Source organism: Psittacula echo (assembly GCF_963264785.1).
Source record: "Psittacula echo genome assembly, chromosome: 4".
NCBI lineage: Eukaryota > Metazoa > Chordata > Aves > Psittaciformes > Psittacidae > Psittacula > Psittacula echo.
Genome location: NC_137738.1, coordinates 3,163,166 through 3,307,344, shown reverse-complemented (window position 1 = coordinate 3,307,344; position 144,179 = coordinate 3,163,166). Strand labels below are relative to the sequence as shown.

The window sequence follows — 144,179 nt, the reverse complement described above, 5'->3', positions numbered from 1 at the left end:
TTAGAACTAGCCAAAATAATTTTTCTCCTAAATAACCTATGCCTGACATTTTTAGTGCAAAGATATGAAATAAAAATAAATATTTTCAGCTTTGATGCAAGGCTTGGTCCCAGATAAATACAGAAATAAGCAACGTATTTCTGCTTAGAAAGTGGGATTGGCAGGGTTTCTTTTACTTGTCAATCAATTCTGAAAGGCTTGCTATGCCTGTATAGAATCCAACTGATTTTATATACAGAGAATTCCATACTTATCAGGAGTAGGAAAAAGTGAGCCTATGAGCTCCATTAAGCTGCCTTCCAGCTGATCTATCTGTGTCCAATATATTGTTCCAGTACAACAACTCCTAAAATTACTAAATAATCTTGTGGAAAAAAAAGTTATTCTTCTCTGGGCTTCTCTTCCCACCACATATCATCAGTAAAAAGCATTATATTATAATCTTAATCCTGATCCCAAAGTAAATAAAATAGTTTCCTAATTCAGTTTATGTATTTTGAATCACTTGATTTCACCATCAAACTTTTAAATAAGTGGCTGGTTTAAGTTGTAAGGAGTCCAAGACTAAGAGAAAAATTAACTGAGATCCAAAGAGATAGTAGGATATATTTAGAACATGTGAATTGTTTCATATGCAGACTCAGAATTCACAAGAAGTGGCAGGGTTTTTATTACATGCAATCCACAACAGGCATTCCTCATTTAACAGAGGTCATATAAACTAATATGGGATATGCGGATATCCCTGAAGATTCCCTGAAGTAAGACACTCCAGATGATGGTAGTAGACTTTCATTTGACCCAAAGATGAAACCTGGAGCTTTTGATGACTATCATTTTGCTAATATTTAGTTTCCATGAATTACAATTCTTTTGGCTATTAATCCCAATAACACATCTGTCTCAATGAAAACAGTTTTTTATTCTTCATTATAGTTATTTTTTAACATTTTTCAGATATATTTTTTTCTATCTGAAAAAATGATGTTCCTGGATCTACAAATGTATTAAATTTTTGTTTAAAATCCAAACCATATCTTTAAAATATCTCCATTTTCAATCAAAACAGGCAGAGACATGAACCAGCCTCTCTTGCAAGAACCTTTCTTGTTCACTCAGTGCTACCAGCCTTGTGCCCTCACACTTGTACAGATCCCTACACAGACAATGCACTTCTAGAATGCAGTTCCTTGCCAGCTGGAACCAGAACTTCAAGGTAGACTTTTGTTGTCATTACTTGTTTGTAAATGCACTTCATAAGCCAGAATCAAAGATCTGCCTCAAAGTTTAAACTAAAAAGCTGCCTAAAAGTGCTACTTTGTGGCCCCTGGCCACATGCAAAGTTATCTGCTACAAGAGGACGATTCATCCAGGAAAAGAATGAAGCTCTGGAATCTTAGTTTCAATTTAAGAAAAAAGACACTCCATCTAGCTTGATATTTAGTATGTGCCCTAAATAGGGGGTAAATGTCTTTCTGTTAGCTTAGGCATTAGTTGAAGCATTTTAGATATTACAAATCAAAAAAACTGTTCATGTTAAAAAAACCCCATAATGATTCTCTATGTTTTTTAAGTAGAATTTTGCAAAGTGCGTAGCTTCAAGTTCACCCGTTGGCAATGGAATGTTTTTGCTGTTTCATGTGGGTTCATGTATCTTGAATTTTGTTTCTTATTTCATATTTTTCTGAAATAAATGCACCAGTTAAAATGGATTTGTGCTTAAAACATTATGATCCAACAAAGGAATTTTGCTTTTATGCCTAAGAATGACTTGTCTTTATAGATCTGAGAGCGCAGATTCCTGCAGAATGTGTGCAAAGCATATTTTAAAGAGCAATTCTAAAATCTTTCTCAGTGTCATAACAGAACACATTAGTCTTTCTAAAAATATAAAATAAAACATACTGATTAATTATTTAAGTGTCCCTGCAATGCAATGGAGTTATTTCTAGAATTAAAAGGCATAGTCATAGTATTCTTTTTGAAGGGCTGATTTTGCTGAAGTTTGAGAAAGATAAAACTTTACTGTTAGTGCTGCTCTGTTAATCATTGGTGTTTCAGCAAAAGGATTAAAGCAAAAGTCCAGAACTCAGCCTGTCACAATTGTTTCTTATTTTAGGGATGTGGGATTGTTTAGTCTAAGCAGAGAAAGGAGTTTAATTCTTTGAAGCGTACAGGGATGGAAAGCCGCAGAGCTGTACTCAGGTCAGTTTGATCTAGTCTGACAAAGGTGAGAGTTAAAAAGCTCTCTGTAGAAAGCTGTATCACCAGGCATCCTTTTTCTGACAATGGGATCTCTTTTGCCTGTATTACTACTCAGTTCTTCTCTCTTCTTCCCAATCCATATAGAGTGAGCACTAAAAGTCAGATCCTCGTCACTGCTGGCTCTCGGCCACTCACCTTCCCTTGGTCCCACCACTAGAACTCTTTGCTTTGACACTTTAACTTTGCACAGCTGCAAAACAGCATTACATCTATCACAGCTACAGCAGTTAACAGAGAACATGGCATCTACTTACTCCATCAAGCGCTGTTCATACTATTTCAAGGACTAAACAGTGATGAAAGCAAGCTGATCTCCAGCTTCTTCCAAAGCACTAGGAACAGAAGCTGAACACTGAAGATAGGCTGATGTTCTGCAACAGTCGCCACTGATTTTGGGTTTGTAAAGTGCTATTGCAACAATGCTTCAATTGTTGTAAAATGCTATTCCAACAAGGAGGCCAAAACTCAAAGTCATGGCTATTGTAACTCAGTGATTATTCAGAAAAATCACACTGGACTCTTTTGCTCAAACATTTTGGATTGTTTGTATCAACAAGAACCCGAACCTGACAAGCTTGAATAGTCAAAGTATGCAGACAGAACAGTTGAGAAAAGAGTTTTTAGATTTGGCTGAAAATCCTGAAGATGTGAAACCGAGGTAGAAAAAAGCGATCAACCAACCAAACCCAGGAAAGTTGTATTAGACCGCTGTGGAATCCTGGACTATGATATACTACATTTCACTGTGAACCTGCATTTTATTTTTACAGGGAACACTATAATACAATCATCCCTCTCCCAGCCCACTCTGACCTCCCTTTAGAAAGATGTGCTCTCTTTGAGTAACTCAAATATCATGCATGGACAACTCTATGAATTTGCTCTACTGTTTCGTGTAGTAAGTGTTGTCTTAAAAGATGAAATTGCTAAAAAGTGGTCATGACTACTTTAAGTCATGTATTTTTTTCCTCTCCACCAGTCAAAAATAAAGAAAGATGTAATAAATAAAACAGTGGAAGGAGGCCAAAAAGGTATTTGTCTTCATAGTATTTTGTGGCTTACCGCATCATACTGAAGATCTCTGCATTATACAGCATTGAATGTTATATGAATCTGCCTGCCAACATAGAGTGGTTCCTTTCTTTTCCAGAAGTGGATGAAGAAAGTAAACGCTCTCTTTTAATTACAGATTAAGATGGGAAGTAGCTATGTGAATGAGAAAATTAAACCACCATATATTTTATCTATGTCAATCCATCACATTAAAAGAAAGTATGAAAGGTCTACTTAATCTCAACATGATGCCTCTCAACTTCTCAAATATGCTTTGTCAGCACTGCTTATCTTTTTGACTTCATAAAAATTACAGGTATTAGGAATTAATCACTATCTAGTTTTTTGCTTTTATCAGGTTTTCAAACTCTGCCCCATTATCTTCTCCCAGTCATTTTTCAGCTTTCCCTTGTTCCTGCACTTGGTACACATGAAATTTAAAATCTAGATCATGGTAGATCTCTCATCAAGGGCCCAGAGAAACACAAAGCATACATACTAAGCATACATGAATTTAGAATATGTCTGCAAACTAAGCCCTTACAGCTGTAGTGGGCTGATAAATGCCTGCCTATATTTATTGATGCAGCTCCTTAACTAATCTAGAAAACTAGACAGTTTGAAGACTAATGGAATAATGGAACAGAGGCTACAAGAATAAAACATCATCTATTTGGCTGGAGCATGATCTAGGATGCACCAAATATATTTGCAAGGTAAACAGTTAGTCAATCAATCAACGCCAGTTCTGGGATAGCTTTCTACTTTTCTCCTCTGCTTTCAAATATAATACCTATTTCTAAAGCATTTAGAAAAATGGGAAATATTTTCTCCTCCATTCTCTTCACAACCTTTCATCTCAGCTTGTCCAGTACTCTCAGAGAAAGAAGCTGATGTGCTGGTTGTGGTAGTAGGCTGTTTATGATTTTTCTTACTTCTCTTAATTCACCTTTCTCATTTTAGATCATGGCTTTTGTGGCAACACATGTCTTGCTAATACTGAAACAGCACCGATAACCATAAAGATATTCAGATCAATAACTCTAAAGATTAAATGGCTATTAGACATGACCTTCAAAGCAAATCACATCTGATCTTGTTGGCTTGTTTCTGTTCTGGGCTTTTTTTTTGTTTTAGAGAGAACAGAGCTGCTACTTCCTTCCCTGCTCTTCTGAAAAGTATTTTTCACATATAAATATTGTGTTTGTGCAATTTCACCCAATAGACACCAAATAGCTGAAGTTAAAAGTGAATAATAAAATAAATTAAAAGGGCTATGCATTTTTGAAAGCATAATTTCAGCATAATCAAGCATTTAAAAGAAAGATAAATTTTAGTTCACTTTCAGAAATGTTGAAACAGCCATCCAAAGAAGACACATAACTTTGCAAGCAACAGAACTGCACCAAAAACTGAAATTCTGTGACATGGCACTAGAGGTTCATTATGAAGGTGATAAGTTATTTATCCCCAACCCAACAAAGTGCTCATGATTGTGTTTACCCTTATGTCCAATGAAGACTGCAGACAACCAAGCAGAAGGTAAAAATTCCTGCTCACAAAAAAACCCCATACATTGGAAGGAAGGAGACATTTTCTGAAGTTATTTTGGGAGGTAAAAGAAGACAATAAAACACCAACAACCAAGAAAAAAAAAAAATGGACAAAAGCAAAGGAAATACTCCTTTGAAAGAAAACTTCCTTTTGTGGTGGCTTGAAAGACTCATCTCTAACTCAGAAACCTACAGTGCAAGTCGCTGGTCTGAGAGAGATCTGCAAATTTTCTCTTTCATGCAGTCACTACAGCATTAATCTTTTCTTTTTGAGATTTTGGCTAAGATTTTCCTCAGGTCCTGAGAAAACTTTCCTGTCAAAACTTGCATACCTGCTGATAATTCCTAAATAAAATCACAAGGATCTCCAATATCTGACTGCAGTAGAGATTACTCACATTAAGATATTTCAGAGAAAACACATTTTAAGTGGGGTTTTTTTGGTAAAAATCACTCTATTCAACAGTCATCTGTTGAAAGTTGTTGGAGTTTCTCAATCTCCAAGCTCCTAATTAGTTATCACACTGTTATATGTAAATAAATTATGTGCAGTATTTAAGTGATATTTGTGATCACAGCAAAATTAAGGATAGCTCCGTCTTCCCAAATAAGCATTCTCAGTAACAGCATGCTTATAACTGATGCAATTATGTCATTCGGATGTAGTGAATCTTCAATGCATACACACGTTTCATGTATAAACAGACCTTACTACAAAATCAAGATTTCACACAAAAGGCCTTTAACTAAAATAAAACACCTTTATCTAGAATGGATATGTACACCATTGTGGCATTTTCTCTGATTTAATTATTAATCAAATAATCTAATTCTACATTCTAATCTACCATCTCAAGTTACAGAACCTATAAAATCTCTGGTTTGACTTAATTAAGTATTTGTCTATAGTAGTTGTACTTACAGTAAAAATTATGTCTTGCTTGTGGGTTCCTCATTTGGTGATGTACTAGTCAGAAGTCACCATGCTTTTGTTCTAAGATCAAGCATTTCCTTTATTGCTGTTTTTAAGGAGTCTTCTGAGCAAGTCATTTCGTCATGACATATTCTCTTCTGCAGTACACGTGTGTTCTCTCTCTGTGTTTCCTGTCCAAAATACTCAATGTACACATAAAAATAAACTGGTAAGTTATTTATGATACATGGCATTTATGTAATGTTCTACATTTTCATAGTTCTTTACAAAGGACAGTTGACTGAACAGGTTAAGAAGCACTTAGAAACTTGAACCAAAATTGCCTCGAGTCTGTTAAAAGATTGAATAATTGCACATCAAATGTCCCAGAAGGTTTTAAAAGACCAGAGCCTCTTTACTACAAAGTAATAGAAAAATATCAGTGTTTCCACTAATTCTTCCTTTCGTAAGCATCATTCATGTAAAACATACACATACAGCATGTAGTTTAATTGCTGCTGAAAGATCCTCAGTATGCTTTAGAGACAGGTGTGCCTCAAAGTATAAAATTTACTCCACTGTTTAAAGGAGGAAGATTTACATTGCTACTTTTCCTTTTTTAATTTGTGAGTTTCCCAAGTAGCAGTCACAAACCAGGCTTTTAAGCATCTTCTCTCAACTGTATCAAGAGTTATTGATCAGGACAAAAAAGAAGGGAGTAAAATAGTCTTTAGAGTTTGATCTTATTTTCTGTAACTTCCACTCTTCCTCCCCATGGTCTGCAGCATTATGATTATCCCAATTCTAAATGTTGACAAAGGATCTTGATTTATTCAGTTCCCTACCTTCAGCTGCACTCACATTTGCCAAGTTCAGCTGTCAGTAATTTGAGGCATATTCATTGAATTTTTATTGACTCCTTAAAAACCTAATGTGACATAGCTATTCCACATTCCACAAAATCATGTAGGAATTTTACACAGAAAAACTGGTCTGTTAGTCGTAATTGTTGCAATAGTCACCTAACAAAGTAGACAAAGAATACTATTTGTATGGCAACCATAGAACCTTAAATTTCTGACATACCATTTTAAGTATTTGAAGATATGGCAAGGGGTTAACAGAATGAATGTATCTCTTTCTCTCTCAAACATTCTGTAACCTGCTTGTAAATATATGCATCTCCAAAAAGATGAAGATTAGGTTGGGCAGAGTCTTGGGTGACATGGTCTAGTGTGAGGTGTCCCTGCCTGTGGCAGGGGGTTGGAACTGAATGATCTTAAGATCCTTTCCAACCCAAACCATTCTGTGATTCTATGATTATCGTCAGTAAAAGAAAGTCTGGTTTGATCCTTGAAACTTTAACTTGTAGCCAACCACTTGTGCATGCTTGCTTCCCAATCCAGTACTTACAATCCCAATTCTTTTATGGCCAACAGATGAACTTCTCCACATGAAGAGGAAATGATCTGAAAACCCTGTTTCTGAAGGTTGTGTTATAGAAAACTCCTTCCCACTTCTATTCAGTTATGTTAAGTATTCACATTCCTAACTTCCACAGATTTCCACCAGGAGCTCTTAGTATAATATTTTGCTTAAAGTCCTGATGTCTGAATTCAGAGAAATATTTTGGAGCACCACATGGTTTTGAGTTCTTGAGTTGCTGTTTGCATTGAAGAGCTGGAAATACGAGTTGTAGTTGACAAACACCACATAAAATAAGATCATAGTAGTATTTTTTATTAACTGTATAACTTTATACTTACAAACAGCCTGACAGCTATGATGAAGGTGTAGATACAAATTAGAGGAAAATCTGCCTTGCAGCAAGACTTAGTTACATATTATTTGTTAATAAGTCACTAGTGCAAGGAGTTCTTTAAATTAGAGAATGTTTTATTTTGTTGTACATTTTAAGCACAGGACCCCAGTTACCCTGTAAGCAACTGCTTACAGTAACAGTTCTGATGGAAAATGCTCCTCTGTTCCCATTTAATTTGAAGTGACACAGCTTTTGGATCCAGTTTTCTGTCTCTCTGGGAAAACAAACATGTAAATGCTGCCACCTAAGAACAATAAAAATCAATCCCAAAGAAAACCAAGCCCCAGGAGTTTCAGGTCAAAAACAAGTAAGAAGTTCTAGGAACTAAAAGAAGCATCAAAGATGGTCAAAGCAGCCCGACACTGTGTGCTGAAAACATATGTTATCAAGAGAGATTTTCCACACTGCTTTGATTGCTTGGCTTTTTTTCTACAGGCAAAACATTTTCCTGGTGTGCATTTCTAAGGAAATGCTTTCAGATTATCGATTCTCTTTATTTTGGCTATTTTTTGATCATTCAATTATTAGACATGCACACAAATTGCCTGTTCTAATTTCTGTAAGTTGTGTAACTCATTTCTGTGAGCAATTGCCACAACTCTCTGTAAATCTAGTGTGCCTGTACTTGAGTTCTGGCAACATTTGGGAACGTATGAAATTAGTTCACTTAATAGGAGTCCGTTAATGAAAACCTTTGCATGTAAATCCAGAGTGGGGAAAGAGTCTGACTCTATGAATCAGAGTCTATTTCATAGGTTTTCTTGGAATTCTTAGGCGAATGGGAACTCTGCTGAGTTGTCCCCTGAGAATTAAATGCTCCGTCCCTGGCAGTGTTCAGAGCCAGACTGGACAGAGCCTTGAGTGACATGGTCTAGTGTGAGGCATCCCTCTCCATGGCAGGGAGTTGGAACTGTATGTTCTTAAGGTCCTTTCCAACACTAACTATTCTATGATTCTATGAGATATTTTGTGCAGCATATCCTGGAGACATCCATCATTTTCTTGATCTTTTCTCTTCAACCCTGTACTCAAAAATGCTTTGTTAGGATCTCGTTAGTCTCTGCTGTAGAACACAGTTACACCTGATGGCCCAGAAGATCTTCATCTCAGGGCAATTTTAGATTAAAAAAAAAAGATACTAGTTAGTTCCATAAGTTTATCTGCTTTATGAAATGGTTTGGGCATGTTTGTTGCTCTAATTCCATATTTTGTCCATTTATCTGTAGTTTTTTTCCTGTGTTGACTGCAGTTTGCAGTTCTGAATATATTCTCAAAAAAGCATGAATTATTCATTTCAACAAAGTTCAAGCATATTCTTAAACCCTCAAAATAACTTTACCTATTTCTCCATTTCCATCAAAAATTTCAGAATCAATTCTAAGTCTCTCTTCTTAATGGAATTTTAGGACATGAAAATAGTCAGTTTTGACTGATGTATCATAAATGCAACTCTCACTCACATGCAATGAATATGCAGAGCAATCTATGCTTTTGAGCACAGTAGCATAATACACCTAACCTTGGAATAAACTCCAGAAGCACTCTCCCTAATGTACCAGAGAAAGTTTTACTTGGCTAGATATACTAGCTGATAGAAGACAACATAAGAACACAGGCAAAGTTTCAAAGGCTTTTTTGGTGTTCTACCATCAGATAGAAACCTGTTGACATTTTGTAACAAATAAAACAAATTACTCAAATTGCTGTTCTCTGAAGGAGGTAATAAAAGATTTTCCTGTTTACAAAGTTCAACAGAGTTCAGATGCTTGTCTCACACCTAAGGCATGGAAAGATACCAAAGAGAGAAGCAGGAAACGCTTGTCGCAAGACAATTAATAACAGCCAGTTACTATAAATGATAGGCTAAAGACATCCACTTACTTCCTTATCTGGAGTAACTGGCTTCAGTTCCCAGTATCTGAGAAAATGTGCCAACTCCAAGCATGGCCCAGGCTCAAAGCCACTGCCCAGGGGTGAAGGTGCCCCAGGAGCAGGGGATGGTTGCCCATGCAGGCTGCAAGCTCCTGGGGGCTCAGCACACAGGCACTTGGCGAAGTTCTCACTCCAAGTTTCATCCCATTAACACACTTAGTCCATCCAGAGGGAACAAAACAAAACATAAGGAAAAAACCCAAACCAAACCAAGAAAATCAGTTCTCAACATCTTCCTAAAGCCTCTCTCACTCGCACCTAAAGTGAGATGATGTCCTTCCACACAAAATCAAACAAACAGATGAGTTTCAGGAATAGTTGGAGTTGATTTTAACTAAACTGTCTGACATTGTCCTGAAACAATGAGGACTGTTCACACAGTGCCTTACAGTGGATGAGCTTTTAGTAAGCTGTTGTTTGCTGCCTCTTATCTTCTAGTTATCAGTTCTCACGTCAGGCACAATGCCTGACTGACAATAGTCCTATGAGTAGGTTGTAAACCTGTTAAACCATGAAATATAGAGGCAAATGCAGCATTTCAGCAAGCAAGCCCCAAATAAGCTTGGGTAAATAAAGTAGTGCACTCTTACACTGAATCTGTGGCTGTCTTTATTTAAACACTGAGCGTTTTCCTTATTTAGATAAAGACATGAACTTGCAAAGATGTAACTTTCCCAAAAGTGTAAAGTTTTATACATCCATACCAGATATGGCGTTTATAGAGAAAATGAGAAAATGCACAACTGAAAGGTTGTTATGCCATTAACAAAATATGCAAAGTAAGTATTCAGGGCCTGGGGCTACACAGCTTAGTGTGAGGTGTCCCTGCCCATAGCACAGAGTTGAAACTAGATGATCTTAAGGTCCTTTCCAACCCAAACCATTCCATGAGTCATGATTCCATGAAAATCTCATCAGATCAATTCCTTTTGAAATCAATGGCGAAAGAGCACTTTGAAAAATGCCCACATACAACTCTTCAGAGTTAGAAATACAAACTATTTTCCTAAATAAACATTTATCTCCTTTCGAAGACATATGAATCCCACCTAGCCAATTCTCTGTATTCTTTATAGGTTCCATAATACCTCTCTATTCAAGCTCATGTCATTCTACTGAGGTTATATTGACTCTAGCCTATTTTACAAATACTTGGGCAAAAAAAGGTACTGTGCCAGAACTGAAAGAATTAGGGATAAAACTGCTCCTGCTCTATATCTCAGTCCCTGAATTACAGCAATTACAGTAAAGTCATGCAATGCCTACAAAATGCTGACACTGCTGGAAGGTAAAAGTTTGAACGTAAGAACATTCAACATCATCACTCAATAGCATCATTGATTTCAGGTGTAATTAAACTATTTCAGATGATGATTTTGTTTTCATCTAAGAAATAGGAAACATGGGAATTGAACTATGGATTTTAGATGCAAAATTATATTTTTAAAGGCACAGACACCTATGTTGACACAAAAAGTATTGTTACACAATAGGAACATCACACCAGACTGACACACAAAACCACAGTGAAAGTAAAAGGTGATGAACTCAAAACTGAGAGAAAAATCCTTCTTTTGACAAGCATTTACAAGATCAAAATTAACTTAGACATTTACATAACTATTTTTTACATAGAATTATGTACAGAATTATGTACTTGTTATAAAAATATTAAAGAAATAAAATAATTTGTAGAAATTAATAAAAATTCTTTTTGTTAATATTTAAGATGAGGACTCCCATAAAAAGTGTGGGAAGGCAATAACAAAGTCAGAAAGGATAAGAAGCAAAATGAAGCAACCAAAAGTAGATCATAGAATCATAGAACAGATTTGGTTGGAAAGGACATTAAGATCATTTAGTTCCAACCCCATGCTATGGGCAGGGACTCCTCACACTAGACTATGTCATTCAAGGCTATGTCCAACCTGACCTTGAACACTGCCAGGGATGGAGCATTCACCACTTCTTTGGGCAACCTGTTCCAGTGCCTCACCACCCTCACAGTAAAGAATTTCTTCCTTATATCCAATCTAAACTTCCCCTGTTTAAGTTTGAACCCGTTACCCCTTGTCCTGTCACTACAGTCCCTGATGAAGGGTCCCTCCCCAGCATCCTTGTAGGCCCCCTTCAGATACTGGAAGGCTGCTATGAGGTCTCCACGCAGTCCTCTCTTCTCCAGGCTGAACAGCCCCAACTTTCTCAACCTGTCTTCATCCAGAAGGTGCTCCAGGCCTCTGATCATCTTACTAATATTTTGAATGAAAACCAAAGGAAAGTACAGACTATTTACTGCACAAAAGAAAAAGCAAACAGATGATTCAGAGAAGTTTGAAGCCTAAGGTACTAAGGCAGACTATGTAACTAACATAGTTTTAGTTTCAACTCAGTCTTGCCTTTCAAAACTGGAGTTCTCTCCAAGAATAAGACTTCCCATGTCTCCTTGGAAAATCCACATAACTGTGAGGAAGTATATTGACAGTCACAAAGTTGGTGTTAAAATCACATTTATGCTGTGGCCAGAAAAAGATCTGGGAAGAAAAAACCATAATGGCCTTTTTACAGGGAACAGTGTGGCATACGGATGTATTTTGCTTTTAGGGGAAAGGATAGGAATATGACAACAACTTGTGTTTCAAAGAAAAACACTCTCATCTTCAGTTATATAGCATCAGTCTTTGAAATGGCCTCTAATCCAACAGTTAGGGGAAGGAATGAGTGAAAATGAAATCATGAAATCAGCTGCCAATTTGAAGGAGAGAATGAAGCATGAGAAGGGGGGAGTCTAGGACAATAATAATCCCGTTCTGCCCTGTTTTAGTCTGATGCAGCAACTTTTGGCTATTTATTGCATTCATGTCTTCTTCTAATGTCATCCTTCTCCAAAGGACACAGAAACAGCCTTTCCTTAAGCAGCTGATCTCTTCATACATGTTTGTAAACTGCCAACTCCAGACCAGACAAGGACAGATTTAAAGAGCTGGAATCTCTTCCTCCTGGATGAACAGAATCAGATGAACGCTGCTGGCAGCTATATCTGCAGTAACCTGCTGTGCCCAACAGGTCTTAGAGACAGGATTAATTTGAAGACTGAGAGACTGTATCTCTAGAAAGAGACAGCATAACTCGATATCCCTAGCATGAAAATGGAGTTATTTATGTCACTTTTCAGAAAACAACTAGAACTTTTCTTCAGTTATGCGAAAGCACACTTAAGTTTTAGAAAACATGGGTGCTTTTGTATGCTTGTGGCAGATGGATAGCTGCTGCGTTTTAGAAAAACAGAGCTGCATGTTAGAAAAACAATAAATATTCAAACATTTATATATCAAGTAGGTGACACCAGACACTCAAACATCTTGCACATGTCACTCACATTTGGTTAAGATGTATTGATGATGGGAACATGACATTATGAAATGATAATGAACCTTTCTGATGAGTCTGACTGCCATGCGGGTTGCATCTCTGGAGCAAGGCTGCTCCAGAGTTGCACACAGCCCCACCACCCACTCAGCATTTCTGCCATAAGGCAGAATCTACACTGGCACTATAGAGAGATTAGAAATCTTACGCAAGAACCATCAACACATAAATGGATTAAACCAAGAGTTATTCTAATAGTTATACTTCACTTTCAGCACTGCTGGGCAGTGTATTCCAGATGTTATGGGTGCTGTGAACATCTCTGAGTGCCTTCATCTAAAAGGAGGCAAAAGCTCAATAGTCCTTTGGAAAGGCCAAGACCAGCAGCTCTCTCAGTAACAGGGTTAAGAAAATGCAAGTCTGCAAGTTGTCTATTATTAAATATAACAATTATATTAATGGACTGCCATTACAGATGTACCTCAGCCTTTCTAATGATTTCATAACCATGAGGAACAAAATGGTTTGTTTCCCGTGGAGTACATATGTCAGATTTAATGGTCTGAAAGATAAATAAGAACTGAGCTACTAAATCCATACTAGCATTCAGCATCCATGGAAATCAGAATGTTCTCCATTGCACTTAAACAGAGGACATTAAATATTTTCAGATCTTAATCCAAACCATGATATAATCTTTGCCCAGAAGGCAAAAGGCGTAAACAGAAATATTTCCAGTTTGTACAAAGTATGGAAAATCACCACTGAAAGAGGAAGGACAAGGTGCTTCAAAGCTGCTGTAAACTGTAGCATGGATTTCCTCCTGCAATGAGACACTGAGATGCTGCTGATTGGTGTGCTTGGGGAAGAGAATGTATTCTTCTCCAATTCACCGGGTAAAGGGAAGAGTTGTACAAAAATCAGAGTCATACAAAAATTAAATCCTATTCCTGCTTCCTCCTGTCATGTTAGTTCCACACTCAATAAAAGATTTTATAAGGATATGGAGGTGTCCTCCTACTCCTGTGCCACATAAACATATGTTTCAAGGACGGTCAGACTGGGTAGGAAGCGAGAAATACAGTCAAAAGTGAATTCAGGAGATGACTCCATGTCTACTGTATGGACTGGAGTAACTTGGAAAAGCAAGCTCAAGGCAGGGCAGGAGAAGTACAGGAGCTTTCATGCCTCTTGCCTAACCCAGAGCCTTTATAAACCATCTTTGTAAGCTAAGACGGTTGCAATTGTCCCAGGAAGGGGTTGGGGAATATGTTGAGAGGGCAGCGTAAGGACCCAAACTCAACCCAAATCATCTTGACACCACCTATTATTAGGACAAGAGCAGTTAACCCCATTTCAGCCACAGCCTCAACCACTAGCTTTTGCAACAGAAACAAATATTATTTCCGATGTTGCTGGAAAGTTTGGCAGCAGCTCTGTCACAAACAAGTAGCAAGGAAACACTAACCTCTAACTTCTTTTACCCTACACTTTCCCTTGATGTCTGACCTTCCTTCTCACCAGCCTGTCATTTTATATGTTGTTTCTGCATTACACCCAGATTTTGCAGGAACAAAAACCCAAATTATCACACATACTCCTAAATCCACTTGAAGGCACTAAATGTACCAATGTGGTATCTATTACATTAAAAATCCAAGCACCTAAAAGCATGAAAATGAATAATTAAGAACATCAATCTGCTGCCCACAATATAGTCACATTATGCCTGCTTCATCAGAACGCCACTTACTGTCACACCTTGATTGTTTTCAAAATGTATGAGTTTATTTTCTTGATGTCAGTAGCTAAACATGTTCACTGGAAAGAGTGGAATCTGGATGGAAGGTACATAGAAACAGCAAAAGAAAACATATTAAAAAAGAAATATTCAGCTTTAAGAAATAGGCTGTATTGGATTGATCCCTTGGCTTTTACTGATGTCTAGTGGGGAATGAAAGGCATGAGGCACATTGACTTGGACCCATAAGGTCTAAACAAACCAGAAAAAGTAAGCCCAAAATACAAAGACCATCAAATGCAGAATGGTCATTCAGTCCAGAGATGGAACTGCTATCAAAGGGCTGCTCCAACAAAGATGTTCTAAACTTGCAAACAAATGACCATCACCAGCACTAAATCACAGCATTTTCCACCAAGTTCCTATTGCATCCAAGCAGGCGTCTCATGTTTTTAGGAAGCAGGAATGAATCATCTGTTATTATTTTATTCCAGGTCATCCAAAACAGAAGACTGAATCTGACCTTTTTAATGTGAAGAAGTTATATTTTGACCAGACAAACCTAAAGATTTTGCATGAAACGAATACAAAAGAGTTTGAATAAGCATCCATACAAATATTCACAATGCCACAGTATCAGTATCACGCCATTCTTCCATTCTCTTTCTTTAAACTGACAAGAGACATTTCATAGAACTGAAAATGGAAAATACATTTCTAAACTGCTTTTGCAAGCCCAAATTTTACCTTCTCACATGCAGGATTTGGGACCTAATCTGAAACCACACTCTTTTCCAAGTCCATGAGAACTGTGTCATTCACTTCACCCTTGTTAGAATGTCAACCATGTAGCCTTTTAATCCAGAGACTGAAACATTGGGGCTGAATTTTGCAGGTTTGCCTTTGCAAGCCTCTTGGCTTTGTTTCTGTTTAAGCAGAACCTTTTTCAGAACTGAGAGTCTGCTCATGTTATTGGAATCAACATCCAGAAGGGAGACAAGCACAGCTTTGAAAGGAGTCAGGTAGTATCTGGATAAATACATGAGGCAGCTGAAACCTGAAGATGGATTTCACAAGCTAAAAAAGAGCAGATCAAATTGAATTATTCATCCAGCTCCAAACACTGATTAAATCCATAGCTTATGGCTGAGGGCTCAAGCCAACACAGATTTACAACTGAATAAAATTTAGTACCAGAAATAGTTCCATCAGTAGTGTTTGCAGAGCAGGCTGCAGTTTCCCCTTCTCTCATTTTTGAGATACACACAGTTAAGATGTCATGATCTTGCTTATGGAAGGGAGGGGGAGAAGAGGACTTACATTTTTCAGACCTGCAGTTCAAAGAGATGCCTTTTTGCTTTTACAAAATGAGAATTTTCTGTAAAACTGTATTTTATTTTATTTTTTTGCAATAACAGAGGTCTATGAACTCAAGAAGCATTTGGAGCTATGTTTTTAAGACAATGTTAATTAATAATCAATGAAGTTGTGGTAGGAGCAGGTATATAGTTGCTATTTGCAACCGTGGCGTATTAGTTCCCGGCCATTGCAAGAAGAAAGATTGATCAGTCAATAGTCTAGCGTGATTCAGAAAGTCATATGTCCCTATCCCCTCTGAAAGCCAGAGAAATATAAATGTTACACAAGTAGACCTGATAAAATCAGGCTACTCTCCTGGTCTCTTTCTAACGCACAAGACAGACTGCTATTGGGGCACCAACCATAAACTCAATCATAATAAATGGTTCTTGAAAGATACAGCTTGTTGTTTATGGTCTGGCAACTGAGAGTTTTGTTAAGAGAAGACAGGTACTGAGGAAATGTCATGGCTTTGCAGGCTCCCTTTATTCTGATTACTATTCTGAAGTCCATTCTGTCAAACCAGAGGAGGTAAGAGGCAGCAGAATGCCCTGCAAAATGCTATGATTTCTGTGCCAGTGAAGTGTACACATATATGCTATTCATGCTGAAATGACATTCACACGCTTTCCTGTGTTATTAGGGGCACAAAACTAAACCAATGGAAGCGTATTTGTTTTCCTTTTTCCAACACAGAAAATAGAAAATGTCAGACTTCACCTGTGCATAGAGCGTTCCAAAGGATAAGATTCTCTAGTTTGGTTCTCCTCCTATTTACATTTGTTTTTCTATTAGCAGAATGATATTTGCTTGAACGGAGTCACTCTTGATTTACCCAAGTGTGAGAATAAAACAATCCGATTCCTCTGTCTGTTCCAAATCAACGTTGTTGTGATGTTTCCAATTCTTTCAACACTTTGATGATTTTCAAAAAACATCCTGGTCTTCCAAAATAGAATAATCTGTTTTACCTTGGTCAAATTCCAATCTTCATGTAATTTGTGTTGCTAATATTACCTCATTTCCAAATAAGACTTTGTCCATTTTTTTCAGCTCATAACCTTCCTTAATATAATGGCTATAGTTGTACTTTAGAAAAAGCACTTGAATGCTTGAGAAAAACATCTTATTAAATTGATGATAAAGTAGGGACTTAGGAATTATATGCTGGAAAGGGAAAAAGATCACCAGCAGCTGCACATTACAAAGGTTGCAAAGTGCCTGGACTGTGGCTCTCTGATTGATGATCGGCAGTAGATTTGCAGAAAAGAGTGTGGGTGTCTTCAGTATGTCTCTGCCTTCAGTGAAGTCAGAGAAAAGGGAAAACAAAGTGATTTACAGAAACCTGCTCTCTTGCCTGGACTGATAAGCATACAAAATAAATACTACGCACTAAACATAAGTACAGGGAAGGCAGAGAGTATATGCCCTCATATATATTATGTTTCAGCAAATTCATCCAAACTAATTTCCTGTTCTATTTCTATGCAGCCATTTAGCACAGGACAAACATGACTCATTATTGACTTGTATTCTGATCTAAACCAAACTGGCTACAAGAGGTGCCTGAAAACCCAGGGCTGCGACCCAGTCCCTTAATCACTTGTGAAGAAGTGCACAGTTTCAGGTGAAAGGGTATCCAGCCACCTTGCAGAAGTGAGCAGGGAGATTACTGCAAGGAGCAGAAAACACATAGTCTCAGTGGTAGAAGACACCAACAATGATATACACTCCTTTTTCAGCTGCAGAGGCAAGTACTCCACCTCCTTCCTAGTCTCTGTGGGACAACCAGGTATCAAACCCACACAAAGGTGGGTTTTCAGCTGCCACAAAGGTAAAAAACTTAATGATAAGAATTCAGCAGAAAAGGAAAGCTGCGAGCATCTGCAGAACACAAGAATCACAATAAAATACTTCTCTCTCTGTAGTATCTGTACATGCTGGGGCTCACAGTGCAACAAAGAGCATCCCAAATAACAGCAAGTAACTCCCAAAGAGCACCACTAATAACAGCACTAGTATCCGCACTTTCTAGTAGAGTACCCCAATTTGTGCAACTGGTGTTCTTAAAGGCTACATGGCAAATATGAAAACAAACCTTGCCCAGTGTAAGAAGGATATGTACAAAGCAATAGCACAGAACAAGTTTTTAAGGTTTAGGGAATGATATAGGATTTGGTGGGGGGACGGGCTTTTGTTTGTTTATTTTGGGAAAGAGTAAAATCAGATGATGGAAAATTGATATTTGAACTCTTTTGTGTTAAACTTTCTTTCAGTGTACTCACTGATTTCTCACCTACACTCTGCTGTGTTTAATAGAAATCCCATGCCAGTATTATTCATCTGTAGTGGGCTACATTTTACCCACTGCTATAGCAACTAGTCCTTCAGTTCTTCAATAATTCCTAGAAGGAATGGTAATCTTCAGCAACACATAGTTGTTTTCTGGTTACAACTTATGGGGCATGAATAATAATGTGTTGCATTAATGGCAGAATTCCTCTGACTGAGAAGCAAGGTACAGCTACTGAGTTCCCTGGAAAAGAAATCCACATTTGTGTTATTAAGTCCAGTGTCTGTAGCTAAGGCAATACTACTGCTTGCTACTATATCACACACGAATTCCTACTAATTCCTGTAGCTTAAAACATTCAAACCTGTACATATCAGCAATCTGCTAATTTTACAATTAGCAGAGCTGTATATCAGAATAATTTCTTTTCAGCCCAGGTTTTTCCAGTGTTTAATTGTGATCTGAGTCAGATATCCCAAAACCTGCAAGTAGCTGCTTTTATCAACACATACTCACTAAGAAGCATGGCACCAAAATAAACGTCTAGCATGCTTCAGTTGCATCCTGCCTTAAGACTCAAGAACCCAAGCACCTTTTAGACCATCACTACTTAGTGGACAACTCTCATTCTCTTGCTCTCTCCACTCCTTGTTTCCCTCCACATGACCTTGCAGATGTTCCCACAGAAAGTTATCCTAAACCAAGTCAATTATCATCTAGGAACTTATATCTGGAACATTGCCTTTTTGTGCATGGATACAGCTGAAGGAGAAGATAAGCATGCTGTACTGCAGCTCTGTAATCTAAAGAGCTCTTCTGTTTGCAATGAGATCAAAGGTATGTTGCCTTTGGCATTTAGAAATCTAGATACCCATTAAGACTCTGGAATACTCTGAGAACAGCTGCTTTAAACAGAAGTTACCAGATGGCAATATTTGTGTGGGTACCACATTGTCTGGCAAGGAACAAGCTAATGATGCACAAAATGCTTTGATGCACAGCGTTCAAGCAGTAAACTTAAAGTGACACGAGGCTTTATACAAGGACTCATCTATGCTACTTTGCAGTGATGTGTGATACAAGTAATATTTGCCAATGCAAGTGTACAGGTATGAAGACACAAAGTTATCTGTCACAGAAGTGGGATTAGAATGAGCATCATCCCTCAAAATTACTAACATTTGTGAACTTCTGAGTAAATTTCCGGAGAGCTACAGATCATATTTTAGATGTACGGCAGTTAGGATGGTGGTTGTGTGGAATATACAAATCCAACAGTCACATGGAGATTCAAGCACAAGTCTCTTTCAGTCGTATTTTGGAAATAGAACATGATGACAGCCTAAAACCCCAAATCCAACAAGTTTAAGGAAAGCCACCAGAAAACTAAGGAAATACTATTCATGTGGGTATATCATCAACATAAACAAGATTAGAGCCGTTCCCTACAAGAATATATTTCAAGGCAGCTAATTTCAGAGCTATCTGCTGTATGTATGTATGCGTAAGAGGCTCTGAGTAAATTTCTTTGGTATGAATTATATAATTGATAAGAGAAAAATGACAGAAACAGTAAGAAGGTTTCTTACACTGGTCTTGCAAGGATGCGTGAAGACTCCAAAGGATCAGAGCATCATTGATATCCTGATTTTTTATTTACTGAAGAAATCCACAGAGCATTGTTCACGCAGAAATGAAAGTAGCAGTAACTATTAAACTGTGTGGCTTTGAAGAAATATATGGTTGTGGTCTGCATTTTCACTGTTAAAGTTCAGGTACCATATTTGTAACCAACCTGGCCATGCAAAACACAAACCTGAAAACAGACCTTCATATGCACCCGGATTTCACTTTTTCATTTGACACTTGAGCACTTGCACTACAAAAATAAGAAGTTATTTAAAGTCTATACTTTTACAGATCAGAGCTCAGCTGGAATCTCCCTGAAAATTGTGTTGAACAGGTACCCTGCTGATCTAAATTGCAGTGTGGAAACCTTTCTCAAAGAACACAAAATAATGCTGAGGGATTACTTTAACATTTTTGTGTGTTGGAAAGCACACTGAATTTGGGGTTTTTTTGGGTTGTTTTATGGAAAAGTGCAGCAGGGTTTCTTTGAATTAAATACTCTATTTCTTATAAAATACATTTTTCATCAAATAAGAGAAATCTATTGACAAATTACAGATGACCAAAGCTTGACCAAAGTCAGATAAATTATGTTCATGAATATATAACCCTATAAAGCACATACTACTTGTTGATATTATTACTTCTCTTGGGAAATAGTCCCTTAAGCTGACATATGCTAAACAATCAACTTAAAACAAACTAAAGCAAAATTAACTATAGATATACTGTCTAAGTCAGTTAATGGTCTATAACTCTGGTGAGCATCATCTGATGTTCTTCTGTGTTGCTATGTAGGGCTTCTGAGAAATAAATTAGAGTGATAATTATTGTCCCTAGAAATTTAAGACAGAATAATCACATCACATCATAGCAACTTATTTATGGGGTTTTTTATTTGTTCTGTTGGACCATTTCTCCAGGACAACAATTATATTCAATATCCTCAGTATATTAGCATCCTGCAGTAATGTATTTAAGTTGGGCATGTTTATTATGTTTATTAACCAAAGGACAAAAATAACAGAAAGAGATGTAATAGAACACATACATCTTGTGTGTAGTTAGCAGCAATATATTTAATTGTTCTCCTTCATGTTTGTTGATTAAAGTGAAAGTCAACAACAGATTCTAAATTCAATACCATTTACTTTATACAGACCAAATTCTGTTCCAGGGGTCTTAGCAACACTGAACTTTAAGTACTACTGTAGCCCTAGAAGTTTCTGCAGCAACAGTGAAGAATTCCCACTGGAATGCATCTGTACATCAGCAGCAGGGAAGAGAGAAGTGTCATACACAGTGCAGTGCCCACCAGCAAGAATATGGTGGCATAATGTCCTGCCTACCTGTTGTATGTGGCACTGACACATGAAGAAATCAGGCCTATGTACTCCTTTTGTCTTGCCAACATGTGAAGTGTGAGAGAAGCTCTTGTGCAAGAGTGAAAAGCCAGAGTGAAGTTATGCTACCTGGAATGAGCTGGGGACTAGACAAAAGCAAGTGAGAGCTACAACTTGCCGAGAGCACCAACGGCAGAAGGCCAAGGGCTCATCATCAGTTAAGGCAACAATTGCCTGACGTCACCATCACTGTCCACCACTCCTGAGGTGAAGGTATCAGGTCAGCAATGTGAAAGAGTGGCATTTGGTATAGCCCATTCCCATATGCAGAGGAGAAAGGGTTCAGCTCCTGAAAACTCCCACATCTGCCCGGTCTAAAGGTCCAGCCGGCTCAGTCCTATCCTTGAGAACAGACACAAGTATGTTCATGGAACAGAGCACAAGAACAGACTAAGCAGAAGTCATCTAGTCTTAGCAGACCCTCACAGATCTACCACAATACGATTACCTTTGTCACTGTTTCACGCTGACTTACTCCATCAACTGTTCTACTTTGCCCAGAGATGGGTGCAAGCCACAAATTTCTCATGCATCTCTGAATTCCTCTGAATTGTCAGATGAAGAGATATGCCAGGAATTTTCAATTTATCTTCCTGTAGCTTGGAAATTATTCTTACAAAACAATGGTTCTCTCCTGTCCAAACACAGTAAGCGGGCACATGTTTTATTCTCCTAAACTGTGTGCAATTGTACAATTAAGCTATTCCTATGCCATTTATTTGTAGTGATTTCACTTTGATCAAATCCACGTACTGAAGTATTCAGCTGACAGAACCATTGCCTTTCTTTTTAAATAGTGTATGAAGAGCTATGAAAGTAGAGAAATGTGCCTTTGACACAATGCTGGAATTGAGATACAGGATAAAATATCTAAAATGCTAAAGGATCACAAGGTTTAAGGATCTTTTTTTGTCTCCTGACTTACCATAGGACTTCTTTAAATGTTACCTAGATCTGGAGTTGGAGATAACACAAAAAGTCATTTAGACCAGTCATTGCAGTCTTCAAGTAAAATGTAGAAGAAAATTATACAAACTCTGGAGGTCATCCTACCTCCAAATTAAAGCAAATTGCAGGACCGTTGCAAGGCAGAGGGAGCAGGAGCCAGCTATCCAGTAAGTTATTAAACACAGAGCCCTGTTTAAAAGTACGCAATTTCTTTGATTTGCTTTGTCATACACTGCCTGGTTTACCTTCATAAGATAAGCATTGTTTCTAGGGGTGAGTTAGCCACTGTCTAGCACAAGTGGGGTAGCTGTGCTCACGGGCTGCCTCATTCTTCCTGGCTCTGAGTAAATGTCAGTATCAGGATTTAAAACCAGAATTGCTTGGCTCCTCTTCTCAGGATAACATCCAAAACACTATCTCACTTTCTATGCTGCATGAAAACAGAATTTAAATAACACCAGTATCTTCCACCTTGTCCTATGTACATCCCTTCATTTGAAATATTTCATGTAACTCTATCCAAGCTCAACAAAAAGCACCTACGATCTGAATCAGAAAGTACCAAGTGTAGTACTCCCCAAGCTCCCTAGCTTTATTAGACCTGCACTATGTTGCCTGCTAAAACAGTTCCCCTATCAGCTAACTTCTGGAGCAATGCCTGCTTCTGCACATCTATTGTTGTTAGCATGCAACAATATCCAAGTCCTATAAGGCTTTCCAACCTTTGAATCGCCTCTTTACACCCTGTGGGCAGGTGACAAGTACAAGTAACACGACTCAATCCCTTCAGTCAAAACTGCTGAGATCCAAGAATTTCATATTTTTCTAATCATCTTTAACCCACAGCTCTGGAACATGAATTTAATATAGAGCAGACATAATGCCTCAGCAAATACCCTAGATTAACATTTCAATTACTTTTACTGCCTTAATAACAAAGAAAAATTAATAAAATAACTGCATGATAAAGCAATTGCTCTCTAATATTTCCAGTGTTTTTATGATTCATTCAAACCTGTTACAGGCACTTACATATCTCAGTTCTCAAAGAAGGAAACCCATTTGTGTTCAGAGATAACATACTGTAACAGGAAAAACTCCTAGTGATGAACAGATCCTAGTGTAACCAGAAGCTGGCTAGAACAGAGACAGTGTGCTCCTTAAGGACATTTAGCAATAGGATTTTTATGTCAGGCTGGACCTGCCCCTCCTGCCCCTCTGCAAGAACAGGCAGATGATGTTGGATGTTTCCAAGGTTTTTGATACAAATGTCTTCGGGTAAACACATCCATGCTAAGCATATTTCTTTTAACAGACTAACATGACGATCATATTTTTATATAAGATTCTCAGAGGGTTTTTCATTTTGCTTCTCTCTGTTAGCAAATACAAACTCAAATTCAGCATGAAGCTACCATGACTAATTAAGAGACTGACAACAGCTTCCTTAAATCACTTGTTTCTCACTCTGTTTACAGCAGGGAATTTCATTAAGATGTGTCTTTCAAGTTGAGGTATTCCATGTTTTGCTCAAATCCTCTGACTTACATTTTATCCACTTCAAGATCCCTTGATAGCTTCCTGTGTAGGTAAGCCCAAATGAGAGCCCAACTCCAAATATAGACACTTGTGTTTAGCACTGTGTTTATCACCACATTAATTTCCTGCATTCCTGTTCCAACACGAATGCCATTTCCCAGTGCAGAGAAGCCTCACTTGTAGGCATTTTACAGAGATCAGCCTCAGGCCACTAATAGTCTGAAACGGAAATGTTATTCTTTCCTTGGAGACCCACACCATCTCTGGAATGAAGGCTGATTTGTCAGCATACAAACAAGGATTCTAAGTGTACTACTTGGAGCAGGCATTCCTGAAATTTTCTAGGGGATGGGAAAGATTATTTTTTCTGATGCATCAGTACTGGAATTACATATTTCCAGAAGCAAGGGAATGACTTTGGGGAGTGATCAATTCTTCTCCTCTACTTCCCGCTGCCACCAAGCTGTTCCAGACACTTTCCCTTGCTTGTGGCATGCTGATCACCCTCTTTATCCTCCTATTGTGAAGCAAGCAAAGAATGTTTTATCACTGCTGGAGAAGAGTGGCTGCACAGGCAGTAGGGAAGGAAACATGAAGGAAAGAAAAAAGTGTGTGGGTAGGTTTGTTTTCAGTTTCCTATTTATGCAATAGTCCATGAAGATTCATGCCACAGCAGCATCTCATAGCAGATATTGCCTCACATATGCAGAGTAAAATAGTTTTTTAATCTGGAAACCTAACAATCAGAATTTTAGCTGGCAGTACACAGCAGCTCCCTCATCCAAGGAAGGATTCATATCTCCAAGAAGGACATATTCCTTCTGCTGTCAGTGAGCCATTTTCTACTCAAAGAGAGTCTGTGCCAAAGACTGCAGAAGGTCTGTCAGTCAAGACAAAACACACAGATTCAAAACCATGGTGTACACTTGGCCATGGCATTCCCCACAATCAGCTACAGAACTGAGGGAAAACCACAGAGCATCTGTAGAGGATATGGGAGAAAAGGTGATCTCCAGTTCACCAATGTGTGTGAACAGGTAGGAGAGATGTATCACTTCTGCCATCGCATCTCACCCCACACCAATGCTCACACACATCATACAAACCAGTGCTGAAAACCAGAATACAACATGCTGCACTGCATCCTGTACACATTCATTTGGGACATGCTAAGAATAACACCTACCCATCTCCTTGTACAGCATCACCTGTGGTACTGTCCCTCTCTCACACTGCCATTGTCACAGTTCTGGCCTTTCCTAAGCTCTCCTGCTTTTCTCAGTCCCTCTGCAGATATCACTACATCACTGCAGTTGCCCTAGAGCAGCCATTCTTACCTTCACATCCTGCACCAGGGTCTTCACCACCAGCAGCTGACATAGCTCATATGACCCATGATCATAAACCATGTATATCATATGTAGTGCTGGTTTGGCTGGGAAGAAGCTTTGCTTGGAATCAAACGAGTGAAGAGACAAAGATGGATGGATTCATCTCTTGGATATGTCTGGAGGTACATGTTGCTGCAACAGATTTACAAGTAAACCAACTTCTATTTTTTTCAGTGTACAAGGTTATTTTTGGCCAAGAATGTTGTTCTTTGAGTGTCTGAGCTCCTCTGGAGGCTACTTCTTCCTGTGAACCATGGGCTGGTTCACTGAGCAGCCTCCAAGTCCTCTGTGGTAAGCTATCAGTTCCAAGAAGAATGAGTCAAGTGTTTGCCCACATGAAATTCATTCCCTGTTATTTTAGGAAGAGGCAGAGAGGCTCATAGCTCATTCTCATCACTGCTGGGAAGCAATCACCAGGTCTCTTGCACAACACAGTGAACACGGCTTTCATAGTGATTTAGGCAACATAATTTTACAGCCAAGATAACACATGACATTGGCAATGCCAGGGGATATGCCCTTGTAACACAAATACTTCAACAGATATCCCTGCACTATATCTCAAGAGGAATCATCCGCCTGCATCCGGGTTGAGATTTGTTGAAAACACTATAAACCAGATTCTGCTAATTATTTTTTAAACATGTTAGTGAAATAATTTCGTTACTGACAATGACAGTAATAATTTGAATTGCTGTCAATACCATGAATCAAAACCCATAGATGTCCATCAGTGTCTATGCTAGTCACTCTTCCTCTGTGAAGGGCTTGGAATCCATGGGTCAAGAATTTCATTTTGAAAAGGCAAAGCTCAATCTGCAAACCCCTATTTCATCTTGCCTTTCTCTAAAAAATACTGAACCTATATTAACCCTTCCTTTAGCCATGCAGATGTGTCTTCTGCAATGGACAGAGAAAGAAAAGCAATGCTCAGCAGGGTCTCAGGTGTTAAAGATGATGTCAAATCCTTCACTTCAAGCCCAGCTTGACGAAGGGCCTAAGGATAATCTCATTTATCAAACTGAAATGTGTCTTGAGTGCCACTGCAGAGACTAAATCACTGCTCCATATGACTGGTGGATGGGTTCATCCAGGCTGAGGAGCTTTGTAATTGTAATGGCTAATTAGCTTCATTATGACAGGACATGCAGAATCAACCAGCCCTGCTGACAAAGTCTGTATCATGAGTAAAGGTACTGATGGTGTACCCCCAAACATGGCTACAGAACAGAGTTCTTGCATCAGCTCACAAAGCTTGCCTTTGCTTAGGGGTTGCATTCAGTCATGTAGTTTCTAAGAAAGGATCAAGGAACAATGCTCTACAAGATGCATGATAAAACAGTAAATAGCATATGCCATATAAACATATAACTGTAAATACAATGCCATATAAAAACTGAGTGGCAAGTGGTCATTGTAGGTGAGGTTGAGGTTAAATTTATTTCTAATGCTTCTCTGTCAACAAGCTATTTAAGGCTTGCCTCTATATTTTTATCCTTCCTGCTGGTTTGAGTTTCTGGATCATTACTGCAAATTAATGATAAAGATATTAGTAAGATACACTTCCTTCCAGTGGCTGGAAACATGTATTTTAGAAACATGTTCCTCTACCAGTTTATTACAGCCAGAAATTAAAGGTTTCCAAGAATCAAATTAGGCTATTTATATATTAGACGAGAAAGGATAGATTTTACTTTCAAAATTTCAGCAACAATAAGAGTAACTTATAACTGTGCCATTAAGAGGTATTCTGGAGTTAAATGAGCATATGAAAGTACATTTAGAAGTACGCATCAGTTTAGCTTGGTTATGAGTGAGAATGCAGATTTTTACACTACATATGAAAAAGAAGATGGTGGAAATAATCTCAGCAGCAGCTTAATTCTGACGTTTTTATGGTGTACTGGAACTCACAAGATGTACCATCTCCACTCACATTTGCAGGGTAGTATAAGCATTGGCAGTTTGCATGTTCTCTAAAGAAGTGAAACTTGTACTTTAGAGAGCCCTTTAAGAGAATGTTTTCCTCCCCGAATGATAGTTGTATGTGGGAGCCACATATAATAATACTTTTCAATTCCTATACTATGGTAGCCTTCACCTAATACTTTGAATCTCACATTGATTCAAATGGGATCCTTTGCTAAGGCAAGCACGTTACAGTGAAAGAGATATGTTGGTTAAACTCATGAGACTGAAGCTTCCTGGAAAGAAATTTCAGAAAAAGAAATTTTCTTGCTGGAAACTTGCTTTTTCGCTTTTTTTTCTTGCTGAAACTTTCTTCCTGGAAAGAAATTCAGAATAGCAAAGCCACATAAAACTGCAGAGATAACTCCAAACACATTATGGTTCACCTAGCATATAACGATATCCACAGAAAGACACCTAGAGGGAAAGAAAGCAGAGGACTAAAGGATAATGTGTATCTGTACAAAAACCCCACAAATACATGCAGATGGCTGAAGGCTGGGAGTATTCACTTATTTCTCATATTTATACTTGTGAAAAATAGGCTCTAAAGCTTCTAAGGAGGTTTTGCAGCAGAACTACCTTTGAAGTCTTTGCTTGTTTGTTTTTACTCCAGCATCACCTGCCATGGGTGGACGAGCGCTGTACACCAAGATGGTGACCAAAGAATCTAGTAAGACAGCTAGAGAAGCTCTTTAGACCTCTTTCCTTTCAGTGATCCAGCAAGAGGGAGAATGTCATAGATTGGTTTAGGTTTTAAAATGGAATGGCATCTCACTTTTGTCTCCTGTACCGATTCTTTTGGATGTACCATATGGAAGCAGGAAAAAATTCCCTGCTGCTGATCTGCTTGTGCTTTTAAGGTAAAGGAGGTGTGGAAAGGGCAGTAGGGGAAGGACAGGAGAAAGGGAGGAAAAGAGGTAAGAGAGAAGAGAAGGAGAAAGGAGGGAGAAGGGTTGTGAGAGGAAGAAAGGGCGAGCTGGTTAATGTTTTTCTTTCAGCTTGTTTTTCATGAGTCACTCCACTAAGTATTTGCATTAGCAGGTCTCCTGCTGCTGCTAGATCATTCATCTGTTTGTTTAGTTGCTGTGCTTCTTCAAAAGTCCAACAACACTGAATTTTTATACATCTTCCCAATATCTTACTAACAAACTATATCTTTAAGAGCCAAATAACTTCTCATCACTGTGGTCCCTGTAGAAGTAGCAGCCCCCAGTGCTATTACTCACTGAAGTAAAGGCTACAGAAACAGATATTTATTGTTGCTTCTTCACATGTTGTCTTCTGACCAAGTTGTATAAGCAAAAGTGAAAATAACAACATAACTGGAATGACACAATAATCAAGTTTAAAGTTCAATGCTCTTTATTCCCACTTGTGAGTTGAAATAAAAATGTTGCTTAATCTTAGACAACATTTGCAAACCCAAACACTGCAAACAACTTGGATCAAATAACTTTGAAAGAGTTCTACTTCTCTCTTCAGGTATGAGACTAATACTGCTCAAAAACATATCAAATCAGAAGCTGCATAAGCATTGAGATTGACATTGCCTTATTCCTGCAGAATAAGGTCTTCAAAAACATTTTGCTATTGCGTTAAGCAAGACTAAGCAAAACTCTGTCATGGCCAGTATGAAAAGAAACTGATAAGTGTAAGGAAAGCAAGGGGAGAAAGAACATCAGACAATGTTTTCTGTTGTTATGAGAAAAAACAGCCATTTTCTGTTTGACCTGCTTTATCTCTTGCTTATTCTTCAACATTTATCAGTTTGCTTTCAACAAACCTTTTTTTTCTTTCAGGAGTGCCAGCATAAAATGTGTTGACTAAATACAAGCTAGAAACCTGCTAGAAACCACTAGATTAAAAGGCAATAAAAGTGTCAGAACTTACCTGTTCACAGAGAAGGATGGTTCAGACAAGAGATCCACTTTACATGAGAGACTGCGTTCCTTCCAAGAGGAGCATTTGCAAAGGAAGCTCTTCAACATAGCTCTACATCTTCTGAATAAGGTGTTCGTTTAGTTGTTCCTTCTTTTCAATGAAAACAATGACTGATAGGAGAAAAGTGGTTGTTTAAAGGATGATAAAAGCCTTGTCTTGGTTCTAAAAAGAATCAGCACATTAAGAGCGACTTTTCCTGATTACAGCCTTATGATCTACGCAACTTTCTCTGAAGCAGAGCTCATCCCCAAACAGTGACTGTATAAACGTATCTTCTTACTTGTTACAGCTGTTCCCTGTGTGAACTCAGACATGGGTGTGCTGACTTCAGTAACAAAAACACCTTTTTTTCAAGTTACTTGTTATTCTTGCTACACCAACATAACTGAGGGAGTACTTACGAGCTATAGCTCTTGTCTATCACCAACAGAACTATGCGCAAATTAAAGGACTAGTCAGTTATCCATATGCAAATGAAGTGCCTAGGTTTTTTAAAAGGAAATTTAAAGCACAGATTGCCCTTCGGAACATTTGTCACCTGTAGTGATCTGCGAGAAGACATGTTTAGTTGTCTGCTTTAATCTTAAAGAGTTTTAAGGAAAGAAAGTTTGTCTTCTACTTGCTACCCAGGGACATTTGATTTTGAGGTGGCTGGAATTGTTAAACACAATTTTCTAAATCTGGAAGTTTAATCTCCTCCTCTCTAAGTGTTGCTTGATTCTAGGTATATTCTTGCCCTATATGCTCACATAGGTTCAAGACAGACTTGAGAAGATATGTCACTAAGATAACTCTGGAACAGCCATGTTACTCTCTACTTTAAAACTCACTGCAAGACAGTGCTACAACTTGTGTTCTGCAACTTACACTTGTTTCCAGAGCATGGCATTGATGTTTACATCTGTTTTAACTATACACAAGGAGCACAATTATCAGTGTGTTTTACTCAGAATGCTTTTCCTCATCTCTTGCTCTACAGCAGGTGAAACTCACCAGCTAAAACAAAGATCTTCCTTTGTCATGGCTAAGACACAATGAACAAGAGTATACAATAACTAGCATAGAACTAAAGTATTCCTGCACAGTTGTGCAGTTGCTTCACCTTTTTTCCTGATGCTGCAGCCTGTGTTGCTCTCTGTGATGCAGCTTCTTAAGAGTTCCTCTTGGAGCTGCATAATCTGAAAGGCAGAAGACACGGAAGTCTGGATAAACGCGTCTTTACAGAACTACAGAGAGTACCAGGGTAGTGCTCACATGAAGCCTAATTTATCCTCTGGTCGCTTAATAGGGATAAAAGATGAGGGTGATGGAATGTGTGTGCCCTAAGATGTACGTTGGTTCTTTCGAGTTTAATGTGAATTGAATGTACCAAGGAAAGCGAGAACAAACCCTTCAGGGTGAACGCCCATCCTCAAAAAGCTAATGAACTCCTACAACAATGCCTGTTTCTAAGATAATGCTAAAAAGTGGGTATTGATAAACCAGAAGTTTTATGACTGATATGAATGCTTCAATTGATCATCTCAATAATGTGTTATTGACCGCACAGAAACAAGTTAGTGTGAGGTGTCCCTGCCCATGGCAGGGGGATTGGAACTAGATGATCTTAAGGTCCTTTCCAACCCTAACTATTCTATGATTCTATGGTTTTCTGTCAGCTCTTTACCTATCCACTACCATTCTAAACACTAAATGTGCAGGGCACATTACTGCTTCCAAGATCTTATTTTCTGTAACACATTCAAACAGGTCAGCCAGCATCGTCCTTCTCATCACTTCAGCGCTTCCCCTCCCTCTGGCCCTAGTGAAGGTGCCTGCCTGCAGACTGGCCCGTGTGGTGCTTGTGGCCCCAGCTTCACGCTGAAGCTCTGAGCATTTAATGTGATTCTGAGCTTTTAATGTGATTCTGAGTATTTAATGTGATGAGCTAACACGTTTTATCACTCACCCTTGGCTACTGAAAGCACTCGGGTGGTGGGCTGGCTGCCTGGCTGCATCCCATGCATGCTTCACTAGGCTCTGCTGCCGAGATCCAGGCTGGGCTCTAAGGTGGGAGAGCCGTAAATAGGAGCCACTTAAAGAGACCTCAAAATGCCCCATCAGCGCCGCTGCTTCGGAGAGGCGAGCGCCTTCCAGACGCGTCCTGAGGGGAGGAGAAGGCCGGGGGGCGGATGGACATGGCCGCGGGGCCGGGGGAAGGGCAGCCTGGCCCGGCCCGGCCCGGCTCGGCTCGGCCTCGGGGCTCCTCCCCGGGCAGCCGTGATTGCCAGGCGGAACCCCGCTGGCCTGCGGCCGCTGCTGTGCGGATCCCGAGCCTCCCGCCGCTCTCCGCCGGCGAGGTAAAGAGGATTCCGCCGGGCTGGGTGCTCGGGAGGCCGGGAGGGGCCGGGAGGCTGCCCCGGCGCTGTGGGGAGGGCAGCGGGCAGCTCAGGGTGCGCTTGGTGGAGCCCAGTGATGGGACCCGCGGCCATGGGCACAAGCTGAAGCACGGGAGGGTCTTTCTGAATGTCGGTAACTGCCTTTTTGCTTTGAAAGTGACAGAGCGCTAGCACAGGTTGCCCAGTGGAGTCTCAGTGCCGTATGGTCATGGCCCTGGGCAACCAGCCCTTGGGAGCTCTGCATGAGCAGGGGAGCTGGACCAGCTGCCCTCAGAGGTCCCTTCCCACCTCAGCCATCCTGGGATTCTATGAAATCCCCTGAGACACTGCCAGGGATGGAAGCTGTGGCTGCCCCATCCCTGGCAGTGTTCAAAGCCAGGCTGGATGGGGTTTTGAGCAACCTGGTCCAGGAGAAAGTGTCCCTGCCCAAGGCATGGGGTTGGAACTGGATGAGCTTTAAGGTCCTTTCCAACCCAACCCATTCTATGATTCTGTGCAATCAGAGCCTCACTCAGAAGTACCAGATCTGAGGATTCTCCTTTGCTTAAGACTTCCAGGATTGTGCTTAAATCTAATTAAGAACTTTATAGTCTGCTGTTGCTGCTCATGGCTTTATGGTGGAGAAGGTCTCTTAGGGCAAACTTTGATTGCAGCTAGCAGGCCTCCAGTAGAGAACTGTCTGTGCCTTAAGAGAGCGAGCAGCAGGGAATTACATTTAATACCTCCTCCTTCCAGTTCTGACGTTCTTGCTACAAGTAACAGCAGGGCTCCCCTATTATGCTGTATGCTCTCGCGCTCTTAACTGATTTCCCCTTCTAACAGGAACGCTCTTGCTTGCACAATGAAAACCAAAAAGTCAAAATCGTGTGGCTGTAAAGCCTGGTAGTTTAATACTGCTGTATTTTCAAACAATGTTGTTTTGCCCTACTCAATGCTCTGCTTGTGTTCTGAGCTAACCTGTGTCTGGCATCATTTGAGAAGGTAAGAAAAAGCAACAATCCTCCCTCCCTAAGTGGCTGTCCCACTTCACCAAAGGTCACTAATTTACTGAGAAGAAGAGCTGGGTCTCCATGATAAAGACAGCCAGCATTTTGCTGCAGTCACATAGTCTATTGCAAATGTTCATGTATCTGAAGATAGTCCTGTCTGAGAGATTTGCTGTAATTAGGTACATCTTTTTTGCTGAACTGCTAGCAGAAAATGGCTTTCCTTCATAAAATGGAAAGTTTAATTGCAAGAGGCCAATTTTGCTACACACTTTGGAGGGTTCATTTTATGAAGCCTTTAGCTGCCAACTTTTCCAGCCAAGCCTTCCTGGTATTTGAAGAAACCAGTGGAGAGCGTAGTTTCTGAACACAGAGGTGTGGCCTCTCTGTTGGTCTCACAAACACACGCATACCTGCCTGCATTTCTTCAAGCTTCCTGCTTGAAAACACCCATGGGCTTCCAGAGGATTGAATTGTGACCTTGTTGAAGTCAATGTCAACACCATTATGGACTTCAGTGGGGACTGGGGCTGGAAGCAAACTTACAACAGTGATTGAAAATCGAAAGTAAAATGTACTTGTCTGTTACAGTCATTATATATTTGTTAAGTATTTTACTGGGCCAATTTTGTAAAGGATAAAAATGGAAAACAGCTTTATGTTTGGGGTTTTTTTTTCCTACGTTTCTTTTTTTAATGAATTACAAAACAATGAAAATGTTGTCCTGGTGATTTTTTTTCACTAGCATGCAAAAAATAGCAAGAAATTGCAACAAAATGAAAAAGTTCCCATCTAAATAAGTGAAAGAGTTCCATAGCTGAGGTTATAGAAACAAGCTCATTTGTGTATGAAGAGCTGTGGGTTTCCCAAACATGTGGAGACCTATGATCTTTTCTAAGAAACACCATGGAATATAAAGGTGCAGGTAGGTAAATAAAGACTAAAGATATAGCTGGTGCCTGGCAGCCCTTAAGATAATGGGAAAGTCTTAGCTGTTTTAGTTATTTACAGCTGGTTGGGCTCGTGCTGCATGTGAAGTGAATTCTTACTTAAAGCTTTTATCCCTGTCACTCAGGAAAGAAGAATTATAATATCATTGTTTTCATCCTGCAATATCCAACACCATACAAACACATGACACTCACATTACAATTTATCTTTCTCCCCAAAACTTGTTGGTTTAAACCTTGGCTGTGTTTATCATTAATATTTGATGGCATTTTTTTCCTTGTCCTTCAATACCACAATAACTTTGTGACAGTATAACTTTAGAGAATCTGGCTGTAAATCATGGGTTTAATATTATCTCAGCAGATTTAGATAGCAGTGGCTGTCTTTAATTATTTTAAACTTGTAAGTTGCTAACTTAGCCTCATTAGTTGAAGTGTCACAGTGTACAGTTAACAGAAGGAGGATTTGGAAAACTTATAAACATTGAGTTAATATTACTTAGTGATTTAGAGGCATTGAAATGCTTTCAAGGCACTTGCTGAAGTTACTGCTGATACTACAAAGGACTGATAAATACCAAGATCTTGTTTCTCATCCTTTTAATTGTGTTTAGAGATGGCACAAACTGATGTATCAACTAGTCTGTAATGAATTCTAATAGATTTATTAGGAAGAGTAATAAATTTCTTCCTTTATTCAAAGGGTAGCTTCTGGGTGTTAGAAAATGTAGGATGAGGACAAGAACAGATTGGTTTTTATACATACATTTGCTGAAGGGTTTTTTCAGGCACTTGAAAGGCAGGATCACAGTGGCAGGATGCTGAACTAGATGGGCTGCAGTTCTGATACAAAAGAACAATCGTTTTATTGACTATGTCACAAAAAAGTTACAGAGTCCTCAGCTTCTTGAACTGAAAGTGTTCATATCCTCAATGATTTATCCTGGCCCTGTAGTTATCCCCTGAACTGAGCTTTATACATCCTCCTGTGGGGTTTTTTGGCATTTAGGAACAGATGTGTCACTGTTCCTGCTATCCTTATGCTAGAGGCTCTATGACTACATGGAACAGAGCTGGTTTATTGGCTTGTGGCCACTGGAAGCTGTTTGCCTACTCTGGAGAAATTTCCAGCTTGCTAGCATCCAGAGCTTCACCCTCCTATTTCACTGCCCTGGCCACAGTTGTGGCTGGTCTCGACTCTGCTTTGTGACACCAAACACTGATTACTCCTCACCAGTGCTAAAGGTGTTGTAGTAAGCTTCCTGGCAGCCCCGCCAAGTGCACAGCATGCCCCTGAGTTGACATAAAGAAAAGGAAGAGTTCCCCAGTTCTTTTTTTCTCCCCTTCAGCCATCAGTCTGTTATTTCTGTCTGCTGCAGCTGCTGCAGGAAGAGGCTGTATTACCTTTGTGAACTGTTGAAACTTGTAGCTAACTGCTGTGAGCCAGCAGGCTTCAACTGCGAGCTGTAGTTCCTTGTGAGGATCTCATGTTCAAGATGGTCACCTCTGACCTACCGCAAGGCACATCAGTGGAGATTTACAGTCCTGTGATTTGAAAACTGGGAAATAGAAATAACACAATAATAATTAAATAGCATGGCAATTTAATGGAATTAAATTATTTTCTTGTCAAAGTCCTAGCAAAATAAATGACAGACTTATTCATGTAGTTAATTCATGTAATACTGTAGTTCCCACAACTGTACTGATAACAATGCATTATACCTGACAAAAAAGGGGAAAATTCAGTCATTCCTCATGGTATGGAACAGAAGTTGCCTTCAAAATTTCTTGCTTCGTCAAGCATTAATATACCAGTATCATGTCATGTAGAAAACGTCATAGCAGAGGAAACACAGTTGAGTAGAGGAAAAAATATCCAAAAACTCAAGGGAGAAGAGACAGTAATTACCAGCTTTTTGGGTTAATTTTTTTTTCCTGTGCTCTTTTTCATCCTCTTGATTTAATTTCTTCTTTAAGATACATTGTGATTTTTAAATGAATATAGTTCACACATGTCCTGCCATTCCTTGATGTCTAAATGATAGGATAAAATGAACAGAATATGTTGTAGGAAGGTCTGTTATTTAAGAGTGCATTTGCTCTGCCCTTTTTTCTTTCTTTTCTTTTCCCTTCCCTCACCAGACATTACTTGCAGTTTAGCCCTTATAGGCAAAGGGAGACTAAATAGTAATTAAAACATGCAAGACTGGTAGAGTTTGGGTTTCTTTTGGGTGTAGGTCAGTGGCTGTGATGCAGCTCATGGCTTTATCATGCTTAAAACAAGAGAGGAGTTATCAGCCATGTTACACTGTGAGGAGAAACTGAGTCTGAATAGGGTTGATAACTTACATTATATATAATGTCATTTACAATTTGTAAGTAAAGAAGGCTGTAAAATGCCAAACACTTTAACAGTGCTGCCCTGCATCTGGCTAGAAGTTATCTAGCCAAATAGATACCATATATATATATATCCAATACTGGCCATAAATAGATGCCTGGGAAAGTAGAAGAATAGGACAAGAACTCAGCACTTAACCCTCACACTCTCTCTCCTCAATTTTTCCTTTCTCAGCCCTGTGGGGAAAGATGGTCTTCAATCTTTAGCTAACCAGTGTTGTGGACACAAACCTCAGAGTTCTCAAAGATCTCATGTTTCAGTGCTTATTTGTACTTAGATTATTTCTCGTGACTTGGCGGTTGTGCTGTCTTAGTGTTTAAATGAGACAGATCAAGACTCATTTTGTGAGGCACATGTCTGCATAGAGTGAAGGACAACTATTGTCCTGAGAAACTTTGAACCTCTATTTTAAGTGGACAAGACAGATTGGAAGGGTAAAAGGTACACATCATGGTCTTTGATGCTCTAAGTTATGCACTAGTTATAAAGATATTCCTGAAGTCGTTTCCAGTTTGGTAGATAGAACACTGCTGCACAGTCAGGGCAGCAGAACGCTTCATGGCAATTTGAAGCTCTAGGAAATTTCTACTGCCACAACACTCAACCCTTTCACAAGCAATAGAGAGAAAGCATTTGCTTGCTCTGGGGAAGAGCCGAGCTTGCTGGTGGAGTAGACTGTACATCCTTGACCAGATGCTGCCACCATCCTCCCAGGCAGTAAAGAAAGGGATACTTCTGAGGTATAGACCATGTCCAAGGTGACTCTAGGGCATGGGGAGAAGGGAAAGACTGTATTGCGTCCATCTTGCTGAAGTCAGTCTTCTCCCTGCTGAGAACAAGAGAAAAAGGGTTTTAGAAGAGGCAGGGGGATAGAAGTTATTTTAGGACTCGAGTTTCCAAAGAAGTCTAAAATAACTGAAGCAATTTGCCAGCAAACAGGTTCATATCCATCAGCAGAGACAGTATAAATTTATTTATATCTTGCTTTTAACTTCTCGGGATGGGGCCATATTTCTTGTTGATAAATGCAGTCTAAAGTGCTTCACTTACAGCCTGTGCTTATTTTAGAAACTCAAAAAATGGCTCCTGCCTTTATTGAAATAACTACTTGACTGTGTTGCCCACTGACATCCAGGAGCTACCACAGCATGGCTGTGTACTTGAGAGGTGGCTCAGTTACTTTCTCAGGCAATCAAGTAATTAGTTCTTCATCAACTAGAGTTTATATATTCATGAATAGACTCCTTGCTGTTAAGAAGTTCTCCTACTTGAAAACTGTGTAAAGGACAACAAATTCCAGATGAGCTCTGGCCTATGCAAAGCCCAGTAAGAGTGATCCTTTACCCTGCAGGGCAAGAGTATAGGTTAATCGGTACAGGATCAACCCACAGCTGTTTAGTTGGGATGTAAGGGCAGATACAATTATAGTGCTCTTTCTATTTATTTAAGAATCTTAAAAGTATTACCAGGAAACTATGAAACTGTCCTGGATGAGAACAAATAATTGATCTGTATGCAGCTACCCAGAAATGACATGCAGAAGTGAGTGAAAACTCTGAGCTCTTATAAAAGGGAAGACAACCTCCAAAAATATATTGTTAGTTAAGCCATGTTCTGTTAATGAAAAGAGAGAATAAAAAGCATTTTCCCACATGCTTTCATGGTTTTCTTATTGTTTTCTGTTCTTATTTTTCTGCCTGTAGATCCCCAAACTGTAACATCTCCCTTTCACATCAAAGGGATTCAATGAAGGACTGCCTTGATCTTTCTTCCTTTCATCTGTCTCTCCTTGCTTCTCCGTGTTTTCTCTGTAGCTGTGAGTGGATACCACCCAGTGACAGCAAAGGCATTTGAAAAGGAGTGTCTTTGCTCCATTGAGGGGCCTTGCAGCTGACAAGCACACTGCTAAAATTGGATCCTGCTGATCAGTGGGAGGATGGCCTGGATACGGGTTCACACATACCTTCATAGGGGATCTCTAAGGCATTGCTTTTACAACTGCAACAGTTGCTTCATTTGCCTCCAGCTTTTAATAGTTCATCATGCAGTTTAGATAGCAAATAATTAAATACCACAAAGTAAAAATATCAGTGTTCACCCAGTACAAGTACCGTAGGCTTTAGCAGAGGCAGTCAAGTGGCAGAACCCCCATTTCATGCAAAGGAAAATAAATGATGACTTATTAGAACCCCTCTGCTTGTGCCTTGAAATGACTTCTTTTAAATGCATTGAATATGGAGGCTTTGTCTCCAGATTCCCAAATCCCCAGGCTTTCACATTTGTTAGCTATTCATACCAGACTGAGTTGGAGGAGGGTCCCCCAGGGCTTCAAGACTCAGGGACCTTGGCATAAGCTCAGTTCTCAAAGGTTTCCAGCTGCTCAACTGGAAAGCCAAACGTGATGTGTAGCTTTTGGGTCCATAAGAGAGAGAGGATGGCCCTGGTACTTCCACAAAGCCTGGAAATGTTGGGTGTTGGAGTGGCCTCAGTGTCCAAGAAAGAGGAGGCTGTATGTGGTACTGCTTTGGAGTCCTGGGTCTCCAGCAGCCAGTCAAGTGAGCTGAAAGGATTCCTTGCAGGTTTTATTTCTGAAGTTCAGTGAAAACCTGTTCTTTGTTTGAGAACTATTCCTATTTTGACAAACTGACCAAAAATGCTACACAAACAATTGTCAAGTTGGGTTTGCTTTAACGTTTGCTTTAACGAATTAAGTTTGAGAATGCTACTTCCATATCTGATGCTTGATGAGGGAAGCAGGCTTCTACGCTACAGGTATTCAAATACGGACACAGAGTGATTCCAGTCCACTAGGAAATTCATGTGGATTTGGGGATGCTGACAAATAATGTATATCTAATAATCAGTTCTGAATGTTAAATGCCATATACATATCTCAGAGATTGTAGTTCTGTGTTGCTGTAAATGAAGGTCCACTCCTTTCAACCCAAACTCAGTAGAAAACCCCTGAGAAGATGATCAGATCTGTTTCTGTTTCAGAACTATGCTAAACTTTCCTTGTTCCCATAAATGGGAATGGCCTAACATATGTCTAATTTTTAACTCACTATAGTATGCAGTGATAAGTCCTTAAGTATGAATATGTGAAGCAGAATATTCTACCATAGTGAATAACAGGAGACTAGACTGGTGTTGAAACCTTCTTAATAATTGCACTTGTCACTGACTTTTGTACTGAGAGCCAAATCTTGCAGCACACAAAGCCCTGCAGATGTGGGAGCTGATGCTCAGCAGCTTGCTGGAGGCAAGTGCAAAGCTACAGAATCAAACCCTTGTTTTTGGAGACCGATCCTCTCACTGCAGCAACTGCTCAACTGTATGTTTTAATCTCTGTCATTGTACATAATTCAAAATATCCAGAAAGAGTCTGTCTTATGTCTTCTGTGAATGCAATTAGCAATGTCATGTTGTAGCTGTGTATTATTATTAGGTAAAATGTAAAAAAGCATCTCTCGTTTTCTGTAACTTCCATTCGGCACTTTTACTGTCACCTTTTTAGGTGTGCTGTGTTTAATATAAAAGAACTTAGCATTTTAGTATCTATCTGTCTGCTGTAAGAAAAATCTGATTTTTCTTCCATGTAATTTACAGCTCGGATCTCCTGTTAGAAGAACTGCAGTGATGTAAAATGGCAGAATATAACACTTAGTAATCAAATTGTTTTCTTATAATCATATAAGTGAAATTAAAGCAGTTTGGCACAAATAAAATAGCTGCTACAGCGAGACAGATTCAGCTATTATAGAAATGTGGAAAATACAAGAAACTGAAGAGACTTGTTGACAACAAAACACATCATTAAGTAGAAAGAAACCTCTACTAGATCTGGGACTCATTCCATCACTAAATGACTGCAAAGATTAGAGCTTAACTTATAGTTGGATAGGTAACTATTGATTATGCTGTACAGATTCCCTACTATAGAGGTTCAACAAAGGTGGGCATAAATTATAACAGCTTTAGGAAATTCCTCTTTTCTGAAATGATCCCAAACCGCATCAGCTTCTGTTGCTGTACCTGAGTTTAAGCAGAGATGAGGCAGAAGCTCTGCTCTCTGTCAGTTTGCTATGGCTCCAATGAAGGGCTTCACAAAAATTAACACCAGTCTTTCTAAGGTTATATACTTCTTGTTTTCTTTCTAAGAAAAGGCAAAAATAATACCATCTGAATAGCTGCTGAATTATTTTAGCAGTAGTACGAAAGTATGGCTTTCCAAAGCCCACATGATTTAAGCTTGTGAATTACTGCCTTTAAGAGATTGTACCCTTCGTATTCAGAAACTCCATCAGGCAGTCCCCTTGTTTCACTATCAGACACTTTGCTCTGGAAAAGGGTTCTCATCATTCAAGGCCTGATCTTAAAGTTAACTGGAGCATATTGCTTGTGGCACCACATTGAACATGCTCTGGCTCTCTGTGTGGTACTGGACCACAATGAATCATCATAAGTTGAGCACAATAGGTTTTCTACTGTCATCTCACTGGTTTTCAAAATACCTTCTGCCAAAATAATTCTCATTTTGAATGGCTTTCCATGGGGAAACACACTGTTTCTAGAACCTTTTAGGGCTCCATAAGTCAAAAATGGCTGCAGCTATGGAAACTATGCAATGTGTCTTCTCATGAGAAAGAAAATTCCACGTATTAGATTATTTAGGTGAAGGTGAACATTGGAAGCTCACTGGGTACCCTAATGAGCAAGTGACTATTTGTACAGAGCCTGGTTGACTGAGACTTCAGTAAGTCACCACCAGAGTTTGAACAACAGCAGCATTAATACATAAGTGCACTGCTATAAATGCACATATAAAGCACTAGTTACTTAAATATCTGCCATTATTGTGACTGTTTTCAATCATAACAACCCTTTAGTGCCTGCATCACGTTACACGTTGCATGCACATACTAAATTAGATGTATTTGGGTCAAACAAGTACAATTTTTGATATGTGCTTGCTCCATTTTTATCTGCCTTCACCTATAGCAGTTTCCCACTAGCGATTTTCCACTTCAAATCATAGTCGAGTAGTTGTTGAGCTAAAATGGTAGGATTGGACACAAGATAAGGAATTACTCTCTGTTCTAAAGTTGCACATGATTAAGAGCTCATTTCAGTATAATATCCTACCTACGTATAACCTACAGATGTCTGACAGAAAAAGAAAAAGACAAAAGTAAGGATTTAGTTACAGATAAATTTTACATCAAAAGAAATTAAAGAATCAAAATTATTAGTAGTACTATACAGTGAGATGTAGCTAAGCTAATTTGCTTTCAAGTCTTTAGCCAGTATATATCAAGCTGTGACTAAGTTCCACTGGTTTTCAAAACAAGAGTAAAAATGCTTAAGGAATATATCTAAATAAATACAAACATAATAATTAAATGTTTTGATCTGCTACCTCGGATTTGAGAACAGCGACTTCCTTTGTCCATATCCTGTTGTTACTATAGAAGTATGTTTCCAGAAGACAAAAATAAAAGCTGACCTTTTGGTGATTTTATTAACTTAGGGACCCATGCCAATTAGAAATATGGGCACAGAGGAAAAGCTCCCAGTTACTTCATAGTGTTTGCTTTGAGCCTGAGGTCTAAGGTGGCAGAGCCTGAGCCAAAAAAGCATTGCTTGTGCTTTTGTTTTCTCAGAACACAGTTATAATACTCTGTTATCTGGGTCCTTTTTTACCTTTAAGAACACTGTGAACAGATGATTTCACCAAAACCTAAACTACCTATGATGAGGCCTGAATTTTAGAGCTGGCTGAAAGCGTACTCTCTGAAAAACAGGCTCTCTGTCAGGTGTCACCAAAGCAAGGTCCAAACCCTGTAATCAGTCTCTGAAATCTCTGCCCTTAGGTTATAGCCATATAACACAGCTATATAGCACAAGGCTTGCAAAGCTGCAGCAATGCCTTTGAAGACAAATATTATCTGGAAATCCGTGTGTGAAAACACAAGTAAACATTTCATCTTTTGAGAGTCAGATACTCCTGGTGGTTACCCCAGATTACATTGTTGCTTTGAAACCAAGGAAAGAATTGCATTGATTTTTCTAGTTCTGATGGCACTTGGCTTGTCCTTTGACATTCAGGATCATCTCTAAGGAGATGTTTCCTTTGTAACTCACAAATCTAATCAGGCATTTCAGTTCACAATTAAGGACTTTTGCTGGTAGACAACTCTTTGGGGTATAAAGCTGCTGAGCTTTAGGCTCCTGTATGCCACTCGGCTTATCTGCTAAAGAAGTAATGACGTTTAGGTTGGGTTTAAAGTGATAAGGTTTATCTGTTGGAGAAGATTGTATATGTATTTACATTGCACCGATGACTGGCTTGCTTCACATTAACCAGGAATAGGTGAACCAAAATAAGTTTTTCAATTGGAGAAAGTCTATTTAAACTATAGTTCAAATTATTGCTGGAACTTTTGCATACAGACAAATCATTTCACTAAGTGAAAAGCAAGTTAAAAATGAGGACCGATGTTTAGTTTTACATGATCAAACTTGCAAATTAACATACCAGCTTCTTGTAGATTATAGTGGGAGTTAGGATCATGATTGTGTTGAAAACCGCACCGCTGGACAGGTAGGGACTGAAACCTGGATTTCTCCGAATCTGTGTTTGACTCCTGTGATCCTAGAGTGGCTTTTGAAAAGGAGACCTGGCTCCTGCAGCTATTAAGGCATACAGAAAAATTTACCTTGCAATCCATCTGAGATGAATTCAGCTGTCAGCACTGGGGCACATCTTCATAAAATGGGTGGAATTGTATGTATTTGGGATTTGTGTTCTTGAAACTTGCCCTTAATTTAAAATGAGAGGGGGCTTGTTTGCTTACTTTGCTGTGTTGGGCCTGGCTTTTCTAGGCATGGCGTTTTGATGTTACTCTATCTTGTTTCATAGAGTATCTTTAGGAAAACTTTAATGTTGTGCTTTATTCCCCACTGTTTCCCTTGGGCACAAGCAGCACAGTAGCATTTGATCTCCTCCTTCTTTTGCCTTGAAGATTTATGGTTAGCAGAGATGATCTTTCAGATTGCAAAATGCGTGACATTTGCACAATGCCATGGCTCATTTTTGTGGCCTGCAGAAAACTGCCCCATAGATGCTGTTGTAACAGGGATTTTTTTCTCAGAGTATCCAGTAAAAAGAGTCCCAGTAATTGGTAGGAATTAAAACAAACAGAAGTAATGTGGTTGGGAAAGTAAACTCAAAAGTACCAGCCTTTTCATTACCTGTATCAGTTGTAATGTAGCATTTTGGCCAGGAGATGACTTTTCTGTAATCCCCATTGGATCTGCAGAAAGATAATCATAGTTTTTAATGCTTCCATAATATGTAACTAATACAATTTACTTCCTTACCAAGGGTTCCAGATAGCCATGGTGCCTACATACTCCATGATGGGGCCTTTCAGAGGACACATGAGTCTCAAAAGTAGCCGTAAGTATCTAAATTATTACTTGAGTGATACCTGTGTGGTTCAGTTTTGGAATAAGAGCTTGAATATGATAAGATTATTAAAAATATATATTTTATGATTTTAACAATATAAAGTAGATAAGTGCTTCTAATATCTGCTATTACAAAAATCACCTTCTTCATTCATGCAATCAGCTTTCCTTATCAGGATCTTTACAAAGCACCTATAAAAAGAATACTGAAAAGCTGTTTTGCCTGAAGCTTCCCTTCTTGGAAATGCTGTTCCACTCTACCTTATGCCAGTCCATATAGTTTCAGCCCTTAATTAAATGCTGGCAAAGGCAGCACCATCACTCTCCATTTTTGTCCAGTTTGTCCTTTGCCCCTCCCTTGACAAAGCCCAGCTGCAGTTGGAGGCATTTCACTCTCTGCACACAGGGAGTGCTGCATTAAAGGGCCCACAGGGTGTTATCCTACTACCATCTTTCTCCTCCCACCTTTCCAAAGGAACCCTGAAGGACTGAGAGGAGGACCCCTATTGTGTCCCCACCTCAGCAATCTGTTATACTGGCTTCCTGTATAAAGGAATATATGTGTATTTTCTGAAGGGAACAGAAGCAGAGACACCTCTGTTAGATGCTCAAAGCAGAAGCCGAAGCTCGATGCCTGCTAGTGCTTCCTGTAGCTGAGAATAGGCTGAAATACTTACCCAGAAGGGGGGCAGCTTGAGGTAACTGTGCAACTGAACCAAAGAAGGAGGGTCTGCCCAACGTTTTTCAGACATTGACTGGGCCATTCTCCTGAGAGATTGTCTCATTGCTTATTATATTCATCTTCACTGAAGCAAGCCCTATGGCCATAGCCATGGGCAAATGTTCTACCTTGTTAAGCATGAGACAAATACAGAGTAAACAGGTGGTCCCTCTGTTCTTCAAATTCTGGCTCCAAATACAAGACAAGAAAATACACAGATACAGGTGAAGGACCATAACTGTGACTCTCTGGTATGGGATAGCTCTTTCGTTGCAATGCTAGATAGATACTTCTATCCATTTACAAAAGGCAAAGCCAAGGATGCTGCAGAGATGGTTCCCACTTGCTGGTAATGTGAAGGGTAGATAAGAATTTGGTATTTCCAAGCTTTTGAGGCTTAAGTATCACTGAAGAGTTTTTACTCGTTGATTAAATGTACATTTAGTATTGTCCCTCCTTTGTGAATTTCTACTTGTAGGAATTAGCAGTTAGCAATGGTATAAAGATAAGCTATATGTGTTATCTCAGCTCTGCAGTTATACTGGTCTTTTAAAGGCTAAAATAATTGACATGGTCTTGAGAACAAGCTTTTGCTCCCCTAAGAACCAAAAAGTAGTGGCTTTGAAGAGCAATCTGGTGAGGAGCAAAGTCACTTCTTGTGGTTTTCAAAAGCATATTATTGTTTTCCAGCTCCATGGAAAAGACATGGTTTATCACTGTCATTGTGTATTAGTCAAACTTTAATACTGCTCTGACTGGATTTATGGTATGACATGATATATTCTAGAAACATGATTTGCAGAAGTAATCTCTTGCAATTCAATCAGTGGAAAGGAGGTAAATTAGTCATTGTACAACTACACATTCAGGACTGTAATAAATTACTAGGAAAGTTATTACAAAATAGGAAATAAAAAGAGTCAGAGTTGAGAGAGCTGTCGCTGTTCTTTCTTTTCTTCCTTGTTCTTGGTTCTGTGTTTCCTGGAGATCTTTGCTCATATATAGAACCACAGAAAGGTTTGAGTTGGAAAGCACCTTAAGATCACCCAATTCCAGCCCCCCTGCCATGGGCAGGGACACCTCACACTAGACCATGTCACCCAAGGCTCTGTCCAGCCTGCTTAAACGTTGCCATTGGACCGTAGATATGAATGTCTTGAAAGCACAATGTTACTCAAAGTTTAGAAAGACTTGCAAAAGCAAGAAAAAGGGCTGGCTCAATCTGACCTGAATATGTTTGCCCCATCAAGGGAGCCTCATAACCAAGAATTCTTGGAAGATTTCTTCTTCTATTTAACTTTTCCCTCAATTTGAAGTTATTCAAAGACGTAAAAGAAAACAAAAGAATAAATCTGTTAAAAAGTGTTAACTCTCCAGAGATGTCAAATAAGAACACCCTTTCTAGGGATGGGGGAAGCCCACCCCTAAATCTCCCCACTTTATTGTTTTACCCTTAAAACATCTTCTTGGAAAATGGATGTGGTTTTTCATGTTCTCTTTTCAGAAAGACAAAAAGACACAGAAAGACCAAATGAGTTGCCAAAGTTCAACAGAAAGTCTTTGGCAAAGAAAATAATCTGTGGGGTTTTTTCCTTACATAGGAATAACCACAATGTGGTTTATTCCACAATGGTAGTGATTTTCTGGACACAGGGTAGAGTTAGATTTTAAGATCAAAAATCACATTAAACTACTAGTGCCTTGTATGTCTCCAGCATTTCAAATTTGGGCCGGTAATTCATTTGGAGAAGAATATTCCTTTTATAAATGGATTTTCCATCCCTTTTTAATCTTTGGGTACTGTTTGGATTATCACATTGTTCTTCTGTCATGCTGTCTTCTTCACTGCATATATTGAAATCAGGCTGACAGTGCCAATCAGGGAAAGATTTGGGGCATCTCCCAAAATACTGGGTTTTTTGCCTTAGTGACAAGAGCCTCTAGCTGCTGTGATTTAGGGCATTTCCGTTCCTTGAATTCAGTAGAGTTTCCCACTTTCTATCAGCTAGGGATGGTGCTGGATATTACCGGAAAACTTGTTCCAGTTGCTTTTGCTAGCAGCAGGTTGCAGCACAATTGGCAAAATTCATTAAAAATTAATTTTTCAAAGTTTTGGAAGTGAGTGAGTAACTACTAACATCAAGCACATAAAAGCTTTGAAACAGAATAGCACTCATTGTAACTATTTGATTTCTTTAGTATGGTACTGACACCTATTGAGTGATTTCCCTGATTGAAATTGGAGACATGATGAAAGCTCATGATTAGAAATGTTATGAGCTTTATGTTTGTCTGCTTCAAGTACTGGATTCCGTAGTGGTACCTATACTACTCATGCTAAATTTCATTGAGACAAGAAATAAATGGAATTTGGTCATAATTTGGCACCAAGTTCTCCATTGATTTATAGCAAACACAGGGTCCCTCCTTCTGTTTGTATCTATTTGTGTCATTGTACAATCACTCTGGCTGTGCTTAGGTGTTCAATGAAAACCAGAATGGATGGAGCTAAAGTAACACCACCTTTCTGCAGTTGGGCATGTCAGGATGTGATGCTGCTCCTGGACAGGCTGCTCAAAGCAGGTCTTCATGCCAGTGCCCTTTGGGCAGGCTTTTAGTTGCTTGCAGGAGCATGTTAGTAAATAATACCAAATGAAGCAACAAATATGGCAATAGGTGTTCTGCTCTGCTCTTATTCATGGTGCTTGTTCAAAAGATAAGACAATAAATTAAATGTAGTCAAACTCCTTAGCTGTGAAAAACAGTTTGTAGCACTGTCTCACTTGCTAGGCAAGAGATTTAGACTAGAAAAAGCAGCACAGCAAGAAAGAAGCCAAAGAGAGGTTAGGAGGATTGATTCCCACACTCTAAACCCAATTTCTGCTTTCAAAATACAATGTAAACTTTGAAACTAAGACAACTGAAATTGTACATTAGGGACATGAATGATGAAACAATCATTTACTTCATTGTGTCAGAAAGCCAAATCTTAATAGGGTAGATGGGCTGATTATCTCAGTGTAAGGGCTATTTCTGTGTCTGTGGATGGAAGGCCAAAGGCACATTAAATTTCAGGTCTTCAGTATGCTGTTTCATTTTTAATATTATTTGTTAGCAACTTTCCATCTACAAATCCTGCCTGATGATTACAAAGGGATTTCAGAAATAATATTTATATTCAGAAACAGGTTGAAAGACAGCGATTGATCTTCACCACTGCCAGGTTAAAGTATGAAATGAGTAAATGCTTATCTGCTTCTTGGGTGTTTTTTCCTGGGATAATGAACTGATGTCAGATACAGAGACGAGTTCTTCCTAATCTGAAAAGTCTTGTGGGTTAGAGATTCAGAGGAGTGTCATGGTCAGTCTGTAACACACTTTTGTTCCATGTTCTGGCCCTTTTTTGGCCGTACGTCTACCTTTGTGTGTATCCAGCCCATTTCCTTCACTACAGAGTGCTAGAGTTAGGCCTGGTATTATCAAGATATTAATATGCAGCTTTTTACACTACTTGGTCCTACTCTCTAGTATTAAATCTTTCAAAATGTAAATGCTTTTTATTATATCAGATATTAAGCAGTGAGATCCTCTATTACTCTCCAGAGTTCTATAATATCCAAGGCTCATACATTACTTATTGCAAGCCATAATTCTCAGGTGTCCAAAACCATACAAAATGAGAATAATTTGCCACTTTTTCATGTTACATTTTGTATTACCCTTACTTTTTGAAATAAATAAATGAATATTGACTTGTTTTTATTTCAGGCAAGAAGGGATAAATATTCAAATGTTTTTAGAGCCTTTATTGCACAAGGCATTACTTGCGCGGTTGAATGAACCAAGAGATTTCCTTGTTGCAGCTTTTTCTCCCGGGCTTTCCTGCAAGCTCTCCAACCAGTACATTATTCAAGATCACATGGCTGCTCATTACAAGAAGCTGATGTCAGCCAAAGGTATGAACAGTCTTCAATGACAACGACATCTACGTGGCTGAAAGTTGAAATCATAGACAAGGGTGTGTTGGTTACCCTTAGTTTTGGCTGGCTGCTGAATTTCTTCCCCTTTCTTTCCTCCCTCTCCTGTCACTAACTTAAAGGGTGTAGGAGGGTTTAAAACATGATGTGTCCTAAAAGAAGAGATATGTAGGACATTATGTAGGGGACAAGGATTGAGACTGTAACTTTGTCCTAACAGTTGAGAGGCATAAAGCCTACAGAGTCAAACTGTTTCACAAAAGGATACATTCGTGTTAGCAATGGAAATATTATTTAATTCCCCTAAGTTATTTTAATAATGGTTTCTGTTTAGATGTATATGGTAGCTGACTAAAAGGAAAGGTAAAATGAGAACTAGGGCAGGTATTTGTTTAATTGGGAGAAACCAGTGAAGAGTAATAGTGAGGCTGTAGCTTTTGACATTTAGAAAGTTACAGTTTCATTCCTAAATAACCTAGAAGGAATTTCCATTAGCAAGCACTTATGTCCGAGCAAGCTCTTCAAATACTCTTCTTCCTGTAAATAACTGCAAACTGCTAGAAAGAGGATTTGGAATTAAAAAATGTCCTACATCAGTTGTCTGAAGCTGTGTAAACTTCCTGGTGGTTCAGGAGCAGACGAAAACTGGAGTTGAATGGTCATAGCCATAGTTAGGTTACTGCAAGACATCCAGTCCTTGGGGTTCCAAGGCTTTCTAACCAAACAATACACTGATACCATGCAGAGAGCTCTATAACAACACATAGCTGTTGAACAGCAGATGAGATTGCTACTGCATTTTTTGCCAGACCAATCTCTTTGTCAGTTTGTAGTGCCAAGTGCTTTAATTTAAGCTACCTAGCTCAATCTAGTACATCTTTTTATCATGGTATCAGAACCACTATTTCAGTTTCATGACCTGCACCGTGCTATGGTTCATGACCTTTCCACTCATATTGGGAGCTGGAGGCTGAGCTGCTGCTGTTATACTTTCATACTGAAGTGACTCTTGCTTTTGCATGGCTAATGCCACTGAAATAGTGAACTCTAAGGACTGTAGAATTCATATTCTACTGCAGGGCTCGTACACATACAGAAGCATCACAACTAAGAGCCGCAGAGACTGCTGTATATAATTGAAATTTATTTTATTCTCAACTGGTGAATCCTAAATGTGAGAATGAAGATCAAAAAATACAAGGCAGAAACCAAAGACGTTTTGCAGTTTTTGTCTATAACATTCTTAAAACTCAGAAGAAAATGCAAAGGAAATATTCTTGCCATAAAAGGAGCCCAGTGCTTTGCTCCCAAGCAGCTTTCAATTTTCTGCATTTCAAACGTCAGTCCTGCTTGTCTGTAGCAGAATTCAGTCAAGCTGGAAAGAGTTTTTCACAGCAGGTGCTAACCTAAATTTCCAGTGGCTAAAATACCTCACCCTTTGTCCTATTGCTACAGTCCCTGATGAAGATTCCCACTCTGGCATCCTTGTACGTTCAGTACATCCTTAGAGATGATAGGATTCCATGACTGAAAAATCCAATCAGGGTTGTCTAAAGGCTTTCTCCAGTATCCTCTTAAATGCTCTTCAATTCTTTCGAAATACAGCTGCCTTTCAAAATACAACCTGTTTGGCCTCACCCTAGACAGTAGCTAGCCCTGCATGTCTGAAACTTTGTTTAGAGTGCTTGTACAAACTCAAATTTGCTGTGACATTTGGCAGTAATCACAGAAGCGTCTTGGATGGAAATGGAGTCAGTGCCCTTCAAATGCAACTTGAATATTGAGCTTCTCTAAGTGATCACTTTTCTCTCCACAGTCAAAAATAGTATTTACTCATATATCTCAGTTGTATCCAGGTACATACAATATCAGACGTACAGTTCCATTAACCTCCATATTACCTCCTGTATGGGCACATGACTTAATGAAGACCACAGCAGTAGAGTGACAGGGCTTGGAGCTTATTTGCTTTAACCTTTTATAATGAAAACCAAACAACCAAATAACATGTTGTGTAATTCTATAATCAGATAACTCATATTTCTAGAAAGATAATGAACTGATGACATGGAGCTTAGGGACAACTTGAATCTCACTCTTAAAGCATCACTGGCTGTTTCCCCTGGCTGATAGCAGCTGTACTACTCATCCCTGAAATATAAACTTTGTGGGAAGTAATAGATGCCAATACAAAACTAGTACAGCTTTCCTTAAATTGAAAACTGAAAGGAAGGTTAATAAATGTGGCTGTACTAGCTCTTACTTTTATACCTTAATTTTGGTGAAAAGCTACAAAATTCAGATCCCAGTTTTATACTGAACCAACAGGAGCACTGCTGAGGCACTTACTCTATGCAGATAACGACAAGAGCTCAAATACTCATTTGGTTTAATTGCAATTGATATAATTGTGGTTGGTGTAACTCAACTAACTCCACTACGTTTAAGCTGTGCTACCTTTTGAGAGGTGACCATTGGCAAAGATAGTTGCAGGAAATAGGAAGTATACATCCCTAGTATACATCACTAGGGAAAAAATAGGACTTAGTAGTTTGTAGATCTACATTATTAATAATGCTTATATTATGCAGATTGGTGCCACATTCCCACATGGAATTACCACCAGCATCTTAGGATGATCAGTTTCATCTCTATCCATTTTGATATGATTATTTGTAATGTTAGTGTTTCATTGGACTGAACCTTCTTTTTGTTAATACAGCTGCTGTTGATTCATCTGCACCGAAGAGTCTGCATACCAGTGTTAAATGTGAGTAGTTTTGTTTCGTTTTGGTTTGAAAATAGCTCTGTCTCCATTTGTTTGGTTTGGAAATACTTGTTTCCTTTTAGGATGAAAGGTGTTCTGAAGAGGTATATACATGCTGAAAACATGCATCATTGTGGTTCACACAATATTATCTAGCATCTACTAATAGCTAATGTAGAATCTAACTTAATAGCTGTGTCAAGCACTTGGTTCATGTTGACACAGATTTGCAGAATGTGGGACTCTGATATACATACTTCAAGCAATATGATCGTTGGAGGGATAAATTGCTTTAGTTTTCCAGTCTAAACTGAGACTTCTGGCCCTTTGCACTACTTGCTAATCCACATTGCGTTTTTCATTTCCTTCAATGCTTCGTGTATCTGGGCATCAAGCATGCCATAGTTAAGACAGGTTTTGAGGAGCGGATGGCGTTTTGGTAAGAGAACATTGCACTGCACCCCAACGCCACCTCTTGGCTGAAGCCTGCAGTGCCCAACGTGTAGGCACAGTCTCCTGCCCTTCATTTTTGGAAAGGAAGAAAGATTGATGGAAAGTAATACATTCGTCCCTTACACTGGAAACAGAGCATTCACTTTGGAATGTGTTTAGTTTTTTTCTTTCACCAGGTTGTGTGGCACACGCTGCTTCTGTGTTTGATAGTTACGTACAAGGGAGCACCTACCCTTTCTACACAGAAACACCCTATCCTAAAATGAAATTCCAAAAGCTGGAAAAATGAAAGCTTCTATTTTTCCACAGTGCATGCATAGTGGGAGCCATGTATCAGAGATCTGCAGTGGGCTATTGCTTTGAGCAGGTTGTTTTACACTCGGAAGCAAAGATAGCTCAAAGGCAATGGTCAGATGCAGTCATTTGAGCAAGATACAGGCCAAGGAGGCAAATATAGCTCTTGCCCATAAAGATTCAGAAAAACATATCATATGAGATCTTCATGAACAAGAACATGAGCATGAACATGAGCCAGCAGTGTGTGCTCGCAGCCCAGAAAGCTAACTGTGTCCTGGGCTGCATCAAAAGGAGCATGACCAGCAGGTCGAAGGAGGTGATCCTGCCCCTCTACTCTGCTCTTGTGAGACCTCACCTGGAGTATTGTGTGCAGTTCTGGTATCCTCAACATAAAAAAGACATAGAACTGTTGGAGCAAGTCTAGAGAAGGCCACAAGGATGATCAGGGGCTGAAGCACTCCTGTGTGAAGACAGGCTGAGAAAGGATGCTGGAGAGGGACTCTTCGTTAGGGGCTGTAGCGATAGGACAAGAGGTGATGGGTTCAAACAGAGACAGAGGAAGTTCAGGTTAGATATAAAGAGGTTCTTTACTGTGAGGGTGGTGAGGCAGTGGAACAGGTTGCCCAAAGAAGTGGTAAATGCTCTATCCTTGGCAGTGTTTAAGGTCAGTTTAGTCACAGCCTTGGGTGACATGGTCTAGTGTGAGGTGCCCCTGCCCATGGCATGGGGTTGAAACTGGATGATCTTAAGGTCCTTTCCAACTCAAACCATTCTATGATTCTATGATTCAGTAGAGAAGAGCAAAAGAACAAGTTCAGGATCATAATATATCACAATCAAAATTCCCTTCATTTTTTAACTCCTTATGCTCAATAATGTGTTCTTTTTTTCAGAGTTGTCTTTCATATAATCATCTTAAAATTCATAATTTTGATTGATCACTTTATGAAAACAGCATTGTAGTAACAGAAAGAATTGCCAGGGGCAGCTTTCTGAGGATGTTAGTTTGGCAAAGAGATGATCCTGACACAGAAGTGCATGAGGAGTAGAATCTCACCTACTTGAGATAAGGAGGACATAGAATTTGTTCAGCTACCTGCATTAGCTTCAGTAACAGGTTTCCCTGGATGATGTATCAGAAGGAAATATTATCTTTATTCTTATAATGATTTCTTACGAAGATATTCCTCTTACACAGCTATGCAGGACTGTATTGTGTGGAGTTTTTGTTAATTTAAAAGCCCATATTGAGTACAAAACATCTGATGCACACAGAAGCCATAACATGAGATTCTCCATCAGAGGAAGTGAGGACCCAAAACCATTTTTGTCAATAACCTGCTGGGGGAATGCAGATTACCTTTGTCATTTAATATTTATCTTCACTAAAAGATACTCTGTAACAGCTAAATCCTTTTTCTGACAGTTTAGTTCCAGAAATATCTGTCTTCGCATAAGAAGTTTTGTCGCTCAAAGGATAAAGCTCAAAATTTAGAAGTCACAATGAAAAGGTGCATCAGAACTTACATCTGCTGAAACATTAAGTAGGGCAGTAGCACAATGAAGGTACGGTTGCTGCTAATGGGGTTGATGTGCAAATCGTTTGAGCACTATAAGATGAATTTATGCCTACAAAAATAGTCTTCTGTTTATCCTTTGTGCATTCAAAGACACAACTTAAATGAAGGCTGTTTTGCCAGCCTATTAGAATAATAGGAGGGCAAAACTAATTTTCTGCTTAATACAAGATTACAGTGTTTTCTTCTTTTAATGTTTCACAACAATCTCCCACTGTTGCTATTACTGGTTACTAAGTGTAGTATGCTTTTAAAACCTGGACATTTATCAGAACTCTGACAGATACCCACTCTAACACAGTAGAATTTCTTACCTGCCCTCAGTCCATGCACTCAGGTAGGTATAACTTTGTTTTCCAGATGTCTGGTGGGATACTGTGTGTTTCAGTGGTAGGCTGGAAGGAGAAATTCAGGTAGTGACGTAGACATATGCAAACCTGTTAAAACAAAGAGCAAAGATTAGTTCTGATAAGACAGAAGAAAACACAGTGTGCTATGCTATGTTTAAGAATAAATGCACTGCAGATAACATACTGTATATAATTGGCTTTTCTGACAATCTCAAAATGCATCATTTCCCAAGCAGACTGTACTGTTACACTTCAGATTAAGAACTCTACAGACAAAGTGGGAGATGTGCAGTGTATAGGGCTTTCTCCTGAATATCTTCAGGAATATCTTGGATTTCAATTCTAGGGTTTAGAAGGGCATTGTTTTAAATTTGCTGCTTCACTGGGCATTTTGCTGGTTTAGAGTTCATGAAGTTACTAATGTTGCAGTTGGTCAGAGTGTCATTGAATGAGATGGGTTTGTTTCATCTAGTGACCTTTAAATATGGTTTATAAAGCATTGCAAATGCCAGCTTTCATCAAGATGTTTTAATAGCATATTAAATAGCAATATAGCATACAATACAACTATTTCAGTTGGAAGGGACCTACAATGATCATCCAGTCCTACTGCCTGACCAATTCAGGGCAGACCAGAAGTTAAAGTGTGTTATTAAGGGCATTGCCCAAATGCCTCTTAAACACTGACAGGTTTGAAGCATCAACTACCTCTCTAGGAAGCCTGTTTCAGTATTTGACCACCCTCTCAGAAAATAAATACTCCCTAATATCCAGTCGAAATCTCCCTGGTGCAGCTTTGAACCATTCTCATGCACCTTATCACTGGATACCAAAGTGAAATACTAATTGTGTCACTTTACTGTCAGAGCAACATTAAAAATGCTGTTGAAATTGCACAAACTTTGATCAAAGTTAGGTAGAAACAGCTAACACAAAGCCTCCTGAGTAGTCCTTTCTCTTTGACACGGAGCTGGCTTTGTGATAGCAGTAAGACTGCATCTCTGGCATTCTTATGCTAACAATCATGGTCCATTTTTCAGCTCTCATCAAAAGATAGAAACATGTATCTGTGCCCTGCCTTAAGACTAGATATATTAGCTGGAGATGCATCAGAGATCAGGAATATGAGAGACCTAGTTCAGCATCATAAGTGGTCTGTGGAAATAAAGTTAAGCAGAGGTGTTTTAAGAGTCATGAGAGCATCATGACTGATGGAACTACTGTGAGAACAGTGATTCCTTGGCCATCTCAGTGTGGAATATGTCTGACTAGAAGGATGTTTACAGTTTTTACTCTAAGCAGAAGCCACATTCGCTAGAAAGAGCATCTAATGAGTATGGAAAGAGCATAAGCAGTGCTGCTGCTGAACACACACCAGTGACCAGGTTTCAGAATAGTGTTTTAGCAATCAAAAAGAATTTCTGTTCCAATGGAAATGTGAAAGTTCTGGATAAAAAAATCCATTATGAGCAATTGTTTCAATTCAAAGGAGAAAATTCAAAGTAATTTTGTTTTAAATCAGATACCTTATTTATTTATACAGCATTAAGTCAGAGATTTAAACTTACCTGTGGCACTAAAGAAGTCCTCCAAATGTCTCAGTTATAAGGGACTAATAATTACCAATTAATTACTAATAAACAGCTGAATTACATTCTTGGACCTTGGAAGCATGAGACAGTGTTTCCATGACCAGCTCTAGAAGTCTCTTCCAACCATTATTTCCATGATACTATAATGCTCTGCTCCAGATTCACACAGCCCAAGTTTGAGTCAGATCTCCTGAGGCTGATCAGCTTAGTAAGAGGAGTAGAAACTGGCTGATGTGCATATAAGCTGTCCCAGATGAGCTGGCAAGAAAGTAGGAAAAACTTAACACTCACAAAAGATTAATCAAAACCAGTCCCAAACAGGGGAATCCATAAAGGTAACCCACACTTCATACAGGAAAATAAGTGACCCAAATCACTAATTATGAAAATCCCTTGCTAAAGCTCAGGGTTTTGGCTCCATCAGAGACTCAGCCCACCACTCCAGGGAAGCGTGGTGGTCCAGGGCTCCCTGCCCTAATTTTCTTCTTACTCTCCCATTCCAGGAATGAGAGCGACTCCGCCAAGGGCTGCTCTCATGTACTGTTTGTCTCTTAGTCCTGCGGTAAGCACTCCGCTTCCATTATCAGATGACTGAGTAGCAGTCCAGAAAAATAAGCACACCAGCATGGGGAAGCTGTGGTAGGAAGCAGTCAGGTGCTTTGGGCTCTCGCTACCCAAGTTAATCTGAAGGAAGACCTAAAGTAAATCTGGCTGTCTGCGCACACCTTTAGGTCTCCACGATCTTGGTCTTAAGGCAAAGCAATTTCTTCTCCTCTCTGTTGAGCTATGATTGGATTACCAAGCTAAATTCAGCTACTTACAATGGCAAGACTAGCTATTCAGACCATCTAAGTGTGTTCTGCACAATTCCCTTGCACTTTCAGGAGTACAGTGTATACATTCACCCAGAAAGAATTGCAAGTAATGTATATATGTATACAATTATTTATATTATATTATATTATATTATATTATATTATATTATATTATATCTAACTTCATGAGGCCATGTGAGTGTTTCTTGTTCACCTATTATGCAGTGTTGACCATGTATTTACATATAGGTGCTGTGAATCAGTTTTATAAATATGAAACATAAACATACATCTAAGTGTGTGCAGAAGCACAAGCTTTGGCAACTGGGAAAAGGAATAGTAGACTTATTTAAGAGGAACTTTCCTGTGTACCAGCAGAGTACTGAAGTGCTTAGATATGGCAAAGTGGTGTTTTCATAACCCATGTTTTTCCCTAATTCTCTGCATTAGACAGGCATTAATCAAAATAATAATTTCCAATTGGGTTTTAACCAGTTTAAAATGAAGTTGCTTTGTGGCTTTCAAGACCACACCACCTGTGAAAAACAACAGGGTGTTTCTCCAGACAGTTCAAAGAATACAAAATTGCATTTTATCTACAGTTTATATGAAAATTATATAAATGCAGTTTTATCCTTACAGATATAGAATCTGAGTCACAAATCTTGGGCAATTGCATGGATCATTTAGCAATCATAGAGTCATAGAACGATTTGGGTTGGAAAGGACATTAATATCATCCAGTTCCAAGCCCCTGACATGGGCAGGGACACCTTCCACTAGAGCAGGTTGCTCCAAGCCCCATCCAGCCCATCCTTGAGCACTGCCAGGAATGGAGCATTTACCACTTCTCTGGGCAACCCATTCCGGTGCCTCACCACCCTCACAGTAAAGAACTTCCTTAGATCTAACTTGAACTTCTCCTGTTTCAGTTTAAACCCGTTACCCCTTATCCTATCGCTACTTTCCCTGATGAAGAGTCCCTCTCCAGCATCCTTGTAGCCCCCTTCAGACACTGGAAGCTGCTCTGAGGTCTCCACACAGCTTCTCTTCTCCAGGTTGAACAGCCCCAACTTTCTCAGCCTGTCTTCATACGGGAGGTGCTCCAGCCCCTGATCATTCTCATGGCTCCCTCTGGACTTGTTCCAACAGTTCCATGTCCTTCTTATGTTGAGGACACCAGAACTGCACACAATACTCCAAGTGAGGTCTCACGAGAGCAGAGTAGAGGGGCAGGATCACCTCCTTCGACCTGCTGGTCACACTCCTTTTGATGCAGCCCAGGATATGGTTGGTTTCTGGGCTGCGAGTGCACACTGAAACCGGCTCATGTTTATTTTCTCATCAACCAACACCCCCAAGTCCTTCTCTGCAGGGCTGCTCTGAATCTCTTCTCTGCCCAATCTGTAGCTGTGCCTGGGATTGCTCCGACCCAGGTGTAGGACCTTGCACTTGGCATGGTTGAACTTCATAAGGTTGGCACCAGCCCACCTCACAAGCGTGTCGAGGTCCCTCTGGATGGCATCCCTTCCTTCCGGCGTACCAACCGAACCACACAGCTTGGTGTCATCAGCAAACTTGCTGAAGGCGCACTCAATCCCACTGTCCATGTTGTTGACAAAGACGTTGAACAAGATCAGTCCCAACACCGACCCCTGAGGGACACCACTTGTTACCCATCTCCAGTTGGACATTGAGCTATTGACAGCAACCCTCTGCGTGGGGCCATCCAGCTGATTCCTTATGTACCGAGTGGTCCATCCATCATTGCAAGTTTATGGAGCGTGAAGTGAGATGGTTTTCAGTAAATTTTTCAGTCTGCAAAAAATAAATGTGTATATCACTGTTACAAGTGAGCTGCATCGAATGTATAATTGCACTGTGTCACCCAGCTATCAAAGATAAAACAACAGGTCTGGATCATAAATTCCTCTTCTCCCACTCTGAATCCTGTGCTATGCTAGCAGCTCCATTTGGGATCTGAGTTCCTTTAGGGTAGCCCCTGCACAGTTTAAAGATCATCTTCTGGGGATAACAGCCCAAAATGATGTGCCAGCAAGAACAGAGTAAGTATGTACTATCCTCCTCTTTTGCAGGGAGGAAATTAAGACACCAGAGATTAATTACCATACCTGTGATCACACTGTTTATAGCTGGGAATTAAATGATAGTTTTCCACGTCCTACCGCAGTGCTTTAATCACTAAACCATCCTCTCCGTCAATTTCAGAGTCAGTGCTGTTGAAAGGAGCATTTGTAAAAAGCAAGAAGGTAGTGGGAGCTACTGCAGGATGCAGAGAGCAGGAGTCTTGTCATAACTACTGTGCACTGACTATTTTAACTTTGCATTCCTACTCCACCACCAAAGGAGAAAGCAGCATATGTTAGCAATCAGTCAGTATTTTAAAGAGGGATGATGCATCTTGACATTTCTCTTGTAATTCAACTTCTAGAATTCCTTTCCTCCTTGAATACCTCCGTGCAGTATATAAAAGAAGTGCCATTATCCCTCTAGAGGTTTGTATATTCCTGCTAGTGACCTTCAGACAGATGTTATGACTTCTAATTCTGGTCTTACAAAAAATGTCTTTTCACCAGAAAATACAGAATCAGTTCAAATAATGAGTGACTTGGCCATAGGAAATTTTGTTTGCCAAAGTAATAGGAGCTCTAGAAAATCTCTTGATCGATTCTTGGTCTGAAGCAGAGTTATCAATTGAGCATCCCTCCGTCTGCTGCCCGTCAGCTTCAGGTAAGAGATTAAAATCTCTGGTTTGGCTAAAGAGGTTTTTATCAATTTTTCAGTAATTTTTAGAATTGCCAAAATCAAAAGCAATGATGGTGGATGTATTCTTCTGTTGGACCACATTCTCCCAGCGCAAATTGCTGTTGTAAATCTGTACTGACAAGAGGGAAGAAGGGAGGGAGAGTTAGCCTTTTGTATCAGAAATGTGCTGAAACGTGCTTTAGGTGAGAAATGGACTGCAAGAATGGGAGATGCTCTAAGTGTCAGTTTGCTTTTATTTGCTTAGGCAGGAAGTTGTCAATACTTGAGAGGCTAAGAATGGGTGGTAATTACAGAGCTGTGAACCTCACCTTCGGAATATCTTATTTATACTCACTAAAAGATTAAGAAAAATAGACTAATTTCCCCTACATAAGTAAAACCAAATGCTAATTCTTGTCTTTGTTTGAATTCTTGTCTTCTGTTTGATGTGGTCTACAAAAGAACTGCATCAAGTGCTGTCAGCTCCATTGATGTCCATGAATTTTTTAAACACTTGATCCTCACCACCGGTTTCTGCTGAAGGAATGGTCTTGTTTGATATGAAATGCCAAAATAACAGTCCCTAAATTCCCACAGCGGACAAACTTACCAGTGCAGACTGCAGCATTTGGCCCTTAGGTGAGAGTAAGTAATGAGTACATCATGAGTATTTGGCCTGTGTCCTTTTGTATTGCACTGACCACAAATATGAGGTTACATCAGCTAACAATAGCAGGAAAGACTGAGAAAAAAATACATTTCAGAGAAGCTGATAGGTGATCCCTGGTGACTGACACATATCTTTAGAGTTTCATAGACACAGCGTGAATAAACTGCTGTGGTTATACACACTGTTTTTGCTATAAGTCTTTTCTTCGTTCATTGCTGGTTTACAGAGTCAGAGGAGGAAGGGATCAGAAGTATGTTCAAACCTTACTTATTTACATCCCACTTCACGTTAGTCTTCCAAGACAAACTTACCTTGCTATGAGGAACATACACTTTTATTTCAGGATGAATTTGTCCAGTCTTCATAAATCTTTGCTTGACAAACTGTATTGTTTCATTTCTGTTTTGTCTATAGCTGTTTATAAGCTGGAATAAAGTTATTTCTTAGCCATCCTTTTGAGGAACTAAATCCATTCAGCTCCTTAAATCTGGCACCAGGAAGAGTGTTTTCCAGACTTCATCATTCTTACGGATCTTCTCTGCATCCTTCCCAATTTGTAAATGCTTCTGGAGTTTAGAGCAGTTTTAGAGCAGGATATATAATTCCAGCAGCAGCCATCCACCTGTCAAAGGAAACTGCAGTAAAGGCTCATTGTATTTATATCTGAGATTTCCACTCCTTATAGGTAATAATATTACACTAGTTTTGGCTGCACTGGGAAATTACAGACAGCTCTTTGTCTATAACAAGGTATGGATGTTTTTCAGTGACACTGGTTCCCAGATAAGACTCACCTCCTTTAAGAGCTTACATTTTCTGAATGGAGAATATTCCATTCTGAATGGAGATGTTCTGTTATGCATGCTGAAAGGTCTACTGCTTGCCTACACCTGCTTGCCTACATCTACCTCACTGAGCGATGCAGATCGCTTTGTTACAGTAAATCACCCTTTTATTATTTGTGAGATCCCCAGCTGTAGTTGTTCAAGCTTGAGGAGGAATAATTTTGTGTTTTCTTTCAGGTAACTGAAATAATTTCATGATATAACATTAAAAATGATCCTTGCGTTAGAAAAACCTGCCTTGCAGGGAGTCCTCACTTCTAGATGATCTTAAGGTCCTTTCCAACCCTAACTATTCTATGATTCTATGATTCCAATTGCATTTTCAGAGCTGCCAGTTAGCCATAATGAATTATACATGTAATTCCAGTGTTCTGATTTTCTTACTCAAAATGTTACGCAGAACAAAGCCAAGGAGCTTACACAAGTCTTTTAAACTAACACCTCTATCTGACTCAGCCACAGCCAGAATCTTTCATTTCTCTCTTATCAAGTTAGAATGGTGATCTACTTTTCTGAAGCTTTTTGATTGGCATTGCTCACGTTTCCCTTAACTGAGTCTTGTAACAGCCAGTCAGTTGTTATGCTCAGGACTGATACCAGCCTGTGGTTCATTAACCACTTTTGCTCTTCTTTTTCTTCCCCTACAGTCCTTTGAAACTTCCCTGTTGTTTCAAAAGTCATCAGGAGTTAAACACCAGCCAACTCTTTAAAAAAACTTGGTAGAAATTAAACCAGAACTCCCACTCCAAGCCAAAAATGAAGGCATGAGCCAAGGTGTGGATTCTATTTCTAGCTATAATCACTGAATTTTATAACATCTGGTAAACAACTTAGGGGAAGCCTGTTCCAGCTTTATATCCCATCTTCATGCTTGGGCCATAAAATTCAGTCTTAGACCTGAAAACAACCTTCTGTTTTAGGAGGCAGCTGTGGAATCAGTCGAAGGTGTTTGCTGACTCTTCTTTACTATTTCAGCTAAAGATAAATAGAACTGAAATGCACTAGATTAAAAATAGACGAATCAAACAAAAATCTGCTTAGTTTGTTTCATTCTTATTGGCCAGTATTATCAGCTAAACTATTTCTACTATGTTGAGTAAGTTCTCATCCACTCACTGCATCCATGGGCCTTTCGCACAGCAGCAAAGGAGAGACAAGATGTTAACTGGCAAGCCACAAGAACTGCCAGGAAAACAGAGCTGGGGCTATAGTATCTGAATCTTCCTGTGTTTTTAAAGGTCCAGATTTCATCTAAATCCCTTCTATTTTCTGTACTTCTGTTACACTGACAAGTACCAGATACCAGTACAGGTATCAGTGAAATTGTACAATAGCATAATAGATTAATACCTGCTACAGTTAGAAGGATGATAAATTAGCAAATAAATGAGCTTAACAGAAAGGCTATTCAAATACATTTGGCTAAATAACTGCTTCATTGGCCATAACACATGATTCTATGCCCTGGGAAGCAGCAAAAAAGTAGTCAAGAGATACTGGCTGATGCAGGACTGAAAATAATCATGTCCTGAGAGGTTTCAGGTGACACACTAAATCATGATAAGCTTCTACAGGACAGGTTGGATGGGGCTTTGAGCAACCTGGTCTAGTGGAAGGTGTCCCTGCCTGTGGCAGGGAGTTGGAACTGAATGATCTTAAGGTCCATTCTAACCCAAACCTGAAAACCTAAGAATGACTTCCACTCTTAATCCCTTCATTCATGCACCTGGGGAGCATGTCAGGTCACCACAGGGCAAGGTCATTTTAGGAAGAGAAGCATAAGAGGGGAGAAGCTTAGACTGGAAGCAGCCTGGGACACTACTGGCAGCCTGTGGGTTCTGGGAGCACGTAAGACTCAGCAGCCCTGGAATTGTGAGATGGAGCCTGGGGAAAACCATAGGTTGGAAAAAACAGTAGTGAGAAAAGAGAAACTGGGGAGAGCAGGGCTAGAAGGGGGTGAGACAAGTAAACCGCTTACAGACATGTCAGCAAACCTCCATCTGCTCACATGGCTGAGTCATGTACAAACCCTGACGGTCTGGGTCATGGAACCTGGTGTCTGTTAGGGAAAGGAAAGGAGAGCTGCTATGAGACATTCTGGCCCAGGAGCTTTTGCTAACTACTCAAAACTATAATGCAGTGGAACAGCACTTATTTGAATAGGCTTAATGCCATGTGGCATGTTTGTAACCCGTAGATATAGTAAAAATATCAGTGAAATCCGAGACAGTCTGTTTAAAACCTGTGCTTCTTTGACCTGGAACATTTGATTTGCTTGTCTTTGGCAAGGCTTGGCAAAGGCTCAGCCATGCCTCAGGCAGACAGCTGTTGTCCTGCCTCACCTGCACACAGACGGATGGCACATGCAGAACGGTGGACAGGCATGGATGTCACTTATTCCTGTGGCACTGCCATGAAAGGAGCCAGGTATCCTGACTGGCGGTACTATTGCACAGCAAGCTGCCTGGCATGTGGTTTTTCAGATGATTGCAGAATGCAACATCTTTAATCAGAACTGGGGGGGTACTTGGATCAGACACTACACAAACCTAGATACAAGGGGAAGGTATTAATCTCTGCATGAATGCAATTGAGCAAGTACATTTTGTTATTTGTTCCAGTGAGTTGTATAATCCTGCTTCCCAGTCATCCAAATAGGATTTAGCATTGTCAACATGTTTTTCTTGATGGGATGATGCTATGAACTCGTGTTCATGCAAGACGTGAAAGGCAGATTACATGCCTCAGGGGACTATATACTGGGTTTAGCTATTAGTGAAATCTGTTTTTTTCAATGACTAGGACACAGCCTTGAAGCCACCTAACAGGAGAATTGTCAAGAGATGTCATGCCCCATACAGGAGCCATCACAAATTCCAGAGGAGCCAACCCTTTAGTGCAGTAACCGAGTGTTTGGATTTTCTAAATTAAAACCCAAAAAAGTCTCAGCTATTCCTTTTCCAAAAGAAATATTACCTAAGACCAAGTAAAACCCTGTAACCCTTCTGCTAATTCAGGAATGTACAACATTAAATTCAGGTTGATGCCTCTGCCTTTCTAAAGTGCTGCTTTGCCAGGCTTCAAGCGTTATCACTAGTGAGACATGCTGCAATTACACCAGTTCAGAGGAGGAGGAATCGCTTCTTACTAGCAAAGGATTTGCAGCATATTGTGAGTGTAAGTTCCCACAATTGCAGTGTAAGGGCTGATTATGCATTTTGTCAGGAGTAAGTCAGTATTAATACAAGTGACATAACACTGCCAGAAGTCACATCTCAGCAGCCCACCTGAATCCCTGCTAGCCCCCCAGAATGACCTGTTTGAGGAGTCTGTGCAGATGCACCCAGAGGGGAAGGAGCAGAGCGCATCTCTGCTGCACTGCCCAGCACTGCTGGCATGTGCTGCCATGTGCCAGAGCTCCAGAGGGCAAGGAAATTCTGACAAAGCTGCATTTTCAACCCAAGAAGAGCCATAAGCAGCTTGTGAAACCTCAGTGGAGCCCACTTTATTAGTATTTTGTGTGTGAATCCTCAGTTTAAGGCAGAACTGCTGGGGCTATGATTTTTTAAATACCATCTACCAAGAGAAAGGTATTGTTGCACATTGTAATTCATATCCCTTTTCTCAGAGCTGTGCTTGAATGAATACAGCAGGTAAAAGGGCTTGAAAATTTTGGTCATGCATCATTCTTGTTTACACTGCTAAAAGTAAGGGTCTGACAAAAGATGGTGAATTGTGAGAGGCTTTCATTATCCATCATTATCCCTGTGGGCCTCTGTGGTTGTGGGTAAGTCATATCCCTTTCTTATTCCTATGTAGTCTTCTTATTATTTTATAAGACTTAATGTATAATACAATATATATAAAAACATGTAGTAGGATATATGGCAATAATGCTTATTATGAGATTATTTTTACTCCTGCTCTAATCTACATAGAATCACAGAATGGTCTGGATTGGAAAGGACCTTAAAATCATCCATCTCCAACTCCCTGCCATGGGCATGGACACCTCACACTAGAGCAGGTTGCTCCAAGCCCCATCCAGCCTGGCCTTGAACACTGCCAGGGATGAGGCAGCCACAGCTTCTCTGGGCACCCTGTGCCAGGGCCTCAGCACCCTCACAGGGAAGAATCTCTTCCTTATATCGAACCTGAACTTCCCCTCTTTAATTTTAAACTCATTACTCCTTGTCCTATCGTTGATGAAGAGTCCTCTCCCAAAAGACTAAGTCTGTCACTCTTCTTTTTGTGAGTGAGGTACTAGCAGAAGTGTCACCCTCCTCTTATCACCCTGACCAATACGAAAAGCACGCTTTCTTGGCTGCACATTCCATAGTGGCAGCCTATCTTTGGTCACTCAACTGTTAGTACATGGACTTGAATCCTTACTTGACTGCTTCAGCTTTACTCCTGTTTTGACCTGACTCAGTTGCTGTCTAGGATAGGGAAAAGAGTGTGCAGGAAGTGGAAACAAAATGTTGCTGTACTCTGTTATCCCTCCAGTAGCTCATTACTTTATGTGAGTGACGTCATGAAGTCCTGGCTTGCATTTGTTCCAAATTCAGATGTGTGCTGGGCATGGAAACAGCAAGCGCCAACTAAAGAGTAAAGTGATTGTCTTCTTTGCCTGCTACTTGGTATTAAGAGGAGGAGACACAACAGTCTTTAGTAGCAAAAAGAAGAATGAAGAGAAATACTGTATGACTTGACCATTGGTTAAAGTGTGAAGGGTTGTGTTTCCATATTTACATATACAGACAAGGATCAGCAGAAAAGAGACAGACTAATTCAAGCCCTTGAGAAATACAAGAAGAACCTTGCACATGGTCTTCCTGCCTCACCGCTGAACTTCAGAAGTGCTTCTTCAAGGCAGCAGAAGGTATCATGATGCTGAGATGCATGATAGAGACCAGCTTCCCTTAGTTAGCTGTACTCTGAGGTGCTGGGGCATACCTGCAACAGCAGTTAAGTGCAGGTTTTGTCAGTGTGGCTTTTTATACTGCAGTCAAAATGAAATAAGATTTGATTCTCAGCATTAGCAACTGGCAGTTATCCTCTCATCTAACTGTTGCTATCCCTACAAGGCCTACAATGACAGGTACTCATGTCATGACTACATGTGCGTGGCTAAAATGTGTCCCTGCGCTGACAGCATGGGTATGTGAGTGCCACTCACAAACCTGCATGAGTTCTCTTTGTTCCTTGGGAAAATGGGATTAGAATTCTTAACTAAGTATTACATGAGTGCCCAGAAATTTGCTGCTCTGTGTGATAACATTCTTATTAGGATGATTTTTGATCACAATATTTGCAAGAGAACTGTATCACAATGATTTTCTTATCACACAATGCAATAACTTGACGCTGGTTTACAGTATTCTCTGAATTTCAGAATGGTATTTACTGGTAAAAGCAAGACCTCAAAGTAATTAATCCTAATTCTATATACTCTACCAGATACCAGAAACTGTACAAACTCAGGCTGGTGTGAGTAGGCCTGTTCTTCACCAAATTCTGCCAGTGGACCTTACCTCAATAGACAAAGTCTTGCAAAACATTTCATTCTAACAAAGTCCAGTGTCTCTTGGGGGCAGAAATTCCTCAGCAGGCTATATTTAGATTGTAAAACTTTCTAATTTGTGGAGAATTACAGTGGGTTTACCACTAGATTACTAATGATGCTGTTTACAAAGAATGTCATCCAATTCAAACATGTGCATTGTTTTCATTTGTAAAACTTTGTGTCCCACAAAGATAAACAGCGAAATGACAGGCCACAGTTTCACCAGTGGTATTTATGAGGATAACAGTGGTTCTGATTGACGTCAAACTCATGATATGGAGTCCTGCTTACACCTGCACGGGCATCAAGGAGAGAGAATGGAAGATTCCCTTGAGATTGCCACTGAGACATTAGTTCCATAGATGAGAACGCACAATGTCCAAGGGAGGAAAAACCTCCTGTTCTCTCTTTATGGGCCCTGGCAAGCAAAATGGAATGTTTCTATGTAATTTCCCAAGACTACTTGTCATTAGCAAGCTGAACCTGGTAAAGAGAAGGAAGGCAAAAGAATCTAGAAACAGGTCTCTTTAACTAGCTCTAGCACAATGGCAAGGTGGCTTTACTCCTGACTGTGGTTCCTGAAACTCAGCAAGTCACTTCGAGCACTTGAGACAGTTTGAAAACAGTGACTTAGAATTCCTCCTGTGTGAATCAGTTTGTAGAAGACATTGTCTCCAGCACATTGCTTTTGTGATTTTTCTATCAGTTATTTTGTTCTTTAACTTACAGGAGAGCTGCTCATTGTTGGAAAATGGTCATCTATATTTGATGTCTGGTCAGAACAACTGTTACAGGACAAAGAAAGAGCAACCTCACTCTGTATCTATTCAGAAACTCACTTCAAGGACTCTGATTCCAGCTCCTACTGCAAGAAAGGACATACAAAATACTGCTCAGCATGCTTTGTCTCAAATTCCTGTTCACATCTCTAGTACAGACAGATCATCTGTTTCACCACTTCGGCAGTCACGCATGCCTTTAGGCAGTCACAACAGGAAGAAGGCAATTCAAACTTCTTTTAATAAAACATACTCTGGGGACCTCCTTGACAAACATTCAATTTACTTCACAGCAAAGGAGCAGTGTTTTACACCTCGAATCTTAAAGACGTCAAACCAATCTTTTCTTATAAAATACAGGTATTATAATCCTCCTCCCCAGAAAAAGAGCTCCTCCCCTGGCAGACCATCACTTAAATCAGCAGACATCAATAATGGGAAGAAAAGAGGCTTGCACAGGTACTTTGTTTATACCTGAGTGCTAAAAGTTAAGTCATTTCACTTTCAAACACATGATTTGAAGCACGACTGCTTTTCACTGTGCCTTCAATCTTTCAGGTTTGTAGAAGACGCACATGTGAGACCACATTCAGCTCACTTTTCTCAGCAGCTAGTTGAGGTTGGTGTACGCGGTTTGTCACAAAGAAAAAGAGCTCATACACAAAAATTGCCTTGATTGTGTAGAAATGAGATGGCTAATTGTTGTGGTTTAAGCCCAGCTAATCCATTGTGCTTTGCATGCGTGGGGGAGTGAGTGAGTGGCTGCGTGGTTCTGAGTTACCAGCTGGGCTTAAATCATGACAATCATTGGCTTTGGGGAATATATGTTAAGACCAAAACCTAAAAATGAAATCATCTTGTGAGAAGTCAAGAAGACTGCAATTGAGAAATCTATCTGGCATGGTTAGATAGGGTCAACAGACTTTGAATAAAATAGGAACAGGTAAAGTAATTGGTCTGAGAAACACAAATGAGGCATTTTGCAGTATGAAAAAACCACTGTATTCCAGCACAAATCTGTTCTTTTCAAAGCAGGGCTTTTTCCTCCTCATTGCACTTAAGGTTTCAAACACTTGTTTCAGCTGTAACCTGCTCTGGGTGGCCCTGCCTTGACAGGGAGGTTGGACTGGATGCTCTCCAGAGGTCCCTTCCGACCCAAATGGTTCCATGATTTACAGCCTTTCACTCCATCCAGATAATAACTTGGAGCCCAGAAATGTGCAGGCAAAGTGCTCATCACCCAGCCCACAGTCAGCACTGTATATGCCATACAGGACTTTGGAAGTTACACTCTATTAGTCACCTGGATTTTTTTAAGATTAATGGGGGATTAATTTAGTGAATTTTAGTGCTCTTAAGAATAAGGGATCCTTAATAACAGTAGCCAAACCATGCATGACAGGGAAATTTTGTATGATTCTTTGGCCCGCTCGCCCCTTTACAGAAGCAGCTTTAAACTCCTACGCAGCTCAGCCAAGGCACCACAGGCAGGATTTGTGATAGCGCTATGCTAGCTAGAACTATTCCATTCCTTGTTCCAACCACCAAAACCTTCTTTTTCCAGCATTACCAAGAGAAAATCCTATTCCCATTTGATAATCTGCAGCAAAAGATAATTTCTATATCAATCTGGGTTCCTAGGTCTTCTTTCAAAGATACAAACGTATTTTGCACGTCCTTTTAAACAAAAAGCTGTGTTATTTCACTGAAGTCTGCAAATATATTCTATTATGTCACAACTTCTGATTTCCCTTATAGCCTTTTCATCGCTTTTCAGCTTATATAAGCTTGTTTCCATTTACTCTAACACAAACCTACCTAATAATAATAGTTTTTCACTATTTATATGTGATTGACACTCAAGACATTTATTTCACGTGAGTCGGCATGTCACTTCAGTATGATGTTTTATGATTTTGATATGTTATGAAATCAAATCAGTTCCCATGGTGCTCTGAATGGAAATGTAAAATATTAATACAAAGATAATTATAAAAAAATCTACTTTTTCTCTTTACTTGTTTGTGGCAGAACTATGAATTATGGATTCCTGATTCTGAAATGCCACTTTCTTCAGTATCACAACTTGAAGAAATGTAAGTTAAATATTTGTTTGTCCCTTTTAACTAAGTTTCCTATCAAAATATTAAAGTAGGAATCCAGGGGAACCTTGAAAACATGGCACAAGGGCCAATTAGCAACGGCTGTATGCAGTGAGCAGAAGGAGCCCTATAAGGGACACAGGATTCAGCTACTTGCTTGGGAAGTGTAAAGGTTGGAAGAGATTTTCAGAGTCATGCCACCCCTCTTACTGTAGGCAAACTAAGTATGTTTAGAATAAGTAAATAACGAATAAATAAAAAGTGTTTATCTTCTGATACTTACACCTTGTGCATTGGGACTATTTTTAACTGATTATTCACAAAAGGCATAGATATTCTTGGTTAATGAAATTAATGGCTTAAAGTAATCAGGGAGTTGGCCAACAGAACCAGTCATTTGAAGTATGAACCTGAATAGTAAAAACTGCAGACTACTAAATAGATTAATCACTTTTGGCTATGTTGGCACAATTCCTTATTTGAGTTAGTTTAATCACTCTAAACCTGCTACCTCTTTGGATGGCATTTTAAACCTTATTTGACTTCAGTGTGTGTTAAAGATGCTGACAGCTTGTGTATTTGTGTAGAGAAGAATATCTTCACTTTCTACAAGATCTTACAAATGATATTTTGATTAGAAGCTGTTTTCACAAAGAGTAAGTGCTTCCAATTTCTTGTTTATTCCATTGAGTAACAGATATTTGACAATCATTCCATCAGTGTAAGGAATTGGTAGTTTTAATGAAATTTGAGTGAAACTTGAAATCAGTTGAATTTAAGGAATACTTCTGTGACTGCGGTTTATAGGAGTCATGATTTCAGCTGAGTAGCTGAACAGAAAGTATTTTCAGCCATCCTCACATGTGCCAGTGGCTACTAACAGAAATATGGAAATATCATGTGCTTTGACCTTGTATAGTATGGTGATAGACATTATTGTTACCACAGTTTCATTCCAGTTTGCAGTCAATCCAGTGCAGCCATGGAGCTGCAATGGCTCTTTGCTAACAAAGTGCATCAGAGGAAGACTTTGTATTTAGACTTCTTCCTCCCTCCTATAAGAGCAAAACAAATAAATGCAATAATTGCTTTCTTAAGGATGTATGCACTATCAAGTTAATGATCAAGACATAAAGACTAGGGCCAAATGCAAGCAGTGCTGCTGGTGACTAACTGCAGCATCCTTTTCTGGTTTCATGTTCTGTCCATGAGATCCTGTTACACACATGCACCACCTCGCACTGCCTTTTCTAATTGAAATCTATGACATCTCTAATGCTTAGAGAGCTGTGATAATCCACAGGTCTGTTTGTAGACTTGTAACTGTGTGCTCCTTTTCTATGCCATTTCTTAGCCTGCATCCTAAATGGGAGAAACTCTTCCTGTGATAGAGGTTTTAACCCCAGTGTTTAAGATTTCAATCTTTGTCAAGTGCTGTGCTTTGATGCTGGAGAGATGCTAACCCCCTGAAATCAATCAAGCTCAGTCTGACACCAAACCAAGATACTTCCCTTTCAATCTAGAGGATTTCAGTTAAAATCGCTAAGGCTCTTTCAGATGTTGTTGGGGTTTTTTTTTAAGTGGCCATTAATACAAGTGATTAGTTTGTTTTCTGAGCAGTCAGTTAAAGGTAATAGTTCTCCTTCTGAAGCAGCTCTTCAACTTCAAAGCCCAAATTAGAAGTGAATTTTCTGGTTACACTGGGAGAAATATTAGTAGATTTGAAAAACGCTGACTCACCACACATTTTAAAGATTGCCAAGTATCATGCCTGCCCATACATACAGTTAAGAAGAAGATAACATTAAAATAAACCCCTAAAAACCTACTGTGTGTCAGCCTCCATATAAACAGGATTAGTATCCTTCAGAAAAATAAGGGGTTTTGTCTGTAGATAATGAAAACCAAACAAAAGAACACAAACTTGTACCTGGATGATGTGACTCGTGTTCTACATTCAGCCCAGCTCATAACACAGTGGAGCACCAAGGTGTCCGTGCTCAGGCTTGTAGGGTGAAAGGACAGCTCTGTTGGCTTTAGATGGAGGTTGTTTAGATGCTGTGCACTCTTCCCTCAAAACCAAAGGTTATTAAAACTCATCCATTGTTTTCTTGTCTCTAATAACAACTTGATTTCTCTGCAGAATAAAAGCGAGCAATCAATAGCAGCCTATCATCTCAAATCAGAAGTCGAATTTCTAAATAGATTTAGTGACAGATTTGAAAAGACACAAATAATGGCTTTAACTAATTTGCTGTTGGATTAATAAGGTAGACACATTTTAAAATCTCCATTTATTTAGGCCAGTTTCTCTACAGATAAAATCATAAATGCCCTCCCAATTCAAATATACAGTACAGAGCTAAAACAGCTCTGCTGAGACCTCCAGCTCATTGCAGGTATTTTCAGCTTTTATGATTGCCTGAAAATGCAACCATTGGGTTATATTTACCCGAGTTATGATTTTAGAACCTGGAGACCTCATTTCCCTACTCAGTTAGGTCTTTATTTTTACTGATGCTCATCGCTGTGAGCATGTTTTTTCTTTGCAGCTGGTCATATACCATTAAAAAAGGATAGTGAGAGCATTTTCTGAAGGCATCTCTCTTTCCCTGATACACCTAGTTAACAAAAGTATGAAAGTTCAGCCTTTCATGTTGTCCTTAGAAGGAAGCCAAAAAGCAGAGACAATGCAAATGACCTTCAGAGGTCTACAAAGTATTGGGTAGAGGCAATTTAAAGTCCTCAGAGTAATGCAGTATCTCAGACAAAGAACAACAGCTATATGTGAATCTAGGAAGCTGCTTGCAGTACTGTCCATTACCCTCAGCATTTTCACCCAGTGAATGTGGTGGGACAGTGCTTGACAACAGCAAGAAAGATTTAGGCCCCACCAAAATGCAGAGGGGGATGAAGAGCACTAATACGCTTCTATTTGTATTGACTGTGGAAGTAGAAATTGGAATTGTGTATGTGAGACACAGCTCCTGCCCAACTGCATGCACTTGCAATGAGAATATTCAACAACCTTCAAAGGTTTAAGATTGTATTTTTTAAATCCAGTGACAGGTATGATAGCGACAGGGCAAAAGTGAAAAGTTGGGATGTATTTTGAGTGATCTGAAAGACAGGCTGAGAGGTAGTTTTCATTTGGAAGTATATGGCCTTTGAACAGTCTCTGTTTTGCAGTGATGTTACTTTTCATTCTTTTTTTTAAGGGCATTAGAAGATGCATTTCAAATGCACATTAAAAGCGAGAGGCATAACCTTGATGAGGTGAGCAAAAAACATCTATTATTAACTATTCTGTCACCTCCAGTAGAAATGTTGTATATCAATGCTGAGCAACAATTTGTGGCAGATTGACTGCTATGCAATTTTAATACAAGGTGCAGAGAAACTAATTCTTCAAAAGCAGCAGTAAGCATGTTTCCCATGACGGACTGGTAAAGAGAGATTTCTTCTGTACCTTTTTGTCTAGTAGTCTAGTTAGGTTTCTAAAAGACAGATAATGTACTTAACATGCAGAATGGCTTTAATTACATAAAACCTGTTTACAAAGAATGTTTGTTGCTTCACTTTTTTGCTGTGACTGCTATGTTCTAGAGTAGACCAGCAAGAGAGACTTGCAGGCTGTGACTAGATCCAGTAAGAAGACCTTAGGTTTTGATAACTTGCTTTTAGGAGTTTGGTCACCAGAGCCGAGTATAAAACTCTTAAGTTCAACATTAAGGCTCCTCTTATGTGGTGCTTGCTGAGAATTATACATCTCAAAATGCTTATCTGAACATCTTACCTGCTGAGAAGGAAGCAGCCTATGGAGAGACAATAGGAAATGCCAGGTACAAATACACAGCCACAGTCCTGTCTACTCTATGAGTCTGGCATCTTATCTAGGATGAGCAAAAGCACCTCTACTGTTTTAATCCAGATCTTAAAGCTGGGCTTACAACTGTTCTTATAAAAATCAGAAAGAACATGCTGTTTTCCTTTTGAAAGTCATTCACAGAGAGGATGGTATTAGCAGTGGTATTGTTATTGCTGTTATTCCAGACTGGTCAAAGCCCATGAAATGTAAATTCTTTCTTCTTTACAGTCTTTGTAGTAAAATAAAAAAAAAAGGAAGAAAAACACATTCCTAAGGGCCTGGAACAGAACCACAAGAGCCACAGTGGGTTCAAGAGTTTAGTCACAGTCTTCCACATGCATTGCCTGCCAGCTGCTTGTCAGAGGGTCCCTGCCCAGTGCACGGGCCTTGGATCTGTTTCATCCCACACTTCTCCCATGTCCTGCAAGGAGTCAGGCTGCTAATTGTAGCCTTGAGAGGGATTTGATGCTCGAGGCCTCCTCTAGATCTGACTTCAAAGGCCTCTATACAAAAAGGCATTTCATTTGGTCTGATGATCCAGAGGAATCATGGGCAGGCATTTGGACTTTGCATTCTAAAGCTCTCATTGCTGCAGCAGATTCAGGTGGGAACATTTCTGAGGAACTGGCATAGTGAGGCTTTTAAACGGGCTACTTTTGCTTATTTGTTTCTGCAGCTTTGGAACGCTGCCATTTAGAACTGGACTTTCTTCAACACCAGCCACATGGAAATTACACGTGTGCTCTCCATGACACGTAAATAACCATCAAAGGAATTGTAAGATAATTAGAATGCAGAAGGTTATTTGGTCTTTCAAAGTGCCACGATTAGGAGGGAGATTGCGCTTTGGTATCTGTTTAGATGCTGGTCTGACTGACAGTCAGGTGGCAAAAGTGTTTGAGGAACAATCTGATGTGAAATTAGTGAATTTGAAATCAGTTTTGTGGGAGAGAAATCAATGCACCTCAGTTTGAGAGGATATGCAATTTACAGCTGACTAGGGGATGCTGAGTGTATTTGTAAGATCTACTCCTGCGAGGCTCTCAGTGCCTTAGAAAGAGCTGAGAATCCTTTAACAGGAGACTGAAGATCCTTCATTCCTTCCAGGAGGATAAGTTTGTAAACAGTAGTGGATTTTTAGCATATCCTGTTGCAACATGTTTGATATATTTCAATGTGTTGTTCTGCACCTTAGGAGAGCTTAAGCCTCCTGTTTTCCTCTCCAAAAATACTGTCTGAAGACTTTAAAGAAATTCACCAAAGAGGAGTAAAATTAATTGGCCAAGAACAGATTTACAGGATTTTTTAAACCATGAATTTGCATGTTTAGTCATGCAACAATGAAAGGAAGAAGACCAAAACCGCCTCTATTTATTAGAAGGATGTAGTGTGCACAGGAGAAAGCAGCGTCCTTTGAAGAGATTAACTGAGTAGTGTATGCCAGGAGAAGCTTGTGGGCAATTTATTAGAATAGGCACAGTTCCCATAAGAGAAGTAATGGAAGTTGAATCACTTTGAGACCTTTAAAAGTGAATTGGCCAGGGGCTGGAAAGGAATTCCAGAGTGAGCGGACTTTTTGTCCTACAAAAACATATTTGTCTCTTCCATTTTGTTTTCAAACCAAATACTTTTTATTCACTATCACTGTTTTCTGGACCACACAGACAAAATAAGGAGATGGAAATATTTGTCAAGGTCTTTGCATTGTTTTGGTTTGGGTTCTTCTTTTTACCCATGCGGGATGCCTTCCAGCTTGTTATTTGGGTACTTCCTTCTGTGGGCTCTGCTCTTCTGTGTACTTTCTATCCAAACCCAACACCCCTCCGCATATTCCTGCTGACACTTACTCCAGCATAGTATCTGAGACCTGTTCCCTAAAACAACCTCCACTCTGGTTTACTGCCACTTCATGCATCATGAGGGTGCTTAAACCCATCCAACTGCATTGCCTGACCCAATGTCCATGTTCAGCCAGTCAGTCCTTACCTCTTAACCAGGGAATTTGTGGCTGTAGTACCTATAGCTTCTTCTCCAGCTTTAAGAGGGTAGCACCATCACCCTTCCAGGGAGAAGGTTAAACACCCAATGGGTTGTTACATGGTGACAGAGGGGAAGAAAAAAGCAATTAATTGCCTAATTTCCCTGTTTGGGGGGGAAGTAACTGCATAGTCATGAAGGAGAGAGTGAAAGAATATAGGAAATACATAGAGGAAAGTACAGTGCCTCAAAGACTTTTAAAAAGCCTTTTAAAAAGACCAGCACCTTCACCTTTGATGCTGTTTTCTGGGTAACTACATGGCACATAGTTATTGGTGTAAAGTAGGGCAGAGAGGGCAGTTCTTTCGCTGGACTCCAGCCCAAGGCAATTTTCAATGTGGTTCATCAGGTATACCTGAGAAGCAATTTGCTTTGCTTTAAAACATGCCATTTCAAATAGTGTGCCCAGGAGAAAGCATGCACCACTGCTCCCATCAAGATTTATTTCTGCTGTTCACACTGGTTTACTACCTCTGCAGACTGCACTCTGCTTAGAAATCTTCAGCTGAGGGCTCCTTTCACCTACTCAGCCCCAGAGGTTCAAACTGTGCTCTATGTTTTAGAACTGCATTACTTTTCAGCACACTTATTAAGAAGCTGCATTTTCCATAACAAATTCCCACAGAGCAAACAGTGAAATGGTACTGGCAATGAATAGGTTTCCTTGCAGGAAAGCTTGTAAAAATGTTCTTACCTAGCCACTTGCTCAAATGCAACAGCAGGTATAAAACACACCTTTAGAAGTGCAAGGGTGATATTTGCACATAATAGTGAGCTCAAACCCTGATCCATACTCAGATGCAGTTCAAGAAGCTATCAATTCCATGAGAAATATTTCCTTAAAAAGAAAAACCATGCTGGCTCTTGCTAAGAGGTACAGGAAAAATGTAGCTCTTTGAATCCACGAGAGTAGAAAAATATCACTTCTGGGCTTGAAATAGCCTCTGAAATGGGTCTGTAAGTGCATCATTTCAGGACACTGATGGGAAACCAACACTGCAGGGCTGCAGGATCTGGTGCCCATCTATCTTCCAGGAAGCAAACTGCTCCAAGTAGCTTATTTCCTGAAGTTTTATCATATAAAGCCAAAAGCTCCTGAAGATGCAAAGTAGTGTCTGAAACTTGCTTCATGCCTTCGCTTTTAGGAGGATTGTAAAGTGCTCATTCTCAAAAAGTGCAGTGTAAAGACACCGAAAGATTGACCTCAGGTGAGAGGGAGGTGTTTGGTAACACATCCAGCTATGTTACCAAACATTTCAAGACAGAACATGGAACAGCATAGGCAGCTGAATGGCACAGTGGTGTGGAAGCTGAAAGGGCATCTTACTCAGAGAATTCCAGACTGGTTTGGGTTGGAAGGGACTTTAAAGCTAATTCAGTTCCAACCCCTGCCACGGGCAGGGACACCTTCCACTAGAGCAGGTTGCTCCAAGCCCCTGTGTCCAACCTGGCCTTGAACACTGCCAGGGATGGGGCAGCCACAGCTTCTCTGGGCACCCTGTGCCAGCGCCTCAGCACCCTCACAGGGAAGAGCTTCTGCCTAAGAGCTCATCTCGATCTCTCTTCTGCCAGATTAAAGCCATTCCCCCTTGTCCCATCCCTACACGCTCTTATAAAAGATTCACTCAACCTGATAATATCATTTGCTTTGATTACTGTGTGAGTATAACGTCAGTGATAAGACCTGGCAGGAAGTGTCACAGGGTCGTTCATAGCCAGCACTGGAAAGGTCTATTTTTACATTTCTAAGGAAAAAAATAAATCCTTTTTGATGTACCACACCCCAGCACTACCCTGAGTCACACTGAACCAGACACAGGAGAAAGCACCTCCGCTTAATCCCTGGCACTATCTCCTGCATGTTCTTTGCTCTGCCCTTTTTCCAGTGCCATATCCTTTCTACTTAGCCCATCACATCTCCTGGGATTGCCTTAGGAGGAGATATATCAGCTGAAGGAGTGATTTAGATTGCTAATGCAATAATTACTGGCTTAATCATCAAAGTGCATAAGCAACTTACCAACAGTCCCTTTCAGCACTGTGCACTGGTACCATTGAAATGCAGGTTTTTGTAATGTACCATAATTAGATACTGCACATGGGAAAGTTTTTAAAGTAAACCAGTAAAAATGAAAATGACTGCTCTGAGATGAGCACAGGACCCAGAGTTTATTCTTCTCACAAGAATATGTCAGTGAGCTGGTATGTGGAAACTTTCTTTCAAACCAGTACTGACCCAATGGCCCCATCATAAGCAGAAGGGGGAATGTCCTGTGAAATGAGTTCTTTTCTGCATGGGACAATTTTGGCAAAGTGGCATGGCTAACATTTATAGAAGTTCCAGCATGAATAGTTTCATCTCAATATCTTAAATTTTGTCTAAGTTTCAGCTGGACATGCTCTTTTCACTGCTTGCTCTGGCAGTATATACTGCCAAGACAAGTAGACTGAAATGTTGCTCTGGTTCTTCCCATTCCATATGCACATTCAGCTGTGTGTGCAGTGGCAAATACCAGGGGAACTACATGATATTAAGGTCCTTTCCAACCCTAACTATTCTATGATTGTATAATTCTACAAGTACACAGGTACCTTCCTGTGTAAACCAGGCTTTCCATACATGGAGACAACTGGGAAACAGGGACTGCAGCGATAGGACAGGAGGTGATGGGCTTAAACTTAAACAGGGGAAAGTTCAGGTTAGATATAAGGTAGAAGTTCTTTACTGTAAGGGTAGCGAGGCACTGGAACAGGGTGCCCAGAGAAGTGCTAAATGCTCCATCCCTGGCAGTGTTCAGGGCCAGCTTGGACAGAGCCTTGGGTGACACGCCAGAAGGCTGTGCTGCCATCCAGCGGGACCTGGACAGGCTGGAGAGTTGGGCAGGGAGAAACTTGATGAAATATAACAAGGGAAAGTGTAGAGTCCTGCATCTGGGCAGGAACAACCCCAGGTTCCAGTATAGGTTGGGGAACGACCTGTTAGAGAGCAGTGTAGGGGAGAGGGACCTGGGGGTCCTATGGAGGGCAGGATGACCATGAGCCAACACTGTGCCCTTGTGGCCAAGAAGGCCAATGGCATCCTGGGGTGTATTAGAAGGGGGGTGGTCAGTAGGTCGAGAGAGGTCCTCCTTCCCCTCTACTCTGCCCTGGTGAGACCGCATCTGGAATATTGTGTCCAGTTCTGGGCCCCTCAGTTCAAGAAGGACAGGGAACTGCTGGAGAGAGTCCAGCGCAGGGCGACAAAGATGATTAAGGGAGTGGAGCATCTCCCTTATGAGGAAAGGCTGAGGGAGCTGGGTCTCTATAGTTTGGAGAAGAGGAGACTGCGGGGGGACCTTATTAGTGTATATAAATATATAAAGGGGGAGTGTCATGAGGATGGAGCCAGGCTCTTCTCAATGGCAAACAATGATAAGACAAGGGGTAATGGGTATAAACTGGAACACAAGAGGTTCCACTTAAACTTGAGAAGAAACTTCTTCTCAGTGAGGGTGACGGAACACTGGAACAGGCTGCCCAGGGGGGTTGTGGAGTCTCCTTCTCTGGAGACATTCAAAACCCGCCTGGACACATTCCTGTGTAACCTTATCTAGGTGTTCCTGCTCTGGCAGGGGGATTGGACTAGATGATCTTTTGAGGTCCCTTCCAATCTCTAACATACTGTGATACTGTGATACATGGTCTGGTGTGAGGAGCCCCTGCCCATGGCAGGGGGTTGGAAATGGATGATCTTTAGGTCCTTTCCATCCCAAACCATTCTGTGATTCTATGAAATACAAACAGATGAAAACAACATACTCTTTACACCTGCATAGCTTACACCTTTGATTACTTCAGCACTGAAACCAAGCCTGACCCAGACCATGCTTTAGTTATATGTCAGCAAGCTTCAAAATGAGATGTAGAGGAGAAAAGAGGAAAGGGTGACAGTCACATAGTTAGAACACAGAATCAAATTTGCTAGCTCAGCACTGTGCAGGTCCAGCCACAAGCTCTCAGAGTCCTCAGCCTTCCATAGTCTTGGCTGCTGTACTGGATTTTTCCCTTTTGGTGAAGGTTTACTTTAGCAGTCAACTCAGCCAAGCAGAGCAGAGAAGATAGAAAATTACCCTATAATATTTACAAAGAGCAGCCTTGCAGACAGCTTTTAACGACTTTTAAATTAGTTCAGAAATTATTGCAAGAATCGATTTAGAGCTATGGAAGAGGTTTTGGAGTTGCTCTTTTCACTGTTCTTCGGCATTTCTTAATGTCTATTAAGGCCATAAACTTCTCAAAAATAAAACCCCTGACACTGAAGATTGCAAATCTCATCTGTCATTTTATCAAAGCATATGCACACAGAAATCCCTAGCACAAGGAGTTTGGATTATGTATGTTCTGAGCACTGGTGTAGTGTTCAGAACTAATATAACACTGAACTAGAAAAGTGATTCTTTCAAAGCACTGGATATTATTGGTTTCCAGCTCCATTATCCATTGTCCTTAATATGTTTCAACAAGAACAACTCATTTTCTGTTAAAGTGCTTCAGATTCAATACTGATTGTAACGACCTTGAAACTGAAGTGGAGTTTTAAGATTTTCCCAGTAGGTTTCTTGAAATCTGCCCATCTTTTGCCCTTTCTACGTGACAGGTTCTAGACTCCATTTTATGTCATGAATACCCACATGTCAAAGAGAGGCCATCATGATTATCATCTCTTAATAAAGCAGAATTCCTTGGGAATGCTCTAGTAATCCTAATTGATTAACCCATAATCCATTTTCCACTTGATTCATTCTTAATGTAATATTAATCATTTCCTCAGTCTTGAGCAAGTCAACCCACACTGGTCAGGTCCATTCTGCAATCATCTGCCACTTACACAGGTGAAGTGTTTAACTGGTTACTAACAGCTGGAATCCAACCTGTGGACCACATGTTTCATCACCATTTTCCTGTCTCCCATGACAACTGCATTGGATCATCGATGTATGTAGCTTATGGCTCTTTGTAAGGCTGAAATAGATAAACACATGGTGTCACAAGGAAATGGGGTTTTTAGAGAAAAAAAGCAACTCATTTTGCTCCAATGAATTCTGGAACATCAAACTGGTGTCTTACTTCTGAGGAAAGAGTGCGATGGTAGGTATAACTTGAGAGCCCAGGCTATGATTTAGTAGCAGTCTTCCAGATTATTTTTACAAAGAAAAGGTAAATTTGATGCTACCTTATGCAACTTATGGAGCTCTGCTCCATAGTAGCTTACTGCATGCAGGCTCTTATCCTCCTCCCACAGGCACTTAAAACAGAAGAGGTCACACTGAGGGAAGGGGGATGAAGGAGAGAGTCAAGTGCTTTCAAGCAGTTACCTGCACTGTAGATGCCTAAAGATATTCCTCTACAGGCATGGAAACACCACAGATGTTGCTTAAGCATTCCTAGTGCTGTAATAGCTGCAATCTTGTAAAGCAGTGCTTGCTTCTAACTTTGTCTGGTATTTAGCATAGATGGAAACTGCTTTTGCAATGTTAAAACTGAACTCCTCACTGCAAAGTTCAAGACTGTTCTTGTAACGTGTTATGACTCCTGATTAACCCCTCTCATGCTGTTACTGCAGCACTGTTGGAGTCACATAGAATCATAGAATCAACTTGGTTGGAAAAGACCTTTATGATCATCAAGACCTTTACCCCAGCACTGCCAAGGCCACCACTAAACCACTAAGGGCCTCATCTACATGGCTTTTGAACACAGCCTTTTGCCATTGCTGGCTGAATAAATGACCAGCTATGTTTTGCTTACGTACACTCACTGCAGTTTTGGTTTGATATTGGATTGCTTTTCCTACCCCTTCTTCGGTCTTTCCTCTGTGCCTCCTCCCAGCATGGGATGCCTTTTCCAGGGGGATTTAGCTATAAAAAGAGATAATCTAGACAGCAGAATTTCTTGAAAATGAAAAATAAAAGTCCCTTCAACTAGAGTGAGCTAAAGGAAATAAATGAATGAGATAGTGGGGACAAAAGCAAAACACCTACTGAACTGAAACTTCATTTCAGGCTTTTTCTCCAGTTAATTAAGTATTGAAGAAAATGGATGCAGAAAGCACATTTTAAAGCAATCAAGTACTGCCAGAAATCAAACCAGCAATTTGAAAAGAGAACAACACTGCTCTCTGGCATCTGACGAAATAAGCTATTTGACAGGGAACAATATGTGCAGTACTGGTTAATTGAGAGGTGAGGAGAAGAATAATCATAGCTACATTACTGAATTTATAGAAGCATCTCCAGCGTACCACAGGGACAATATGAATGTGTGGAATCCTCCTGCCTGCTACACTAAGCCAGCAATCACTTTGGTTTTTACAATGTACCCTAGGCAGCAATGCAGAAATAGCAACTGTGGTGGCTGAAACTGGGAGCCTTGCCTTTAAAATGCCAGTAAAATCCCACACTTTCCTCTGCTGTGAAGAGATACGGGATAAGAAACAAGTGGAGAAGAAATCTCCATTAATGCTTGCTGTCCTTTGTTAGAGCTCAGGGTACGGTACAACCCTTTACCAGTTGACGGAGTATGGAAAATGGCTATTCCAGCACCATTCTCTTTCCTGCAGCTGATTCAATAACCGTCCATTTTCATTTCATGTCATTTCAACACATTCAAGTGATGCTTACAACGCAGGCAGCATCCTGCTGTGTCAAAGAAACCAGCAACAGGGATCAAGACAGCTGAACAAACCAACCATTTTGTACTCTGCCTTTCATACTAAAAACACTGCGTAAGGGGATGTGGAATTAATAGGAGATTATTATTCAGATTCTTTGATATAAGCCAATAGTTCTATATGTAACAGGCTGGTTTAGCAGAAAAGTTGTTGATTTGAAGATAATATCAGAAGCCAAACACCAAACAAATAAAAAGAGGAGTAAAAGAGCAGCTAACCAAGTTAAACAAGCACTTAAGCAAGTAGGAGATCTTGGAATCACAACACAGATTCTTTCCCTCTGTAATTTCTCACAAGGAATTAACAAGAAAAAAAAATTCAAAAGGATGAAGTATAGGTAATTTCCATTAGTACTTTCAGCCTCTATGATCTGAATCTAAGTTAATTAAAAAGGATCCAAACTGTGCTCCTCAGGAGAACTAAAATCTTCCATCACTCAGTGCCAGCCAATGACTGAAGCCACACATACCTTTAAGTATCAACAACAGTACTGAAACCAGGTTGTTTTTCAGCATGGGGTCAAAATAATACAGAACATTTCCCTTTCTCTACAGTGAACAAAATCAAAGCAGTCCCCAACTACAATTAATAATTTCCCACTCCCCTATTTTGCCTCTGAAATCAAAACACATCTGTAATCTGATGTGGATACACAGACTTCATGAACAAGTCAATCTTCCTTCACAATGCCAAACACATTTACACTGCATTTCATTACATGAGGAACTCAGCAGGCCTCCTAAATAAAGGAACCCTGAAACATCAGTACTGAAAGCAGATTCTCACTAAGCTTTCACCTGTTTAGTTTATGAAGTAACAGAAAAGCAAAACACAGAAAACTGCTGTGCACCCATCAGTGCACTCACCTAAGTATTCCAACAGCTGAATTGTTCAAGCCAGCTGCACTGAAATCTGCTAAACAGATCTGGTTTATAGCTACAACGTGTTTTTCTAAGCTCCATGCAGTCTCTGAACTCTACACTGACAGAAGTGCTAGGGTGTGCCTGAAAGCGTGTCAGAGAACATGCACATATACAAATATAACAGAGGAGATACGCCTATCTCCTGTCACTAGAACTATAGATATAGTCTATTAAGCAAATCCACAACACTTCTTTTGAATACTGCCATTTCTACCTGCTTTCACACTGGTTCACCATGTATTCAGTTGTCAACAGCTTTACGAAGTCCAAACAGCTTTTTTCAGCTACTGTTTTCTGCAGAAAACTTCTGCCTTTTGTAATTTGTGGCTATTTAGGATGAGGTAGCAAAAGCAGAGAGAGTCTGAGTCATTTTAAGGGTTAGACACATGAACCCTCAAAAGCAGAAACACAGAGGTATCACTTTGGCCATGGAGTGACACTACTTTCCCTACTATACAGAGTGTTTATGTCATTCAACTGTGTTTCCCTGCCTAAAAGGAACTCATTTGCAATGTATAGTACTGTCCTGGGTTCCAAAGTACTAACTGAGCTTAAACCACGACAAGTACAAAGAAAATCCCTATTAGATGTGTGTTGCACTTCTCTGTCAAGGTTTTGGGGCAATACAGCATTATTGGTCAATACACATGCCTGGGACTAAACAGATTTGGATTCACAGCCGCTCCATGTGGTATTTTGATTCCTCTCTTTAAACTGTATTCATCTGCATCAATCGTTGGGCACATCAACAAGATCAGTAAACTGGATAGCGAGAACGTGTTTTTTCTTTCGGATCCATCCTTCTCTGCCACTGGTTGTTACTGGACTGGCAGACACTTCTGAGTGAGCTTGCTGTGAGCCAACAAAATTAGTGATGGCAGTAACCGTGCACAGGAGTGGAACTGCAGTGCAATGCAGAGCATCTTCTGGAAGCTGATGCTTGAGAAAGTAGCACAGGCCCATATTTGATAAATGGCATTTCTCCTACTAAGGCTTAGTTTCTAAAGATTCTGTACAAACTCTACCCTAATGGTAGTTGATGAGACAGTAGTTATGTCCTGGGAAGCACAGGGCTGTCTCAGGCTAGCCACTGCTGTGCTATTCTTGTGCTCAAGGCTTGGGGAACTCCTGCTCAACTCTGCAGCTGAGTGGGCTCCAGAAATCAGGGCAGGGTCTAATCTGGCAACATTTAAATTCTGAGATAGGAGAGATCACTTCAAATGTTGTTCCTTGATAATAATCATGGAAGAGCAGCAGCCAAACAAATCTCTTTTTATGTTTTCCTTTCATTACCAGGTAAAAAGGAGAAGAATAGTTCAAAGCCTGAAGAAAGAGCTGAACATCATGAACCAACCAGACACTTCCATCAGCTATAAGGGCGCAGAGCAGACAGACACCAGCATTCCCATGACATGCTTCTAAACTTGTAACTTTGGGCATTGCAGAAAGCATTCAAAATTAGTCCAGGACAACAAGCTAGATTTTACACCAGTTACCATGCAAACCTTGCGCAAACAGGAAGATGATAAAGATAAGATCCAGCTAATGCATGTTCCTGTGACATAACACAGCATCACTATGGGAACAATTGGGTTAGCTTGCCAAGAACAGTACCAGCACACCAAAAAGACTTCTTTACATGGACTTTCACAATCACAAAGCCAGATAACAGGTGTCCTTTTATTGGTTACGGAAAGCTGGCACTGAGAAAACACATTCTATGCAATCCTCTCACTAGGAATTCTAATGAGGCACTTTGATTTTTTTGATTTACAGAGAGATTGGATATTAAGTTTTTGATACACCTTTCAGAGCCCTACATGAATTGTGACCTGTGGTCTCATCAGTTTGGAATAGGCTGTAAAATATGAAATCCCATTTTCAAGTGATTTAGGTCTTAATCAAAGTAACTTCAGATCTCTTGGAAATCTTAGCCTATATTAGCTCCTATGCCAAAAGCTAAGTATTACAATACATACTAGTTACTGGAAAATAACAGGCATTGTAATCTTTCAAAACACAAGTGCTTACTGAAATCTAAAAGGCTTCTAAAGTACAAACATGGCCAAGTAGGAAAATATGTAACTAGTAAAGCCTCAATCCTTTCTTCTAGTAATATTTACTTACTTATTGTAACATAGTTGTTTAAATTTGTCTGGTTAAGATTAGGCAGCTTTCTAAAGATAGATGTTTTTTTCCACACTCATCTCCAAGCAGGACGCTTTTCAAGGCATGGGATTAAAATAGAACAACAATCACTAGGACAAATAAATCACACCAGTTTGGAGTTTGGTTTTTTTTTTGCTATTGTTTGCTACTAATGTGTTTTCACACCCATGCTTCTACCTCAGGAGAGTTGGCTTTTTAAAGAATTGCTACAATTCCACACATGATCCCTAAATAATCTGAAGATACAAAACCCTATCTGAAATAATTGAACTTTGATGAGCAGCTTTGTTGGTATACTGACAGAAGATGAAACCATCAAAATATATCCTTTAAGTTGGGCCTCTTTCAGTTGCCCTGGAAGATGCCTGTAGGGAAAGTGCCACAAGGATTGTTCTAATTACCTAATGCTTCAGTTACCAAACAACTTGAGATGTTTAAGAAGAAGCCACAAGATCTACTGATCACAACCATAGCTGTATCTAGTTACTGAAGGATAGCTTGCATGTGAGGTTTCTGTTTGTTGGAATATTCTGTTAGACATGAGACAAATGCTGAATTTCTTCAAAATTTGAGCAGATTATTTCTTCTCATAAACTGCATTCTAACAGGCAATGCTGTAAGCAAGGCAGAATAATAGTGTGTATGTAAGTAGAAAGAACCACTCTCCTTTGCATGTAAATAACTCAAGTAAAACCTTACATTTGTATCATTAGAGAAGCACCTGTTACACTTCGAAAGGTCAACTTGAAATAAAAGTGTTGTCTTTTAAGCTAAGGAATCTTCTTCAAGAAGCAGAAACATTACTACCCACTTTTGTTGAAAGGAAAATATCTTTCTGGTAGAAGAATAGTGTGAAAATGCCTCTCTGCTGCGCAATTTGGAGTCTTAGGGCACTACTGCTCATGTACAGGAGTTTGATTTTCCTAATACCTGGCTTGGGCAGACAAGCATAAGCAATATTAATGACTGGAAAGTAATTTCTGTTCAGTTGGATAATGACTGATTTAGTTGATGCCACCCTTTTCTCTTGCAGAGAATTGCTCTATGCCATTGAGCAAGCCAAATTAGACCTTTGAAATCCACAAGTACAAGCTGGTTGTGGTGAGCTTACTTGTAATGAATCATCCTAAATTCAAATGCACTATCATGAACTAGATGGAGTTAGTTTCTTAAATTGTTGACACCAGAATCTTAAATGCTATTTCCAGGTGTGTTACCTTCTTTTGGGATCTGAAATAGGATGAATTGAATGAAAAGGGCCTAACTCAGGGTGTTTCATGCAGGTATATCTTGACACCTGACCATTTCTCCAACACATCCACTCTCATTACATCAGGAACTAGTCTGCAACGCTTTTCATATGAAGTGACACATTTGAGGCCAAGCACTGTCAAGGTAAAGGGTAACCTGCAGAGAATCAGCAGGCAGCCATTACTGGTAGAGCAAGGCACAGTGTGTTGTGGTGTCCTTTCTGCATTATAGTGTTCCTCTCAGCTTGCTGAGGATTGCTGGCTGGTCAAGGGCCATTTTGCAAAGATGAAGATGAATGTTGTAAGACCTTCAGGTACAGTCAAAGCCAGTACAATTAGGAAGTACAAAGAGATGGATTGGCAGGTGCTTAGTCTCAGGATAAACATTTGTTCACACTGGGTCTCATTCTCCTTTGCACGATGTTATTCAATCTGGAAGAAGGGATACCAGCGCACTGGAATTGTGCACTGAATTGCCTTATATCTGATTTTATATTTGGTTTTTCACTCACAAATGAAGTCACTGCTTCATTTTGCATTAGCCAATACTGGTTGCCTCCTTTGTCCTGGAACCTAATATCTTTAAAGATGCTTAGTTTCCATTTGTAAATCAACCTGGACACACAGAAAACATGGCAACAATAAACTGTGTGGCAACATGTAGTCCATTTTTTCCATAGTTTAATTTTTTAACAGATTTATGAAGAATTATTTACCAAAACTACTACAGAAGTTCAGTTATACCTGTTTCTTCATCATTCCATAAGTTTGAATGACTTATCAGTGTTAGTAAATATTCAAGAACAAGCCCTGAAGAACCCATCTATTGTTCACCGTTGGATAAGAGAAAATGGTGCCCTCTGTATAGTTCTGCTATTTCACAGACTGGGTTTTGATCATCAGTTATTCTGAACTGTGATGGAGTCCACACTAATTTACTGCACCTTACAATTTTCTTTTTGCTCCTCTTGCTCAGGCAGTCCTTGTTGGTTTAGAGAACTTTTGACTTTGTGCATCATACGACTCTCCGCGGTATTATCAGGGGCACTTTTTGTGGATTGCTTATATGGGCAAAGTGGTGACCTTGAAGTGGATTGCATTGGTGAAAAAGCTGTTACTGCTTGGGACTTTTCTTCATCATAAACCTGCAACACAAACAAAAATGTCCTGTTTTACTGGTAACAGAAAACCATGGGTCAAAAGACTCACTGCAAAAGACTAAACATTGGGAATTTGCAAAAACCATATATATACACACTGAAAATATCTTGAAGGCATTCATCACTTTGAATATACAATACATTAAGACTTGATATTGCTTTAGTGTGGTGTAAGATAGAATATCTACAACACAGCTGGCAAGCTATTTTGCTAGAAGCAGAGAAAAGCTAAACCAGGAACAGACAGTACTCAATCTGCTTACTAAGCTACCAGGTACAGAATCATAGAATGGTTAGGGTTGGAAAGGACCTTAAGATTACCTAGTTCCAATCACCTGCCATAGGCAGGGACATCACACACTAAACCATGTCACCCAAGGCTCCATCCAGCCTGGCCTTGAACGCTGCCAGGGATGAAGCATTCACAGTTTCTTGGGCAACCCATTCCAGTGCCTCACCACCCTCACAGTAAAGAACTTCTTCCTTATATCTAACCTAAACTTCCCCTGTTTAAGCCTGAACCCATCACCCCTTGTCCTATCGCTACAGTCCCTAGTGGAGAGTCCCTCTCCAGCATTCTTGTAGAGCCCCTTCAGATACTTGAAGGCTGCAATGAGGTCTCCATGCAACTTCTCTTCTCCACGCTGAATAGCCCCAATTTTCTCAGCCTATCTTCATACGGGAGGTGCTTGAGCCCCCGATCATCATGGATGTTGTGCAGGACAGCACTGAACGCTTTGCACAAGTCCAGGTAGATGACATCAACTGTACCCCTATCCATCAGTTCTATAGCCCCATAACAGAAGGCCATCAAATTGGTCAGAGAGGATTTCCCCTTTGTGAAGCCGTGATGGCTGTCAACAGCCATCTCATGGTTTTTTTCATGTGCCTTCTAGGAGAATCTGCTCCAAGATTTTGCCATGCAGAGATGAGACTGACTGGTCTGTAGTTCTGTGGCCCTTCCATTTTCCCCTTTTTGAAAATAGGGGTTATATTACCCTTCTTCCAGTCATCTGGAACTTCACCTGACCTCCATGATTCTTCAAATATGATGGACTGTATCGTATTGTATTCGAATACTGTATTGTGCACTGAGATCTGTAACTCATTTTCTCTGTATATATTCTGGAAACATAAACCAAAGTTGTCACTTTTTTTGCTGACACCTGGACAGAAACCACTGCTTTCACATTTTAACTGATGTGCAGTCAAAGCACTCCATTTAAATTCTACATTAAATTCACATAGGAAAGGCAAGAAATTTGCATATGAAAATGACAGTGAACATTTTAAACACCTTGAGAAATTTGCAACAGTTTGAAACTGAGTGTCTGAAATGAAGTACACATAAGTACCTGAGAAAGACAAGGAAAGAAGGCTTATTTCACTTTTAAAATAAGACACACAGTTTACTGCATTAATATAAAATATAAACCAACATGTTTTAATGGTTTCAACAAACGATGAAAGGATATTCTGAGGAATTCCACCAGACATTTCCCAGATGTACACATACATCCAGCAGTGTCCACGAGAGAAGGACACACATTCCTGCAGCTGTTGACTTTGGCATATTTACAGGTGGTGGAACAAAACAACCCTGAAATCTGAATGTCTCCTACATAGCTGAGGGTAAGGAGTAGTCTGTCCTTAGACCCAGACAATACAAGCTTGGGCAAAGAGGAGCACTGCTTGGGAAATCCCTCCCCCAGGTAAAGTAAAACCAATTTATTACTGATAGCTTGTTATTTGCTGTAACCTTGACTATGGCCAGGGGGAGCCTACAACAAGCTTACACCAGCTGGGAGGTGATTACTACACAACTTTTTGTGTCCAAGGCTTCCTTTCTTTTTTGCACTACTTTTGTTTCTTTAAAAGCAACATCCTCACTTTGTCTCTAAAGTAACAGGAAAACATACATAAATGAGCAGGAATAGAATTTATTGGCATCACTTAATGAACCAGTAATAAAACAGAGCTCCAGGCAATGTCTAACAAGCAGCAAATTTTGGCAAGTAGGGTAGTTAACCCTTGAAACAACATACATGAATTCAGTGGATACACTCACTTCAAAATGCAGATTTCCCATTGCTACAGCTCAAAACAATGGAATATTTCTGTGTAACCTGGCAAACTCGAAGAATTTTTATCTAGTGGCATATTTCTGTGCAACCCTCATGTAAACAAGAAGCAAAATATAACAGCTATTCTCTCATTGCTCAACTTGAGGTAGCACTGTTAAAAGCTTTGAAGATTTCAGACAACAAAAGATTTATTTCTGCCCTAACATTCCTCTCTAATCATCAAAGCATTTGCACCAGCTTGGAAAGAACATGTTTTGCTGACGCTCTGTGAAGCACTCAGCAGTGTGTCACATTACTGAAACTTAGTGGGAACTACAGTTACTGAACAACTTTTTAACTAAAAATCAGTTTTCAGACCCTAACTCTCATATTTATTTGTTTTGATAACCTTAAAAATTGGTAAGCACTAACATGAAAGTCTAGTTTCTTTACCATCTAAATGTTCCCTATTTATGTGTTTAACAGCCTCTCAACTAGCTGTACTTACTTTACCACATCTTGAATCTGAGATTCCAAGAAAAGTTGTTAGCAGAAAATGTTAAGCATCAATTCAGACTCCTAAGAGGCTCATTCTTTTGCTGTTTACATGTTCTGAAACCTAAGAAACCACAGCATAAGGAATATCTGCTCTTTAATATCCATCATAAGAAACTGAAAACATGCCTGTATTTAATCTACATTACTAGGTGGATTTCCCTATGAAGTCACAGATTACATCAAGGGAACAACTTGCAGATTGCTAATGTGGTCAAGACCTCTTTCCTGTTTTAGTGGTTCAGTCTGACCTATGATCTTATCTTTACCACCTTATATATCCTCAAACTTACTTGGCAAGACAAATACATTTTATGAATGTATTAGTTTTCCCCACAGCTTTCATACCCAGATGTATAGTTTTAAGGTACCTTTTGTGGTTTGCTGCCACCAGATGTCGAAGAGGAGCGCTCACCAAGATTATCTAGTCTACGCTTATGTACGTCTTGCGCAGGCAAAGGCAGTTTCTCACTTGGGGAAGCCAGATGGGGACGGGTTCTTAGATTTAGGGTGGTTGGATGTAAAATGTAGGGGCTAACCTTTCCACCGGCAATATCAGCAAACCCTGAAAAAGAAACAGCTTTATTAAAACCAGCCAAATAAGTTACACTCCCTCAAACAGATCACTTCTTTTTTTCACAATGAGGTTAAAAATAGAGGAAACTAAATTTGTTCTGTTGAAGAAAATGGATCAAAAACATTGCCGAGCAGATCTTGGGTATCCCAAAATGCATATGCAAGCCCTGGAAACTGTAAGCAAGGTTCAACAGTGATTCTGCAGCAAAGCTTTTCAAACAGTGTTTGGTCTTTTTATTTGCAGGTACATACATTATTATCTGGAGAATAATTACATAAACATAGTGCTGTTATCAGAATTCCCTCAGAACACAATATGGTGACATGACATGCTTGATTTTTCATACTTTTCTCTGCATAGAACGACAGTGTTATAGGTTATCTATTATATTCTCTATTTAGCCTAGAAGTCAAACATTACCTGGCACATATATCCTCAGACCAGAAAATTATTCCAGAAAAATAATGCTGGTAAGAAAATGAAATGCCAATAATGTGCAGACTTTGAGGTGATTCAGTATCTCTGTGGCTTGACTTCAATGACTGCAAATACATTTATTTTAAAGGGGTACTTAGGAGGTTGCTGAACATACATTATATTTTTCAAGTCCTGATTTGTGCAATCTTAAGAGTTACTTTCTGCTACAGCGAACCCTTTCATGGAGTACCTAATTTCACTGCATTCATAGTAGGAAGAAACTGAGTTCTCATGAAGATGGCAATGTATTAACTGCTGAGGGCAAGACAGTTTTGACTCACAGAATTTTAATTGATTTATTGTATTGGAAATCAACACATTTTAAATTACTGATATTGGTATTGAAAGAAATAAAGGCACACAAAGAAGAAGACACTCAGGTTCCCTCCAGACACCTCTCCTCTCCAGTTTCTGGTCTCATCACCTTGCTGCACACTACACCTTCAGTGAGGTGATGGAGAACAGGAGATGGGGGTCAGATCCTGCTCCTTGTCAAGCACTCAGGGATAGAGGAACCTCCTAGCTGTAGTCCCTCCGAGGTTGTACCTTTTTCCTCAGAGCCCTCCTGCAGCCTTCACCACCAGCCACTAACTGGTTAGACCCTACACATAGCTGTTAACTGCCTCTGACTTCATCAGGAGTTACACTGAAGGAACTGTGGGGCTATGGAGGGAGCAAACATGACTCCATCACAACACAGTACTCTAGGCACTCCAGTCTTGTGGCCTTTAAGATTAGACTCACTCCACATCTATTCTCCTGTAAGTTCCAGTCAGTGGTTCAAATAATGCTTTTAAATGACTAGAGCAAGTCTTCCATTGCAAAACTTTGTTGCTGTTACACAGTATATGCTTAGCCCCTTATACATACATCAGGAGAATGGTAGTTATTAAACCAACATAAACATATTATGCTAGTCTAATAATACCACAGCTCTACAAACTCTAACTTGGAACTAACTGGCACATCTCACATTAACTACTTTCACCTTCCATCATTGTCACCAAAAATGCTTGCACAGTCACCTACTCACCCAGAGTAAAACTAATCCAGCAAACCAAAAGAGAAGAAAACCTACCCACTCTGCTCAGAGGATGTTTGCCTTTATAAAACATTATGAATACCTTTTTTCACTACTTCTAGAAGCCCATCTGGCTCACTGACAGGGCTCTTCTCACCCAGCAGATCTTGACAGACATCATCCTTCCTTTTTTTCTTGGATAAAGTCTCTGGCACAGGGGATCTTGGTTCTCCGTTATCTTTCCTGTTGTCTTCAGGTCTCTGCCTTTTACTTGAAAGCTTAGTAGCATCTTCAGCTGCCCTCATCTCTTTGACAGACTGATTGCTCCCTGTCAGTGAGTTATCTGAATTCAGCAAAGGAGTGCTGACAAGATCACTTGTTGGCTGTTTCAGCTGTGCACTCAACAAACTGACTTGTGTTTTTAGCATCTCATTTTCTTCCTCTAGTTTATAATATTTAACAATTAGAGAACAGTATTTCTCCAAGTTCTCATTTGCTTCTCTGGTTTTCACTTCTGTAGATTCCTGTAATTCTTCCAGTTTTAACTTCATTTCCTCCATAACAGCATTCTCATCAGCACCTTTCAAAGCAAAATATCATTATAACTGAGAGAAAAATGCATATATAAGAGCTTACAATGGAATAGTCACAATCTTTTAATGAATTATACATGTTCAGTAATTGTGCCACTAGCAAAAAATAAGTGACAGTGTATAACAAAATCAGTGATAAGTCATAATGTATTTGCTAAATAGGGAACAAACATGCACAATTTGCAAAGAATCTTTGACCAGTGAATGGGCAAACATTTCCCTGTCATTTTGTAACTGCTGAACACTCGAGTTTGTGCCCCTAAATTTAAATATCACTCACAATATAGTGCATCTCATGAGATGAGCCAAAATACAAAGAACAGAACATGAGAATCAGTGGGGAAAGCTGGAAAACTGTAAAAGAACTTGTACGTGAACTTTGGTTATTAAGAAAAACACTTCCCTTTTTCCTTAGCTCACTTTTAAAGACAAACATGCAATATTTAAAATATCTATTCATAATCCAGAGTTGCCTCTGATATTTTAAGAGAAAGATGAACTTTTTGACACGTTTGCAGTTGTACTTTTTTATGCTAGTTAAGAAGCATGTTCTGCATTAGAGCTGCATATGCAAATGGATATTTTAGGGGAAAAGAAAGTTTTACAAACATAAACTGCTAAGAAGCATTAAGACTGAATCTAGATTTAGGTACCTTCTTTCCTACACTCTGTCATAGCTAGATTTTTATTGTTTAATAGTTCATCACGTTCAACAAGTTGTTTCTGCAACATTTCCTTTTCCTGTTCCATTTGTTTACAGGATTTCATCCACAGCTGCACTTCACTGTGGATAAATTCATCTTCCTTCTGTTGAACTATGTTATCAGCCTACAAAATAAGAAATGTAGTTACTACATCAGAAACATAATTCTTCCATTTAAACATTAAAATGTAAAATGGAAGCTCAACTGTTATGCAATATAAGCCATAAAGCTTGGCTGTCACATATACTTGTTTGCTTGCTTCTTTACAACTTCATCGTAGCAGCTCCTTTACTACAGGGAAAGAAAGTCCTTACTAGATAGCTCTGTGCCTGGCAGTGTTCAAGGCCAATTTGAACAGACCCTTGGTAGACACAGTTTAGTGTGAGATGTCCCTGCCCACAGCAAGGGGTTGGAACTGGATGATCTTAAGGTCCTTTCCAACCCAAACCAGTCTGTGATTCTATGATTGACTCAGCAGAAAAACAAGAATTCAAATACTAATAAGGGAGACTTACTCTTTTCAGGTATACTAACAGATTATGAATGCTCAGATTACTGATGTCAAGACTAGCATTTTGCTTGTGAACTCTGAGGTAGTAGTCCTTTTTCCACCTATTATCACTTCATTGATGTGACTTAACAAAGCATTAACAACTTCAAACTAATACTCCAAATTTTCAAGTGTGCCCTCTTAGTCTGAGTCTCATTTACTCTCCATCCCTACTGCACCTTACTACCACAGAGGCAAGATCACCCAGGCCTGCTTTGCACTCTAAACTCCGGCTCAACAATAGTGTTCTGAGAAGCAGCAGATCATCATTTTCCACCCATTCCTTTCAACCCACTTCCATGCTCCTGGGCTGCTCCATGCTCATGTGACCTGTTTGCAAAAACCACACAGTGAGCACAGAGGAAGCTTTGTACACTCTGCATTTACACTACCACAGGTAATGTTTTCTGTCACTAGCACATATCCTATCGTCCTCTGTACCACTGGGCTGCTGGTATTAAACAAATTAACCCCACAGTGGAGGGCCCTATGGAATAAAGAACTGATGAGCAAAATGAATGTATTTCAACTCAGTGTTTACTTGCAAGCAAATTGAATTGACTATTTTTCTTTAAGAATACATTTAGAGAGATACTCATTCCTGAAGTGGGAGTACAGAGTTGGAGCCAGCAATGAAACACAGACAGAAGCAGAACAAAACCAAACAAAATAGAAAAGGCAGATAAGAAAGAATAAGGGAAATTTTACATAAACTCAGTAACAGGGACAGTTAAACTTCTGTTTTACTAGAAAGCAAACTAAGCACATCTAGAACTGTTCAGAGCTACAAGTTTTTCACAGTATGTGGAACTCATATATTGTGATCATGGATAACAGTTGTCAGTTAGAAAATTACACTAGTTAATAAATGTCATAAGAATTCTATTAAAATGGAATTGATAAATTCTCAAGAATCAAGAGCAATGTACCAAGACTAATGTTTAAGACTGATGATAAAAGATGCCATGTTCTAAGTAATACACAAATAGAGGCACTGCAAAGTCTCTTTGAGTGTATTTTAGGCACAATCTTGTTGCAATGTTCAGTGTAGACAGACTGCTGTATCGAGTATCACATACACCAGCTCTAGGTGATCTCAGTTGTGGCACACATTGCAGAGCTTTTCTACTGTAGATCGATATTAACAATGTTTCCTCCATGCGCTATAGTCTCATTAATGAACAAAGGCAGTATCAAAGTCAAGCCAAAGCTCTGGAGCACTGGCTCCCAATCCTATTTTATTTTACTACATGCTGCCATGGGTCTCACGTAATTGACCATGCTTACACATCTTTTTCTTACCTTAGTTTTTAGGAGTTCGTCTAATGTTTGTTTAGCTTCTTTAAGGGAATTATTCAGCTCTTCTTTATTTGACTTCAAATGCTCAATTTCCAGCTTTTGAGAGCTGATAAAGTGCTCCAGCGAATTCATCTTATCCTGACAGGCCTCAATTTCAGCTTCATTCTAGAGAAAGAAAATATGCCTAATTATTACGATACCAAAAAGGACACTGACTTGAAATTTAAAGATGTACTAGGAGCATATCACAGCCCACAGGAATTCCACAGCAAATCTGCTTGGTGTGTTTTGAGGAGTTTAAAACTGAAAGAACAATTTGTCTCCAGTATACATTTTTGGATACCAGAATCTAGCCTTTAAGAAGTCTACCATTAGAAAGCCCTTGCATTTTAGTAAAACTTGTTTTTAAATTTACTTTATATTCACAAGAATGAAAATTATTAAGAAATAATTGTAGTAAACTGTTTGTCTGTGTCCTACTGGCCTCAAGTACATAGTTATAGACAGATACTTCAGCAGAAAAGATGATGGGTCTTTGTACACAGCATGGCTAACAAATGCATTTCCAACAAATGTGCCCTTATATCCTGAAGGGGTTAACCTTTCTTCCCCATTCCTATCAAAACAACCATTTCCTGGACTAAAACATGCTGTTGCTTTATAGATAAATTCCATATATACTTAACACAGAGTCCTGAGGTAAATTCACCTTTCACTGCTTGCTATACAGAAAAAAGTTAATTCAACATTTACTGAGTTCCAAGGTAAGTATACAGAGTTTGGCAATACTGTTAGCAAAGACAATTTCTTTTGTAATAGGATCAGCAAAATTTTGTGAAATACATAGAATTAAAAATTCACAGCACCATTCTTCCCATTTTCTGATTTACCTTTCGGTTTGCTTCCGTCAGAGCATCCTGATGTTCCTTCTCTGCTTGAAGTAATCTGGTTTTGTATTCTGATATTTCTCTCTTCATTTCACTTTCTTTTTCTTGTAGTTCTCTCTGGACCATGCCTAATCTCTCAGTCAGTTCATTTTTTTCTGACACAGTTTGATGCAGCTGAATCTGTAAACAGTAATAGCACATCCTTTAGTATTTTAATTTCCTCAACAGAGAAAGAATTGACCCATTAAACTATTTGACCTTACATCTGAACCATCTTTGAATTTCCAAAACCAACCTGGAAAGAAAAAAGTATTTAATAGTGGCTAAACACACTGGGATTAAAGAATGAAATATTTGAATGCAAAAGGCAAAACAGAAGGCAAAGGATGGTCTTCTAAAAAGAGATGTTATGATCTGCAGGGCATGGCCAGTGCAAGTTTGCCAACACTTAAATGAAGCAGCAGTGCCAAAATCAAAGCTTAACCTCTTTAAACACTGGTCCTTCTGAGAGTGACTTGGGAGGTTAAGGGTCACTTTCCTCACCCTCTTTTAAGATGACAAAACTTTCTAAGCATTTTCATTTTGACCCACTTTTATAACTGTACTCTTTGGAGCAGGTGGCCTGTATTTCCGTACAGGTTTTCTGAAAGCTGCTGACATTGCCTTTCTTTTCCCACCCAAATTCCTTAACACAACAACAGAATCAAGCCCAATTGTAATACTTAATAAATACTGTTAATAGGTCAGAAGACCATTTAAGCTGATTTAAACACAAAATATTGCTCATAAATTTTGTCTCAGAAGAGAACATTTAAGATTCAGAAGCAAGAACTTCCAATACTGTATATTAGCACAGCTCCCTTGACCAACCCTCCACACATTTACTGTACTTGAGCATCTGGCCTTGAACTCAGAAATACTACCCATGGAGTAACTAACTTTGCTCTTTTCTGATTGTTCTTGAATAAGCTGTATTTCTTCAGCAAGCTTGTCTCTTTCTGTGGTAAATTCTTCCTGTAGTTTGGAAATCTTCTGTTCAGCATCACTCAGCTTGACTTGCAGCTCGCTATGACTTTCCATCAGTTCATTTACCTGACATGAAATTTGTCACAGTTATTTTTAATTACATGTGTCAAGACCTCCAAAGAAGTTTCTTATAAACAACAAATCAGATTTTAAGGTGAACTATTTTGTTCCCATAGCTGCTGTACCTCCAAGCAACAGTCACAACAGCCTAATGCTGCTTTCACATGTTAAGTGCCCAATTGTTGTTTCCCTTTCCTTTGAGCTCACAAAGTACTTTTTCTTGATATAAAAGCTCACTTATCCAATGCTAATTTGTTTTTCTCTCTTTATCTTATAAAGGAAAGAGGAAACTACCCTGCATTATTTGATTACTTAAACTTCTATGCCTCCTTTCAAGCAACTTTCCCATTCACCCTACACAAAACAATATCATGCTTTCCAGCTCTGTAACTTCAATGCAAACTCAGGATTCCATTGCAAGCATTTTAAAAATAGGATGCTTACTGTAAAAGTTAAAGTTATTATAAGGTATAATTTATTAAGGAAGTGCTAATCCCAGAGGACACTTTATCCTCACTCCTCAAAAGGGAACTCTGTGCTAAAGTGGTATTACCTTTTCACATAAAGTGCTCTTTTCACAACGTGTAGATTCCAGTTCCTTCTCAAGGTTCTTATAGGACACTTTTAGAACATTCAGGATAGCCGGAAAGGTTTCATTCTCAGGAAAATTTTGCTCCTTCAGTTTCAACTCAGCAACCAAATTCAGCAGCCTTTCTTTTTCCTGTTGCCAGTGTGCATGCTCTTGGTGCATGCGTGTCAGCTGTAAAGACAGCTCCTCTCTTTCTTTCACCTCCTTTGCAAGACCACTGTTTTCCTGCACCTTTTCACTGAACTTTTGCTTACAAAGCATTAATTCTTGAACAAGTTCTTCCCTCATTTGATCCAATCTGACATTTTCATTTTTTAATTCCTGACATTCCTGTAACAGTATTGTTTTATCTTGCTCAAGATGAGCCACCTGGTTAACCAAGACTTGCTCTTTTGCTCTAGCATCTCCTTCCTCCTCTAATTTCTCACTCATTTCTTTGAGCTCAGATTTCAGCAATGCCACAGCATTTTCAAACTCTTCCTTGATTAGCAGCTTTTCTTCCTCCTTTTCTTCTAACAGTTTTGCTGTAGTCATTTTCTCAGCCTCTAGTTCAAGGATTCTTTCTTGCTTTTCTTTTAAATCTTTAGCCAAACATTCTTTTTGTGAGGTGAGGACATCAATTTGTACATTCAAACATTTCAGCTTTTCAGTCATCTCTTCCATCTCCACTGTTACCGTTTCTGCCTCTGCTTTTGCAGTCTCCAACTGAATAATTGCATCTTCTAGATTTTTCTCTGACATCTCCAGTTCTCTTTCAAGCCTCTCAATTTTATCTAGCAGACAGTCAGCTTTCCGTTCACTCTCTTTCAGCTTTTGAGCAATGTGGTGCTTTTTCTTCTCATCCAATTCAATTTTGACTTTCAGCTTCTCAATTCCATGTCTCATTTGGTCTACTTCTTTCTGTGCTGAGCTGAGTCTAGCAGCAAACTCACCCTTCTCCATTAACAAGCCTTCCAAAGATCTGGAAAACTTTGAATTTTCCATTTCAGATGAACTTAATTTATTCTGTGTTATTTCCAACTCTCTCACAATCAGCTCTTTCTCCTTCTTCAAATCTGCTGCTTCATTCTGGAATTTTTCCTTTTCTAAGGTGAAAGACATGACATCATTTTCCAAACTTCTCAGCTTCTGCAGAAGATGCTCTTTTTCATTTGATAACTGATTTACATCAGATTTTGCAGTCTCAAGCAGATTTGTTTGTGTCCTAACTTCACCCTCTAACCTTCTAATGAATTCAGCAGAATCCACCTTAGCTGATTCCAGCTCTTTTAATTTCTCTTGTAGCTTCTGGTACTTCTGATCCAGTTCCTTTTTATTTTCAGTCAAAATACTCAGCTCTTGGTTAATATGGTTTCTCTCAGCTGTGACTGAAACAAGTTGCTCTTGGAAGCTAGGAATAGTTTCCAGGCTAACTTCAGTCTCCTTTTCTAATCGCTGACATTTTGCCTGAAGCATTTCAGTATCATGCTCTGCGAACAAGACGTGGTTCTTAATATTACCTTGCTCAGATTTAGGACTCCTCTTTTCATTTTCAGCTGCAAGAAACTGGCCAGTAAAATCTTTCTTGGTCATTTCTACATCATCCAATGTGTCTGCTGTATTAGGGAATCTAACTTTATATACCTCCAGCTCAGAATTTATGCTCTCAGGTTCGTTTTCTACTGTAAGAGAGACTTGCTGGTTATTGACAGAAACTGATTCCAGTATTTCCTTTATGCCACAGTTTTCTTCCTTGACAACTACAGCAGCTTCTTCCAGTTCTGCAAAAGCTGAGCTCTCTGGAGCTAATTGTGGATTCTGAAAGTTCAGCTCCGAGTTTAGTTGCTCAACTGTCATTAGTAAATCAACATGTTTATGGCTTTCTTCCATCTTATAGATCAGCTTCAAATTTTCAGCTGTCTGTTGTTTTGCCTCCTCCTGAAGCATTTCAGTGGTTATTTGATTTTCAGAGTAATACCCTGCACTCAAATACATCCTATTATTGGAAACTGATAATGCACTGGCACGGTCTGAAGGGCTACTTATTTTTCCTGATATATTTCTACACTCATGTTCTCCAGAAATCTCAGTGTAATTTTCCATTAGTCTTGCTTCAGTGGTCTCAGTTGCATTTTCACACACAGAGGTACCTCCTACAGCAATTTTCTCAACAGGGATTGGTTTACACCTTTTGTTTTTCAGCACTGAGTTTTCAGTAGGCACTCCTAATCGATAAGGAGTACTGGTTTCTCGGTCAGTCATCTGCAAGGGTAAGAATAATCCCATTAAAAAAGACAAAAGGAAAAGAATACATATAAGAATAAAAGAAGGCGAGCTTTAAAAGTTTTCTTAAACCAGTAAAGCTCTTGCTCTTATGTACGATAAATAAATAGCATCCTCTACTTCAGAATCTGCTTTCTTATGGAAAGAATAAGAGAAATTTCAGCCAAATTTACTGAAAGACTAAGTGCAAAGACATCACATACCTCCGTAGTTTGGGAAAACAAAGTGAAAAATTATGAGTATTGCTAATGGGGGAAAGTTTTACTGCTCACCTTCCATTAGACACCAGAGAATCTTCAAGGAATACAAGCCCAAATCCTAAAAAAGCAAACAAACCCAAATCCCTTTTCCAAATTACCACTTTGTCAGAGCTGGGCTTACATTTGGTGCCATCTGATGCACTCATTGGAAGCAATGAGGATGAGTAACTTCAAAACTTGAGAACTCCAAAAAAGAACTAGGTCTGAAGACAGCACCTGAATGATCTGTACTGAGGGCTTCATCATTAAAAAGCTCCAGCTAGGTGTAGTAAGGAACAGTATTTCTTTCCTCAAGTGTCTGTGTATCCATCCCCAGGGACAATCAAGGCCAGGCTGGATGCGGTTCTGGGCAACCTGATCTAGATGATGTCCCTGCTCATTGCAGGGGTGTTGGACTAGGTGACCTTTGAAGGTCCCTTCCAACCCAAACTATTCTATGATTCTATGATCAGTGTGGATGCTCTATGTGAACTGCAAGCAACACACAGAAGATTTTCTCCTCTGCAAGGGGCAGCTGCTCAGTGCTGCACAGCTGACCAAAATGTAGAGCTTCAGGATGCTCTGCCTGGGAGAACAGTGTTAAACTTTCATTTTGATTTGACACTGGAGGCCACTTGCACAGGACTTACTGGTCAAAAATGGAATTCTCAAATGCAGAAAATACACCTGTTAAATTTAAGGGGAATAAGTCTAATACACTGTATACAAGAATTAAACTGGCTTTCTTCCATTCTGAGTGAAGTTTTGATTCTGCCAGTCCTTACAAGCAGCAGCAAAATCTAGTTCACTGGTTGCACACCATCTACGGAGCCACAAAAAAAGACAGAGCCAACTCCCACATTCCTTGTTCCCTTCGGTTATTTTGAAGGAAATCAGGCTTAAATGAAAATTAACTGTTTCACTACCAGCTCGTTCTGTTCTGCTGTTGCTGGTACTGAAAGGAATTAGAGGTGTGGAAGCAGCCTACAGCTAACACAAACACAAGTTTGCTTGTCCCGTGAAGGGACATGGTAACTGCTTGTCTCTTTACCCACTGTCTTAAATCAGAGATCAAAGCTTGTAAGCATAGTACAGACACACACAGTGCATGCACACCCACTAACACATAGGATCCACACTGAAAACCACCCACACCTGGGAAAAAAGAAGAAAGTAGTTCAACGTATTACACAGTTCTAAGAGACTCGACTTGTTAGTTTTGTCATTGTTATTTCTCATAGTCCCTGGGATGCATAAAACCTCAAGGGATGGATTCTTTTTCTGCTTTCCTTAAAGAACAGTACCACTTCTGTGGGAAATTCAAACACATTTAATTTCAAGACTTAAATTTGGCTTAGCATCAACAGTTTTACGTAAAACTGATTTGCATGACAATGACTTATATTTACTTACATTTTCAATATCTGCACATAGCAGTGAATGAGAACTTAAATCAAGGACTCGGAGTTGGAGTCTTGCTGCTTCCAGCTCCAAAGAGAGATTCTCAGTTTGTTCTCTTTCTGCTGCCAGTTTGCCCTCCATCTCCACAGTCACATTATTCAGTTTCTGCTGCCATTCTTCTTTGTCAGACAGATTTTGCTGTTTGAGATGATCTATTTCTTTTCTTTCAGAAAGAATAATATTTTTCAGCTCCTGTATTTCCTCGTTTTTCATATTCTCTTGGATGCGAAATTGGTCTTCGAACACCTTGATGGCTTTATCATATGTCTGACATAGCACCTGAAGCTCTTCAATTTTACTCTCAAGGTTAGATTTTCTAGGAGTAATGCTCCTGGGCTCTCTAACAAAGTCGAACTTGTGATCATTACAACTATTTTCAGCCAAAGGTTTTGTTGCATCCTCTGGAATTATTTCTGCAGAACTATCTGGCTGATGCATTTCCTCCACCCATTTGCATGTACCACTGTTAGAAGAATCAATCACCTCACTCACTTCTGTAAAACAGCAACTTTGCAAGAGATCTGAGGAAGAAACTGTGGACTTACTTTCATCTGACTTAGGCAGCGTATCACTTTGGCTGGAAGATAGTGGCCCTCTCACAGAAGCTGTATGTGCATTGCTCATACTTGTTGACAGCGCAGAATTTTCTGCCTTCAGCATTTCAATACAAGACTGTAGCTCAGATATCTTTGAGCTCATACTGCAATGTTGTTCATATAATTTTATATGTTCATTTTGGAAGGACAAAAGCTTCTCTCTCACTTCAGCAAAGTGTATTTTAACTTCCTTGCTGGACAACTTCAAATCTTTGTAGTCTGAGCTGGATCCAGTGCTGCATTCTTTAACTGTGAAGGACATTTCCTTATTACAAGAATACATTCTCAAATCACTGCTATCACTTTGATCCATGAGCTCATCAGGAAAAACAGTTTCCTCTGCTTTTAAATTTCTATCTGCATTCATTATGTTCTCTTTCTCCTCTGCCACTTTATCAATACCTGTACTGCCATTGTTTTTTGAGTCTTCGAATCCAGAGGCTAATGCAATGTTCTCAGCCTGCAGCCTCTCACACGTTTTCTCAAGCTTGGTCAGGTTGTTCAGCATTACCTGCAATGAGGATGCCAGCAAGAATGATGAAAAGCTTTCCTCCATTCCTCTTTTGCCACAGTTCTGAGAAACATCATCATAATTATACTCCAGTAAGTGACCATCATCATCTGAAGCTTTCAGTTCTTTAACAGACAGCAGTTCTTGCAGTCTCTCTTTCTGTCTCACGCTTTTCTCAAGTTCTGCTTCTAAGCCTTTTAAAGCAGTCTCTAGCTGCATCACTTCTAACTTGTAGTTCTCTAGAGAGAGTTCTCTGTCCTCAAAATCCATTTGAAGAAGCTCAAGTTTAACTTGGTATTTATTCAGCTCAAGATCTTTTTCTTCTATGAATTTCCTCAACTGTTCTGAATGGAGGCTCTGTTCACACCCAGTATCACACATTAGAGGTTTGCTTTTCATTTCCAGTTTCTTCCCCAATTGCTCCTTGTCTTGAAATAAGATATCACATTCCTCTTGCATTGTATTTGGTGCTGCCCTTACGTTTAACATTTCCTGTCTCAAACATTCAAGCTCTGTCAAAGGCACATTTTGGGTACTGGAAAATTCTGACTGTAGTTGCTGAAGTTGTTGAACCAAATCTTTTTTTATTTCTTCTGAGGCTATTAGTTTTTGTAAAATATCTTTATTCTCACTAAAGAACTGTTTCTCCTGTTCTAATTTTGCTTTCTTTTCCTCGTGTTCAATTGCATGCTCTTTGAGCATGCTTTTCATATTTGCATTTTCTTCTTCCATCGATTTATGCTTTGCTTGCAAAGCTTCAAGCTCTGATTTGATTTCTTCAGTTCTTGATTCAGTAAGTTCTCTTTCCTCTTTGTGTTTTCTGGACAGTTCAGAAATCGTTTCTTCTCTTTCCTTTAAACTATCAGAAAGATTTTTATTTGCTTCCAGTAAAGTTACTTGTCCTTGCTCTAAAGTTCTGCTTAAATCCCTAAGGCTTGCATTTTCTTCAGTAAGTTCCTCAATATTTTTGCTATATGAGCAAATCATTGAAGACATGTCCTTCTTCTCTGAATCCCAAGTTCCAGACAGAAGCTTCAGCTGTCTTACTGAATCCTCAAGCAATTTATTATTGACTTTTAAATCCTGAAGCTCAGCTTGTCTTTTCTCTAATCTTTCATTCAGAGTTTGCAGTTGCATGTCTTTTTCCTCAACTAATTTCTGATGTACTGAAATATCTGCTTGCAAGTTACTAATGTGCTGTTTAGTTTCTGTCACGAAGCTTTCATGCATCTGCTCTACCCTAAGTAATCTTGCTTCTGTTTCACCCTTTATTTGCAGTAAGTCTTCATACTGCTGACGCTGATTTGAATTCAGCTCCTTTTGACCCACTAAGGAGATCTCAAGAGATGAGATCTGATCTTGTAAAATGGCCAGATCCTTAGTTTGTTCTACTTCTAGAAGAGCTCTTGCACATCCATGATTGTCAGCAATGGAGTCATTTGCTGCAAGTTGTGTGTTATCTAAACTAGTTTCATCATGACCACTTTTCAAATCAACTTCATCTTCTGTCATTTTTGAAGCATCTTCCGCTTTTACAAGATGACAGATTTTTTCATATTCACTGAGCAGCTCATTATAACATTGCTCCTTTTGCAGTCCTTCACTTGCTGCTAACTGCAACTTTTCTTCTACTTCACCAACTTGGTTGGTAAGCTGCATTATTTTACAGGTCATGTTTTCTATTTCTTTACAGTACTTTTTGTCAGAACATTCTGCTTTCTGCTGAACTTCAGCAAAAGCTTTTTTTTGTTCTTCTAATTCTGCACTTTTACATTCCAGCATGTCTCTAAGTTCTCTAATCTCTGTGCTTTTCCTGTCATTTTCAGTTTGCATCATGCTGAGTTTCTCACTATGCTCATGAGTTTTGATCTGCTGACTCTGAAGGGACCTCTCCAAGTCGTTAATATGGGTCAGCAAACTTTCCTTTTCAGATTTCAGTTTATTTATATGGTGATCACTTTCACTTTTCCATTGGGAAAAAGCAGTGGCCTCTTTTTGCAGTTCTTCACATTCTCTCTGCTTGAATCCAAGGAGCCTCTGCAAAGCTTCTGATTCTTCCTCCATTTTACTTATTTTATAGTTTAGTTCTTTAATATGATTATCTTTTTCCTTGAGCAGGTCTTGGGTAGAATATTGTTGCTTTTCCATGTCAGCTAAAGCTACTTGCAGCTTCTCCAGCAAAAGGGAACTCTCTTGCTTTTTAAATTTCTCTTCTAGTAACTTCAGCTCTGCTTCTTGAACAGAATTCTTATCTGTAAAAGAAAACACCATCAAATATTTGCCAGTCAATACTGGCAACTCCACTGATCATTTTCTAGATGAAATATTACTATTTACTTTGACTATTTTCAATTCTCATTCTAGTGGAGCACGTTACTGTCAATTACAACAATGGATAAAGAACCGTTTCTATCACCTTAGACGATCGGACACTACTCACTCCTAGACACCGCCAGCTTTTCACTGCGCAGTCTGGTACAAGTCTGCACTCCAAGCCAGTCAGTCTTTACTTCTCAGGTGTAACTACGTGTTGTTTCTGTCTCACTTCCACCAGATTTTATATAAAGTAGCACTGGTTTTGGCTTTTTTCTGTCTCTTTTTAGCAGGACAGGTCTCATTCCAGTATGTGACCATCTTGTGGGTCAGTCTCATAGTCCATTTCTCCTAAAGAATGTCCAATTCCACAGACATTTCCGAAATTGTCATAATTGTTTCCCTGCCTTGATTGGAGCAGACTTGTTCACTTGAAAGGCAATTAAAAGTTTGGTCATTTAAGGAGAAAAGGATCAAATTCAAAAGCTTCATTTTATAATCTTACATGAAGCTTGACAGACACACAGAAACAAGAGGGATGCATACACACAAGATGGAATCTATCCCCTTTTTTTTTTAGCCAGATCCAACAGAACAACAAGGTATATTTCAACTCAATTCCTGAAACACTGTTCTCAGTTAGAAGAAAACACTGAAGCCAAGACTCAGCTACTGATGGGTATTTAACATTTTCCTACTGTTTTTTCCTAAACTGTGAAACACACAATTACAAAACAGAAGTTCTCTGGTTTAAATAGATTTTATGAAAACATTTTGCTCCCAAATTTAGTACACATTAATTTCAAAATTATGTATCTTCAGGAATTCTGTACGTTCATAGGCAAAAATTCTTTTCCATTTAGGAGAAACTCGGTGTTGGTTAAAAACACTAATCATAAGCCACAGTGGAAAATTTTGTACTTAATTCCTAATGAAGCTTACAGGATTGCAGGAATCATACACCACCAAACAGGCAACAGGAGTTCTGCAGATTTAAATATGTAACTCACTTTTCATCTCTTCCGCAAAACTCTGGCTCTGCTTTAGAGACTGATTGATCATTTTGATTTCTTCTTCAAGCTGGTGGATCTCTTGCAATTTTTTTCTGAGTTGACAGTCAAGAAGGTTTTTTTCCTGCTTCACTTCCTAAACCAAATGCAAATAAGACTACATTTCATGTGAATTGTCAAGATCAAAAAATTCCATTAATTTAAACCAAGAGAAAGATATTCCATTAGGTCTTATTAAGTCTTTGGGCTGCCATGCCTGCGTTCCTAAACACTGCTTGGGAACATAAGCTAAACTAGTCTTAACTAGCTGACAGCATCAGAGGGAACACCTCCCATGTGAAGATGGGCTCAGAAAGTTGGGGCTGTTCAGCCTGGAGAAGAGAAGCTGCGTGGAGATCTCAGAGCAGCTTCGTGTATCTGAAGGGGGTCTATAAGGGTGCTGGAGAGGGACTCTTCATTTGGGACCGTAGCAATAGGACAAGGGATGATGGGTTCAAACTGAAAGACGGGAAGTTAAGGTTAGATATAAGGAAAAAGTTCTTTACTGTGAGGGTGGTAAGGCCCCAGCACAGGGTGCCCAGAGATGTGGTAAGTGCTCCATCCTTTGCAGTGTTCAAGGCCAGGCTGGACAGAGCCATGGACGACATGGTCTAGTGTGAGGTGTCCCTTCCCATGGCAGGAGGGCTGGAACAGGATAATCTTAAGGTCCTTTCCAACCCAAATCAGTCTGTGATTCTGTGATGCAGCCACTTTAAGTAGTTAGTATACCCCTTGCTTGCACAGGGCAAACAGATCAAAACAGAACAGGACATACCCTACAGGATCTGAGTTGATGAAGTTAGGCTACTTTCCCAAAGCAACAAAGGAAACAAATCCCTGCAATGGCCTCAAAATTAACAAGAAATATATAGATCAGATTTTACCTCATGTCTCACATGGAAGCAAGTTCTCCTTCCATTGATCATCAGCATGGCAATACTAGAGTGCTCAGTCTTCAAGAAGGTTGTTTTGCCATTAAGAGTATTTTCTTCCAAATAAACTGACTTAAAAAAAACCCCCAAACCACTACACAAACAAAACTATGCAGCTCCACTATGTGTAGGAAGCCAAATAAAAGTGTTTTTTAAGGAAACTAATCCTTCTTCTACAAACTCCTATGCTGTTGGACACCAGATGGCATGGCACTGGCAGGCCCCATTGGAAAGAGGCCATCAATTATTCATCTGTTTACTACTAGCAGATGGGCACCAATTCACAAAAGCCAAGCTCAAGAAATGGAAAGGTCTGGATGATTCAAAGCTTGCTGGCATGGCAGGCTTGTTTTTGCAGCCACATACATAAATCACCCTCAGAACATGATTAAAATTGTCACTGTCACCAACAGTTACCTTCCCTTCTACTCATGGTCTTCCCTACCTACAGCTTTTAAAAACCCATAATAAGCCAGTCAGAGAAGTTTCAGTGAAGAAAGTTTTCTAGTGATCTTAATTTTTTGAAGGGCAAATGTCCAAACTTCTCACATTCAAAGTGCTGCATGCAGATGCAATACATGAACTAAACAAGCCTTTTCATTAGAAAATCTGAAGTGATCTACAGAAAGAAGACCAAATAATTTTAAGGAACTGAAATGGCTAAAAGGTCCCATTATTTAATATAATTATTTAAAACCCAGGAACCCATGATTTAATGGGCTAATGTCTGACAGTAACTAGCCATTTACACTTCCAAAGCAGTAAGCTTTTCGGTTTTAATCCAGCTATCGATTCTACTTGTACACTGTATTACTCAAGTTAACCATTCTGCCAACCAAAAAGCAAAAACCAAACCAAAGCAAACCCACATACAGGTAGTACTATTACTGCAGAGAAAGCTGGGGCTGTTCAGCCTGAAGAAAAGAAGGCTGCGTGGAGACCTCATAGCAGACTTCCTGTATCTGAAGGAGGCCTACAAAGGACGCTGGAGAGAGAATCTTCATTAGGAATTGTAGCGATAGGACAAGGGGTAATGGATTCAAACTTAAACAGAGGAAGTACAGGTTAGATTTAAGGAGGAAGCTCTTTGCTGTGAGGGTGATGAGGCACTGACACAGGTTGCCTAGAGAAGTGGTAAATGATCCATCCCTGGCAGTGTTCAAGGCCAGGCTGGATGGGGCTTGGAGCAACCTGATTTAGTGGAAGGTGTCCCTGCCCGTGGCAGGGGGGCTGGAACTGGATGATCTTTAGGTCCTTTCCAACACAAACCAATCTGTGATTCTTTGATTCATGGGGCAGACTTACAAGCAGCTTAGAGACTGACTGACCAATTGTTTCAAGAATAGTTATGGGCTGCTTGCACCATCAAAATGGAAACCACATGCTAAGATGCCCGAACTGCAAAGCTATAGAGATATCATCATTGCAAAGATTAATAGTCCTTAAACTAACCATATCCTTGTAAGTCTCTCAAATATATCTGTTTTGCAACATTTTTGGAACATCAGCCTTATTATACAATAAGGACTAAACAAAGAAGTGGATTAACCAGTGGAAAACAACTGTATTCTCCATTGGATAGTTAGATCTTTAGAGTAAGACAACTTCGCCTTAATAAAGGAAAAGAAATGCCAATACCTTTCTTGTTTTCTTTTTCTATAAAGAAAATCTACTGCCAACAAAGTCTCCAATACTTCAAAACAATTCAATGTCATTTTCTGCAGAATATTTATGAGAGTGAAGAAGACAAGCCCTGCCTTAAGTTCTGCTGACACATACCATGCCCTCTCATGTGCAAGTCTTTAGGACAGAGAATTGTAGTGTTACTGATGTCTTCAGACATTACAATCTTCCCCAGATTAAGCTTCTTTACATCTTTATCAGTCATATTCTAATGCAATATCACCGTCTGATCAAGACAAACAAATATGAAGAAAAATCTGACTACAGTTACAGCTTTGTAAGATGGATATAGTACTGGTAAGTAAAATGAAGCACTCCCAAGAATTTGCAGCAAAAAAAGATTTCCACAGATTTGATATTCTGTAGCAATGGCATCTCAAAAAACTGTATCAAATCTAACCTAATTCCATAATTTCAAAGCCAGAAGCCCACACTATCTGATATAAACTAACTAAAGAGAGGTGGTGTCCAGAAATGTCAAAGATCACATTAAGAATTTGCAAAAGCTTGATAGAGGCTTTCTTCCTCTGGGGTACATTGGAAGAACAAAAGTTACCATCATTAGCCTTACCACTGGAAGGCATTGGTTACATTTATTTACTAAATAAGTTTCAAGGAACACTCTCTGTCATAGAGGCCAAGAGGCCTGGAACAGCCCAGATCTGTACCACTGAAGTCTTCTATCTTCCAAAGCAGGGGACTCAAGCCAAACCACTTGCTGGGAACTGTCCCAGGCTCATGTGAACTCCCAAACTGTGCCTGGGAATTATAATTGGAAGAGTGCTAATCAGCAGGGCTAAAGCCATGCTAAGTGTTGTTCTAACAATTAGCAGTATAAAGAAGTCACATTCCAGTAGCTGGAATGATCCCCGACATTGTAATCTACCAGTATGAATGTACCTAAAGTTTCACCACGTACTAAAGTTGTACCTGCATTTGTGCTGATCTGAACAAAGCCCATTATTTCACTTTAAATCTGTTCATAGAATTTGGACAGGTACATTTGGGGCAGAAATTATGCCAGATTATTTTATATCTGCTCATGACAACGAACAACTAGCAAATTGTTTAAATAAAACCCACTGTGACACAGATTACATAGGTATTGAGCTTTCTTTCTTACTTCTGATTCTCCAAATAAGGAGAAAATTTGCATTGAGTGGTCTCTAGTGGCACTACTGCAACAATTTCAAGCATAGCTGCCCTAATTGCCACCAAAGCAAAACACTGTAACTGAGAAGACAAAAGAGACATTAAACTGAAAAGATATCTATCTGTGTATGTGAACATGAGAAAGCATGGAAGCATCCAAAGACTTCTCTGAATTTATCTTCATTTAGAGGAAGTTTGTATAGCAGTGTGTGTGTGTATTTTATAGAATCATAGAATGGTTTGGGTTGGAAAAGACCTTACGATCATCCAGTTCCAACCCCCTGCAGGGACACCTCACACTAAACCATGTCACCCAAGGCTCTGTCCAACCTGGCCTTGAACACTGCCAGGGATGGAGCATTCACAACTTCCTTGGGCAACCCCTTCCAGTGCCTCAGCACCCTCACAGTAAAGAACTTCTTCCTTGTATCTAACCTGAACTTCCCCTGTTTAAGTTTGAACCCATCACCCCTTGTCCTATCACTACAGTCCCTGACGAAGAGTCCCTGTCTGACATCCTTGCAGACCCCCTTCAGATATTGGATTCATTGGACTGTGTTTCTTCCAAGAAAAATACATTTATTTCTTTTTAAAGAGGATATAGTAAAGCTTTGTACAAAATCACTGAGGTCAGCAGTGTGCATCAAAGTAGTTGTTAGTGATTCTAGAGTTCACATTTAAAATCAGGTAAGCATTGACATATTTTCATTTCAGGATCAAAAGCAAGAGTCTCTTAAAACAAAACCCTATTTTTGCTAAAAGGTATATCCAACACAAACTAGAACCATATAAGCAGCATTACAGCAATGAACCCTAACCACACAGCCACTTCCACACACTGCATTTATCTACCTGACATGAGTGAAGACCTCTTTTATTTGTGTTACAACTCAGATATATTATTAAGGTACTCCATAAAAAGTTTTTAAAGATTCCTTATGGAAAAAGAACTATTTGAGTAAATGCTTGACAGTATTAGTGTTTACAAATTGGAGCAAGTCCAGAGGAGGCCATGAGGATCAGGGGACTGGAGCACCTCCCTTATTAAGACAGGCTAAGAAACCTGGGGCTTTCAGCCTAGAGAAGAGAAGCTGTGTGGAGATCTCAGCGCAGGTTCCAGTATCCGAAGGGAGACTACAAGGATGCTGGAGAGGGACTCTTCATCAGGGACTGTAGTGATAGGACAAGGGGTGATGGGTTTAAACTGAAACAGGGGAAGTTCAGGTAGACATAAGAAAGAAGTTCTTTACTGTGAGGGTGCTGAGGCCATGGAACAGGTTACCCAAAGAAGTGTTAAATGCTCCATCCCTGGCAGTGTTCAAGGCCAGGTTGGACAGAGGCTTGAGTGACATGACCTAGTGTGGGTCATCCCTGCCCATGGCAGGTGGTTGGAACTGGATGATCTTAAGGTCCTTTCCAACCCAAACCATTCTATGACTGTATGATTTACGGTATTAGTATTGTCAACTACTCCTCTGCATTGCTTACCTCAAAGCTTCTTGTCAAATCAGTTTCCTTAGTCTGGGCTGCTAACAAAGCCTGCTCTGCTCTGCACAGCTTCTGGGTGAGATCACTAGTGTTACATTCCAAGCATTGTTTTACTGCCATTACCTGTAAGAACGTTGAAAATCAACATTGTGATCAGAAGCAGAAATAAAACCTTTTTTAAACTCACCTTCTTGAACTCCAACATTCTATTACAAAATAAAACTGCATTATTTTATCCCACCATGAACCTTAGAGTGTTTGACTGCCGTTTAGAAAATAGCTGCTTATTGCCTTTCCATTCCTTTGCCTCTGACCAGAAAGATGAGATGTCTCTGAAACACATAGATTTCTAGACTCTGAAACTGGATTAATACATGTAACTTGCACCTACATCACCACATTTGTAGGAAACGGATGAGATTAGGAACGTAATAGCCTTTTTACTAAGCTAAGAGAATCAGAAAGTTAGGATCATAACTGCACTTACTATTCCATTGACACAGATTTTATACAAACTGGCTTTCTCTCTTTCAAAATAGTCCTATAATGTTCCAGATTAAAAAGGAAATAAATGCCATTATCAGATCAAAATAGTGAGATCTATTCTGAGGTCATCAGGTAATAAATTTGCTTTCTTGGAGAAAGAAGTGAAAGTCACTTATTTTTTCTGTCTACGAAATCAATTTCTCCAGTAAGCATATACAGAAGAATGTGCAAATAAGCACTGAAAACATTTGTCAGTGGATTCCCATGGCTATATTTCTAAACTAAAAGAAGCCTGCAGGAAAGCTGCTGTCAGCTTTGGAACTGCTGGTTCAGTTCAGCCTGCTAATGGGGCATCTCAAAATAGCTTTCAAAAACATGGGGCCCTTCTTAGAAATTCAGGTAGCTGTGCTGCATTACAGCTGCTCAAGAGTTTTCTGAGGCTTTTAAACATTTCTCTTTTGTGGTCACCCACTCTTCAGGCTTGTGTGTGGCTTTCTAACTTTCCTGAAATGAATCGTAGAATAGTTAGGGTTGGAAAGGACCTTAAGATCATCCAGTTCCAACCTCCCTGCCATGGGCAGGGACACCTCACACTAAACCACGTCACCCAAGTCTCTGTCCAACCTGGCCTTGAACACCGCCAGTGATGGAGCATTCACAACTTCCTTGGGTAATCCATTCCAGTGCCTCACCACCCTCACAGTAAAGAATTTCTTCCTTATATCCAATCTAGACTTCCCCTGTTTAAGTTTTAACCTATTACCCCTTGTCCTATCACTACAGTCCTTAGTGAAGAGTCCTTCTCCAGCATCCTTGTAGGCCCCCTTCAGATACTGGAAGGCTGCTATGAAGTCTCCACGCAGCTTTCTCTTCTCCAAGCTGAACAGCCCCAACTTTCTCAGCCTATCTTCATAAAGGGGTGTTTCAGTCCCCTGATCATCCTCGTGGCCCTCCTATGGTGGGTTTGTGACAACTAAGGTGGTCTAATAGCTAGGTCCTGCCACAGCTGTAGAATCCTCCTTTGTATTGATGATGTTCATCCTTACATAAGCCATGATGCTCATCTGATTTTGAGGAGAATCAGTTCAGGGAGTGAAGCTCACAGCTACCACTTGCGTCTCTGTACACATACGCTAATTTACGTTTTTCCTTTGCTCTTTTAGCTCCTGTGTCAGCTCTCCACAGGGTCACATGAGGGGTTGCACTGCCAAACAAGTACCACCAGGAGTGCACAGCCAGAGTCTGTGTTTCAAAGGGCAACTTACCTGTTTAGCTCTATCATCAAACTGCATTTCAGCACATTTGCCACATGAGGTGTCTCTTGCGATCATACTTAGCTGCTCCTTGCTCTAACTGACTTATTTCAGGTGCACTGTTTTGCATTCACATCTCCTTCCCTGTGGGAAGCGGACTACCCTCAAACTTTAAAAGCCTGCCATTCACATTTAGATACATAGCATTTTAGTGAAAAACAGTAAACACAAACCAGCTAATACTGTGCAAAACACTACTACAAGCCCCCACATCAATTATATTTTGCTTTATGTAAGATTAAAGTAAGGCAGTACTGCTGAGACAAGTCAATTCCAGCTCTAGTAGAAGATTTTAATATAAAAGCACCTACTTTGTCAAATTCTGCCTGTAGAGCATTGGAGTCATTTTTGGCTTGCTGCAGCTCTTGATGCAGTTTGTTTACTATCTGGTTGCACTGCTGATCCAGTGTTTGTAAGGAGCGTTGCTGACAGGAGAGTTCCTAGAAACAGTGGTATAGTAGGAAAGAAATAAACACGTAACCGCAATAAGTCTGTGTTTTCGTTACTGGAGCAATAACAACTGATTTGGAATAGGTTCAGTATCTCTTCGAGATCCTGGGTTAGCATCTAGACTAACGGACTTTGTGAAAACACTTTTTTACTTGAGAGCAAGATGCCTGCAAAATTAACTCAGATTCCACAGAAATAACTGAGTCAGTTATTAAGTTGGAACTCAAATATACATAATTCTGTGGACAATGAAGCCTAGCTTTTCATGGATTTGTATCTCAGTTGGGTCTCTCGCCCATGTTGTCTATGTAGTAGTACCATAATTCTGCACCTGTCCAGCAGCTTCTCCCCTCCACTGGGGTGTTTGTTTTCAGTTTGCTAGCTACCTTTGCAACCTCTCTATGAATTGTGAATGCAATTAACTGAATAGCAGATACACAAAATAAGCCATGTGATTTCATGTCCTCAGGAAGTCAGAATTAAAGCATTCTTCTTGACTTACCTGTTGATATTCCTTTTCCTTTGCCTTTATTTTCTGTTCCAAAGACTGACGAGCACTCTCAGCATTCTGTCTTTGGCAATTCAGTTCTTCTGACAATCTTTTCACCTTTTGCTCCATCATTTGGACCTAGAATAATTTAATTATGAATCACAAGTGTTAAAAATACAAGTGACATTTTATTTCGGTTTATAGGCACTCATATAAAAAGAGTGGTTTCTCCTACTACAATTGCTCTAGCATTCATATAACCTACAGAATAACTTTAGCTGGTTCCATATAAACTCTTAGTAGTCCAAAGTACTAAACTTGTACTTGGTTTTTTTAGTAAGAATGTGTATATATAGAAACTTAACTTAAAAGAAAGACTTTTCAGAGGAACTGAGCTGTTAGGTTGGGTCAGCTGCCTTTCCACAAACTCACTGCAATGACAGTGCCTTTATGTAGTCAATGGACTGTGTTGAGAATATGATCTTACCATACTCACTGCAAAGACTTTCCCTAAGTTGGCTCCTCACAGAGCTAGCAACAAGCTGAATGCACCTGTCTCTCAAAAGGCAAACCATCAACATGTAAAAGTTTACTTTAAGGACCAACACAGGAGTTGTGGGAAACAGTAGTTTTACAATAAAGTTAGGTAGCACGTAGAAACTTGCTGGCAAAGATGGATAACAATTACTACATCCTGAGAAGATACACGTAGAAACATCTTTTTTCCTACCCTGTAGATCAATCAAAGTACTATAAATAAATACAAATATAGATGGAAATATGAAGATTCAGGAATTATGAATCTCTGCACTACTTACAAGCATGTCAAATGCTGTGAAAAAGGATTTCAGGAAGGTAAGGCAATCAACAAAAAAGGTAACTTCTTACTTTTTACCTTCTACAGTTTGAACTAAATTATTTTAAACACTGGCATTCACTTCATATGATTATGAGCAAAAACCGGAACCACTTCATATTTTTATATGTATGCACTTAAATACACTCTGTAAATACTTGACTAAGCCAGTTGTACTACCCCTACTGGTTTTATACTATGAATCCAAGCTCCTTAGGATTAAAACCCATGAAATCTCACTTAGAAACTACATATATTCTGAATCATGCAAAGGATAAAAAATCATTTTTACCTAGTTTTTATTTTACACATGCAATTTACAATCCAAAGGCATCCAATAGTACAAGCAGCATACTGATTTTCAGCCAAAGTTACATGACAGAGTCTATTTAAAGGTCACAAATTGCCACCAGATGTCATTGTTGCTCTGTGCAACAGAATTCCATTCTCTATTTTTCAGAATTCCACGAATCTTGCCTGAGGATGAAAAATAATTCTTCAGGTGGTGTAAGAACCTTCCAGAAAATGGGTGACTGCTTTATGAGTATTTCCATTGTTACAGTAATACGTATCAAACCAACACAAACTCAAAACTTGATCCTCAGCAAATACTCATGCAACTCACCTGAGAATCTTGATTCTCACTAAAATGGCTGCAAATTGACATACATTAATACTGGGAATGAATTGTAAGGACAGTCCAAAGATGTGTGATGCAACATTTTACCTGTGTGGTAGCTTGATCAAGTTGTGTTCTCGTTTGAGTCAGTTTATCTCTGGTTTTGTTCAGAGCCTTATCCTTCTCTGTTAATTCCAACTTCATTCTGACCAGCTGCAGTTCAGTTTCTTGATGTTTATTCATATGGGATTTCTTCATTTTTTCCTGAGCTTGCAGTTGTTGTTCTAGGTCCTTAACAGTGGAATTTAGCTCTGAATGTTAGAAACAGTAAAGATTAAGGGTACTTTCTGCTTTGAAAGGTACACCTTCCATCCCAGTACTCAAATTTCCAAGTGTCCACACATTCTAAAACATTCAGTATGTTTGATAACTCAAGTTCCTGACACAGGCAGACACCCTGTAAAACGTTCAGCAAGCTAAAACAAAACTCTCTTCTACTACTATATCAGTGACTAAAACTATCGAGACTGAAAGACAGTTGACTCTAAATAATTTCCACTTTGTAATACATTAGAACACAGCAAAATGTGACATCAGGCACAAATGCTGCAAAGGCAAAGTCAGTTTATTCTTCTGCTGGTTTGTCTTTGTTTTTGTTGTTTCTAAACACACAGAAATATGTCACTTATCAAAGCTGCTTTAATTTTTTTACTTTTTAAGAGGAAAGACACCCACTTGAATTATTTGTTTGAGTCCTCTCCTTCCAAGAGGCTTTTCAGCTACTGAGCATCTGTAAGTACAGTACCTTATGTTTCAATCTTTTTTCCTGTCCCAAAGCAGAATCCATATAAAGTGAAACCAAGTGATCTTGTCACAATATACATCAGTAAGAGTTTACTTTCCAAAATACAATGTGATTTTACAGCAGAAAACATAGCCAGCTACAGGGAATATTACCCAGAATTACTATTATCTGGTGATAATTTTGTTTAAAAAAAAAAAGTCTTGCTTCTAAGTTGAAAATGGCACCTAATTGGATGTTTTACATGCAGGTATTTGGATAAACATTTTGGACAGCATGGGAACTTGCAAAACAGTCCTAAAAGAAACGGTGGAAAAGCTGGTCCAAGTAGTAAGCTTAAGTAAATGTTCACCAAATCCACAGCGAACCAACTCTTTGCTCTCTTTCGACTATAAGATCTCAAGAATGATTATTACTTCATGTCAATATGCACAATACAGGATCATCATATCTTGCTTCTTTATTGTACTTTCTGCATCATACTTCCTTCTGTGCTTCCAGTTACATCCATTATGGACCAACTGAGCTATACATTTAGCATGTCCAGACAATGAATTTTTAAGACAGATATTGCTTAGCTACAAACCTCAAGCAATACAAAATGAAGGAAGCGATAGGATAGAATTGAATTTAACAGTGAGATGTAATGAAATCTTGAAGAGATTTTTTAACTCTGCTTCAACAGAATTGTTCTATGAGCAATGGAATTATTGGAGAAGGCTCTTTTCCTTTTATATATGATGTCCACTACCCACCCCTGAAAATACAAACTCCTCCCTTCTGCCTCTCACACCCCTTATGTAAAAGATACCAGTTTGTTGATAATTTCTGTGTACTGGCTGATCACTGAAGATACATACACCAGTGGCCAACTAGGCTAGCTGCCAAAGGCAAAACCAGGTATCTCTTCCTTGCTAAAGCACTAATTCCAATACCTCTCTTCCTATCTGCACACCAGGTTTCATGAAACCATATAGGAGACTTCCTGTGGGTTTTAAACAAATACATCAGGTACCTTGGTTCTGTGCTCTTAGCTGGATCACAAGTGAAGAATTATAATCATCCGCAAAGCTGCTGTTGAGCTCACTCTTCTCTGATATTACACTAGAACTTGTTTCTTTCTCCCATGGAAAAGAAGATGTTGCAGAACTTCCCTTTGCAGGTGTTGCTTGATTTCTAGATGGTGTCTTCTCTTGTTGCCATGAAAACACAGATGAGGAAGCCTGATGCCGAGCAATCTCCCTGTGACTCAAAGAGCTTTGAGGACGAGGCTGATTTATTTTCTGTGTCCAAGAAAAAAAAAAAAAAAAAAGGATCTACCTTTACACAGCTCCATATCCAACATATAACAAAATAATTATTAATAAGCAAATAGTAGGTTCCTGGTCATTTCACACTATTTTTATACTATTTATATTAAATAACTTTAGCCCAATTATCCAGTACACTGGATACAGTAACCCAAACCAGGATCTCCAAAAAAACTAGTCTGATCTGTTGATAAGTAACATAACCAAATTTTTGCCTTTTTCAAGAGAGATCCCCATCATTTACCCTCTACATTTTTCAAAACTTAAGCCTCCATTTTTGCAGGAAAATGTTGACACAAGTAAACCTGTATATGGAAGTCTAGACTAACATATCTGACCCACATGTAGTTCTTCCGGACAAACACAGGTGAATTCAGAGCAGAATTAAACTTATACACACATAATACCCCAAAATTGCAGTAATAAAGTACCTCAGGTAGAAGCTTTCTCTTCCTACAGAAAAATTAAGCATAGCTAAAATAGTAGGTGTTCTTTTCTCCTTAAGTGGAAAAAAAAATAAACCAAACTCAAAAAACCCAAGCCAAAACAAAAACCCCCACCTCAAGCAGTAAAATCCCCACTGTATTTTTTAGCTTGGTTTTCAAATGCTTCCAATTCGAATATTTCAATTATTCTTTTATTAAACTAAACCCCTAAACTAGGTAATATCCAGTGTGACTTCTCAATCCAACCAGAGATTATGTTATGTAGGAATAGCTGTGCTAAAACCAGGAATCTATATAGTCCAGAATGCAGTGTCCAGTCCTGTAATTTGTCTATAGATACAGAGCATAAAACTCTAACCATGCATAGAGCAATCATTCCCCTTATATACCATTTAAATTTACAGAGTTTCTGAGGCAAAAGTCTGAATCCAGGTAATGAATCAATTTTTACTGAAATACTTTACAGGTACTTTCTCTTTTGGATCAGTTTCAATTTTACAAGACTCTGACAAAGAGTTCTGCCACTTAACACAGTACAGTGGAATAAACCAGTTTTTGTTCTGAGCCTGCAGAGCTGGTTCTGTAATTATGCCTTATGGAAAGCAAGAAAATGACCAATTCCCTGTTTCATCTCTTGATCCTCACTTGATCTTTGTACCACCCACTTCTACTCTATCTGTTCGGAAACAAGTGAACAGAATTTGCAAGAAATACTCCAGATGTGAGAGCCATTTGGCTGTATATGGGCAAAGAGTATTTTCTCATTACTTCTTAAGTCTTTTCCAAAAAAATTACTTTTCATCATCGCTGAGGAAAATACTGAAGTTTTCAGAGAACTAGAATTTCTGAATTGCTTCCTGGAATCATGGAGCCTGACAGCACTTGGGTACGCATCTATCATGTTATGTTTTCCAGATGCATTACTTCATATTTTTTTACACCGATTTTTATTTACCATCTTAATTATTGCAATTATTTAGTATTACTAAACACTGAGTAGTCTTCAACCATATTGTTCAACTCTAAAATCACTAATGAATATGCTGAATAGCACAGTTTTCTTTAGAAACCCTTTTGAGGCTCCAATTTTGCTCCCCAGTAAAAACTGACCACTGCCCTCAATCTTCACCTTTAAATTCCCAAGAGCTACTGCCCATTATCAAAATAGTTCATTTTTTTTCAGTGTTCTGTGAATATCCTATGGTGACATTACACTGAGTCACACTTAACTCACTATTCTCCAATTTATTCTTAAAAAATCCCCCTAAACTCTGAAAGTATGAGGCATGATTTCTCTTTACACCTTTTCTCCATACACGATACCTATGCATGCATCAATGAAAGTATTGCTTCAAGTTTCTAACAATTCACCCAGGACAAAAAGCTGACCTGACTAAACTACATTCCCAGGAATCAGCACTATAAACCTTTTTTAGATGGCATCATCCTCGTCCCCTTCCAGCGTCAACAGAAGAACAAAATAATTTGCACATCACAGAGATTCAGCAGTCCCACACTGCAGTGCCCTGTCAATTTATGGGTATTATCTGTATTTGGTGATTTTTAATTACTATTCATTTTATCAATTCATTTTAAGAGTACTTCTGAATTTTCAATTTGAGGCTGAGCCACAGATTCAGCCTCAATAAAGAAAGACTCTGATATAGAAAACTTTTTGAGCCTTTAAATAGTGAATATCAAATAAGTTATTTCAGCTTTTCTGCAGTTGCCTTTTTTCCTTTGAGGGATTTCACATCTTAGTCATCTATAGGCCTCAGAGATTCCCTTATACTGTTCCCACTACTTATGTGTTTGGAAAAAGTTACTAGTTCTTATTTGCAAAGTGAGTTATTTCTCATTATCTTTCCAAAGCTATTTTATTATTATATTTGGCTTGGCAAAACTGACATTATTTTCTCTCGCCTGTGCTTGCACAAGATCTCCACTTCTTGAAGAATGTGTTCTCATTTTTAATGTCTTTCTTTCCTTTGCCATTCAATTATGTTAGCTTTTCTTGATTCTCCAAGAGTACATCAGAATGGCAGTACACACAGTCTAATTCTCTCTGTAGAATACATTTCACTAAGTTTTCCACTCCATTTTCCAAGTTCACTCAGTAGTTATTTTCTTAGATACCACACATACCATTCTCAAGAGACACTTACTTTTACCTGGATGGTTCTCAGTTCTAATTCTAGCTTTTTCCTTTCTTGTACTTCTTTCTTGTATTTTTCTTCTAGTTCTTCAAACTTGGTATCTACAAAGACACAATGAATACTGCTTCATAATGCAACTTATTACATAGGTAATCGTTTCTAATTGCTATTACAGGAATGATCGTAGAGTAGTTTGGGTTGGAAGGGACCTTCAAAGCTCACTAGTCAAACCCCCCTGCATTGAGCAGGGGCATCTTCAACTAGATCAGGTTGCCCAGAACTACATCCAGCCTGACCTTGAATGTCTCCAGGGATGATGCATCCACCACCTCTCTGGGCAACCTGGGCCAGTGTTTTACCAACCTGATTGTGAAGAATTTTTTCCTCATGTCCAGCCCAAATCTCGCCTTTCAGTTTAAAATCATCACCCCTTGTCCTATCACAAAAGTCCCTGATAAAAAGTCTCCTCCCATCTTTCTTATAGGGCCCTTTTAAGAACTGAAAGGCCACAATAAGGTCTTCCCCGAGTCTTCTCTTCTCCAGACTGAACAACTCAAACTCTCAGCCATTCCTCACAGGACAGGTGCTCTAGTCCTGCTCTGTACCCTCTCCAACAGGTCCGTGTCTTTCCTGTACCAAGGACTCCAGAGCAGGATGCAGGACTGCAGGTGGGGTCTCACGAGAGTAGAAGGGCAGAATCACCTTCCTTGACCTGCTGGCCATGCTCCTCTGGGTGCAGCCCAAGATACGAGCAGCCTTCTGGGCTGCAAGCACACATTGCCAAGCCATGTCCAATCTTTCATCCACTAGCACTCCCAAGTCCTTCTCCTTTGGGGTACTCTCACTCCCTTCATCCCCCCAGTCTGCATTGATACCTGGGGTTGTTCCAACCCAGGTGCATATTGTATATATACATATTGTATATATATAGCATTGATGTGTTACATTATATATACATGCATATAGATGTTAATTTTTACTGTTCAAGATTTCCTACCAGCAGCCCAAGAACATTAATATTACTAAGAAATGAGCAGAAAATAAGGCTGGATCTTTTCCGCAAGTTCTTTTCAAATGCAATAGGAATTGGGCAATGAATTTACTTAGGATTCTTCCACTGGAATTGTAAGAGGAGCATATTAGTCCAAAACAAAAGTCCTGCTTCCTTTTCTTTGTATTTATGTATCATTCCACAACTCCCAGGAATATCACAAAACTAAAATGCTTTGTAGCATTCTATGAAGCAGTTGAGGGAGTGCAATAGTCTCACCCTACCCTGCATTAGGGAGGTCCCACCTCAAGTACTATGCACAGTTTTGAGTGTCTCAGTATAAGAATGTCATCAAACTATCAGGCTGTTTCCAGAGAAGGACAACCAAATTGGTGAAAGGCCTTTGAGAGCAAGACTTTTGAGGAACAGCTGAAGTCACTTGGTTCATTCACCTTGGGAAAGAAAAGGCCAGGGCTGATCTTATCACAGGCTACAACTTCCTCACAAGTATGGGTTAGGGGGAGCAGCAGTGGAAGAGAGGTGCTGATCTCCTCTCTCTGGTGACCAGTGACAGGACACAAAGGAAATGGAATGAACCTGCATCAGGAAAAGTGCAGACTGGACATCAGGAAAGTGTTCTTCACTGAGAAGGTGGTCTTGTCACTGGAACAGGCTCCCCGGGGAAGTGGTCAAGGCACCAATCCTGTCATTATTCAAGGAGGACAATGCTCAAGTCATATGACTTAGTTTTAGGTAGCTCTGAAAGGAGCGACCTTATGGATTGCTTTGAACTTGAGATAGTCTGGGATTTTCAGGAATGTAAAACTCCAACTTTCAAATGAAAAAAACCTCTCCAGCAATACCATTTTAAATAGTTATTTAAATAATTTATCAAATCCCAATTTCAGGAGTGTCATGTTTAGTGGAATGCCTGACACTGCCACTACTGTACCCCTAGGAGAAATTAAAAGGAACAAGAGTGCAAGAAAGTGTCTCAGGTTTCCCATCTGAATAAGAGTGAGATGCCAAACAGAACATTTGTTCACAGCAAAGAGGTAAACAGCATGCATAATATTGAACCTGTCAAGGTTTCAGCAGATACAGCATAAGGCTGTGTTCTGGGTTCAGCAGTAGCAGTCATTTTTCTCCTTCTTAGTAGCTGGTGCAGTGCTGTGGTTTTGACTTTCGGCCTGGGAACAGCACTGATAACACTGATGGTTTTAGTTGTTGCTAAGTCATGTTTACTCTGACCAAGGACTTTGTGAGTCTCATGCTCTGCCAGGGAGGAGGGGAAGCCGGGAGGAAGCAGAGACAGGACACCTGACCCAAACTAGCCAAAGAGGTATTCCATAACACAGCACGTCATGCTCAGGATGTAAAACTGGGAGATCACTGCCGGGGTTGGGCTGGGTATCGGTCAGCGGGTGTTGCATGGCTGTATTCTTTTCCCTTGTTATTTCTCTTATCATTATTATTCTTGGTGGTAGCAGTAGTGGTCTGTGTTATACCTTAGTTACTGGACTGCTCTTATCTCAACCCATGGGAGTTACATTCTTTTGATTCTCCTCCGCATCCCTCCAGGAGTGGGGCAGAGGGGAGGAAGGGGGGGGAGCGAGCAGGCAAGCTGTGTGGCTGACTGGGCTTAAACCATGACAAGCTGTCTGGCTACAGAACAGTTCTCCAGTTAAGGAACCTTCCGTTTACTTTTCCAGTTCATTCAAATATTTTAAATCTATCTGATGTCACTAATTTGAAGATAGAAGTGATGGTTTGAAACAGTGCATAAATTGTGCAGATCATCATGCACAAAAATAGTTTAAATAAAATTTTCTAAAGAAACAACATGACTGTTGACTGAACTTTAAAGTACCTGTGGTACACAAGAAAGATTTGCTCTTCACTACATCAAGGGAACAGCTGACACTAGGAACAGGCATTCAAAAACTTGCTGCAGTCTGTTGAAGGATTTTCTACTATTCCATGTCTATCAACATAATCCTGAAAAGATGTAATATTTGCAATAAGTGTTCAGTCTGCACTAATCATTTTTAAACTTACAGTGGTATGAATTAGACATTCTCATAATAAGCTTTATAATAGGGACTAGGCAACTCAGTACAAATGTAGTGTGGGAAATACTCCTCCACCCTCCAAGAAAACTGGCTGTTAACTATCTGTGCTAGACAAAGAAAAAGTCATTTACCATTATGACTTTGAGCTGGTGTTAAAGGAGCAGTAAAGCTTTTCTGTGGAGCACCACTGAATGATAAGTCTCCTGCAGTCAATGTTTGCTGACTTCTCTCAAGCTCACATTTGTATCTGTTTAGGAAAAAAAACAGCGACAAAAATTAGTCATGGAAACTAAAAGGTTAATTATCTGTTTTTAAGAGCCTGAAGCACACAAGTAATTTATATGATTCTAAGAATTTAAAGATCAAGTCAAGATACATTCACTGAAAATCTTCAGTACTGTAACACTGAAATATGAATGCTTTGTTCAGTTTCAGTATATTTAGTCAATTACATAGGAGTCAAAGCTGAAAACCAAAATCAATTCCAGAGTACATGACAATCAGTTAGAACTGCTAAAGATTTCACTTACGCAGCTGTAGTCCATCTAAACACACCCAAATCACTGTAAATACTGATAACATATAACTCCTACTCTTCAGTAAGCATCTTTATGATAGGAAATATGCAACTTTTATCCTATGTTCTGATACTGCACACTTTGAGAAACTGATGCATACCTCATGGGAAGGGAATACCCTCCACCCAAAACATCACAGCAGACTACCCATTCTTGTGACTCTTGTGAGCACAAAGAGTTACAAACTCATGAAGTGAAACCAGATGACTAGTTTGGAGTTTATACAGCAACTTTCGTCCTGCCCAGCAGGCACAGGTTGATAAGATAATGGTTTCAACTTCCCCCTCCTTTTTACAGCACAACATCAAGAACTTCCCTCCCGGTGGATTGTTAGCTGCTATGAAGTAGTAAATGATCAGTTACCAGCATAAAACATACCTGAACATGCCTGCCAAGATCAAGCTACCTGTAGTAACTGATGATATTTTGTGACAGATACACAAAGTAATGTAATGGAAAGGAGAGAATTCAAGTAAACTGGACTTAATTTTGGGAATGGATAAATGGAATACACATCCTTAGCCTGCAGCTTCCCTGACCCAGCATTTGACATGAGACACAGAAACTTAAGTGGTTCTATCAAGCCCTGCTAAATCTACCTAGATTCTTTGATGGATCTTAGCAACTTCTTACACAAAGCTCTTGTTTCTACATGTCAAATTGTTTAGTTGAAATTTAAAATCTTATCACAGCAGTCAAATACCTAAATACCTCAACTATCTCTAGTTTTCCCAAAGAGGGCACGGGGGGAGGGAAGGGAGGAGGGAGGGGAAAAATAAAGGAAAAACAATCAAACAAAACCCCAGAAAGACCAACACACTTCTTTATTTGCTTCCATTTGGATGGAATGAGGCAAAACTTAAAGGAAGTAGACATATTAGAAGCCACGAAAGAAAAAAAAAAAAAAAAAAGGCAAAAACCACACCCCCCCAAAACAACTAAGCCAAACCCGTAAGAAACCTGGTCTCACACCCCTCCCCTGTGACAGTACTTTCATATTATAGTACCAGCACAACAGTTTATTGCACAGGCAGAATACCCAGCTTGACTGATGCACACAAAGTTTCAGAAATACTTTTATTTAAGAACAGAAGGTGCCTTTAGTATGACAACAAGTTTAACATAACATTCACTTCACTATGGGTAACTGTTCCATTTGCGTAGCACCCTCAGATAAAGGATTTTAGTCGTGTCTGCATTACAGAAGATTCTTTTATTACTTGCATTCCACCTCTACAGACAGCACACACATACTATCCCAGTAATAAGTGTTTAAAAGTTGAGTTCTTTGAATTAAGCTCTTCTTCACCAAAGCAACTGGATTCAGTGATTCAGGCACTGCTTTTGACAGCTTCCTCTTCCACTCCAATAGATGTTCATGCCTTCTTCCAGTAGTATTTTATTGGTAGACTTGATCTTACAGACTGAATTGTCCATGTACCTTCTGAGCAACTCCAAGCCCTTGGCAGTTTACCTTTGCCAAGTGACTCAGCTGTGCTAGCTGTTTTGTTGTTGTTTAAGATCACAGACAGTTCTCACATGACACTGCAGAATTCCCCCCAGTTAAGGAGGAACTATAGGTATTAACTGCTTCAAGTGGCAGACAGATTTATGTAGAAGTCTGTATGTGCATGTGTGTATGTAAAAACGGGTCCATGTTTTGAGACTTCAGCCACAAAATCTGAATTAAGCATGAGATGAAAAGAAACTAGAATACCATAAAGGATACATAAATGAATAAAACGTGAGAAAATAAATGTTATACATGGGTTAGAGACATAGAGCAAGTCCTTACCTTTTCAGTTCTTGTTCTAGCCTTTCTATGTCCTTCTTGCTGGAATTCAGCTGTCCTGACTGAATGTTAATTTGAGATTCCTTTGCCTGAAGATCATGTGATATTTTCTGCTTTGCTTTCTCAAGACTATCACACAATTCCATCAAGCTCTGGTTCTCTCTTTTCAATAATGCAGCTTCATTTTTTTCATTTTCAACCTAGTTGAAATATAGACCATTTCAAAAAAATCTCACACAATCTCTACACTTCTATTATTTTAATAACACAAAGTTTACAAACTGCTATTTTTTTCCTACCATTTCAAAATCCTGACAGCACCAAAATCTCAGCTATACACATAATTTAAATATTTCTTGGGTGTGAACAAAACCACCTCTCCTGCAATTCAACAGTGACATTAATAATTGCTATTTATTGACTAGACAAGCTCATAGAAACATGAATCAATCCTTAAATACTAATAATCCACACTAGATTGCTAATCCACGCTGACCATCTCGCCGCTTCTTTCCAGCCTATCAAATTCAGCAATCAGAATACCTTGACTAAACAAAAAATGCACAATGATTACCAAGAGTCACAGCTTTGAAGCTGAAAGTAGAGTCTGGCAGTAGACATCCTCCTCCCCTACAGCTTCTGACAGACAGGCACAGTCAGGCTAGAGGTTTGCACAACATTATTCTTCTGGTTGAAAGACGTATTACCTACTGCTTTCAAGTTTTAAGGCACTCTTATTTGAGCACAGCCCTTTGTGTTATGGGAGCACAGCAGTTCCTCTGGCTGGTTGAGGAAACTGACAGGAAGAAACTCAAAGAAAACTACAAGGCTTAAGTTTTGCTAGAAAAAGTTGTAGCAGCCTAAAGAGAATAAAAGGCAGCCTCTGTAATTTGCCTTGGAGCTGTATTCAAACATTACAAAACAATATGCAACTAAATGGTTCATCTCCGATCTGAAGCACAGCAGGACTGTAGTGATAGGCAGTATTCGAGGCCAGGTTGGACAGAGGCTTGGGTGACACGGTTTAGTGTGATGTCCCTGCCCATAGCAGAAAGATTGGAACTAGATGATCTGAAGGTCCTTTCCAACCCTAACTATTCTATGATTCCAGGATGGGCACTCATGCCAAACATAAATAGGAAGCAGGAATTCTATTAGCAAACAACAAGAACTAAACAGAAGGGAGAATATGGTAAATATTAATATAAGTAGTTGATATTATATTTCTATGCTACCTTTCCAGTCAGTGGGAAGAAACAAGACACTAACCCACCCCTAGGGACAACCAGACAAAAAATTTGCAATTGTGTTTGGCATAGAGAACAGCATTTTAGGACAATGACAACAGGGCCTCTGATACCTTCTGCTTCTGTTTCTGCAGAGCTGCCTCCAAAGACTCTAACTGGAACTGTCTTTGCTGACGCTCCTTTCTAAGCTTGTCCACTTGACTTTCCAGCTCATGAATCTTCTGAAGGACTCTGGGGGAGACGCCTTCTTTCCATTCCTCCACAGCCCAGCTCATACTGGCACAATTTTTATTACAGAATGGACAGTGCTATGCCTGAAACACAAAGACAGATAACTGATCTTTCAGCAAGCCTTCCTTTTAAACAAACTGCATTCTTAACCTTAGCAGTGATTAGAACACAGTATTTCACAGCTGTGTAGGCTTCCTGATCTACATACCAAGCAGCAGCTTTTAACATTAAGTCGTATTTTGACACACTCTTACCCAGCTGAAAATTTAAAACCTCACATTAATCAATCTAACAATAACAGGGTTTATATTCGTATAATTGCATTTGACTGCTGTATTTCAGAAAGTTTCTCTCCATACCTTACGCTAGATTGCAGAAAACCATTAGTATTGTATTTCAGCGGCATTTAATCCGAAAGTTGGCAAAACCCCATCGCTTCATTTTGGCGTGGCACGGACTCACTTCCCCGAGATACCAGCATAACTCGGAAATCAGTTACAAAGAATAAATTACCTCAGAATAACTAAAACTGAAGAGGAACGACGGCCGGGCACAGCTCACCCAGGCGTGGGGAGCTCAGACTGTCAGGAATACCCCTGCTCCCATCCTCAGAAAGCGCCCCACGGGGACACACCGCAGCTCACCGGCCCGCTCCGGGTGCCTGACACTCACGAAGAGCTCCCGACTGACCGGTCACTCACTCTTAAGCGCTGCCCAGGGTCCAGCAGCAGTCACTCGGACCCCAGCTGCGTTCCTCTGCTCCGGCTCGCACCGCACCTCACCTCACACCAGACGCCACGACCGGACGCGCCGCAATTCAAAGCTGGCACCGCCCCGCGGACGTTTGCTTACGCCCAAGTGATGGCGCCCCCGAGCACGCTGATTGGTCCCGCCACGTCGTTTCTCGCCATACGGACCTCACCCCATTGGCAACGGAGTCGCGGCTCCAGGTCGCCATCGCTCGTGATTGGCTGGTTTGGAAGCATTTAAACTCCATTGGACGTGGCAGCGCAGGGGTGGGGCAAAGCCGGCTTTTAATTGGCTCCGCAGGCTCTTGCCCATGGCAGGGTGGGGTCTTTGGCGCTGGGGGAGCGCAGGGTGCTGCTCGGAGGGTTGAAGCCGCGGTGCCGTCGGCGCCTGTTCGCAAAGCCAGCCCACCGGAGAGCCCCGTGGTACGGCGGGAGGAAGAGGGCTGCTGCGGGGATAGCACCGACAGGGGAGCGGCAGATGTCGGGGAGGGGTGGATCTTTTATCCGAGATCGTTTTCCCCGTCACACAGAGAGCCTGAGGTTTGGAAAAGAAAAGTAAACGTGTCCCGTTTAAATAGACGATGTCCTGATGATAACGCCTTCGCTTGAAGAGATCTACAAAAAGATCATCAAGTGGTTTAGTATTGGGGTCTGCCCAGATTTCCTCTGGGGAATGGATTTTATGAGGGGGCAAGGGGGAGAGGGAAGGCAATTCAGTCCAATGCTGCCTATTTGCTACCCTAACGTAGAAACACAAAGTAAAAAAAACCACTTCTAAGTGTGTTCTAACAGTGACCATAGAATGCAGATGGGAACAGCAAAAGCTTAAGGACTCCAAAACTTCTGTGAACTTCCTTGGGTTCCAAACGCTTTCTCTGGTGTTCCCCTCTTCCCCCGTCCACCAATCTGAGGGGGTTTTGGCTTTGAAACACAATGATGTTTCCATCAGAATCGGGGAGTTACGATTCTATGGTTATTTCACCTAATGTCTTGCGTCTTATTATCACGCTGAGAATATTTCCTCAAGCACTGTTCTTTTAATCACATTTAGGAACTTGAGTTAAAAAAATCTTCCTTAAGAAAAACAGCTGAGCAGTCAGATTATAAATATGGTGCAACTGACTCACTGGCACGTTGTTATAAAGCCCCTAAACTAGCTCCAGAACAAAACAAGGCATCAAATTGATGGAACAGATCCATCTGAGAAGGCTGCATGGAGACCTCATAGCAGCTTCCAGTATCTGAAGGGGGCTATTAGGATGCTGGGGAGGGACTTTTCATTAAGGACTATAGTGATAGGACAAGGGGTAATGGGTTAAAACTTAAACAGGGGACGTTCAGGTTAGATCTAAGGCAGAAGTTCCTTACTGTAAGGGTGGTGAGGCACTGGAATGGGTTGCCTGAGGAAGTTGTGAATGTCCCTGATGGTGTTCAAGGCCAGGTTGGACAGAGCCTCAGGTGACATGGTTTAGTGTGAGTTGTCCCTGCCTGTGGCAGAGGGGTTGGAACTGGATGATCTTAAGGTCCTTTCCAACTCTTAACTATTCTATGATTCTATCATAAATACCTCTGAAAAATGGCAATTAGTAAAAAGATAGAAAATTCTATGGTGAGCTTCATGTACCTTTAGACATGACTGTGCAGGTGCTGCTGAGGGAGCAGCACAGAACAGCAGAGGAGCAGGAAGCAGTGGAAAGGTAGGAAACCACTAGCATAGTACTGCCGAAGAATTAAGGAAAGCTGAGGATCAGTCTGCCCTGATGGGGATCCCCCACTAGATCTAAGTAGACAAGGGGTGAATGTTCTGTCAGAAGTAAATAATCATGTTATATTCAGTGAGGATTTCTCTATAGGACAGTAACAAATGTCACTTGATCAACTGTACAAGTGGAAGAGTTTTCGGTTACTGTAGATGCTACTGTAGTGGCACCACTGATGGATAGGGAGCACTGGCATTTAAGCCACTGTGCGATGATGAATCCCTCAGGGATTCAGGGAAGGCTTCAGTGGAATAGCTTTAACTTCCAAGATTGGCAGTATATTTTTCAGAGGGGGGAAAATGAGTAGAGACAGTCTTAAGTTTTCTTACAAGGCATGAGAAACAAAAACCAGCTGATGTGTGCGGAGCTTTTAAGATGCAGTCTGATGAACACAGGGAAAGGCCACCAAGAGGCTCAGAGGGCTGGAGCACCTCCCAGTGGAGCCAGACTGAGACAGCTGGGCTTGTTCAGCCTTGAGAAGAGAAGGCTTCGGGGAGACCTTAGAACAGCTTCCAGTGCCTAAAGGGGCCAACAAAATAGCTGGAGAAGGACTTTTGACAAGGGCCTATAGGGAAAGGAGAAGGGAGAATGGCTTTAAACAGACAGAGGGGAGACTGAGATTAGATCTTGGGAATAAGTTCTTCCCTATGAGAGTGCTGAGGTGCTGGCACAGGGTGCCCAGAGAAGCTGTGGCTGCCCCATCCCTGACAGTGTTCAAGACCAGGTTGTATGGGGCTTGGAGCTGTTGCTGTTGTAAACTTAAATACAAGAGCACAAACTTAAATACAAAACCATATTTGTTTTTAAGCCTGTTTCTGAGAATGGTCAGATTTGTACTGGGTTTCTGTTGATAACGATTTACAGATGAATCCTTTCATATGTGGCATCATTTATGTGACTCTTGCAGCAGTGAATTAATTATCAGGAAAGATAAAATGACTCATCAAGAGTACAGATACTTGAAATTTTTTTTTCCATCAACCTTACTTTGCACACTAGCTTCATAAGTATCATATATATTAGTTATCAAGTAAATATACAAAAATACTAGTAAATGTAAGAGTGAAGTATAAGATACAAGAATAAGGTCAAATACTCTGAACAAATAATAGCAAGTTCTAAAGAATGTTAATAGCAACCATCAGTTTGCCAAACACATTTATTTTTATCACTCTCTACTGGCTAGGATTCTTAAGGTCTTTCTAAGAGTCTCCTCAATTTAAAGTACCCCATGATTCTGAGCAAAGAAAACTACCTCAGCCTTGTGAAGTGTCTTGAAATTCCATTCAGTTCTTACCAAATGTTAACAATGACCATTTACTTTTTCTTACCTGCATTCCTTACTATAATTTTTGGTAAAGAGCCAGAATACAAAACCCACTAAAGACTGAATTCATATTTCAGAGCACACAATGGAACAAAAGGAGAAGAGAGAAAGGGAAAGAGCCTCTGATGAGAAAATCCCAACCTGCTTGTACACTACAAGGAGCGGAAACCAGACCAAGCTTTTTCCTCATATTCTTCCTTGCCAGATTTGAAATACATCAGGTAAAGTCTATTTCATTTATATATATGTATATACACACATATACACGCATATGCATACACATCAAAGAGCACCTGAGGAGTTGGAGCAATCCCATTCACTCAGAGAAAGAGTGAAACAGGCCTGTGTGTCTGACTGTTTCTAGTTTCCTAGCTTCCCTGTCGAGGCACTAGAAGTACATGCTGCCAAGTTGAGTGTGAAAGAGAAGAAAGCCAGATCATTTCCTGTAGCCTCACCCAAACCCCACCCTGTACTAAGTGATGCCTCTTGCTTCTGGAAAACATAATTCTCCATCTCTGCCAATGTGGGTATGTAACTGAGAAAATGGCAGTTTAGGTGTTGTACTGGAGTTGCAAGATTAAGTCTGCACTAATAAAGCCCAGTGAGCTATTGTTGTAAAATACAATGTTTGATTGTTTGTATACCCTTAGGTTTCCTGTCCTTCATGCAGTTGTGTTTCTCCATGGAAGCCATACCTTGTTAGGTGAACAGAATGAATGTAAACAAGGGTGCCATTAGGATACATAGAGAACTTTACACCTTAGACTTCTTAACTGCCTTATGCTTGTAAAAAAAGTTGAAGTGACCTGCACAGTCTTTCTTAAAGTTCATTAAGAAAATCAGAGACCACAGATAACACAAATCATAAACTGTAACTTTGTTCCTAAAGGAAACGGGGTGTTTCTCTAGTGAGTTTCAACGTATTTCTTACCTACTAATGGAAACTGCTACTGAAGTGCTCGTGTTGACACCAGGATCAACAGGTTGACTGTATTAGTGGACAAATACCTACAGCTGCTGTATTGTTTGGTGATCACATTGTCTAGCATAGTCTACTAAACACCAGTGGGTAGCTTTCCTGGTAATGAGAAAGTGACTGAGGTTCCAGGTGTCTAAGGTGACAGTGAATCACATGCAGGTGCTCGATAGGAACCCACAGGTGCGGCTCCTGGCAGTTTAAAACACCTCAAGGCAATGTTGCCATGTTGCTACATTCCCATTCTCTCTCCCTTTCCTCACCTGCATGCTGCCACTGCTCCCTTATGACACCTTCTGCTGATCTGAAGTGCCAGGGAAGATGGTTAAACTGGTAAGGGGTATTATGTTAGGCAAAGGCCTTTCTGGTAACATTACCCTTGTATACAGCTTGGGTCTGCAAACTGCTGCACTGTGGGGGTCAGATAAATGCTTGACCCAGCTCAACAGGTGGAACGGGGATATGCAGGAGAGAGTGCATAGGACTGTGGTGACACAGCTTGGGTCAGTTAAAAGTTTATGTAACAACACCCTAAGTCCCCATGCTGTAATCCCTAACACCTGTCTATCATAAATGATAGTAAGAAACCTACCCACAGTAAATGCATTCTTGTGTTTTATAACTTGTGTATTTTACACAGATAAAATCATCTTACAGCTCCTGCTTTCATTTGTGTCTTTTACTTATTAAGTACAATTACTCTGAGTAATTTTAATAACAAGAAAATATTCTGTGACCTTTGCATGCAGTGTAGCATTATTGTGATTTTTAATAATCAGACCTCAATCTGGCTAAGGACATTAAAGGCAACAAGAAAAATTTCTAGAGGTACATTGGGAATTAAAGGTAATATGAGGGAAAATGTGGGACCCCTCTGGAAGGAAATGGGAGACTTTGTGACCTGGGACATGGAGGAGGCTGAGGTACTCAATGACTTTTTCACCTTGGTCTTCACTAGCAAGAGCTCCAGCCACACGGAAGGCAAGGGCTGGGATTGGGAGAATAAAGAACCACCTACTGTAGGAGAAGATCAGGTTCAAGACTATCTAAGGAACATGGAGACCATGGGACCTGACGAGATGAGCTTGTGGGCCCTGAGGGAATTGGTTGACATAGTTGCAAAGCCATTATCCATTGTATTTGAGAAGTCGTGGCAGTCTGGTGAAGTTCCTACTGCCTGGAAAAGGGGAAATATAACCCCCATTTTTAAAAAGGGAAAAAGGAAAATTCAGGGAACTACAGACCAATCTCACCTTGGTGCCTGGCAAGATCATGAAGCAGATTCTCCTGGAAAATGTGCTAAGGCATATGGACAATAAGGGGCTGATTTGTGACAGCCAACATGGCTTCACTAAGGGAAAATCATGCCTGACAAATTTGGTGGGCTTCTATGGTGGGGCCGTGGCATTGGTGGAAAAGGGAAGAACAACTGATGTCATCTGCCTCGACTTGAGCAAGGCACTTGACTCTGTCGCGCATGACATCCTTGTCTCTAAACTGGAGAGGCGTGGATTTGACAGATGGAGCCCTTGGTGGATAAGGAATTGTTTGGATGGTCGAACACGAAGAGTTGTGGTGAACAGCTCAATGTCCAAATGGAGACCAGCGACAAGTGGTATCCCTCAGGGGTCGGTGTTGGGACTGGAACTGTTCAACATCTTTGTCAGTGACATGGAAAGTGGGATTGAGTATATAAACATTATTTCTAAACACTGTGAATACAGTCATTAGCATGATGCTTAAATAACTAATACACAGTGAAGAAAATTATACATGATTATATTATGACACATCAAGTCTAAATTGTCTTGGGGTTAAAATTACCAGTTACTGAATTGTAAAGAAGATTGCAACTCTTCTTTCTTCTTAATAGTAAATTCCTTCTCTCTATAGTTCTGCTGCTAGAAATAGCAACGCCACACAAATCTTTCACACTACAGGTACCAACACCAAAAAGTACATTCATGAGACTATCAAATACTTCTATATCTTATGGGCAAGGAGTTACCAGGTTTCAGAGGGCAGTTGGTAAGGTGAGAAGCTATTTCGTTTATGGCCCACTCCTCCCTGACTTTCATGGGTCCACAGCTTCTGTTTCGTTTGTCCCCCATTTTTGTTAGAATTGTACTCTTAACTGTACACAGGTACAGCTACTCTTGAGTATCATTCCATTCAAATGAGAGAGAAAAGTGGTTAAGTCGTAAGTGCGCTGCATATAAAGTAAAAGACATACACCATTCATAGCCATGTTTGCCTCTTTCCATCTTTACCACCAACTCTTTTTTAAAATTGAGGCATGTAGAAAATACCCAGTGGTAAATTAAATCACCTGTTGTTCTCATCTGTACAATTGCCCTCAGTAGTCTGAGTTTTGCTTCTTTGTTGACCTCTCTATTCTAAGGTCATCATTTATCATGGCTGCCCATGTTGTGTCTAATCTCCATTTGAATATCCTATTCCTATGAACTTCCTAAATTAAAGCCTGGAGTTCATACTTTGTTTCTCTTCTGTTATGGCCTGTATATATATTTATTCTACACATCTATTTATTATATATATTCTTATATACAACTATAGATATTAACTTTATATAGGTATTAGCTGAGAATCTATACTTGCTTCTTACTGTGTTCACCTACTGGTCCAATCTTTTATCAGCCAGTGAAATAATGAGTATCACCTACACCATTCATGAGAAACAAATAAAATTCCTTGTTAGCCTCTGCCTAGCTTAATGCTGTCTCTGAAATCATTTGGTGTTTCTGTTAGAAGGTTGAATAGATAAGATAAAAGTATAGGTCCTTGCACAGCTCCTTATCTTATACACATCATAACCACCTCAAGAGTACTTTGGCCATTTTTAAGGCAAGTTCTAAAGTAAATTTTCAGTCACCCAACTAATTGCAATGGGAAACCCATCCCAAACAGCCAGAGTTTATGAACAGCCAACTGAAGTGATCTAATGGAATAAATAAATATGCAAGGAGAAAACAACTGCATTCTACATCTTAAGGACTTTTGTTAATCACCTGATCTCCTTACCTCTTCCAACTATAAATTCCAACAGTTTTATTGGTATTTCTCATATCATTTTTGTATTAATACTTTCCAGGAAAATGTTTGTGTTTTATATCTCTCCAGGGTATCTACTGTGTCATGCAAATGATAGTCAGCATAGAAAACAGTATTTACATATACATCTCAGGATTCCCAAAGTGCTCTAACTAAGAGCAATTTTCCTATTAATTTGGACAAACCTGAGAATGAGAATCAGGGCTCTTTTAGAAATAATATACAGACTTCAAAAAGCTGAGGTACATTTACCTGAGGTCTTATTCTTCTACAGTGCACTTCACTGTTGATTTCAGAAAGCCTTAAATATGGAGTTTCATAGAACTCTCAAACCCAAGCATGGCCTTACACCCATTTCACAGAGTGAAACAAACATTAATGGCTAAATTCAAGCTACACAAGTTTGTAATGGTCCCCAAACCACATTTTGTATTATAATATTAGCTCTTTGCTTTCTCAAGAAACCATTTGTCTCTAAGTGGCAAGAAAGTACTTTCAACTGTGTGCCCACGGTCAGACACTTCAGTCCATGCTAAGAGGCACAAAAATTATGACTATCAGAAGTGGGCAGTCACTAAAACACCTACAAATCCTGGTGTGTGCTGGCTTCTGGGCATGCTGCTCAATTAACTGCTGTCAAAAGCTAGTAATTTTTTGTTTGTGTGTTCAGGAGACCACTGCTTTCAGAAATCTGAAGACCTAATGACCGTGCTAAAGGATACACTTAAAAGTACACAAATTGATAATCCATGAAAATGGGAAAACGTTATGCATTCTGTCATTAGACTATTCCAGGTTGGAGAGCAGTTTAACAGTTGTATGGAAAGGTATATTCCTTGCCTAAACCCCATTTGAAGTACTTACAACTCTGGAATCAAAAGTTCATTAGTTTACTCACATATACTAAAAAGCTTTTCATTGTACAACTCTTACTGCAGAGGTGAAAAGAGGCACAGAGATGAAGTCCCCAGGCAGAATACAGCTGTAAGCAAATTAGAATATCCAACACAGCATAGTTTATTTGCACAGATAATCAACCAAGACTTTTTCTGCTCTTCAAAACTGGGTGCTGGCTCACTTGTGATAAGCCGTAGAGTACTAGAACATGTTGGCTCATGCTTGGTGGCAACAAGTTTGTTTTCCAGCATTGGGTAATCCAAATTCCTTTTCCAAGAGATGATTTTGAGAAGCACTATTAAATGGAATAATTAATGAGAGCACAGAATACTAGAGAAGTAAACTTCCCCCCTCCTCCCCTTTTTCTTTTGCTTTTTATAAGTTTCAAATATTTATAAGTTTATTAAGAACAAATATGATTTTAGGAATGGGAATTTCTGCTGGTGCACGAAGTTTCTCCTTATGTTACAATCAGGTCAGTGTACCCAGCTGTAGCATATGATAGAGATTTTAGGAACACAGTTAGGGTCACATTTACAATACAAATTGGGAATGTGTTGCAACTGCATTCTTTGATTTGATTGTAATGTAGATGACTGCAAGACTAATTAAACATCATCTACTGTTCACAGGAGAAACCACCAGCTCTTGCTTAAGCACAGTTTAAAGACAGTTTTATATGAAACAGGTTATGACATGGTTTCACAAGCAAACAAGGACTGAGATTTTTCCATGTTATAACAAGATTCAAGACTCTAACTTTAGCCTCAGTTTAAACACATTCAAAAGTTATTTCAAAGAGGTCTGGCTAGCAAGGTGCTAAGGTACTTCAAAATTCATTGCACATAGCTGCAGATAACATTGACATAACAAATGTCTCCTGTATTTTGACCCAGATAAAATCAGTTTTCTTCTGCTGATAGCTAACCATTTGGTCCAACTGAATGGTGTTGAGCTTTATTTTCACAAGAGTTTTGAGACAACAGTCAGGCCTGTCAAAATCACAGTTTGGAAAAAAAAATAAAGTCTCTCTCCTATACATTGTTTTCATCTGCAACTCAAAAAGCACTTCTTCAGATCACTATCATTATCTCAGTTTTCAGATAAGAAAACTAAGAAACAGGGATGTGCTGCTACATGCCTGAGATCAGATCGAAGGCTGGTAGCTAAGGTAACCGAGGTAACAGTCCTGTCAATAAGTTAGTCCGCATTTAATGCTGATGAAATTGCAGAAGGAACCAGTATAAAAATTAAATTATACCAGAGCAGAGGAAATATTTTGGAGGTAAAGTCCATAAATCATTACGGCAAGTCAATAGAGTCTCTAAATACAATTTAGAGTTGTCACCTTTGCAGACAATAAATTGCTGTAACATGGTTCCCCAGCAGCACAGAAGGGTAATACATAATCCAGCCTACATATGATTGATAGAAGATTTACCATCAAAGTTTACTGGACAAATTTGAACCAGAACAGGGGTTTGGAACCAAATCAATGATTTGTATCATTTTAACATAGTGTGAGAATCGTCTAATCTAGTTTTAGTATTTTATGAAACCACTCCCCAGGAAGCAGGTAGGAACTGTTGGGTTTAATCCCAGGGTTGTATATTCCTGACAGCTCTCAGGGAACAAAGATGTATGTGAAGATTCTGAGTTTCAATGGTCCCAGAAAGCTGTAGCAGCACCAACACATTTCCTTATGGAAGACTCTTTGCAGTAACTGGCTATAATTTCTGGGAAGCTTGGTTTTTCTAAGGCACCTACAGTCTCTGAGAGTCTAATACAGACTGCATCAAGTAATCTCATGGAAAAGTAATAATCTTCACCATTCCCAGTTTTGGGAGCTTCTTTTGGTTGGGTAAGTCTGAAATACAAATCATTTTACAGAGTGGGTTGAGCTGGTCTTTTAGTAAAAGCTCTTGCTGACAATTACTCTGATTGTATTTCTTCTAGGTAGTTTTTGTTTTTCTGGAGGTCCCCATCCTGTAGATAACCAACACATAAAGTCTCCCCTCCAAACCTTCCCATCTGTCAGCATGTTTGTGCTTCTTGCCACAGTATTTCATTTGCAGTTATTAATTTTACTTCAAATGCAGACACCCAGGAAAGTGAAAGTGTCCAGGGGCAAAACAGGAATTCCACTTCAGGTAGCCAGTGCCTTGAGGCACACATGCAAAAGTCAGTATTTATTGTCTTGAAAACAAGATCCTTACACCTGTCCCAGCATGGGGAGAACCTGTTGGGAACCAGACAATTTAAACCCTAGTTTTGATGCACGCTGTCCTCTTGGGCAACTTTCCACTCAGTCAGGGAAAGCTGTTTTCTGGCATAAAGCTGAGCTGCATAAATGCAGAGCGCAGCCCCTCTACAAACCATCTTATCAGCTCATTCTGACCCCTGATGTTTCTTCCAGATTGTTACTCCAAAGTTCTGTATCTACATGTGGTCAAGTATAATTCAAGTTCAAATCTTACGTGGTGTCACTTCTTAGTGCCTCAGTGTAACCATGTGTAAAATGGGGATAATTACTTACTTCATTAAGGTGTGGTGTTTGTAAAATGTTTGAGAGTCTCAAATGAAAAGGACTTTCCTTGCAAAACGTAATTAGAATATTATGCCAGAGGTAAGGCATAAGCCTGTGATTCCACATACAGTATTTAAATACAATTACTTATCTATCCAAATCAAGAATCTGTGTTATTTCTCCATCTCTCAGCTCCTGATCCTCTTTGCCATTAATAATCTGAGTAAGCCTGACTCCCAACAAATCTGCTCATGTACTCCTTCAGTAACATGTACAAAAGGCAAAAAAGCACAGCAACTCCAAACTGGTTTCAGTTCTTATTTATCACTATTTTTCATCATTTGCCATGTTTGTAAGAGTCCTTCATTTCTGCTGTCAGTTTCAGAGGGATGCCTCCTGCAGGTGCCCACTGGTACCAGGAGCATTTGTATACACTTTGGGGGATGTGAATCACTTTATATTAATGGAGTCTAAGGACAAAACCATTCTGCAAATTGTCTATCACTGATGACACGCAGAAGCATCTACATGTCATTCCTAGTACTCACACCATTCTTAGGCAGGTGTGATCCATTCAACATTCCTTGATAACCCCAGCCACCCTGATGGCACTCTTCACACTCTGTCTCTACTCCCTCTTAGAGCAGACATCAGGAGGGCTTTCCCACACCTGCAAAGCACCAAGTGTAGTTACCAACCACCCCGATTCAAGCCAACTTCAGGTTTCCCCCTGCTTGCTTTCCAGCAAGGCACATGCGTGAGGTCACCATGGGTATTTTTTCATCCTGTCTCCTGCTCTGTGGGCAGCTAAAGAAGCAGAGATGACCACCCTTCTAGAAGGGAGGATCACACAGAATGCAGGAGGCCGAAGGGTCTGAAATGCGAAAAGCAGGAGTGAAGATCTGAAGGGCAGAAGAAACGATGCTGTAGCGCCAAGCCAGCGGGAGATGAGCAGGGGCTTGTGGAATGGCAGAAGCGAGGCAGCGGGCGGCCCTGCGCACGGGAAGGCACACTGAAGCTTCGAGGCCCGTGTTGTGCCGAGCCTTCCTTCTCACCCCGCCCCGGCTTCCGCGGCGGCTCCCGGCCGCGACACCCGTCGCGATCGCAGGGCCGGAGGCGGTCACCCCCGGCGGGGCCATGGGAGAGACGGGACGGGAGAGTCGAGGCGAGGCGGACTCCCCGCACCTGGCAGCTCTGCCCTCGTCGGGAGGGCTGCCGGCGGCACCCGTCCGGATTGGCAGGAGCCTGCGCCCTCCTCTTCCTCCCTTCCTCCTTTTCCCTCCTCCACGGGGTGGGTTTCGGCCCTCCTCCTTCCTTGGGGAAAGGGGGAGTAGTTTAAAGAGAGGAAAAAAAAAAAAAGAAGAGAGAAAAAGAGAAAGGAAATCCCAAGTCGCGTCCCCGACGTCTCCGGGCCCCGCGGCCGCCCCACATTCCTGGCATTCCTAAGCCGTGACTCCCCGCGCCGCCCCGGCCCCAGCCCTGCCCCGGCCCCGCCGCCTCCGGCTCGCCCGCCCGCCACTGGCCCCGCTCGCCCCCGCGGGACACCAGTCCCCTCCCTCCTGCCCGCACCCCGCGGGCGGCAGCCGGAGCTCAGGGCGCCCCGGCCCCCCCCCAGCTCCCGGCCGCCCCGCCGAAGCTCCCCGCGGTGGCCGGGCCGGGGCGGCGGGAGCGGGTCTGCCTCCCCACCAGCCTCCTCTCCCGCTTAGCCTCCCGCGGGAGCGCATAACGCCGGAGCCGCCGCCGAGCAGGTAAGGAGCTGCTGAGTTCGCTCGAGTTTGGGCTGGAGCGCGTCCCCGCCGTTTATCAGCCAGCCGCGCTGACTTTGAATCAGCCCGAGTTGTGCCTTTTGCTCTGCGGGAATACCCGCGTAAGACTCGCTTACGCTCTTCGATGTGCAGCTATGAACGCTGCTGTTTGTAAATTACCAAAATAGCTAAGCTTGGGTTACAAATGCCAGTCGGTGACTTGCGGTAAACAAGCTTCTGATAGTCTTTCCAGCCCGTGAATTTAGTCTGGTAGGCACCCAGATAACGCGGCGTTTGTATAATCAAGAGGTATTTGTAAGTAGCTGGGAACGGGCAGGCTACTCGTATTTACACCGCGGTGTGCCTGTGTTTGTCTTCCCCCTGCTCGGGGATTTACCTTGTTCTTTGTTAGTTACAGTCAAGGCTAAAGTGGCCGTCTTCAGCAGCTCTGTAACGCCTAGTTGTGCGGGCAGGAATGACATCTGCTCTCATTCCTGATGTGGCGGAGTCAATGAATTGTTAAGGTCTCAGCCGAGCTCTCTTTATCGAGCTGTATTTGGGACGAGCGTTAGATAATGTGTGTACGGTATGTGGATATAATGTGTGCTGGGGCTTTCCTGTCGAGAACGTTGTAGCTCTGATTTGCATGAAATATTCGCGTGTTGCCATTTATAAGCAACTCTTCGGCTGTTTGGAACTTTAACAAGGTGGGAACAAACATTGTAAGGTAACAGGGTAACAGTAAGTAAGTGTGTGTAAGTAGGTAAGTGTAACAGTAAAGGTTTGGATTCAGTGTGGTGTTACCCAAAAAGTGATCTGGGGTTTTTGGCAAGTAGCCTGAAACTGTAGCTGAAAGAAATGCTTTTACCAGAAGCCAGTTCTTTCTGTTTTCTTTAAACTCCGTGTGGATGATCACTCCTGGGTTTGCTTATTCCAAAAGCACTTTTCTATGCTGAAGTTCTTGAGAGTTTGGAAAACTATACATATAAAATGGCTCCCCCCAACTCACAAGCCACCACCTGCCAACCTCCATCTTACTAGAGAAGGTAGTCAGGTCTTTTTTGGGGGGAGAGCCGTTAGGGGAGGCAGTCCCAGCAGGAGCTGCTCTCTGGTTATCCAGCTCAGAGTGTCCTATCGAGTATGAGGGACAAAATACAGATTATACAGCTTTTGCTCTTGCCCTCTGGGGGGTCTGTCACTGACATCGAGTGCTTGTTACATGGCGTAAAATAAAGTGTGTGTTGATAGTATAGTAATGCAAATAAGCTTTAGGCCCTGCTCTGGTATTGGCAGTACTTTCCTCAACTTATTTGGGTTTCTTCAGGAGGCTGTGCCAGAGTTGCTTACAGGCAGAGGGCACTTGTGTGTATCTAATAGGCTGTGATACGAAAGATGGGAGCTTTGCAAATTTAGGCTTTGAAGCGCAGCCCATCAGCTAAAAGGTAGCCCCAAAAACCTGTGCCAGAGCCTGTGGCCATTGGTTCTGCCTCTGTATTTGTGTGGGAGAAGCTGGGAAGCATGACTGTCTCCATGCAGCCTCGGAGGATCTGGAGGTGCAGATGAAGGCCAGAGCAAGGGCTGCAGGACTGATCTCTGTGCTGAGCAAACCGAGTTCTATGTACGTATATATACTTCCACTTTTAAACGTGACTTTTCAGTGTTTCTGTAACAGTAGAAGCAGCTTTGGTGCAGTGTTGTTCCTGAGAGTGAATTAGCAACCAGCATTAGTACCAGTGACTGACTTTTCTCCTGGTCCTTCTTGTCCAGCAAAGGCCTGTGACTCAGTTGTTGTAACTTACGTATGGAATGGCTTTCTATGGAATACATCTGCTTTTGTGTACTTAGCAAGTTATCTTGGCCACCAGTGATTCCTCCAATTTTGGAGAAAGTATTTAGTATGTTAAAATAAAAGACTTGTCTACATGTTTCTGGTAACTTTGTGGCTTCTTTTTCCTATATTTGTTTGGTACCACTGCAGCAAAAACAGTTTTAAGCTAAAAGGTGTATCATTCTGCATCTTTTAAAATCCAGTGAGGCTGTATTTGATTAAATATGGCTTAAGGAGCTCATTTTAATCTGGATTCAAGTTTAGGATAGATATATGGAGTGTGAAAAGTGTAATTGAACTCCAGCTCCTCAGCTGAAAGCGAGTCCTTCTCTGTTGCAAAGATTAGTCAGCTGAGGGGGGGGTGTAAACTACTGTTGGGATACAAAAGGTAGAAGGTTCTCAGCAGGCAGCACTGCTTGGGTGCATTTGGGTCCTGGTCCTGCAGAAGACCCACCCATGTGCTTAAATTCATGTTCATGAGTAGTGCTTTTGAAACCACAGAATTTCTTTTATATCCATAATAATAAACATGTATACAAGTCTTTGCAGGAGCCAGGCTGTAATACTTGGTATGCAATAAATTTGTGCATGTGCATCCAGCTCAATTACAAGGAGATTTCAGTAAAGGCTTAATTTTTATGCTGAGCAGATGCCATAAAAGTCTTTTTTATGTCTGAGTCCATCATAGAGTGCAGCATGCCTTGGCCTTTTACACTTTGTGGAGTTCCACTGAGGCAGATCCTGATCTTTGAAAGCGACCTCTTACCCTGTGGATGTTCCTTCTGTGAGGAGCATGGGTGTGCACGAGAGGCACTGAAACTTTATGTGAAAAGGTCTGGTTCCATTTGTCAAATCTAGTGGTTCTCTATTCAGAGATTTTGTGAAAGCTGCTGCCTCCACCTCTTAGACTGTTTTAAGAAATATATTAAAAAACAAAAATGAAAGAGTAGATCCTAAAGGAACTGAGGTAGACCTGAGCTGAAGTCCAGGATTGTGGTGAAAGTATGATTTGGGTTCCATTGTCTAACCTAACCGCCATCTTCCTCAAAACTCAGCAGTTACTCACAGCTTCCTCTGGCTGTGCCTGATCCCATCGGTGTCCACAGCAAGCGTAGCCTGTCCTGTGGGGTGGCCATCTTCTGCTTAAGGCCTTCTGCATTTGAAGCTGAAGAAGTGATGCATGAGGAGGCACTTCGCACACTATGAAGGAATCGGGCTCCTCACATATGTAGAAATAGCCTCAAGAACAGGAACTACAGTTCATAACTCTTCCCTTTTTCCTTTGGGCTGTTGCAGAGAGCAAGGAGAGCTCTGCAGTGTGAAAGGATCAATGAGGTGGATGTCCAAGTGTCCAAAAGCTGTCATTTAGCTGCTGTATCAGGTTGTGTGGGTTTTGTTGACTTGGCCTTCATCTCTTTCGTGAAAGAGTGTGATTTGGAGGCAGTAACACTCTTTATTTTTGGGTTGTGTACGTTAATGGGATGGTCATTTTCCTTTTCCCATCTCCTGATAGTGTTTGGCTCAGCTGTCTGGTCTTTGGGGATAGTTGCTTGCTTTTGCTGTAAAACTACCTGATAAAATGGAGCTTATGATTGACACATCTGGATAGTTTTGTAATAATAAGCAATCAGAACACAAAACTGGAGCTTGCGAACATTTTTAAGCTAAAAGATGTATCGAGGTACAACTTAATTATGAAGAATCAAAATTGGTTTTGACTATTAGTCCTCAGATAAAAATCAGATTCGGCTTTCCTTGTTGAACAGGTACACATACTTATCGTTTTCTTCTGCTTGCACCTCTTCTGGTTAAATAAACCTTTAAATGTTATTAATCTGTTCATTCACAGTTGATGCTTTGGTAGGCAAGAAATCTCAGTATTGGTTTTACCGATTCCTTTAAGATAACATAGTTTGAGCTATTTTTTGTTGGAATTAAGGAGAATGATTTTCACTAGCTAAATCTGGTTTTGTTTTTTTTACTTGTTAATGTATAAATATAATGAAATATGTTTTGAAAGCAAATTTACTCAATTCAAGGATGACTTCATGTGAAGGCTTGAGGGATTAGGAACATTTTAATTTCATTGTCTTTAACATTCCATGTCCGTGTAGAATCTAATGGAATTTGGCCCGGTTTTAGTGATTCAGCAAGATTAGATCGTGGTCAAATCAAGGTAATGTAACTATGCAAATGGAATGCCTTCTGAACAATGGTGACTGGAATTTTTTGTTTTAGATGCAGAGGAAAGTAGAGAAGTGTTAAAGATTGCCCTTGAAAGTACTACTCAAGGTCAGCAAATCCGTGCTCAAAGTGCTGTCTGGAGTTAATGATGCAAGACTGGTGCAGCACATAGCATGTAAGAGGAACATGTGCATTTCGGTTAAACTATATCCCCCTCCATCTTTGCTTCCCTAATCAGCAGTCTTACATCCTATGAACTGTATGTGAGAAACTTCCGAAAGTACCTAAAGGACTATAAACTTAGCACTAATTAAGCATAAATTTAGCTGATATTAAGAAGGTTTTCTAAACCAAAGGGTATGTGACGTTGGATGGGTGATATACTGGGAAGAAGAGAACACTGACCTGCTACAGCCCCGCTCTGATGAGCTGTGGCTGTTGTGGCACCCTTGTGTTCTGCTCACGTGAAGAGTTTAGCATTTGAG

The 144,179-nt window shown here is 40.0% G+C and overlaps 2 protein-coding genes across 3 annotated transcripts in view; both read right to left on the bottom strand.

Annotated features, from left to right (window-relative positions):
- The window catches only part of KCNK2 (potassium two pore domain channel subfamily K member 2), a gene marked incomplete at both ends in the record, with an annotated part of 102,637 nt that extends 96,810 nt beyond the window's left edge, over positions 1–5,827 (bottom strand). Inside the window, one exon of the mRNA XM_080616685.1 lies at positions 5,794–5,827. Within this exon, the coding sequence (XP_080472811.1) occupies positions 5,794–5,827 (34 nt within the window). The remainder of the gene's footprint in view (positions 1–5,793) is intronic.
- An 80,651-nt stretch (positions 5,828–86,478) lies between these two features.
- CENPF (centromere protein F) lies at positions 86,479–126,673 on the bottom strand (the record flags this gene model as incomplete). 2 transcript variants are annotated; one of them, XM_080616342.1, is made up of 19 exons in its annotated part: positions 86,479–86,688; positions 89,693–89,886; positions 91,500–91,976; positions 92,643–92,817; positions 94,546–94,707; positions 95,433–95,609; positions 96,369–96,521; positions 97,069–99,345; positions 101,019–104,425; positions 105,497–105,632; positions 110,791–110,913; positions 112,901–113,029; positions 113,542–113,667; positions 115,113–115,315; positions 116,822–117,089; positions 119,728–119,819; positions 122,913–123,028; positions 125,155–125,351; positions 126,512–126,673. In XM_080616342.1, 19 exons carry the CDS (start codon positions 126,671–126,673, stop codon positions 86,479–86,481), a joined length of 8,784 nt encoding a protein of 2,927 aa, XP_080472468.1. The 2 variants fall into 2 exon arrangements, with proteins under 2 accessions (XP_080472468.1, XP_080472469.1); XM_080616343.1 differs by having other exon boundaries at positions 97,069–99,339.
- Between the last annotated feature and the right edge of the window lie 17,506 nt (positions 126,674–144,179).